The 126406-nt window shown below is 42.0% G+C and overlaps 2 protein-coding genes, 1 non-coding gene and 1 pseudogene across 4 annotated transcripts; 2 read left to right on the top strand and 2 right to left on the bottom strand.

Annotated features, from left to right (window-relative positions):
• The first annotated feature begins 25168 nt into the window (after positions 1-25168).
• On the top strand, positions 25169-89241 carry COG2 (component of oligomeric golgi complex 2). 2 transcript variants are annotated; one of them, XM_056131050.1, is made up of 18 exons: positions 25169-25345; positions 30198-30359; positions 32576-32641; positions 34268-34348; positions 35982-36085; positions 39652-39760; positions 40276-40455; positions 44505-44629; positions 51238-51364; positions 70921-71060; positions 73908-73969; positions 75911-76062; positions 79199-79396; positions 80575-80647; positions 80888-81027; positions 82598-82737; positions 85532-85715; positions 88615-89241. In XM_056131050.1, exons 1-18 carry the CDS (start codon positions 25274-25276, stop codon positions 88714-88716), a joined length of 2217 nt encoding a protein of 738 aa, XP_055987025.1. In that variant the 5' UTR covers positions 25169-25273; the 3' UTR covers positions 88717-89241. The 2 variants fall into 2 exon arrangements, with proteins under 2 accessions (XP_055987025.1, XP_055987019.1); XM_056131044.1 differs by having other exon boundaries at positions 80885-81027.
• On the top strand, positions 36563-37025 carry LOC130039202 (60S ribosomal protein L21-like; annotated as a pseudogene).
• Positions 89242-108491: 19250 nt separating the features above from the next.
• Positions 108492-125394, bottom strand: AGT (angiotensinogen). The gene is made up of 5 exons (XM_056131054.1): positions 125256-125394; positions 118693-119547; positions 114770-115037; positions 110854-110998; positions 108492-110044 (listed from the first exon to the last, which is right to left on the bottom strand). The coding sequence occupies exons 1-5, from the start codon at positions 125302-125304 to the stop codon at positions 109871-109873; spliced, it is 1491 nt and encodes a 496-aa protein (XP_055987029.1). The 5' UTR covers positions 125305-125394; the 3' UTR covers positions 108492-109870.
• Positions 119736-119842, bottom strand: LOC130017096 (U6 spliceosomal RNA). Its single transcript, XR_008791331.1, has one exon. It is a non-coding gene; the product is annotated as a U6 spliceosomal RNA (small nuclear RNA).
• Positions 125395-126406: the final 1012 nt, after the last annotated feature.

The following is a 126406-nucleotide window of genomic DNA, read 5'->3' as shown; positions in this document are numbered from 1 at the left end:
AAATTGATTCAATTTGATCCAGTTTTGCTTCACACTAAGGTAAAAAGGACTTGTGGTCTTATGGGAAGAAATTTTTCCATTTTTAAAGAACAGAGGTAAGCTCAGAAAATTGACAATGAACATAAAAGATAGCTAAACCCTTAAATTAGTTGGTATGATGTAATCAGGATGGAGAATTGATGTATTTTCAGTAACAAAGCAGAAGACTCCTTTTGTATTAACAGATTATATATTGTACCTTATGCATAATATGCTCATATATATATGAATTTCTTTAGGGATACTATGTGATCATCATTATATTATATAATATGCTCATATATGTATATATGAGCATATTATACATAAGGTAGAATATATAATCTGTTAAATTATAATATTATAATGATAACATTATACATAGAATATATAATCTGTTATATTATAATCTGTTATGTTAATATATATATGAGCATATTATACATCTTTGGGGGAAACGGGCCTCCCAAGCAATGTTCAAAGGAACATAGAGGTAATGGAACTCTGGTGGTACTTGGCTAACTAGGCCAATGTGAAGGTCTGAGGATGTGATGTTGTTTTGGGCCTTGTAGTACCAGGGACAAGCAGGGCTAACATGGAAGTTCTCAGGGACCTCCAGTGCCACACCAATGGAGCCTGGACCAGTGCCAGGGATTGAACCTGGGCTAATACTTTGCAAGTATCCCATTCCCCTATTTCTATTTATCTCCTCAATTCCTATCTTAGTATACCTTATTTTACTTAATACTGACAAAAGTTCTGTCAAGTAATCATCAGATTAAGAGATATCCCAGGTAGTAAACATAAGGATCTTGGTAGGCCTAAACACTTCCCAAGGAAAAGAAAAGGAATATTTTCATTAATCTTGGCTAATATTTCTTAAAAATCAAGTTTTTAATAGTTGAGGTATAATTAACTATTAAAATTACATATGCATTTTAAGCAATCCATTTGTTAAATTTTAACAGCTGTCCACATTTTTTTTTTGCTTTTTGGGTCACACCCAGCGATGATGCACAGGAGTTACTCCTGGTTCATGCACTCAGGAATTACTTCTGGCGGGGCTCGGGGGACTATATGGGATGCTGGGAATCGAATCTAGGTCGGCTGCGTGCAAGGCAACCGCCCTACCCGCTCTACTATTGCTCCAGCCCCCAGTTGTCCACATTTTAAAACTACCATCCCAAACAAGGCAGAAAACAACACTTTTATAATCCCAGGAAGTCCCCCTGCCCTGCCCTATCAGTCACTATCATTGTACTCAGGTTTCTTTCTATCACAATTTATTGCCTTTGCTTGTTCTTTAAAGTCATAAACTGAGGGGCCAGAGAGATGCTCAGTGGACCGAAGTCTATAATTTACATTCAGAAGACCCCAGCACCAAAGTGACCCCTGGACATAGGTGCTTGAAGTAGTCCTTGAGCGCCTCAGGGTGTGGCCCCAAAATAAAATGAAACAATGCAACACATAATCTTTTGTCTGTTCTCTTGCATACAGATTAAGCTGTGTCTTCTTCCATAGAGCTTCGGGATGATTGTCACTGTCCCTTTGTTTCTGTAGCTTATTCACTTTCACTGCTGAGTACTAGTCTAATTAAAAGATATACCATCCTATCTATATGTAGATATCTCTTCTTAATGGACATTTGGGTTGTTTGCAATGTGTAGCTATTAGGAACATAAAGAAGACAGGACATATATCTTAATTTGTGGGGAAACCTCCAACATGGTTCTCAGAAGGACCAAAGATCTGATGCTGCTCACATCTGCAGTGCCAGGAACCACCGTGGTGGTAGTGTGGGATTCTCCAGGGCTGTATCTGGAGATACTTAGAAAGTCATGTGGTATAGGGCAATGTTTCTTGGGCTTTTTCTGATTGTTAGTCCCTTCTGATCTTGTTTTCTTGCAGTCCTTCTATTCAGTAGGTCCCCTAGTATGGTACAGTGTTCCTCGTGTGATTTTAATCTGTGACCTCCTTGAAATATTTCAGGGATGTCAAATCACATCTCTTCTGGGATCTCTGGGATCATGGCCATTAAGCAGCTTGATGAGGAGCAAGAGAGGCCATTCATGGGCGACAACTAGGGGTCTCGTTGGGGTGGGGAGGAAAGGGCCAGCTTCACTCCCATCCCGTGAGTCCCTGTGTGTCTCGTCACTGCAGGCCCAAACTTGACTGCCCAGTGGCCTCTGGCGGATGGCGTCCATTGAGCCACCAAGGGGGAGCAGGCGGAGGGACAGCACCCTTACCCCCCTGGGGTGGCCCAATGACAGTAACTTACTGTGAGGTCCGGATGCATTTCTGCCAAAAGCTGTTGCGTTTCAAGGTTTGTTTCTGAGTCTCTGGGATCATGGCCATTAAGCAGCTTGATCAGGAGCCAGTGAGGCCATTGGTGGGCAGCGACTCGGGGTCTCATTGGGACCGGGAGGAAAGGGCCGGGTCCACCCCCATCCCATGAGACCCGGCGTGTCTCGTCACTGTGGGCCCAAACCTTACTGTCCAGTGGCCTCTGGAGGATGGCGGCCACCGAGCTACCAGGGGGAACAGGCCAAGGCACGAAACCTATTCCCACCTGGGGTGGCCCAGCGCCTGCAACCCACTGCAGGGACTGGACACATTTCTGCCAAAAGGCGTTGGGTTTCGAGATTTGTTTCTGAGTCTCTGAGATCATGACCTTTAAGCAGTTCGATCAGGAACCAGAGAGGACATGCCTCCAATTATATAGCTGAGCCAGAGGTGGTTTGTGGGTGTGTCTCCCACATACCTAACTTTTGACAGTTTACTTTCTTGGTAAACTTTGCCCCAAGTTTTTGAGGTCTGGCCAAAGGCACAGCAGCAATTTTGGGGTATCTGGAAGTCTGAAGGCGCCATCAGGCTGCTGATGCACTCGCCTCACAAGTACAGATTGATCTGCTGGAGGCACCATACCCCCGTCCTTGGTCTCTTTATTACTGTAATCTAGGGGTTTGTCCTACTTTGGTACTTTGTGTTCCTTTTCCGTGTTTGTTTCCATGTTTTCAGAGGTTTGTCGACTTTGGTACTTTGTGTTTCTTTTCCATGTTCTCTATATACCACAGATTAGTAAAATAATTCGGTGTTTGCCTTTCTTATGACTTACTTGATATCCTTCACTCATTCCAAGTTGCAGTGATTTTATCAAGCATAATACTCCATTGTCTAATATACCACCTTCATTACACACTCATCTGTCATTAGACACCTAGGTTGATTAAATATTCAAGATAATGCACTAAGTACTGTGGTGAATAATTGTGTTCATATGTCCTTTCCAATGAATGGTTTTGTGTCTCAGGAAGGTACCGAAAATTGAAATTACTGGGTCATATGGAGACTCTATTTTTACTTTTGGAGAAATCTACATACTGTTTTTCATTAGATTTGAACCAGACAATATTCCTTTTATCAGTGAAGAATATAGTAAAGAAGTCATTTTTTTTAAACTATGTACTTGCCAACACATGTTGTTTCCAGTGTTTTTGATATGTGCCATTCTCAGTGGTAAGGAATGGTATCTTGTTATCATCTTGATTTGGAGTTTGCTGATAATCGGTGATGATAAATAGTTTTTCATATATCTACTATCTGTCTTCTTCAGAGTAATATTATTAATTTCATCTCATTTTTTGTTATGGATCTTGGAATTTCGTTGTTATTGTTGATCCTTGTGACTACATAGTATATCTTGGATTGTTGCAGAAATTCCCACCAAAAGCCAGCAAAACAAAACCCCCCCTCAAACAGCACACCTTGAGAAGTTAGAAAATACCTCTATATTGTGCTAGTGGACCCAGTCAACTTTGTGCTCCAGAATAGGTTCAGATCAAAGGCAAGAGTTGGTTTTATAGGGTATCTGACGAGGTTAGGGGCATTTCTAGGCAGCTGGCAGGAGAGTACAGAGCAGATATCCCAAAGCATGTTGTTTTACAAAGCAGGTTCTGGAACACCTCAAGGACATGTGTACACTTGGCGTAAGTCCCTTGTACCAAGACTATATCAAGGACGTCCTGAATGCACTCCATAGTTATATTGCATCACTCAGACTTGGCTTCCCTTGCAGGTCCTGCTTTCTGGTGTTAGCCTACTTAAAGTTAGCCTGTTTGAAATATGGGAATGGACCGGGACACCTCCAATGGAGCAGGTGTGCCCTCTCTGCTGCTCCAGATGAAACCCCCATGGCCACAAGCTTCCAGAAGCAAGACCCAGGTATGCGAGTTCAAGGACTAAGACTCCAGGCCACGTGGCAGCAGCAGAGACAGACTGGCCCTTCCTGTCTCCCTGCCCATTTGGGGTCCTGGCTGTCATGCCCACAATCTGACTCCAGGCATCATCTCAGCACATCAATGCCCTTGATCCAGAGACTCCCAAATGAATCTCAAAATGGATTAGTTCCCTACAGAGGTCTCTGGACCCCAACAATTTACAATTTTAGAATCCAGAAGCATAATAATTATGTTCATAATAAGCAATAGAAAATAAATTATCTAGAATCTACCTCTGGTGGTTAGACTTGAATGGTGGTGAGAAAATTCAATATAATGGTGGTGGGAAGGTGTAATGATGGTGGGATTGGTGTTGAAATATTGAATATAATCAATTAATGTGTACAATGTTACAAAAATAAATTTGAAAAAGAAGAAATATGGGCCCAGGTCTCTTTTTCTCATCAGGATAATAATCTGATGTGTTGAGTGCAAATATTTTCTCCCGATCAGCTAGGTGCCTTTCATTTTAGTCCATGTTTCTTTTGCGGAGCAGAAATGTTTCTGCAGTGCAGAAAAGTTTTAATCTGATGCAGTCCCGTTTATTTATTTTTGTTTCTGTTATCATTGTCAATTCAATCATTGAAAACACCTTGGAGCATTCTGTGTAGATTTTAGGTGACTTATTTCATGAATTCTTACCTGATATTAAAATACTCTTTTGAGGGGGAGTGTTGGAAAACCTGACTGTGCTTAGGATTTACTCCCAGAGATTACTCTTGGCAAAGCTGGGGGACCTTACAGGTGCCAGATCTGGAGATTTGTCTTTGGGTTTTCAATTCTAATCCATTGTTCAGAGGATCTACCCAGAACAATACTGTTTGGATTACGATAACTTTATAGTATAGTTTCAAGTAAGGTAATGAAATACTTCCCTATTTTTAATTTCTCAGTATGGTTTTGAGTTTTAAGGGTGTTATGTAATGTAATATAAGCTTTATTAGTGACCATTCTAAGTCCTTTAATAACGTAGTCAGAATTTTAATGGATATTTCATTGATCTATAAAAAATGATCAAAATAGCCATTTTGACAATACTACTTCTCCCAATCCAGAACATAGAGTATTTCTATTTCCTAATGTCTACCTCTATTTCTTTCATAAATGACTTAAAGTTTTCATGGTAAAGGTCTTTCACATATTATGTTGATTCCTAGGTACTTGATATTTTTGGACTTTTTAAAATCTTTCCTTTTCTAAATCACCATTATCATATAAGAATATGACATCTTTTGTGCATTGTCTTTGTAACCTGTTTCTTTGCTGTGCTGATTTTATTGTTTCCACGAGCTTGTAAGCAGACTCGTTTTCTATGTATATTATGTCATCTGAAAATAGGGAGATTTTGACTTCTTTTCCTATTTGTATTTCCTTGATTTCTTTTCCTTGTATGATTTCTGTTGCTAAGGCTTCTAACACTATATGAAGTAGCAGAGGAAACAGTAGACATCATTTCTCTCTACCTGATCTCAGAGGGAATGCTTTTGCTTTCCATGTGTTAGAGATGGCCATTGCTATCCTGAGAAAGTTTCCTTCTATCCCTATTTTTTGAGGGTTCATATGATAAACGAATGTTGGATTTTGTTGAATGTTATGTCTGCATCCATTTATACTGTCTTATCATTTTTTCTTTTATTGCCATAGCATATTACATTAATTGATTTGTATATGACAAACCATCCTTGACGCCCTGTAATGATTTCTACTTGATCTTGGTGTATGATGCTTTCAATAGGATTTGGTTTTCAAAGGTTTTCTTGAGAGCTTTTTGTTTTGATTTTCATTAAGGAAGTTGGTCGGGGATTTTTTTTTTTAATTTTCAGTAGTATCTGGGGCTAGAGTGATAGCACAGCGGGTAGGGCGTTTGCCTTGCACGCGGCCAACCTGGGTTCGATTCCCAGCATTCCATATGGTCCCCCGGGCACCGCCAGGGGTAATTCCTGAGTGCATGAGCCAGGGGTAACCCCTGTGCATTTCCGGGTGTGACCCAAAAAGCAAAAAAAAAAAAAAAAATTTAGTAGTATCTCTAAATGCTTTGGGTATTAGTGTAATTTTGACCTCAGGGAAGCTGTTAAGAATTGGCTCCTGTTTCTTCAATATTTTAGAAGAGTCTGAGAAGTATAGGCAGTTAGTTTTCCTTGAAGGTTTTGGTAGAACTTACTAGTGAAGCCATCTGGACCACAGCTTTTGTTCTTGAGGGGAGATTTTTCATTACTTTTTCTATTGCCTTGCTTGTTATTTGCTGTTCCTATGTTTTTATTTTCTCCTCGCTCAGTTTTTGGAAGCTGTGTGATTGTAAGAAAATTCTCATTTTTTCATAATTTTCCAGCTTAACAACATAAATGGTTCATAGTAATCTCTCATGATATTTTTAATTTCTGGAAGGGTCTGCTGTACTTTCTCCCCTTTTTTCTATGGTTTTACTTGGTCATTTTCTCTTTTTTTCCCCTCATGAGTCTAGCCAAGAGTTTGTCTTTCTTGCTTACTTTTTTTGAAGAACAAGCTCCTGTTTTCATTGACTCTTTGTATTGCTTTCTTGATTTTTTTATTGAATCAGCATGAAATATAATGTTACAAAGTTACTCAAAATTAAGTTTAAGCATTCAGTATCTCAACACCAATCCCTTCACCAGTTCCCAATTCCTTCGCCAATTTTTCCAGTTTCTCTCTCACCCCCCAGCCTGCCTTCTATAGCAGGCATTTCCCCCTCCTCCATTGCTTTACTGCTCCTTTTCCTGTATGCTCGGGGCATATACCCCTCATCTCCTACCTTGGGGCCAACTTTCTGCTGAAGATCACTTCTCGTGCTCTTCATTTCTATTGCCTTTGGGCTTTTTTTTCAAAAATGATGTTTCTTTATATTTTTATATCGGCATATTTGAGAGACTATTCTATGTCTGTCCCTTTCCCTCTAACTTTACTCAGCATTATGCTCTCCAGATTCATCCAAGTAGCAACGAATTGTATGACTTCATCTTTTTTATATGACCAAGTATTCCATTGTGTATATTACCATAGTTTCTTTAGACACTCATTTGTTCTTGGACTCGAGTTGTTACCAGATTTTTCCAGTTGTTTCCGGATTCACAATGACTTGTGAATAGTGCTGCATTGAACATAGGTGTGCAAATGTCTTTGCTGCACTGTGCTTTTGGGCCCTTGGGGTATAGTCCAAGAAATAAAAATTCTGGTTTTTGCTGCAGTTCAATCCTAGTTTGTTAGAAATCTTCATATTCTTTTTCCACAAAAGCTGGGCCAGTTGACATTCCTGCCAGCAGTGAATGAGGATCCCTTTATCCCCCATCATTTCAACACTGGTTATTTTGTTCTTTTTGATTTTGCCAGTCTCTGTGGTATGACATGATAGATATGTCATTGCTTTAATTTGCTTTTCCCAAAGGGTTGGATGCAGAGCATATTTTCATTTGCCTTTTGGTTACTTGTATTTTTGCTTTGAGGAAGGTTCTGTTCATCTCTTCTCCCCACTATTGATGGGATTGGACTATTTTTTCCTAGTAAAGTTCTATTAGTGCTTTGTATATCTTAGGTATGAACATATTTTCTGATAAGTGGTGGGCAAATTTTTTCTCCCAGTCTGTGAGGTGTCTGTATTCCAGTCATTTTTCCTTTTGAGGTGCAGAGATTCTTTTTTTTTCTTTTTGGGTCACACCTGGCAATGCACAAGGATTACTCCTGGCTTGTGCACTCAGGAATTACCCCTGGCGGTGCCCGGGGGACCATATGGGATGCTGGGAATCAAACCCAGGTTGGCCGCGTGCAAGGCTTTTGCCCTACCCATTGTGCTATCACTCCAGTCCCAGAGGTGCAGAGATTCTTAATTTAGTAGAGTACCACTTACATATCTTTGCTTTCACTTGGTCTGATATCTAGGTCTGTTTGGGGCAGCACTCAGAGATTCTAAGGGTTTACTCCTGGCTCTGGGCTCAGAGATCACTTCTGGCAAACTTGGGAGACCATCTGGGGTGCCGGGTGTTGAATCCGGATTGGTCACATGCAAGGCAAGCACCCTACCTGCTGTACTATTGCTCCCACCCCTGATACTGAGGTCTAATCCATTTTGGTTAGACTTTTGTGCATAGCATTAGAAAAGAATCTGAATTCATATTTCTGAATGTGACCAATCAGTTTTCCCAGAACCAATTGTTGAAGAGGCTTATCTTGACCCATTTCATACTTTTTGCTCTTCTATCAAAGATATAACCTGTATAACCTGTATGACCAAGGACCCGTCACTGGATTCGCAGTTCTATTCCATTGATCTGAATGTATCCTTGTTGCTCTTTTATTTACTAACACTTTGTAGTACAGTCTGAAGTTGGGAAAAGTAACTGACCTGTGATGGATGGAACTAGAGTAAATAATTAAGCTCTGGTCTTCAGGATCTAGCCACATAGCTCCACCACGTGGAGAAACTGTGATGTACCAATCAAGATTTTTTTTTCTGATCTTATTTTACTGGCAGTTTGGGAATATTTCTTTTTATTTATTTATTTATTTATTGAATCACTGTGGGAAAGGTTACAAAGCTTTCAGGTTTATGTCTCAGTCATGCAAATATCAAACACATTTCCCTTTACCAATACTTATTTTTTACCATGAAGAACCCCAATAAAACCCCACCCTCCACCCCTCCCTGTCCCTGTGAGGCAGATGAATTCTAGTTAACACTCTATCTGCTTTGATTCGATTCATTGTTTCAATAAAAGATTCACCACTATTATTTAGAGTTTACCCCCCCCCCAAATCAGACATGCTGAAAAAGCATTGTGAAGTGATTTGCTTTCTACGGCTGGGTTCAAGAATTAAATGTTGGTTTTGGATTTCTGCTCTTTTACCTATTGACCCTGGAAGTATTTCTACTGAAAGTCAGATAGTTAAGAAATTGGTTTCTGTGTTCTGGAGTCCTGGCCGTGCTGGAGAGCCGCTCGCGGGGGGCAACCGGTGGCCTCGGTAGGGCGTGAAGGGCGGAGCGAAACGCCCCCCTTCCCATGAGGTTTTAGTCGCCCCCACACTCCCGGCTCATACCTGCTGTCCACAAGGCTCCCATGTGGCCGCCATCTTTCTTTCCAGAGAGGAGAGGGCGAATGGGGCAACACCCTTTCCCCTCCGGCAGACTTGATGGCCTGGATCAATGCATAGTCCGTTCACTTTTCTGCTCCAAGCTGCTGGGTTCTGCATTAAGTCCTTGTGCTTCTGGGGCCGTGGCCGTGCTGGAGAGCCGCTCGCGGGGGGCAACTGGTGACCTCGGTAGGGCGTGAAGGACGGACCAGAACGCCCCTCTTCCCATGAGGTTTTAGTCGCCCCCACACCCCCGGCTCATACCTGCTGTCCACAAGGCTCCCATGTGGCCGCCATCTTTCTTTCCAGAGGGAGGAGGGCGGAAGGGAGCAACACCCTTTCCCCTCTGGGCAGAAATGATTGCCTGGATTAACGCATAGTCCTTTCACTTTTCTGCTCCAAGCTGCTGGGTTCTGCATTAGGTCATTGTGCTTCTGGGGCTGTGGCCGTGCTGGAGAGCCGCTCGTGGGGGCAACTGGTGGCCTCGGTAGGGTGTGAAGGGCGGACCGAAACGCCCCCCTTCCCATGAGGTTTTAGTCGCCCCCACACTCCCGGCTCATACCTGCTGTCCACAAGGCTCCCATGTGGCCGCCATCTTTCTTTCCAGAGAGGAGAGGGCGAATAGGGCAACACCCTTTCCCCTCCGGCAGACTTGATGGCCTGGATCAATGCATAGTCCGTTCACTTTTCTGCTCCAAGCTGCTGGGTTCTGCATTAAGCCCTTGTGCTTCTGGGGCTGTGGCCGTGCTGGAGAGCCGCTCGTGGGGGGCAACTGGTGACCTCGGTAGGGCGTGAAGGACGGACCGGAACGCCCCCCTTCCCACAGTTTGGGAATATTTCTTCAAGGACCAGTTCTTTTGGACACTCTGAGGCTTCCCCTGTAAATCTTGTAGGGAAGGTGCAGAGTTAGGGCCAATGCTCCAGAAAGAAGGAATAGATCCATAGATTCATTCCACTTACATCCTTGTCTGCAGCCAGAGGAACTGGTTAAGGAAGAGTTTCCTAGGCCCAAAATGATGGTACAGTGGTTTAGGGTATTAGCCTTACACATGGTCAACCTGGGTTCTATCCTCAGCATCCTATGTGTTTCCTTGTGACTCCTGAACTTCTGAGCTGGGTGTGGCACTAAAGTTTTATGCTGGGGAGTGGTGGGTGGGGGTAAGGAAGGATGCTTTCTTTCCACCTTCTTTTATCACTCTCTTCCTCCAGAGGGACCATTTCCTTCCACCAATGTCGTATTGTACTCTTCCCTATATAGGTGCCATGGTTTCTTTAGCTTGGACACTTGAGTTGTTTCCAGATTTTGGCTGGACCAGTATACATTCCGATCAGGAGTGAATGTGGGTTCCTTTATCCCTTCCCACACATCCATACCAACAATAGTTACTGTTGTTCTTTGTAATGTGTACCAGTCTTTCTGGTGTAAGGTTGTTTTGATTTTCATTGTTGTTTTGATTTTCACTCCCAGCTGGAGTGCTTCTTGATCTATTGTTCCTATCTCTAATTATTTTCTTTAGGTTGAATGCTTTTTTTGGTCTTAAATAAGTGTAGCTTATTTAAGGGAGGCGGGTGAGAGCCCTCCTCGCCCCAAGGGACTCAGCCCTGGCAGCCGACCTCTACTACCCAACCCCCACCATACTCTAGGCTGCTTTCCACACACTCGGGCCGAGCTTCACATATGAGTGACATATTCCTGGACCACGCGGCTGCAAAAGCAAAAGCGGCAGCACGACGCATCATAAGACACTTCCTACCCATTCTCCATAACTACTACACCATATTTGATGGAGTTCAGACAGTAGACAACAAATCATAGAGGGGAATATATATATATATATATATAAATGTTGTTACTGTGTTTGGCATATCGAATACGTCATGGGGAGCTTGCCAGGCTCTGCCGTGCGGACTAGATACTCTCGGTAGCTTGCCGGGCTCTAGGAATCGAACTCGGGTCGGCCATGTTGGCTGCATGCAAGGCAAACCCTACCGCTGTGCTATGTAACTATTTTAATTTCTTTATAAAAGTTGCATTATATAGCAGATCATTTTTAACTTTGTTATCAAATAAATCACAGCAATGCTCATGTTTGATTGGTGATTAGGTGTAGCTTTAGTCTGTAAATCATCAGGGCTATACTCTGAATTAGTGTATTACCATACCAGGGATTAAATTCAGGACCTCTGTTTTTGTTTGCTTTTCATTTGGGGCCACACACAGCAATGCTCAGGACTTACTTTTGGCTTTGTACTCAGGAATCACTCGTGGCAGTACTTAGGGATGCTGGGAACTAAACTCGGTGGACCTCATACAAGATTACCCCACTGCACTATTTCTCTGGCCACAAATTCAGAATCTCTTAAATACTAATTCAGGGTATCTTAAATACAAATCCAGACATTTAAACTGTCTTTCTTGTCCAATAATTGTCAAATTCATAAAGAACTACCAATATATATCCAAATTGATGTGCACTTGGTTTAATATTAAGGCTGATCAACTAATCTTTACTGATAATGAAATGAGGGAACTGTGTTTGGTGCTGTTGGGGCAGTTAGTTGGGAAGGACACCATTGTCAAATAAGCAAGTTAAATATAAAATCAAATGGTGTTAAGTGCTGTAGAGAAAAATAAGATTCCAAGAAAAGGGGAGAAGGCATATTAGTCTGGAATCATTAACATAAAAGTTGGACATTTTAAAAAAATAGTGGTTGAGTTCTGCTTTCTTGTGACCCAAAGGTCAACACATTGGAATTTTCAGTAGGAAAATAGTTTGGTGACTTCCGCCAGAAGAGTTTCAATGACTTATAAAATAAATTAGCTGTGAATCGTCTTGCCTAGGCACACAAGTAGGACAGTGAACCTTCAAAGGTCAACTTTAAGCTCAGACATCACACAGTCTGAGTTCAGATTGTGGCTTTTCACTTACTTGGCCTTTGGCTAAGTTATTGCCTGCTCTAAAGTTCAATTTTCTTGTTTGAAAATAAAGATAATATAGAGTACTAACTATAAACCTTCAAAGAAGATAATACTTATAAATTGTTTGACATAATGACTGAAATATTAGAGACTCCATTAGCATTGATTAGCAGCACTTTCTAAAAAAGAAAGACAGTAACCATGAAATTACAAAGTTACTCATGATTGGGTTTTAGGCAATGTTTCAGTACCAATCCCTTCACCAGTGTCCACTTCCCTCCACCAATGCTCGCCTCATCCCCTCACCTCCGGCACATCAGTTTCTTCCATGAGAGTCTCTTTTCTTTATTTTTGATGTTTTTTTCAATTTTATATATTCATTTATTTTGTTTTAGTATTTAAAAAAATTTTATTGGGGGTATGGTGCCACCAGCAGGTCAACCTGTCCTTGCAGGACGAGTGCATAAGTATCCTAATGGTAACAGCTGTGCCTTTAGCCAGACCCCAACAATGTGGGTCCAAGTTTACCAAGAAATTAAATGTCCAAAAAGTAAGTATGTGGGAACCACACCCACAAACCACTTCCAGCTCAGCTTTATAAGCTCATTTATTGACCTTATTTCAGAGACCCATAAATCTCAAAAGAGATCAAAAGACGCAATTAGGGCCAGTGGAGCGGAGCAATGCGTGCGAGAAGGCACACCCTTCAGGGCATATACCAATAGTTTATTTCTCTGGAAAAGTTGGAAACAAGGGCTATGATCCAGAGATACATCAAATAATCTCCGAACCGAGCAGCTTGCTGCAGAGATACCTCCAGACTTTAAGCCAGACTGACTTCAACGGGGTGTCTCAGACAGGGGCAGGCGTCATCCTTCCACCTGCCCCTTAAAAACCCCAGCAGCCGCCAACTTCCAGATCCCAATGAGAAGTGCAGGTACAGGGATTCAGTGACGACAAACTCCAGGCCTCAAGGGATAGGGGATGGGCTGGTCCCTCTCACACCCACCGCCCCTCACCCCCAGTCCCATGGGATTCTGGAAGTCATGCCCACAAACTGTCTCCGGCAGCTACTTTAGCTCCTTAAGGGCCATGATCCAGAAACACACAGAAGAATCTCCGAACCAAGCAGCTCTCTGCAGAGATGCCTCTGGACTTTAAGCCAGGCCAACTTCACCAGGGTACCTGGGATCCTTGAGGTTACGGCCACAAACTGCCTCCAGCTGTTACTTAACCTCTTTAACTTGTCATGATCCAGAGACACAAAAGAATCTTCAAACCAAGCAGCCCGCTGCCAAGATTTCTCCAGACCTTAATTATCTAAAATTTTAGAATTCCAGGAGCATGAGGTCACTCTTGTGGCCACACGACATCTTATGCTATTCATAACAAGCAATACAAAAGAGAGTAAGGGGGAGATTCTCTGCCATAGAGGCAGGGGGAGGGTGGGGTGAGGGACACTGGGGATATTGGTGGTGGAAGATGTGCACTTGTGGAGGGTTGGGTGATAGATCATTGTATGACTGAAACTCAAGCAGGAAAGCTATGAAGCTGTATCTCATGGCGATTCAATAAAAAAAAAATAATAAAGCTAAATGACTTGAGACTTTTCATTAACTCAATTTATTTGAATTGTGTAGGTTCACTTATACATGGATATCCTTGGATTCCTCATTCATGTATTCAACCAATCACGGATGCTGGTTCTTGATATTCATCTCATATGAATAATTCACCTATAAAGATGGGGACTATATGGTATACATAGATTTTTCCACTGTTCAGAAGTCAGTGCCCCTGATTCCCATGTTATTAAGGTGTCAGTTTGAATAAATGTTGTCCTTTGGTGACTGGTTTATTTCACTTAATAGAGTGTTTGCCAGGTTCCTCCTGAAACCAGAATTTTCACCATTTTTATTGAGATATCATGTTTTACATTTTCACTGTCACTGTCCTCCCATTATTCATCAGTTTGCTCGAGCGGGCCCAGTAACATCTTCATTGTGAACTTGTTACTGTGTTTGGCATATCGAAGTGAGCGACATACTCTTGGTAGCTTGCCAGGGCTCCCCGAGAGGGGCAAAGGAATCGAACCAGGGTCAGCTGGGTTGGCCGCGTGCAAGGTAAACACCCTACCCGCTGTGCTATCGCTCCAGCAATATTCTAAGCATACAATGTTATTACACTATACACACTACCATGCTGTCACTATTCCTCCACTGTGTGCCTTGGCTCCTTCTTATCTACCCCACATATAGTTCCTCCCACCTACCCCAGTTTGGCAGTTACTTTTTCTTTGGCTTATTTCCACTGGTCACTGTCAAGTCCATTATGTTTAAATTTTGATTTTTTCAAAAATGTTCACATTGTTTCCCATAGAGAAGAACTATTAGCTGCACTAACAGTGAACAAGAATTCCTTCTTCACCACATCTCTGCTTGTTTCTAAACACTTTGAAGTCTCTGCCAAACTTTTTAACCAAGAGAGGGACTAGACAGCAGATGGGGCTCTTACATTGCAAACAACTAACCTATAGCTATCCCTGGCACTTTATATAGTCCCCAGAATCATTCCAGCAGTGGTCCCTGCGTGCAGATCCAGGACTAAACCCTGAGCACTGCTGGATATGACACAAAAACAAACAAACAAACAAACAAACAATTCTGCAAGGAGAAACTCGTTGTTTCCGTGGTTGGTCAGTATCAGTTTATTGTTTCCTGTTGTGATCAGGGAAGAAGAGTAAAAAGAAGCATGAAAACTAATCACACTTGCCTACATATTTCCCTCAAAGCTGTATTTTTTAGTTCTGAGAGAGTTATCATGGCAATTAATCACTTCTCTTACTCTGTTGAATCTGTGAATAGATCTCCAAATTATGAGGCTACAAAGATCTCGGTAGTCTGAGCATACACATAATGAATGAAACACTATCATTTTTTAGTGCAGAGTGATTATGACATAGTAGATACATTTCACTCTTCATTCATGAAATATATTTTGTAACCTTACTATGTAATAGACAATGTGCTGTATCATGGGCTTCAATAGTGAGTAAAATTAGTTGTAACATATATGAAAAGGATATTGATCCAAAAATTATAAACATAGCTGGAAAAAGAACATCTCATACGGATAGACCAGAGCTGACTAATCTAGACCTAGGAACAAGACTTATTTCATTGAAAATTAACATATATGTTAAGTACTGAAAGCTGAGTAGGAGCTGATTCAGCAGTTTTGGAAGAGAGGGATAGTCTGATTAGCAAAATATGTATGCTGTCTGGTGATAACCCACATCTACTTCTTAGAATTTTAGAACAATTCCAAATCTTCCAGGAACTAAAGATATGTGACCTTTGTGCTTTAGTAGGTGAATGATAAAGTGAGGATAATTTTATTGATAACTATTTTTGAGCTATAGTCTGACTGTCGCTGATTCAATATTTTTCAGAGGAGGATCTCTGGGATGATTTCAGTAATAGGAGTGACCTGGGGACATTGGACAAGACTACAGTCTTTATCAGGAGTGGGATGTATGTGACTGGACAGGAGGCCCCTATTGATATGAATAAAAGGGTCCAGCTCTAGAAAATATGGGAGCCAAAATATACAAACAAGATCTGTGTCTTAATTATTGACTGGCCATTGTACTGAACTTCATTTCTGGAGGGAGCTGAAATCTTCAGTCAAACTAAAAAAAATCAAAGCAGAAGGTATTTTTCTGATGGATTGGGTGGACATGATAGAGATTCAAGTGTCCTGATCTCAGATAATCATGCTTAGAAGTGAAAATCTACTTTACCCCTCATGGTTATAGCTACAAAAGTATTCATAGCTGCTTTAATTGTTTAATTAAGTCTGACTTTGGGTCTGAAAGATTATCTTTGATTTTTCATGATTCAGAAAGCAACTGAAATGAATGGAAGTTTGATTTAAGAGGAGAGGAATGTATTAAAGAGTCTAGTTTTATTTTAGAAAGATGGTCTGAGGAGGTACTAAAATAACATTGGTCAACAGTCCTAAAGACTACTCTCAAGTTAGATAGAAGCATACCTATCTTGGGCTAGAGGTATAGTTGAACTATGGGCTGAATGCATGTAGAAGGCTTGAGTTCCATCCCTGGAACCATATGGTATCCAAAAACTTCCAAAAATTACTCTCTGAGCACTATCTGGGAGCAGTTCTTGAGTACTACTGTTGTAGCACCAAAACAAACAAATTAAAGAATGACCACACTTAGAAAGTTGCTAATATTTCTCTCCAAAATTGCCAGAGAACTTGGAAACTCAGGCCTTAGACAAAGAAAAATTAACTTACAGTCTAATATAGTGAAAGGAAACAGATAAAAGTAAAAAAAGTGAATAGGTATGAGGAAAAGAATTCCAGAAGGAACCAAGCTAGAGCTTTTAGGTAGTCTCTCTTACTAAGTTTTGATAGACAAGAAATGCAACCCGGTGACATAATAAGAAGATATTTTCTGGGGGCCTGCAAGCTGGAGGCAGTTTGGGACACAGAATCTACTATAATGGCTTTTGTACGGCCCTAATGCCTGGCTACTCCCACAGGTGGGCATGATTTTTTTGAGTGGCCACTAGTTAATTTCCCCCATCATAACTTATTTGGGGAAAGAAGAGAACACCACTCACCTTCCCCCAGGTCCCTGCCAGGAAGTTAAGGAGGGATGCTGATAGTGTATTAGAAATAACCGTCTCCAGAGTACCATAGACATCAGGGGGAAAATGGCAGAGAAAACCACCATGAGTAGTGGATGAGACAGGAGTCCTGAAGCCTTAACAATACATAGTCTCTCTGATAAAAAAAAAATTCAGATACGAAATAGTGAGGATGCTTAATGAGCTCAAAGAAGCATTATAATAAACAATAAAAAAAATCCGATAAAATACAGGAGGATGTGAAAGAAACAGTGGAATGAATAGCCAATAAAATACAGGAGGAAATGAGAACAGAAATAAGAAAACTACTAACAGAAATGGGATTATTTAAAAATTCAGCAGATGAAATGGAAAACTGAATGGGTACCCGTAACTGTAGAGTAACAACAGTTGAAGACAGAATCAGTAAGCTTGAGGATGAGATGAGAAAACCTTCAGGGAACAGCTAAGGATGGAGATAGCCCTCAAAATAGCTCAAGGGCAGGACAGAGAACTTGGGATAAATTTAAGAGGAACAACATAAGAATCATTGGAGTCCGAGAGGGACAGGGAGGCAACCCCAATGAGATAGTTACAGTTTAAGGCATCATTGCTAAAAATTGCCAGAGCTGGAGAATGCAGGTATTCAGGTATCCTGATCCAAGAAGCCTGAAGGGTACCAGGTAAAACAGACCCTAATAAAAAGACTTCACGACATATCCTAATCAGAATGACAAACACCACAGAGATACAATACTAAAAGCAGCAAAGATCAAAGAAGGAAATTACATACAAAGGAGCATCCCTTAGATTTACAGCAGACCTATAGAATGAAACCCTCAGGGCCTGAGGACAATGGTGGGATATAGTTAATAAACATAAGAAAATAGAGGCTTCACCAAGAGTACTTTACCCAGCTAGACTCTCATTCAGATTTGAAGAACTAATACACAAATTCATGGATAAACAACAGCTCAAGAACTTCATAGACTGAAAACCAATCTTGAAAGAGTAACTCTAGAGGTTACTGTAAGGCAAGACAAACCCCACAAACAAACACAACAGTCCTCTAAAGAAAGATGGCACAAAAACCCCACGACAATAATTGCTCTTAATGTCAATGATTTAAATGGACCAATTAAAAGACATAGGGTGGCAAAATGGATTTTAATGGACAGTGATTATTTCTCCCAGCAGTGATATGTAACTATAAATGGGGCGTACTAACAATCAGGGAACTTAGTAAAAGTAAAAGCTTAAGGCTTTTACTAGAAATTTACATAGAAATACTTACATGGAGAGATATAGGCCTCAAACATATCACCCTAATACCAAAAGCAAACAGAGACACCACAAAAAAAAAGAAAATTACAGGTCAATATCCCTGATGAACACAGATGTGAAGATCCTCAATAAAATATCAGCATATTAGCAAATAGAATCCAACAATTCATCAAAAAGATCATACACCATGACCAAGTGGGATTCATTCTGGGGATGCAAGGATGATTTAACATTCACAAGTTAATATCGCTTCTCGGCCTTTTGGCTAAGATCAAGTGTAACATTCACATGTTAATCAATATAATTCATCATATCAATAAAAGAAAAGATTTAAAAATGATCATGTAAATAGATGCACAGAAAGCATTTGACAAGATCCAGCACACTTTTTGGATGAAAGCAAAATAGGAATTGAAGGAACTTTCCTTAATATAGTCAAAGCCATCTACCACAAGCCTATGGCAAGCATTTTCTCAATGGGTAAAAACTTAGAGCCTTCCCCTCTAAGATCAGGGACAAGACAAGGATGCCCGCTCTCACCACTTCTATTCAGTATAGTACTGTAAGTACTTGCCATACCAGTTAGGCAAGAAAAAGACATTAAAGGCATCCAAATAGGAAAGAAAGGAATCAAATTCTCACTATTTGAAGATGATATGATACTTTATTTAGAGAACCCTAAATCCTCTACCAAGAAGCTCCTAGAAACAACAGACTTATACAGTAAAGTTACAGGCTGTAAAATCAATATCCAGAAGTTCATGGCTTTCCTATACACAAATAATGAGAGAGAAGAAAGTGATATGAAAAAGGCAACCCCATTCACAATCACCCCTCGAAAAATCAAGTTACCTCGGAATCAGCTTAACTAAGGAGGTAAAGGACCTGTACAAAGAAAACTACAAAACTCTCCTTCAAGAAACAAAAGAGGACACGAGGAAATAGAAACACATCCACTGCTCATGGATTGGGAGAATTAACATTGTCAAAATGGCAATACTCCCCAAACTATTATACAGATTCAATGTGATCCCTATAAGGGTACCCATGACATTCTTCAAAGAAATTGATCAAACACTCCTGAAATTCATATGCAACAACGAGTCCCCACAAATAGCTAAAGCAATTCTTGGAGGGAAAAAAGATGGGAGGCATCAACTTCCCCAACCTCAAACTGTACTACAAAGTGGTAGTAATTAAAACAGCATGGTATTGGAACAAGAGAAGATCCACAGACCAGTAGAACAGGGTTGATCGTCCTTACACACACTCTCAAATATCTGATCATCTAAAATATTAAAGAGACAATACTTAAAATAGAATTTTTCCACTAGTGTGCTATCCTGGGAATGGTACTGTTTCAGGATAGATATGATGATAACTTCTGTAATACATAAAATCAAGAGTTTAAAAACATGTATAATAAATATGTTTTAAGGATTCTTCCTCTTGAAAAACAAATAAAAGGTGTTTCAATGTTTTTATAAAGAGCAGAGCCGCAAAGTGTTCATTGACTCCTTGAATTTAGAGTCATTTTTCTGTCTTGTTATTTTTTGCTTGGATCCACCTTTTTCCATCAGACAGACATCTCCTCGTTTGGAAAAGGGCAAGGGACTTAGAGCTAACTATTTTAAAAAACCGTTAAAGAACTGGCTGTTAGCTTTTGTGCCTTCTGCCTAGTTGTGGCAGAGACATAGAGGAGAATATTGTAGAATGGAGGAGTATTACTACTTTTGTAAATTTCATCAGGACAGCAACCTTATGAGCCTGTGAAACAACTTTTTTCTTTTGAAAGCATTTTTTCATGTCTCTATGTCCCAATTTTCTGGGAACCGAATGGCTACTTCCCTTCAGAGAAGCTATAAATATTCCTGGTCTGTTTAAATAAATAATGCAACAGAATGGAGGTGAGAAAAGACAGGTGTGCCAGGAACTCTGATTTGGCTGCCAGCACAAATAGGGCATGCAAAGAGATGAGGGTGTCCTAGACTAGGTTTCCCAAAGCTAAGGGGCACAGGAAAGAGGACTGCAGTTTTTCTTTATGGGGGAACCTCAAAACAGAGCCCACAGTTCAGGTGTTTGAGTGACCTGAGTGTCTGAGTGAACAGTGTCAAACACAAGAAGGGATGACATTGAAGTAAAAAGGAAGTTTTATTTTCCCCTTTGTGAGCAGCTCCATTTTAGCTGTCTCTATTCTACATTTTAAACTGTAGCACTGTCCTCCCGTTGTTCATCGATTGGCTCGGGCCCAGTAATGTCTCCATTGTGAGACTTGTTGTTACTGTGTTTGGCATATCGAATACGTCACAGGTAGCTTGCAAGGCTTTGCCATGCAGGTGAGATACTCTCAGTAGCTTGCTGGGCTCTGCCGGGTTGGTGGCGCTCAAGGCCTACCGCTGTGCCCTACTCCAGCCCTACTTTTTAAACATTCCTGCAAATTACTGAACTCTTTCTGAAACTTCCCCAGACCTCAGGCTCACCGAATATTAAGAAATAATGGAGTGGGGCTGGAGCGATAGCACAGTGGGTAGGGCGTTTGCCTTGCGCACAGCCAACCTGGGTTCGATTCCCAGCATCCCATATGGTCCCCCAGCACCGCCAGGAGTAATTCTTGAGTGAAGAGCTAGGAGTAACCCCTGAGCATCGCCAGGCATGACCCAAAAAAGAAAAAAAAAAGAATGGAGTAATACCTGGATATATGGTAAAATATATAACCTACAATATAGTAAATAAACAGACAGTCCTCACCAGTCCAAGAGTGAATGAAAGATGTCATTCTTATCTTAGAAACACAAGTAGGGCTTCAAACCCTACCGACGCCACGAGTTGTCCCCCACAAGTGGCTCTCCAGCATGGCCATGGCACCAGAGGCACACAGACCTAATTCAGAGCCTGGCAGCTTGCGGCAGAAATGTGAATGGACTATGTGTTAAACTATGGCGCCATGCCCCTCCCCCGGGAGGGAAAGAGTGTCTGTCTCTTCCACCTTCCCCACCCCCCACGAACAGCACAGTGGCTGCTGCCTCAGAGCTTATTGGACAGCCAGGTATGAACCGGCAGTGACGTGGCAACTGCAGCCTCATGGGATGGGGGGCAGAACCAGCTCGTCCTTCACACCCTACTGAGGCCACGAGTTGCCCCCACTAGTGGATCTCCGGCACGACCACGGCACCAGATGCACAGAAACCAATCTTGTAATAATCCAGCTCTTGGCAGAAATCCCTCCAGACTTAATTAGTAAAATATCAGAAATCCAAATTCACACAGTGGTGATAGTTAATTTGGAAAAAAAAGGTTAATTTGTGATGATTGCTTGCTAAGTGATTTGACCACTATGAATAAGACATTAATTCATTAATGAAAATGTATAAAATTCCTTAGCAAGCTAGGAATAGAGATGCATTTATTAGAGGGCATCCAAATGCACTGTTAGTGTGTTCCATACTCAATGTCACATATTGGGAAGTTTGTCCTGTCCTTTACAGAAGCTCTATTAATGCTTCTTGCAAAAGTGGTTTCAAGGCTAAGTTGTTGCCTGTCCATAAAGCTCTATATTGTTTCTTCAAATCTAAGTTTTGATCAAGTTGGATAAAGTATTCCTGGTGAGGTTTTCATTAATTTTTTTCTACTATATCCCTCCATACTCCTCTGACTTGCAGTTTCAGTTTGATAGATTTGGTGTGCATTTTATAGATTTTCTTTGCATCAAAGTTCCTATCAATGATTTTTCTGCTTTCAATATTGTCTCTATACTTAAATGTTGTCATTTTTAGTACAATGTTTCTTGGAGTTTTCCAACTTGAGTCAATTTTCACCTTCAGACCTCTTGGGTTTCAGTGTCTGCAATCTTCAAATCTGGGTAATTGTTATTAATGATTTCTTTAACTTGTTTCTTCGTCACATTTGCCTTCCTGTTTCTCAAGGACTCTTATAATTCTTATATTCTTATATTGTTCCTCTTAAATTCATCCCATAGTTCTCTTGTATGCTCTTTATTTAGTTATAAGGCTATTTCCCGCCTTCTGATGTTTCCTAGCACTTTCCTTCTTCTCATCTTCGAGCTCCTTAATCTTTTGCTCAGCTTCAATTATTCTGCTATTCAGAGCTTCTATGGGTTTTTATATCACCTACCATGTTCTTGATTTATGTTATTTCTTGTGATAGTTTATTCGTAGTCACACTTTCTTGTGCTTTGCTGACTACCTATCTAGAATGGCAGATCAGCAAGCAAAAGGTCAGTAGCTGTATTGTGGGACCACTTATATGATACAGGTCAAGTGTGGATGCTACTGGGACTTAGCTAGAAAGGAGAAGCTCTGCTTGCTTCTCGTTCCAAAATAAGCCCAGTGATATTAGCTGAAGGAAAGCCTCACCTGGAATGGTAGAGCAGAATAAGCAGAAGTTCGGGGTTTATGTTGTGGGCTCATTCATATAGGACATGTCAGGTGAGAAGGATATTGAGAGCTAGGCACAAGAGAAGGCCTCTGTCTCCTACTTCAGATTGTCAGCTCGTTTTTGTTTTGTTTGGGGCCACACTTAGCAGTACTTCTGGTTTACTCCTAGCTCTGTGCCCAACCCACTGTACTATCACTCCAGCCCCAAGTTCTGCTAAGGCAATTATGGGTTAATATTTTCTCTAAGAAGAAAGTAATTCTAGAAGTATCAGATTAGAACCCCATTTCTAAATTCAATTATTCTGGAATATGAGATTTGTAGGGTGAAGACTGAAGCGAGGTTTGTTATGTGAGTAGTTTCAAGGGATAAAAAGAGGAAAATGAATCATTATTTCATCATGGCAGAGGAAGGATCAACAAACAAAAAGCAAGGTAAGAGAACAATTCAGAATGAAATTGCGATGGTGCTCCATCTAAAAGGTGATGCTGGTGGCATCTCTGGGTGATTTATGTGAAGTAGACAGAAGAAAATCAGCAGCCTAGAGAAGGGAATCTGCTGCTTTCTCTCTATCCACCTCTTCCACCCAGGAATAATGGGGAAATCTAGGACTAATAAGAGTCGGTGGTGTGTCTTCTCCTTGCAAGAAAGGAAAGTCAGTTTTAGACCTTACCTAGGACTTTGGGGTTCTCGCCTTTCTCTCACAGAAAAGAATTTCAAGAGATGACAAGCAGTTTGCAGTAAAAACATGTTTTATTTGTAACTTCTGAAGGGGTAGGGAGAAAGTATCGTGCTCAAGAAAGAAAGGGCTTCTCCAGAGTAATAGTACACATCATAGCGTTAGATATAAAAGTACAAAAGCACACACATCAAGAGGGGTGATGCAGGTGACACATGGGTTCAGGCAGCATATGTTTTTGCTTCTTTTGTTCAAGTTGGCTTTTATAGGGTATATCCCAAGCTGCCTCACATAGGGCTTTCTATCTAAGTAACAGTCCATTACTAGGACAGTTGTTAATTTTTAGAGTTGGGAGTAGTTTATGGTCTTTTTTGATATTCTTTTGATATTTGTTCCTGCTGGAGCGTCTCTTTTAATGGGGATCTGGCCTTCTCTGGGTCTGTATTGGTGCCAGGTAAAGGTCTATCAGGTCATAGTTCCTGTGTCCACGACATGTGTCCTGGCAGAGCTAATTGGTTTTATTACTTCCAAGGAATTCATTGCCATAGCAGGGTGAGGGAGGCTTACTTATCTACCGGCTTTCCCGCTTCAAAGGGAATTGATCAATTAAGAAATTGTACAATGAGTAGGCGGAAAACTTTATTAGCAGTAAACAAATCTATAGACAGACTTATAGCTTGAAGAATCACTTATTGCTCAAAGAATCACTGCATACTCACAATAAATAGTTTCTATAGAAAGTAAAAATATCCTTTTTCAGGATGGCAATACTTTGAAAATTGGTGGCCACTGATATTATCAGTAATACCCACTGTGGACAAAGATTTTCTGAACCTCACTCCATTGTATCTGCATATCTAAAATAAAGTATTATGAATAAGGGTTTAATTTGTTTGTCATCTTCCAGGCAATTGGAAAAAGGAGATGAAGCAGGTTTGAGAAAATTGTTGTGGTGTGGATTACACTGATAGTGACCTCTCTCTCTCTCTCTCTCTCTCTCTCTCTCTCTCTCTCTCAATTTCTGTGTGTGTCTCTCTGTCTCTCATACACACATGCTGATAGTTCTCTATGCAACACACACATACTGGTAGTTCTCTCTCTCTCTCTCTCTCTCTCTCTCTCTCTCTCTTTCACACACACACAAAATTGCTCATCTCTTGTTTATATTTTTAAAAACCTGTAGATTTACATTTGCTGTGTTTTGATTTAAGTAAATAGTGAGGCATGTATTCAAGAATCTTTTAAGATACAAAGCAGTGCTCAGAGACTGCACTCCTTGGAACTGAAGCCAAAGTGAACAGAGTTGTTCCCAGAGCTTCGCAGTGACCACTGTCTTGTTTCAGTTCATTATTATTGAGCCCACAGGAAGAATCCCTAAACTTCGAGACTACTGTTCCACAGAGTCTAGACAGTCGTCTCAGTGCAAAGGAACGCCAGGACTGAGTCAAATCAATGCCAGAACTGAGTCAAATCAGTTTGTACACAACACTGGAAGACTGGTTTGAAAACCAAAGGACTGACAGGAGGCTCTGCAGCACAACAAAAAAGCGTAGTCTCGGGGGAAAAAAGACTCAGAAAATCACTGGAGGCTTATTTCTCCCAGTGGAAAAGTTGGGACGGGAAGGTAGCCCCCCCTTTGCCTGGCCTTCCTGAGCTCAGCTGATTAGTTTCTTACTGGAGAGCTAGCTTCCACCAGAACAGAGCGGGGGCTACAGTTCCGGTGTCTACCAGACGAGGGCAGCACTGCTTGTAAGAGCAGCCGCAGCGGTTCCGCCTTCCCTCTTGGTTTCCTCGCGCAGAGGTGGGGGGGGACCGTGGAGCGCTCGCTCATTGGTCGCAGCGTGGGCGCTGCCATGTTGGCGGAAGCGGTGCTCCCGTCCCTGGGAAACTGGCTGCGACCGAGCTGCAGTTGTGCGCAGCTTCCCGTCTCTTCTCCCTAGAACCTCGACGCTGGGAAGCGGCGGCCGGCGGGATGCAGAAAAGTAGGATGAACCTGCCCAAGGGCCCGGACAGCCTGTGCTTCGACAAGGACGAGTTTATGAAGGTGCGCGGCCGGCCCTCTCGGGGCCGGGCGGAGGGTGGCCTGCCCACTAAGGGCCTCTCCGTGCTCGACTGCTCGTGACAGGGCCTGGGCCACAAACACCCGCATTCCACCAAGCTTGCCCCGAGTCAGGCCCCTCTGCAGGGACTTCGCTGCGCTTGACAGCGAGGCGTTTTTTGTCCTCAGACGTGCATGGGGAAGCCTAGAAAAGCAGTTCGCCAGAATCACGTATCTTGAGTGCAGCCTCGGAAATGGTTTTGAAACGGTGGTTTTGAAACGGCGAAGCGGTGCTGTCAGATTGCGGGTCCCGCTTGCTAGACGTGAGCCTTGTGGTTGACCAATATGCCTTGCTCCTAGAAGCGCTTAAGGATGTATCGAACGCATCTTTGGACCCGTGTATCTCCCCAAGGGTTGAGTCAGGGAAAGTTTTTTACTTCACCTTCAAAGTTTCAGAGGTTGGAATATCGGCGGTGCTCGGGGGTCACTCCTGGGTCTGCACTCAGGAATTACTCCTGGCGGTGCTCGGGGGAGCCAGATGGGATGCTGGGGATCGAACCCGGGTCGTCCGCGTGCAAAGCAAACGCCCTACCCGCTGTTCTATAGCCAGCCCCAGGTTGGGATACTCTTAATCGGTGTTACAAAGCAAACCCTTCTCCTTTTCTGGTCCAAATACCAACCAGCCCCCGACCCTGCTTAGCTTCCGATCTTCGGAGATCAGGCGAGATCAGGTGCGTTCAGGGTAGGATGGCCATAGACTCTCCAGGTTTCCAGAGTTGGCCTGCTTACCTTGATAAGCTGGACCTAAGATTGGTCTGCAGTTGTCAGACATAAAATTACAAAATAGAAATAGAAATGGAAAACATTTTACTGATTATAAAGGTTTATCCGGTGCAGTCACGTAAGTGTCCAAGAGACACTGTCTAACGAGAGTCAGGAGGAACTTTGCCAATCTGTTTTGTGTCTTGTTAAACTGTAAAAAAGAAAATTTAAAAAAGGAGTATGTTTAAGGGCCGGGGATATAGCTCATAGGGCTTTAAGCACATGGTTTATGTTCCGGAACTCTGGGTTCATCCCTGGTATTGCATAGCCCTCCCAAACATTACCAGTAGGAGCTACTGAGCACTGAATCAGGAGTAGTCCTGGCACCCTTAAGGGTCTACACGCGACGTTGTAAAATATTTCCTCATGACATCTTAAGTAGAAGTAACTAGGACTTTTATTCCATCCTTTTTTTCACATTTATATTTTAATTATTAAGGTTGCTTTGGCCCCTCCCTGAACTGTTTTGTGCTGTGTATATCACTGCTTTATATAAGTTATTTTTTAAGGTGAGCTCAGATGCTATGGTTTTGTAAATGTCTGCAATCATGAATAGGAATAAAATGCTTATATGAGAGTTTTCAAAAAGGGGCTGCAATGATGGGACAGTGGGCAGGGCACTTGAGCACTTTAAAAAAACAACTATAAAGCAAAAATATATTTAACTTGTTAGTGTTGGGTTATGATGCCACTTACTTGGTTATGGTGCTGTTATGTTGAAAGTTTGTCCCCTAAAATTGTGAATAGTAAACTTAAATCTTTTACTGTTCTGCCTCTTTTGAGAACCCTAAATTGATAAATATTTTTCTCTTTCACTAGTTTAATTAGCTCATTTCTTTTTGATGTTTACATTTGGATCCCCTCTCTAAAATTCTGTTTTAAAAATATAATATTTATATCTGAATCCTTTCTGGTAAGAAAAAAGATTCATTTCTAGCATATCCAGATCTGGGAATATGTACTTTTGCTCTTGTCTAGTAATGATGTCTTGTGGACAGCCCATGGACTGCTAGGTGTCTTCAGTGTTATGGTCTTTATTGTTGTGTCAGAAAAGGAAAGCATGAGTACATCTTTTCAGGCTGATTCTAATGGAATCATCAATTATAGCAGTAGTAGCCCTAGCAGTCATCCTGGAATACGGTGATCTGTGTGTGTGTGTGTGTGTGTGTGTGTGTGTGTGTGTGTATGTATCCCTGTCCCTTTGCAGTTTCCTTCATCTGATTGGTTATACTATATAAATAAGGGATCGTAGGCTGACCAGTCAGATCATGTTTTTATATGCAAATAAGGGGACCAACTTAAGGTCTTCATTGTCTGCGCCTTCTTCCTCTTAAGTCACTCTCCGCTTAATAATATTTGTGTTAAATCACAAATGATTTTTAGGATGACTGGAAAGTCCAGGGTGAACTAATATTCTTGAACTAATATTCTTTCTTCCATCCCTTAGCTCAGAGCTAGCTTTAAGCAAAGATAGAAGAGATAACTAAGAGTACATGCAGAGAGATGCATTAGGAGAGGTTTGCACAAAGATTTGTGTTTTTGTTTTGACTTCTCTAACTTCAAGAACCTTAGAGTATAGAAAACTTTTCACTTGTCTGTTAACTTCTTCAGACTTCCTTCCCATCACCAACATCCTTTCTGATTCACTAACCTTGCCATTTTTCTCAGTCTGAACTGATAATACCTTTGGTTAAAGCATTTTCAGAAAGTAGAAATTTAAGTTCTACAATAGACATTAAGAGGGGCTGGTGGGGCTGGAGTGATAGCACAGTGGGTAGGGCGTTTGCCTTGCACGCAGCTGACCCAGGTTCGATTCCCAGCATCCCATATGGTCCCCCAAGCACCACCAGGGGTAATTCCTCAGTGCATGAGCCAGGAGTAACCCCTGTGCATCTCTGGTGTGACTCAAAAAGCCAAAAAAAAGGGGGGGGGGGCTGGAGTGATAGCACAGTGGGTAGGGCGTTTGCCTTGCACACTGCTGGCCCAGTTCAATCCTCGGTATCCCATATGGTCCCCTGAGCACCGCCAGGAGTAATTCCTGAGTGCAGAGCCAGGAGTAACCCCTGTGCATTGCCAGGTGTGACCCAAAAAATAAAAACAAAAAAAATTTAGACCTTAAAAATAGGGAGAGACAAACTGGTAAAGTGGCCAGAATGCCAACAATTTCATATTCTTGAGTAGTTCTTAAGCCTCTGAATGTTTTGTACAGTTGGTAGTGCTAGTTGGCAGTGCTAGTGTAACCATTTCATATGTAGAACAGTATATTGAATAAGTGTTCTGTGCAAAGTAATACAATATTTATTTTCTAGGTGGGATCAAGAGATAAGGGTTATTTGCAATTTGTGTTTCCTTTGCAGAAATATCCTGTTATAGTTTCCTGGCACATAGGATGGGTGAAGAGCTTTTTGTGGGAATACATTTTTGTTTCATTCAACACTTTGCAATTTTGACTGTGGGGAGAGTTAGCAAATATTAGATTTTCAGTGAGTTGAGATTATTTGAAATCCAGTTAATTGACATTACCCTGTTAAAAAAAATGATGATCTGGTAGGGTAATGACATTAATTGCTTATTCAATATAATATTCATTAATCTCGGCTGTGTACCAGTCAGAAATCTGGACATAATGGCATAAGGATAGATTTTCCATGATAAGGTGTAATCCCAAGGATACGTCTGTGAAAGTCATCCGTGAATGATTTAATACCTGCATATCATTTCATGTGATACAACATTGATAAAATGATGACTAAAGGAATATATGATTATCTCAGCAGATACAGAAGCAATTGGCAACATTCAGCGTTGATTTATGATAGCTTAGTTGAATAGGTATGGCAAGCCATATGACGAATATGCAAGCTTGCAGTGAAAATCTGATTTCCTTTGAAATAAGGAATAAGATAAATGTGAGCTACCAGAAATGAAAGCAATTTCAGTTACAATTTATCAAAAAATAAATCTATAAATTTAACCTAGGGGTGAAAGACCTGTACACTGAATTATATAAAATGTTAATGATAAAAACTGGAAAAACAAATGGGAAGGAAATCCATGTTCTGAGATTTAGATAATTATCAGTGTCCTCCCGTTGTTCATCAGTTTGCTCAACGGGCCCAGTAACGTCTCCATTATGACACTTGTTACTGTGTTTGGTGTATCGAATACGTCATAGATAGCTTGCCAAGTTTTGTCATGCGGGCGAGATACTCTCAGTAGTTTGCTGGGCTCTCTGAAAGGGGCGGAGGAATCGAACCTGGGTCAGCCGGGTGGCCTCGTGCAAGGCAAATGCCCTACCCACTGTGCTATCGCTCCATCCCTTAGTTAATTGACATTACTAAAATGCCTGTACTATTTAAAGCATTCTAGATTCAATATAATCCCCACCAAAATCCCAATATATGTGTGTGTAATGGGGGTAAAGATAATTTGGGGTAAAGATAATCATAGTCTCTTAAGCAAATAATATTGGGAAAACTGGACAGCCACGCGAAAAGAAAGAAACTGAACCAGTGTCTTCACCAAACACAAAAAAATTAAAAATTTGAGTGTAAGAACTAAAACGATGAAGTTTCTGGAAGAAAACAGAGATAGTAAGAAACTTGATGTTGATCGTGGCAATGGTATTTAGGATTTCACGCCAAAAGCAAAGACAAAAACTAAACAAGTGGAACTATATCAAACTATATATAATTTCTGCCCAACAAAGGAAACCATAAGAAAAATGACAAAGCAACCCATCAAATGACTAAAACGTTCGACTAAAGAGGACAGATAGGTGGCCAAGAGGAGCACAAAGGTATTTAGCATCATTAATCATCAGCAAAACCAACATTATAATGAGATGTAATTTACTATCCATTAGAGTGACTTATCAAAAAAGATAGGAATAAAAATGTGGAGAAAAATGTATCCTGTGCACTGTTTTGTAGGAATCTAAATTGGTTCAGTCACTATAAAAACTAGTATAGTTGCTGGTTCCAAAATTAAAAATAGAGTAAAATAACACAGTAATATTTTTTTTTCTAATTTTCAGGAAGATTTTGATGTCGATCATTTTGTGTCTGACTGTAGAAAGCGTGTACAGCTAGAAGAACTGAGAGAACACCTAGAACTCTACTATAAACTTCTTAAAACAGCTATGGTCGAGCTCATCAATAAGGACTATGCAGATTTTGTCAACCTTTCGACAAACCTGGTAAATCTCAAATCCACAAATCCTTCCATCATAAATTTATACTTAAAGCCTTTCTCACTCATATTTATTCTTAACAATATGTTGGGAAGTTTTTATAAATCCATTGATTTTTCTCCTGCAAACTTGGAGATTACTAACCTTATTAATAGAAAAACTAAATTTTTGTTTTGAATTTTTGCCCATATGAGTCCGTTTTAATAAAATTAGGTATTAAGAATTAGTGAAAAGTAAAAGATAATTATAGTGTTTTTATTAGTTTTCATCCTATGAAGTCTCACCGCTAAGAACAATTTGCAAGGGCAAATAAATGCCCACTATTCTTAAACATTTTAATTTACTTCCAGATAATTTACGCTAACTGGGCTGGAGCGATAGTACAGCGGGTAGGGCGTTTGCCTTGCATGCAGCCGACCCTGGGCCAACCCTGGTTTGATTCCTCCACCCCTCTCGGAGAGCCCGGCAAGCTACTGAGAGTATCGCGTCCGCATGGCAAAGCCTGGCAAGCTCCCTGTGATGTATTCGATATGCCAAAAACAGTAACGACAAGTCTCACAATGGAGATATTACTGGTGCCCAGTCCAGCAAACGGATGAATATTGGGAGGATAGGGCTACAGTGCAGTGCTACTTTTATGCTAACTACAACCAGGTTGTGGGCACATTGGCCAACAATGATCTTCAAGAAAAATAAATTTTAAAATATGAATGATTTGTAATGAGCATGTCAGTTGTTTGTAAAATACTTGAGTTGGTTTGATTTTGATTTTGGGGCCACACCTAGAAGTGCTTAGGGCTTACTTTTGGCTCTGCACTCAGGGATCACTCCTAGCAGGGTTCGGGGCACTACTCAGGATGCTTGGGATTAAACCCAGGTTAGCTGCATGCAAGGCAAAAGCCCTACCTGCCCTACCTGCTGCTCAGCTATCTAAAATGTGTTTAATACACACAAAATTTTTTTTTTATATAATCTGTTTTCCCAGTGAAGTAACTGTCTTCATGACAGCTTCAAGAATCATTAAAATGAATGAACTATTTTTAGTTTTGGGAAATATGCCCGTGAGATCAATGTCCCAGTGGGATTAGAAATCCAAAAAATTTAATTTTTTATTCAATTTTATTTGTATTCCAAGGTAAAGGTAAAGGTAAAGGCCCTCCCGTTGATCGTCGATTTGCTCGAGCGGGCCCAGTAACGTCTCCATTGGAGACTTTGTTGTTACTGTGTCTGGCATATCGAATACGTCACGGGGAGCTTGCCAGGCTCTGCTGTGCGGGCGAGATACTCTCGGTAGCTTGCCGGGCTCTCCGAGAGGGGCGGAGGAATCGAACTCGGGTTCGGCCATTTTGGCCGCTTTGTAAGGCGAACGCCCTACCACTGTGCTATCGCTCCAGCCCAGGTAAAGGTAAAGGCCCTCCCGTTGATAGTCGATTTGCTTGAGCGGGCCCAGTAACGTCTCCATTGGAGACTTTGTTGTTACTGTGTCTGGCATATGGAATACTCTCGGTAGCTTGCCGGGCTCTCCGAGAGGGGTGGAGGAATCGAACTCGGGTCGGCCATGTTGGCCGCTTGTAAGGCGAACGCCCTACCGCTGTGCTGTCGCTCCAGCCCAATGATCATAATAATGTCTAGGAGCAATGTAGTCCATCAGACTTTCACAGGTTTTCATCATCTGGTCAAGTATTGTAAATTATAGACAAATAGCTATTCACTTCCCATTAATGCATGTACAGTTTCATTCTTAGACAACTTTTGTATAAGGAAGTTTTCATTTATCAAGAATTTTCTTAATTTTTTATGTATATAAGTAGATTTTTTTAAAGAGTATCTATGATACAATAGCATTTCTGTTTATTTTTAAATGTTTTATTGAGGTAAATTCACATATATTAGTTTTAGATCTGCAGCATAGTTCACTATTTCTGCACAGTAATTCTAATTATTGTTCCTCATTATACAAAGTTTCAAATTTCTCCGTGAGGATGTCATAAGAACTTTTACAATTTTGTCTTGACAGGTTATAAATATGCAATACAATGTCATTGAGTATAGTCCATATGTATAAATTAACATTCTTGCTAGCTAGTTACCTAGCAATATATTGTTGTTCATTTTTGTTGTACAGAAAGAATTTATTCCTAGCACTGCTTTTTTCACAAAGTATATACTTCACTAGTATTGCGAATTGTTTTGTGTTTGTGCTGACATGGTTTTGCCTTCAGGTTGGCATGGACAAAGCCCTTAATCAGCTTTCTGTGCCCTTGGGACAGTTACGAGAAGAGGTCCTGGTAAGTCCTAAAATAATACTAAATAATACTAAATATATCTACCATAAAGCATGATATATTTGTTCACCGATTCTAAAGTTTCCTTTGATCTGGTAGGTTGCTTGATGTTGTTAATTTTTTGTTGTTGTTGGTAATTTTTAATGGTGGAAACAGAGAGAGTACAGTAGGCAGGGCACTTGCTTGGCACGTGGCCAGTATGGTTTTAGTTCCCAGCAACCCATACATTTCCCAAACCCTTCCAGGAATGATCCCTGAGTACAGAGCCAGGAATAATTATTGAACTCCACTGGATATGGCCCCAAAACAAACCCCAAAATTCTTTTTAATGATTCATGATTATGCACCTTTAAAAAAGTTGATAAATGGTTCTCTATCTTTTGCATGTGACATTAAAACTTAAAAGCATGCTTGGTTTGAAGATGACAAACTTCTCTGAGTAGACCACTTTAAACTGGCTTAAAGTGTGGAGGGAGGGGCAATAAGTCACTTGCCTAATGTGCAACAGAACTAGGTTTAGTCTTCATGCCAAGGGGTCACTCCTTACCTAGAGTCCAGAATGTCCCTGAGCCTGGCAGGGCGTGGCCCCAGCCTCTCTCCCCAACAAATAAATGTTGGGAGAAGAGAAGAGTATCTCAGATTTCAAGTTGTTAAATGCCATCTCATTTACATATAAGTCGTCTCCAGTAGATGAATAACTTTTGTTTTTAAATTTGGTGATTTCATACACCTTTTTCAGGCAATAGTTTATCTCCTGCCAGATATCTTTACATAGTCTCCTTTCATATTCAGCAACAGAACTAGCCTTCCTTTTGATCAAAACTTAAAAGCTGAGCTACTCTGTATCTAAGATATTAATGACAGTTTTTGCTTTGTTCACTAAAATCTTCATTAATATTCAGAGTATATGATACTTAATAGATACTTCATTAATGTTTATTGAATGAATTAAATTAATGGACTTGTTCTTTAGGATTTTATTATTTGTCTGAATTTTTCTTTGTTTTCATTGCTGTTTTTGGTCTTAATATCTCAAACTTGGATTTATTAATCATCTTTGGACATGTGTCTTTACCTGCCACCTCTCCCTTTTGCTGGCTATTCTTTTCCTATTTTGATGTTCAGTGTTCCTCGAACAATACTTCATAATGATCAGTGCCTAAATAATCTTTATTTCTCTAAAGTGTGTAGTCTAGTCTTAAAGACCTCATTTCTAGTTTTCAAAATAAATTCTGTAGCACACCTGGGTGTGTGTCTCATAGCTTTAGATATGATGTATTCAGTTTTATATTTCTGACTTTTAATTTCTATCTCCATGTCTGCAAACACAGATTCATAGTCTAACCCAAGTAGCACTTCTGTTGCTAAATTTTTCTATGCCTTTCTCTACTATGACAGTCATTGTATTTCTCAAAAATTCTTTTCACTGTTAATCTTGTGTGAGCTTCCCTTATATGTCATCTGTCCCCAAGTTATGATAGCTTTTAGTTGTACGTGATGTGTTGTACTTGTATCACTATCTGTATAGTCGTAACCTATAAATAGTATAAAATTCTAGTATAAAAGTATAAATGTTTAAAGTTTAAAATGTTACAAAACAATTTTTACATTTCCTTTGTTATTTCAAAGAGTCTTAGATCGTCTGTTAGCGAAGGAATTCGGGCAGTAGATGAACGAATGTTTAAACAAGAGGACATCAGGAAGAAAAAGGTATATTTATGTGTCATACAGTTAAAGACATGGACTCCCTTTGTCATAATTTTACTTTTGGTGTGTATGCAGAGGGAAGCAGAAGGCAGGTCTGTTGTATCGTTAGAGACAAGTAGCTCCTAATAAAACCAGTGAAGTCTAGAGGTAGAGCTGGAAACCAGATCTTCTCTCTCCTGGTCTGATTATACTCTTATTAATATGAGGGTTGTGGTAAAATTTTAAATGATGAAATAATATTGTTTGTTCTTAGGTCTTAGTTTAGTCATGGTGTCACTGACCTTTTTTAAGCTTTGTCCTCTCATAGTTCTCAGTATTATGAAACTTTTTTACTTACACTTTTGCATGTGTATATGTTTGCTTACTTTAATGTCCTGTTACCTATTTGAAATTATAGGACAAATTTTAGAGGTCTTGAGTGTTCACAGATCTAAAATTCCACATTTTTCCTGAATAACCAATATTAATAAAGATGCTTTGCAGTTTAATAGGCATAGTCTCTCAACACCCCTAAAAGGAAGGCTCTCCTATTGCAGACTTAGGGAGTAGGTGTGACTTTCTATAGCGGATGCTTTCAATATTCTGTGGCAGATTTATTTTTAGAAAAAGTAGTATGTTTCTTCCTAATTCTGTATTTTGCTTTTTGTTCCCCTTTAAAATACCTACATAGTAACACAGTGCTATAATTTTGTTTTATTCATCCATGGTGGTATAATGGCAAAGTTGGAGTTAGAATTCAAGACTTTTAATTTTAGCCTGATACTCTGTCCACTGTTTTGTAAATTTAATTGTATATTTTTCAAACTTTAGAGGAGAGAAGCCAATCTTAGGGAATATTTAATTATCTTTTAGGTCTCAACTTAGCTTTTGCCCCCAAGATTTCATGAATGTGCATCTTTAGGAAGATTTGTAGAACAGGGAGCTTGTACCTGCTTTGTTCACTCAGATCTCTAGAAGAATATCTAGCTCATAACTGTAATTCAGTGATTGCTTAATGAGGGACTTTGTTGTTTTGTCCTTTCAAGGATGACTTCCTATACTGTGATTAAACCTTCTTGATACTGTTTTTAGTACAATATCTTTAATGAATTGACAATTAGGTAGATATGTGTGTTATGCATATGTGAATCGAAAAGATAAATAGTATCAGAAACTAAATATTGGAAAAATGGTTATAAGAAAATAAATGTAGAGCCAGTAGAAAAGTTCACTTAAGATAAGAAAAAAGAATAAATGAAAGGTATAAAACATGAGAAAACAAAAAAGCCTACTTTATTTTTAAAATATGCTGGCTCTGGAAAGCAAAATTAAGATTCTCAGGAATTTGTTGTTAAATAAAATTCAAAATAGAGAATGTTCTAGGTATTCTAAATTCGCCATTTTTAAAACATTTTTCCAGTGTTTAGAATGGAAATGTAAGATAATTAACATTAAACATCTTGGGGAAGGAGGGGAGTGATGGAAGGCAACCTGGGAACACTGGTGCTGGGAAATGTACACTGGTGGAGGGATAGGTGTTGGAATACTATATGACTAATCATGAACAGCTCTGTAAGGGTCTATCTCACAGTGATTCTATTAAAAAAAAAAGCTAAACATCATGACTTTTGTTTTTGCTTAATTTTAATTTTTATAGATGTGTGTATTGAGGCTTATACAAATTATTCGATCAGTTGAGAAAATTGAAAAAATCTTAAATTCTCAGAATTCTAAAGAAACATCTGCATTAGAAGCAAACAGGTAAGTTTTTTGTTTTGTTTTTTACTAAACATCACATAAATTAAAACTTAACATACAAGCTGAAAGGATAATTATTGTAGGATTCGAACTTATTCCTGAAAAAAGGAAATCCAAATTACGCCTTAGTATTCTTTAATGTTATTCAAGGAAAATAGAGTGCAAGTTGATGCTATTTATAATGTGCTGTTTTAAAAATCTAAAACCTTTGTGATTTTATGCCGTAGTTCCAACACATCATCTTTCGGAGGCACTAGATTTGCAGTGGAAGATTTTTATTTTTGGAATTGCTTTAGCAGCTGTTAAGATCCTTACTGATCTTCAGGGTGTGTAGAATAGTATTCATTCTTATTTTAGTTTTTTTTAACACATGATCAGAGTATGACCATTGATATATATTGAGGTTCAGAATGCACTAGCATTCTATCATAAAGAAATAGTATAAGCCTTTTGGGTGGAACTTCCAGGTGAACCTCAGAAATGACCAACACAAAGGAAAAGAGGAGGGGCACCTACTATATGTTCTCTGGACATTTTAGAAAACATGGAATTGTTCCTTTGGCCACATACATGATAGATATTCAAGAAAGGTGATATCGTAGCTATAAAGGGAATGGGCACTGTGCAAAAAGGAATGCCCCACAAATGTTATCTGTCAAAACTAGAAGAGTCTACAGTGTTACCCAGCATGCTGTTGGCATTGTCATTAACAAACAAGGCAAGGGCAAGATTCTTGCCAAGAGAATTAATGTTCATAGTGAGTATATTAAGCACTCTCGTAGTCGAGACAGCTTCCTGAGATGGGTGAAGGAAAATGATTAGAAAAAAGAAGGAAACCAAAGAAAAAGAGACTTGGGCTCCACCCAGAGAAGCAGACTTTGAGAGAACCAGTGGAAAGGAGCCTGTGCTGCTGGAGCCCATTTCCTATGAATTTATGGCATGAGGGGTGTTTGTTTAAAAATAGAGACCCCTTGACTATAAAAAATGGTTCTTTAAAAAAAATAGTGTAGGGTACTTATAGATGAATTTTGGTAACAGGAAAGAAAAAGCTGTAAGAGAAAAATGATGGGGGCCAAGGAGATATGCAGAGCATGCACCTAGCTCTGGTGCAATCCCTGGCACTGCATGGATCTCTAAATATTCCTGGGAATATTCTTGGCGGCTTCCAAGCACTGCTAAATGTGATCCTGGTGTTCCCCAGCATAACAGGACTCAATCAGCTCTACAGTTTTGGATCCTCACATTGAACCACCTGACCCAGTTGGATAAATATCACCAGAATTGGCCTCTTGAGTACACGCTTATGTACACGCTTAAAAAGCCAGTGTAATATCAGGAATATGAAGTTGGACTTCTGGAAGCAAGTCACGGAGAATCTTTGCCAACGGGCAGGTGGTTCAGTGCTCAAGTCCTATGGTGCCAAGAACTTCTGGACAACCCTAGCTGTGCTTGGGGGCCCCCAGGGCCTGAGGGCTATATTCAGCAGTTACTCAGGAGACCAAGGATTAAACCAGGGTTGATTGCATGTCTTGTTCTCTAACCCCTGTATTATTTTTCCTGTCCCTAAACAAGTTTGTATGCTTTAGATACAGGACTGAGTAGATATTGAGGGACTCCATGTGGCATTTCAATTTCCTCATGATGTGAATTGCTTTCTTCACTTAACTGTTTGATCATCAGACTCAGACACAGAATGCCAGAGAAAAGGCCAGAAAATCGCAGTAAAGCCAATTGGATTGGCACCACTGGCCTTCATCAAATAGGGTTGGATCCTGTGACAGATGCTGTGGCTTGTCAAGGTCGTAAGCTAGCTTCAGAAACTTGAACAAAGGATGATATATGCTCCATTTCCCTCCTCCCTCTCAGCAAGTACACCATTCATACTAGCCACGAGTTAATACATAGAACAAAGGATAAAGTGTTAGGGCCACTATGGGCATGGGAGACATGGAGTAGATAAGCATTAAGATTGCTCTGCTCACCACAACACCCAAAAGGAGAGAGAGAACACAGGGGATTGCCCTGCCACAGAGACAGGGGGGATGGGGGGATGGGGGTGGGAGGGATATTATCCATGGTGGTGGAAAATGGGCACTGGTGGAGGGATGGGTATCTGATCATTGTATAATTGAAACCAAAGCACAAAAAATTGTAAATCTACAACTTTAAAAAAAATAAAATAAAATAAAGGGGAAAAAAAATTTAAAAAAAAAAAAAAAGATTGCTCTGCTCTATTATGGGGGAAAGTGTCTGCCACACAGGCAAGGTTGGGAGGCAGGGAATACTGGGGATTTTGGTGGTGGAAAATCTGCACTGGTGAAGGGATGGGTGTTTGATGATTGTATGACAGAAGCTTAAACATGAAAGCTTTGTAACTATCTCACGTTGAATCAAAAAAAAAAAAAAGAAGGGGGAGGGGAATGATAATAAAATTAACATTCTGAATTTTTTAAAAAAAAAGTAATGTGGAATTCATGCCCAATTCAATCAGCTTAATCAATGGCTGAATAAATAGTACTCCTACATTATTTAAAAAAAAGACTGCCCTGCTCTTCTTGACAGGTCTCTTTCAGCCAAGCTGTGTTACAACCCCTGTAAGTCTATCTAAGCCTGTATGCTCCCTAGCACCATATTTTCCACCTAGGCCTATATTTTCCCTGGCAGGAGATCTCCTGCTGAGACCTGTTATTTCCCTAGCACTATGTTTCCCATTTACTCATGTGCTTTTCTTAGCAGGACGTTTCATGGCTGGGCTTGTCCTTTCCCATAGGCTTGCTTACCTCAGGATACTGTTCATATTTTACGGCCTGTATTTACAGGGTGTTATCCCCCAAAGTACTGCAGTGTTTATATCTTTCTTCTTTTGCCTTTCAGCTTTCTTTTGATAGTTTACAATGTGTTTTAGAAGGAAAAAAAAATGTACATTCATTACAATCTTGCAGATTTGGAAAGAATTCCCTCCCACTAGGACCCAGCGCTTAGAGTGTAACTGCTATTTTAATCTCTTTGGCAATTATATGTAAAGTAATATTTTACTATTTAAATTTAAAGTCAGCTATTTTAAGGTATGACCTTAATTGCTTCTGGAGGACTAGTTTTATTTTATTGAGATGAGAATATTGGATATTTCAAGTTATTTGATGTATTTTCGAAGAAAAGAAGAATGAAACGGTTGCAGAAGAGAAACAAGTGTACATAGTAGAACAGGGCAAGAGAACAAGAGAAAGGAGAGAGAGGGTAACAAATGGTAGAAACTAAAAATGGGTGAAAACACAGATTTACCCACACTGATTACTTCCTGGCCTAGTGCCGGGAACTATCAGTGGCCTAGGCTTAGAATATTCTGTGTAAAGATTTCAGAATGAAAAAGATGTTTTAGCTTTCATCTAGTAAGGAGGAGACTATGGGAAAATAGTCTCCAAAGAAGTTAAGTGCAAAAAGCATTGAATTCGTTTGTGCATTTGCATCAACGAATGCAAAATACGTTGCCATTGTTGATTATGTGATGATTCTCTTAGAAATTAAAAAAAAAACTTTAAGAATTAAATTTTTGTTTTTATCTCTCTTAGCCCACTTTTGACTGGACAGATTTTGGAAAGAATTGCCACTGAATTTAACCAATTACAGTTTCATGCTATTCAAAGCAAAGGCATGCCTCTTATGGACAAAGTAAGACCAGTAAGTGTTGTTTTATATTTTTACAGTATATTATTTAGAATTTTACTCAATTTGGTTTAACCTAGCAATATGCCCCCTGATAATTGTCTACTACCAGAATTTGAAGATGATTTTTTAATGTTTTTTAATATTTTCTTTCAGATTTTCTTTTTATTTGGGGGTGCCTCCCTTTGAAGTATTATACATTATATATATTGTGTAAGAGTACAAGCATTTTCTCTGACTTACAAAAGTGAAATTGGTTCTGAATGTCACATATTTATAGTTGGAATTTCTGGTCTGTCAGATTTACTCTGTAACATCAGAGAAAAATAACTTTTCCGCCTCATTATAATTTGTTCTAAATTCCTTTGATAAAGCAAAGATTTACATATAAAAAGATTGCAAGGATTAGGGTCATTGCTGTTCAGGAAAATACAAGGTTCAATTTATGTGTATTATAAGATTGGTCATGTGTGTGTGTGTGTACATATAATTGTTCTAATTTTTTAAATTATTTGTTTATATATTTGCAGCGTATAGCTGGTATTACTGCCATGTTACAACAGTCACTGGAAAGTCTTCTCTTAGAAGGTCTTCAAACGTCCAATGTTGATATAGTACGACACTGTTTAAGGACCTACGCCACAATTGATAAGACACGGGATGCAGAGGCATTAGTTGGTCAGATTCTAGTGAAACCATACATAGATGAGGTTTGTTTATTCAGCAAACATTGATAGAACTTCAACTCTGTCTTTGATACTTATGAGGTGCAAAGAATAGAAGAAAGTAAAATAGATCTTTCTGTAAACTTCCTGATAATTATTGTAATATCATTTGTATTGAAGAATTGGTCCCAGTTGGTTATAATTTGCATGATAGGTGTTGGGAATGCTCTCCAGTATTTTCTAATATTGTTGTAACCCAGGTATTAATTTAGTCATAATGCGGGTTGTGTTAGAAGAGGGTATGTTAGAATGTTTTGGAGTTTACTGTTAAGATAGGTGGATTTTCAGTAAAGTGCTTTTGAATGACTGGGTAGAATAAAACAAGTTAACAGATGACAGTGACACTTCCATGTTGTTCAAGTTCATAGGTGCATCAAAGCTCACTTTCAGTATTGCAAAATTTCTTCTAGTCGCTGTCCTTCAGGATCTGTAAACGTCCTGCTCACATTATTTCAGGATGAAAGTCTTTCCTCTTTTATTTTTCTGGCTTTTTGAGTTACATCCAGCAATGCTCAGGGGCCACTCCTGGCTCTGTACTCAGGAATTACTCCTGGCATTCCTCAAGGGACCATGTGGGAGTCGGGGATCGAATCCAGGTCAGCTGCATGCAACAAGTGCCTTGCCTACTGTACTGTTGCTCCTACCAGAAAGCCTTTCATTTTTTGTTTTTATTTTTTTTTTCTGGTGCTTCTCAACTTTGTTCCTTTTATTTGAAAGTATAAGAACTCTTAATATAAGAAACATAATTATCTCTTTATACAAATTAAATTTTTTACAGTAGTTTATTTTTCTCTTTCACTATTTTAATTTATTTATTGAATCACCATGAGAAAAGTTACAAAGCTTTCAGGTTTAAGTCTCTGTCATACAATGATCAAACACGCATCCATTCACCAGTGCACATTCACCACCACGAACCCCAATATGCCCCCCTTCCCACCCCTCCCGATGTCTTTGAAGCAGATGATTTCTACTTAACTCTTTCTCTACTTTGATTACATTCATTAATTCGACAAAAGATGCACCATTATTATTTGGAATTTCCTCCCAACAATCAGAACTGCTGAAAAGGCATTGTGAAATAATTTGTTTTCTATTGCTGGTTATACAGACCATATGTCGCATGGCCGCATTAGCGGCCACACAATTTTTGATTTCTGATATTTTACTAAGTCTGGAGGTATTTCTGCCAGAAGCTGGGTAATTACAAAATTAGTTTGTGTGCCTCTGGGACTATGGCCTTGCTGGAGAGCTGATCATGGGGAGCAACTCGTGGCCTCTGTAGGGTTTGAAGGACGTGCTGGTTCCGTCCACCCCATCCCATGAGGCTGCAGTTGCCCTGTGACCGCTGGCTCATGCCTGGCTGTCTAATAAGCTCTGAGGCAGCGGCCACCATGCTACAGGTCTGGGGGAGGGGAGGTGGAACAGACAGACACCCATTCCTTCCGGGGGGATGGGGGAGGGGACAGCAACATAGTTTAACGCATAGTTTAACGCATAGTCCATTCACATTTCTGCCACAAGCTGCTGTGTTCTAAATTAGGTCTGTGTGTCTCTGGGGCCATGGCCATGCCGGAGAGCCGCTCGTGGGGCAACTCATGGCCTTGATAGGGCGTGAAGCCAGTCTTTCATTTTTTAAAAGGGAAAGCTTGAATCAGAATGATAGAAATGAAACTTAAAGGTTAACTTCAAAAGTTTTATTTATATTGTTAAGTTTCTTCTGTCCATTGTGTTTCATAACTATCTCTATAGGAGTAAAAAAGACACACGCTATGTATGTATTTTCTGATAAAAATATGAGCGATAGCACAGCGGTAGGGCGTTTGCCTTGCATGCAGCCAACATGGCCGACCCGAGTTTGATTCCTCTGCCCCTCTCGGAGAGCCCAGCAAGCTACCGAGAGTATCTCGCCCGCACGGCAAGCAAGCTCCCTGTGACGTATTCGATATGCCAGACACAGTAACAACAAAGTCTCCAATGGAGACGTTACTGGGCCCGCTCGAGCAAAAATATATAGTCACTTACATTTTTATTTAATTGAATATAAAAAATATATATATATATTTTTTATGTAGGAGTACTACTATTTATTCAGCCACTGATTAGCTGATTGAATTGGGCATGAACTCCACCTTACTTTCTCTTCTTGTTTTTTATAATTTTATTTATTGAATCACCGTGAGAGCAGTTACAAAGCTTTCGGGTTTAAGTCTTGGTCATATAATGAAACACCCATACCTTCCCAGTGCCCATTCTCCACCACCAAAAACCCCAGTGTACCCCCATCCCACATCCTCTCCCTACCTGTGGGACAGATGATTTCCACATTACTCTCTCTCTACTTTGATCACATTCAGTATTTTGACACCAGACATTATTATTTGGGATTTTACCCCAACACTCAGATCTGCTGAAAAGGCAACAGTAGACAATTTGTTTTCTGTTGCTGGTTAAGAATAACATATGATGTCACATGGCTGCAGTAGTGTTTGTACGATTTTGAAATTCCAAAATTTTAACACTTAAATCTGGAGGGATTTCTGCCAAAACCTGCTGGGTTCCAAGATTTGTTTCTGAGTCTCTGGGATCATGGCCATTAAACGGCTTGATCAGGAGCCAGAGAGGCCGTTCATGGGGTCTCGTTGAGGTGGGGAAGAAAGGGCCGGCTCCACCCCCATCCTGTGAGGCCCTGTATGTCTCATCACTGCGGGCCCAAACCTGACTGTCTATTGGCCTCTGGAGGATGGCGACCATCGGGCCGCCAGGGGGAACAGGCCAAGGCACAAAACCTGTTCCCACCTGGGGTGTTCTAGCGCCAGTAACCTACTGCAGGGACCAGATGCATTTCTGCCAAAAGCCGTTGGGTTTCAAGATTTGTTTCTGAGTCTCTGGGATCATGGCCGTTAAGCAGTTCAATCAGGAACCAGAGAGGCCATGCCTCCAATTATATAGCTGAGCCCAAGTTGGTTTGTGTGTGTGTCTCCCACATACCTAACCTTTGGCCATTTACTTTTGGTATACTTTTGCCCCAAGTTTTTGGGATCTGGCCAAATGCACATCAGCAATTTTGGGGTATCTGGAAGTCTGAAGGTGCCATCAGGCTGCTAATGCACTCACCTCACAGGTACAGATTGACCTGCTCGCAGCACCATACCCCCAAATATATTTAAATTAAAGAAATAGTTGAAATTTCAGTAACTTTATATAATCTAGGGTTACTTTTTTTTTCTATGTAAAAACAAATTTTTTTAATTGAATCACCATAAGATACATAATTACAAAGTTGTTTACGATTGGGGTTCAGTAATACAAAGTTCCAACACCAGTGCTTCACCAGTTTACACTTCCTACCACCAAGGCTACTTTTTTTTTTCCTTTTTGGGTCAAACCTGGCAATGCACAGGGGTTACTCCTGGCTTTGCACTCGGGAATTATTCCTGGCGATGCTCAGGGGACCCTATGGGATGCTGGGAATCAAACCCAGGTTGGCCGCGTGCAAGACAAACGCCCTATGTCTGTGCTATCGCTCCAGCCCCCAAGGCTACTTTTTAAAACTTAAATTTGTATGCTTATTGTGTCATTTCACCTCTTGATACAAAACCTATCCACCAAAATATATATATATATACATGTATATATATATATATAAACTAATAATAAAGTAAAATAAAAGATATTTATCTTCTATCCTTCTTGTTTCAAACCTTCCTCTAATCTGAATGTTGATAGCAGGAAGAACAAAATCAAGGTAGTAAAAATAGTTACCATAGGGATTTATCTTTTTTCTCTAATGGAAACAGATGAATGTGTTTGCTTTTTTGGCTTCAGATTAGTCTCTCCCACACAACCTGCCTCCCTTATATGTGCTTAATTCTAGGGACCAGTTTTAGGTACAATTACTATTTACCTTGCTGTTTAAAAACCATGTCAGTTGAGGAGGAAAATAAACATGGAAAACATATTTGCATAGTTTGTTCGTTGTCATTAGTGCATATTTCTCTTCCATGCTTTAAAAAATGATATTCCTTTAATAGGTAATTGGAGAGCAGTTTGTTGAATCTTATCCAAATGGCCTTCAGCTCATGTATGATAAACTTCTGGAGTTTATTCCTCACCATTGCCACCTTCTTCGAGAAGTCACAGGAGGTGCTGTCTCAAGGTATTTAAAGTGATATGCTTAGCACTTACATCAGTTCAGTGATTACACTAGTTAAATGGTAGTGCACTACTGATTATTGACTGACTTGTATGAACTGCTTACATCTGTACTTTACCATTCAGTTGTTGCAAAGTGCTGAGATGGGGATCATTAGCCTCACTTTATAAATAAGGAAAAGCCATGATTAAAGCTCTGAATTCAAAATTTTTACTTCTTTACATTGACTTCAAGAATAACAAATTCTTATTATTCCTTTTGCAAATGATTATTGTCATTGAAGTCAAGATTATTCTAAAGTCATGGTCTATAAATATTAATTCAGCTTGGTTCAGAGTTTTATATTTGTGGTTAAAGTCATCTTCACTTTTCCCTCTTTTGATTTTGAGGACTTTCTAGTTACATGCCATAGGTACCTTGTTACTTTTCATGTTAGACAATCCAGGTCTTTGCCTTCTTTTCTCCAGAATTACAGGACCTCTTCTGCAAGGCTCCTCACCTCTATTTCCCTCTTTAAATTGGCTTTTGGAGAATCACATTTATCCAGAATTCATAGATGCAACTGTCTTTTTCATCACTCTGTAATGGGTTTTCATTGTTTATAGAGAAAATTCTTGCTTTTTTTGGAGCTGTGTCTGCGCACTTTGCTTCAGTATACTTACTTGGTCTTCGGCCACACAGTAGGACTTGCCCTTCCCATGTTCACCTCGTATTTTATGCTTGTGCTTTTTCTCATTGCCCCAGCTCTTTACTTTACCTTTCGTTCTGTTGGCTTATGACTTTACTTGAAACTCCAGCTCAGTTAGATACTGTGTGTTCAAAAAAGTGAGTGGGCCCACTACCTCTGTTTGGTGGTCATGAGCCACTTCCTCACCCTGGCTGGCTGCCGGCCAATGGATACATAAAGGAGAAAAATGAGAGCATAAAGGAGAAAGTAAGGGCCAGGCTGGTTGGTGATCAGTTGAAATTAATTCCAATCTAGTCTCCTTCTGCCTCCTTCCAGTCTCACCCACTCCCGCCTCACAGCCTAGTTATCAAGAACAGTCCCCTGCAGATTGATGTGAGGTAGCACAATTAACAGATGTAAAGCCCTTCCTTGGGACAAGCTCTTCTAAGACAAAGATCTCATCCCACTAGGAGATCCGCTCAAGGGAGAAATACCATCTAGGAGCGTGTTTCTCCTTTCCTTAGTCCACTAACCATATAAACAGTCATCTTAAATTTACTTCTTAATAATTTTTCTAGTCATTTTGTAGGAACACAGTAAGAGACACATTAAGTTTATAGGGTGGCTCTTCTGGGGACATCTCGCTATATATCCCAGACTACAGTCCTCAGGCCAGATTAGGCCTTCCTAAGCTCAGCAGGGTCCTTGTCCAGTCACTTCTCTTTGAGTCATGACAATTGTCCGGGACTGTGCTCTTATTTTAAGTTTTATGGTGCTTGTCCTGTCCCTTTTCAGTGCCAGGGTAGCTCACAGATTGCCCTGGGTCCTTCCAAGTCCCTTCATTGGGACCTTGCTTTGGGGGTGCTAGGAAACAGTGGACAACTGAGGCTTAAATCGAGTAAATATGACAGATGCCCAGGAGTAAATATTATTCAGAGTCTATTAACTCCCAGATTACAAAAGCATAACATTAACTGTCTTCCTGTGTCTATACAAAAAGGACATTACTCTAAAGAAAACTATGCAAAGGGCCTAAGGGAAAGGGAAAAGCAGTCTTTCACTTACATTTACAAAATCCAGGGTTTTTAGAAGTATCTGACCTTACAAGTCACAGGGTCTGATTTGGGGATATAAGTGATTAACAGATAGGAGAAGCAGAGCACAGAGGAGAAGTTAAAGATAAACACAGAGGAGCACTGTGATGGGTGTAATCCAATAAACCTAAGCTCCCTGCAGCAAAGGAGAAAGGATGGAGGAGAAAGGACAAACCGATGTTATCCTACAAGATACCTCTTCCTTTTATTTTGACATTCAGCATTTGCCATGTCCTCTGAATTTCATTTCATGTTGCTTTTATTTGTGTAGAGAACGGTTCCATTTTAGCAGTGGAATGCCTTAGCATCTTGATTCCTTTGCTTAGATCCTGCCTTAAGGTTTCCAAATGCTTCTTGGTTTCCTTGTTCTCTCATAACCTTTTTTCTGCATTGCCATTAATTCCCTTTATAACTGGGAACACCAGCGACTTTCAGAATTTGTCTTCCAGAGGATATGGATTGGCCTTTCTGGTTAATCCTCTGTTTAATTTGCTAATCTTGAAAATTTAATTTTTCTCTGTGGGACCTTAATCGATATTTACTTTTGGGCACATCAGGTCTTATTTATTTAATACCGCTCATATTATGTTTGGGGTCTGAAATTGCTCTCAGGGAGGACAGGGCAAGCAGCTGACCTGCTCTCCTATCTCTCAGGTCGTAGATCCAGTTGAATTGAAAATGTTATAATATCTAAACAGAAATATAGTGGAACAGAGAAGAATTAGTTCCCGGAGCCAGAGCAACGGCACATCGGGGAGGGCACTTGCCTTGAATGCAGCTGACTCTGGTTCAATCCCCACATCCCATAGGGTCCACTGACTTCTCTAGATCTTTGCACGGAGCTTCCTGCTGATTCTCGGGAATTATAGGTGGGAGAAGATGATGTCGCACTGTCTGACGCACCGTCCACAGGGAGGAGAGTGACAAGATGATATGATGCAGTGACAGGAATGCACAGGCTTTCAGGGCTGTCTCCAGAGTTGTTTCAGGAGGTAGCCCTGGCTCTACTGTTTTTGAGGCCACTTTTGTCCTTGTTTATTGGTTTTGTTGTGTTTGGGTTTCGATCATACCCCCTGTTTCTTAAGGAGTACTCCCAACTCAGTGCTCAAGATTCACTCCTGCCAGGTCTCAGACCCTGTGGGGTGCCATGGATCAAAGACTGACTCACTTTGTTTTGTTTGGGAAGGTTGGGGACCACACCCAGTGATTCTTCCTCTGCACTCCAGCATTGCCCCTGGCAGTGCTTGGGGGACCATATGGGACACCAGGATCCCCAATCCTAACTGTTCTTCCTTCAGGTTTATTTTTGTGCCACAGTGGAGGTGTTCAGGGCTTCCTCTTGCTCTCTGCTCTGGATTCACCCCTAACGGGCATCGGAGCCCTCAGACCACATGGCCCTCTATGTGCCCTGTCAACTACAGTAACTCAGGACCCAAGACATGTGTTTCTCCTGTTTTGCCCTTCCTGCTCTGGAGAGCCTCGCCTGCTTAGTCACACAGGCTCATGTTCACTCACCACTGTGTTTGCAGTTCCGAGCATGCACTGGTCCCAGGGAGACAGAGCACAGGATCTCTGGAGCTGGCAGAGGTGTTGGGGGTCAGGTCACTTTTGCCTGCTTTGAGAGGGCATTTGCCTTGCACACGGCCGACCCTAGGTTTGATTCCTCCATCCCTCTCGGAGAGCCCGGCGAGCTACGGAGAGTATTCCGCCCGCACGGCGGAGCCTGGCAAGCCCCCTGTGGCGTCTTAAATATGCCAAAAATTGTAACAAGTCTCACAATTTGTTGTGAGACATTACTGGTGCCCACTCGAGCAAATCGAACAACGGGAGGACAGTGACAGTGACAGTGATGTTATGTTTATCTCTGATTTAAAAATAACTAGTTTCGTTCTCCTAATATCTGTAATAGAGATAGTTGTTAATATGATTAAATTATGTAATGTGTCACATCGGATATATAGCAAGTGGGCATCTTCTTTACCCTCTGGTTCTCTGACACCACTAGTAATTTTTTGTCAATACTTAAGTGTATTAGCGTTATTTTGTGTAAGTTCACAAAATAAATAAGTGAGTGGGGGTGGTGGCGTTGTCTCTCTCTCGCCCACCATGTGCCGTTTAATGGCCCTGAGCCACTTCTCTCACCCCAGCCTGTAGCTGCCGCAAACAGATGCATGAAGGAGGGAACAAGGCCACCAGGCTGGTTGGTTATCAGTTGCCGTTCATTCCCTTCTCCCCACGTGCCTGTTGCAGTCTCACTAAGCTCCCAGTTCCAGTCTCACAATGCCCCCCAATCCCCCCTCTCCTCCTGTCCCTATGCTAGTCTCTCCATGCTCCATCTCCATCTCCAAGCATTGGGAGAGCAACTACATCTAGATAGGTAGCACAATCAACATATGAAAGTCCTTCCTTCTGAGGGAAGCTCTTCTCAGATAAGGCAAAGATCTCCAGCAGCTAGGAGATCTGCTCAAGGGTGAAATACCACTGGGATGTGTTTTTCCTTTACTTAGTCCAACAACAATTTAAACATTCATCTTAATTCTACTTATTAATAATATTTTGTATGGACACAGTAAAAGATACATTAAGCTGTAGGGTGACTCTCGTGGGGACATCTTACTATAGATTTCAGACTACAGTGCTCAGGTGAGATTAGTCTTTTCTACTCTAGTAGGGTCCTAATCCAGTTGTTACTCTTTGGATCATGACAGAATTTGTGCATGTCCGTGTTCTTAACTTACAATTAAGTATTATAACACTTGGCCTGACCCATTTCAATGCCAGGGTAGCTTGCAACTTGCCCTGGCTCCATCCAGTCCCTAACGAAGGGCAACTGAGGCTTGAGAAAAGAGATACCCAGGAGTAAATATTATTTGGAGTCAGTTAACTCCCAAATTGCATTAACTTCCTGTGTCTATACATAAAAGGACATTGCTCTGAAGTAAACTTTGCAAAAGGACATGAGGGGAGGAGAAAAGCAGTTTTTCCAGAGTTCTTAGAAGGGTCAGACTTTACAAGTCAACAGAGTCTGATTTGGGGATAAAGGTGATTGGTTGGGGAAGCAGAACAGAGAGAACAGGTTACAGATAAACACTCTAAAATTACTCCAGCCCCATGAGGAATGGGAGTGCATCAGGAACACCAATGTTAAGCCTAAGGTGTTTAGAGCTATATTCCAATAAACATAGAGGAATGGGAGTATCTCAGGAGCATTGTGATGGATGTAACCCAGTAAACCTAAGCTCCTGCGGCCAGGGAGGAAGGACAAACCAATGTTATCCTACAATTTTACAACTCTTTGTGACAGTAAAGTACAGATTTCTCCTTCCCCTTTTTTGTTTAGTTTGGTTTGGTTTGTGGGTTTATTTTGTATGTGTTGGGGGGGAGCAGGGGTTGGAGCACACCTGCATGTGCTCTTGGTTTACTACTGGCTCTGTGCTCAGGGGTCTCTCCTGGTGATGCAGTACTGGAGATCAAACCATTGTTGGATACATGCAAGCATGGATTTGCTGTAATATATATATATATATATATATATATATGTATGTGTGTGTGTGTTTATATAGAGGATATATTATACTATATATGCATATAGTTGGTGTATCTTTTTTAAACACAGTATACAAATAAACAAAAGTAAGAGTTAACAGGTAAAGTCAAACAGGCACTTATATATTAAGAGAAAACTAGAAGAAACATTGTCTTAAACATCTTAATTTTGTATTACAAAATACAACCTATTGCAGTTTCATTTAACTGAGCTCCTGTTACTGTGAAGAATACATCTTCATGTATGATGAACAATGTGTACCAAATATTTTCCCAACTTGACATCAACAGCTTAGCTACAAAACTCCCAGTTTTGCTGAAAGGAAAAGATGATGTATTGAATTGCTGGTTGTCTTTAATTTTAGTTGCAAAACATTTTATTTATTTTTATTTTTGTTTGGAGGCCATGCCTAGCTGTACTCAGGGCTTATTCCTGTCTCTGCACTCAGGGATCACTTCTGGTTGGCTCGGAGAACTATATGGAATGTCAGGGATTGAACCTGGGTTGGCCACATGCAAGGCAAGCGCCCTACTCACTCTAAAATCACTCCAGCCCCATGAAATAATCATAGGATTGTAAGACTGAAAACAATTTTAGCGGTAGTTTTATAATCACAAAGCTGTTAGCATTTGGTAAATTAAAATAACCTATAAAGGGCTGGAGTAATAGCACAGGAGGTAAGGCGTTTGTTTGCCTTGCACCCAGCCAACCTGGCCGACCCGAGTTCGATTCCTCCACCCCTCTAGGAGAGCCCAGGAGCTACCGAGAATATCTCGCCTACATGGCGAAGCCTGGCAAGCTACCCGTGACGTATTTGATATGCCAAACATAGTAACAACAAAGTCTCACAATGGAGACGTTCGAGCAAATCGTGAACAACAGGAGCACTGTCCTTAACAGTGCTACAGTGCCTTTGAGTTCAATGATACTAAGATTGAATACAAAGATTTCTTTTGTGATTAGACTACTTTTCCAACAGGAATCTGGTATTGCTTAATTTGGGGAGAAAATTATACCAATCTGATTTGATACAGTAACTTTGTCTTGTACGTGATACTAATTTGCTCTGTTATGTGATCGATATAGGAGTCAGGACATAGGATCTGTGTCAGATTAAATGTGAGAAAGAAATTAAAATGTGAACCTTTGGCTCTAGGAGCTCATTAACAAATATGGTTTTACTTGAAAAGGCAGGTAAATTTTAGGACAGGAAACTTTTAGTAAAAATGCTATAGTCAAGTTTTGCTTGTTGTAAATACAAGTTTATGGTATATTTGACTGAAATTTTGCTCTTATCTTGCAGTGAAAAAGGCAATACTGTTCCTGGGTATGATTTTTGGGTGAATTCTGTCTGGCCAGAAATAGTACGAGGATTAGAAGAAAATTTGCCCTCACTTTTTAATCCTGGGAATCCTGATGTATTTCATGAGGTATCTATTCCTCCATTGTCTTCATTCTTGATGATGCTAAATGAAAGTTTTAATAATCTTAAAAAGATAACATATTATCTTACATAAAAAATTTGTATATTTCTAGTATATAATTTTGAAGGAAGATAGAAGGCATTGATTGGATTTTAAGAGTCTAACAATACTGTATAAAAATTTAAAGACTAAGAGGCCCTATATGTACTTTATAAAAATCATGTTATGTAAAAGATTTCAAAGGTGGATATTTCTTAAGTAAATTCATGTTTTTGTTTTTTTTATTGTACCATTTTTATTAAAGGTAATATGTAGAATCATGGTGAGGAACAGACTCTCAGGCCTGATTTCCCTTACAAGTCCTCTTAGTTAAACCTGTTGAGCCTGTTGCTTAGCTTGGATACTTTCTGTTTAAATAAAATACATTTCCAGTGGTGGCTGAGTGATTGTTTTTCTGAAAAGGAAGTGATGGGCCAAATAAGTCTGGAAACCTCTGCTTTGTATGCTCATTGATCTCTCATAATTACAATCTTTCTTATCATTCCCTTTGTTACTCTTGTTCTTAATTGATCATTTTCCTTTGTATAATTCATTTCAGGGAAGACCTTTCTTAGTAAGGGCGTATTGAAAATGAAGTCATTTTTATAATAAACCCTTAATTTGTGTTTGTCTAAAAGCCGCTGTATCCTTTCATGTTCGAAAGTTAGTTTTGCTAGAAGTAGAAGCCTCTGTAGTTTGAACTTTATAAATCACAATATCATTAAACTTAGTTGCTTCTATTGTAATAAATACCATTCTTCTTTTTTTTTTTTAATTTTTTTTAGTGAAACACCATGAGGTACAGTTGTAGACTTACAAATTTTTGTGCTTGGGTTTCGATTATACAATAATCAAATACCCATCCCTCCACCAGTGCCCATTTTCCGTCACCATGGATCCCAGTATCCCTCCCACCCCCATCGCCCCATCCCACCCTGCCTCTGTGACAGGGCATTCCCTTTTGTTCTCTCTCTCTCCTTTTGGGGTTGTGGTCTGTAAAAAAGGCATTGAGTGGCAATCATGTTCGGTCTATAGTCTTACTTTCAACATGCATCTCCCATCCTGGGAGAACCCTTTATTTTGTAATAAATACCGTTCTTCTTTGGCTACTCTTAAGATTTCTGTGACTTTGGCGTTCTGTTTCACTAAGATATCTAGTATGGACTTCTTTACTTCTTTATTTTACTTACTATGTGAGTTTCCTACATCAAAGGATTGTCTTATAAATTCTGTAACATTTTTTATATACAATATCTCTGTGGGGGCAGGGGAGTGGTGGGGGGGGTAGCCAGGGAGGGACAGTCTGACTCCTCTGCCAAAGCTGTGGCCTGGAGACCTAGACCTGGAACCCAAGTACCTCGGCCTTCCTTCTGGAAGATCGTGGTCACCAAGGTGTCGTCTGGAGTGTGCAGGGAGAGCACACCTACTTCATCTGAGGAGTTCACCACTTTATTCCCTAATACACTCTCCCTGTACTGCTTAGCAAATCTAGTTTGTAATTCACAGCTAAGGGTTTGTCATCTTTCAGTGCTCTCCTCTTGTCCTTCTTTTTTTTATTCTATATTCTACAGATGAGTAAGGTCATTTGGTATTTGTCTTTTGCCTTCTGATTTATTTGGCTTAGCATGTTACGTTCCAGTTCAACCCAAGTTGCAGCAAACTCCGAGATTTATTTTCTTATACCTACATAGTAATCTGTTGTGTATATTACTACAATTTCAGTTTTTTATCAATTAACTTATTTGTATGAATTTTTCATATGGACAGTTATTAGGCAGAGAATAATCATGCTTAACATAAAAAGGCACAGGACATTTTTTTTAATTTAAATAGTTAATTGTTGTCTATGGTTAAGATTTTAGAATAGAATTAACATGTTCTTTTGTTTGTTTGTTTTTTGTTTTTGTTGTGGGGCCACACCTGGCAATGCTGAGGTTACTTCTGGCTCTGCAGTCAGGAATTACTCTTGGTGGTGCTCGGGGACCCTAAGGGATGCCAGAGAATGAGCCAAAGTGGTCCACGTGCAAGACATACACCCTATGCGCTGTACTATCGCTCCAGCCCCTACTGTGTTCTTGATGTACCCTTACTGTGTCTCACCCCAGGACCTTCCGCTAATGTCCTCATATTACTTCCAGCCCCCTCCTTATCGTTCACCCCACTACCTGTGTTCCCTGGAGTCTTAGTTTATAATCCTGAGTCCCTGGCCAGGAATTCACCATCCTTCATTACTTTCTATTCCCTTGGGGTTCCCCCCCCCATAAACCAGAGATGACAGATAATCTGGTATTTGTTCATCTCCCTCGGACATATTCCACTTAATATGATAACTACAATTACATTCAAATTACAGCAAACCAGGAGATTTCGTCTTTTCTTACAGCTGCATAGTATTCCATTATGTGTATATATAACATAACTTCTTTACCCATTCAATAACATTCATCTCTGATTGGACCTTTGGGTTTTTCCATATCCTGGCAGTGGTTATAAGCGCTACAGTAAACATAGGTGTACATTTATCTTTTTGAATTAATTTTTTTTTTTAGTTGGGGGCAGATGTCAGGAATGGGATCATTGGGTCATATTGGAGCTCTAGCCTTACATTTTTGAGAAATCTCCACAGTTTTCCATAGAGGAAATTGCATTTCCACCAACAGTGATTCCAAGTATCATTCCACCAGTTGAATGAGGATTCTTTTTTCATTATTCTCTCTAGCACTAGTTGTTTTCAGTCTTCTTGATATATGCCATTCTCACTGATATGAGATACTATCATTGTTCTTTTTTTTTGTTTGTTTTGTTTTGTTTTTTTATTTTTTTTTACAGTTGTAAATTTACAATTTTTTGTGCTTTGGTTTCAATTATACAATGATCAGATACCCATCCCTCCACCAGTGCCCATTTTCCACCACCATGGATAATATCCCTCCCACCCCCACACCCCCATCCCCCCGTCTCTGTGGCAGGGCAATCCCCTGTGTTCTCTCTCTCCTTTTGGATGTTGTGGTCTGCAAAAGAGGCATTGAGTGGCAAACATGTTCAGTCCATAGTCTACTTTCAACATGCATCTCCCCTCCTAGGAGGATCCTCCAAACATCCTTTATTTGGTGCTCCCTTCTCTATCTGAACTGCCCTTTCCTCTAGGATACCTGGCTGGCCTCTAAGTTATGGAGTAATCCTCCTGGTGCTGATCTCAGCTATTCTTGGGTATTAATCTCATACTTTGTTACTTTATATCCCCCAGATGAAAGCAATCTTTCTATGTCTATCCCTCTCTTTCTGACTCATTTCGCTTAGCATGATACTTTCCATATTGTACCACTTGTATATAAATTTCATGACTTCATCTTTTCTAACAGCTACATAGTACTTCATTGTGTAGATGTACCAAAGTTTCTTTAACCAGTCATCTGTTCTAGGGCATTCAGGTTTTTTCCAGTTTCTGGCTATTGTAAAGAGTGCTGCAATGAACAAACAAGTGCAGATGTCACTTCGACTATACATTTTTGCCTCTCTGGGATATATTCCCAGGAGTGGTATTGCTGGGTCAGATGGGAGTTCAATTTCTAATTTTTTGAGAATCGTCCATACTGTTTTCCAGAAGGGCTGAACCAGTGGACATTCCCACCAACAGTGAAGGAGTGTCCCTTTCTGGCCACATCCACGCCAGCATCGGTTGCTTTTGTTCTTTTGAATGTGGGCCAGTCTCTGAGGTGTGAGATGGTATCTCATTGTGGTTTTGATCTGCATCTCCCTGATGATTAATGATGTAGAGCATTTTCTCATGTGCTTTTTTGCCATTCGGATTTCTTCTTTGAGAAAGTTTCTGTTCATTTCATTGCCCCATTTTTGGATGGGGTTGGATGTTTTCTTCTTGTGGAGTTTAACCAGTATTTTGTATATCCTGGTTATCAACCCCTTGTCAGATGTGTATTCGGTGAATATCCTTTCCCATTCTGTAGACTGTCTTTGTATTTTGGTCACTGTTTCTTTGGAGGTGCAGAAGCTTGTTAGTTTAAGATAGTCCCATTTATCTATCTCTGTTTTCACTTGCTCAACCAGTGGCGTGGCATCTTTGAAGATACCATTAGCTTCAATGTCATGGAGGGTTTTGCCAACTTTATCTTCAATGTACCTTATGGTTTCTGGTCTGATGTTGAGGTCTTTAATCCATTTTGATCTTACTTTTGTACATGGTGTTAGGCAGAGTTCTGAGCCTATTTTTTTGCATGTAGCCGTCCAGTGATGCCAACACAATTTATTAAAGAGGCTTTCCTTACTCCACTTCACATTACTTGCACCTTTATCAAAGATTAGATGAGCGTATGATTGAGGGGAGATGTCAGTGTATTCAACCCTGTTCCATTGGTCTGCAGTTCTGCCTTTGTTCCAGTACCATGCTGTTTTAATTATTACTGCTTTGTAGTAGAGTTTGAAGTTCGGGAGGTTGATTCCTCCCATTTTCTTTTTCCCAAGAATTGCTTTAGCTATTCGTGGGGGCTTATTGTTCCATATAAATTTCAGGAGTGTTTGCTCCATTTCTTTGAAGAATGTCATGGGTATCCTTATAGGGATTGCATTGAATTTATACAATGCTTTCGGTAGTATTGCCATTTTGACAAAGTTAAGTCTCCCGACCCATGAGCAGGGGATATCTTTCCATTTCCTCATGTCCTCTTTTATTTCCTGAAGTAGCGTTTTGTAGTTTTCTTTGTACAGGTCCTTTACTTCCTTAGTTAAGCTGATTCCTAGGTACTTGATTTTCTGGGGCACAATTGTGAACGGGATTTTTTTTTCATGTTGCTTTCTTCTCTCTCACTGTTTGCGTATAGGAAAGCCATGGACTTGTGGGTATTGATTTTATAACCTGCAACTTTACTATACGAGTCTATTGTTTCTAGGAGATTTTTGGTGGAAGTTATTGGGTTCTCTAAGTAGAGTATCATATCATCTGCGAATAGTGAGAGCTTGATTTCTTCCTTTCCTACCTGAATGCCCTTAATATCTTTTTCCTGCCTAATCGCTATTGCAAGTACTTCCAGTACTATATTGAACAGCAGTGGAGAGAGTGGGCATCCCTGTCTCGTCCCTGATCTTAGAGGGAAGGCTCTCAGTTTTTCCCCATTGAGGATGATGCTTGCTGTAGGCTTGTGGTAGATGGCTTTAATTATGTTGAGGAAGATCCCCTCTATACCCATTTTGGCTAGGGTTTTCATCATAAAGGGGTGCTGGATCTTATCAAATGCTTTCTCTGCATCTATTGATATGATCATATGCTTTTTATCTTTTCTTTTGTTGATATGGTGGATTATGTTGATTGATTTCCGAATGTTAAACGATCCTTGCATCCCTGGGATGAATCCTACTTGGTCATGGTGTATGATCTTTTTGATGAGTAGTTGGATTATATTTGCTAGTAGTTTGTTGAGGATTTTTGCATCTGTGTTCATCAGGGATATCGGCCTGTAATTCTCTTTCTTTGTGGTATCTCTGTCTGCTTTTGGTATCAGTGTGATATTTGCTTCGTAGAAACTGTTCGGAAGTGTTTTTGATATTTCAATTTCGTGGAAAAGCTTAAAGAGCATTGGGAGTAAGTCCTCTTTAAAGATTTGGAAGAATTCACTAGTGAATCCATCCGGGCCAGGACTTTTGTGCTTGGGGAGACTTTTTATTACCATTTAAATTTCCTTGATGGTGATAGGTCTGTTCAGGTATTCCAGGTCTTCTTGGTTCAGCCTTGGGAGTCTGTAGGAGTCTAGGAATTTATCCATTTCCTCGAGGTTTTGATGTTCCGTGGCATAAAGCTTCTCAAAGTACTCCCTGAGGATCCTCTGAATTTCTGTGGTTTCTGTTGTAATGACCCCCTTTTCATTTCTGATTCGGTTTATTAGGGTTTTCTCTCTCCCTTTCTTTGTGAGTTTTGCTAGAGGCTTATCGATCTTGTTAATTTTCTCAAAGAACCAGCTTTTGGTTTCATTGATCTTTCGGATTGTTTTTTGGGTTTCCATCTCGTTAATCTCTGCTCTGAGCTTTATTATTTCCTTTCTCCTGTTCGGGTTGTGCTCCTTTTTTTGGTCTTTCTCCAAGCTCTTAAGCTGTGAGGTTAGGTTACTTATGTGTGCTCGCTCCTCCTTCCTGAGGAATGCTTGTAGAGCTATAAACTTTCCTCTTAACACAGCCTTTGCTGTGTCCCATAAGTTTTGGTAACTCGTGTTCTCATTTTCATTCGTTTCTAGGAATCTTTTGATTTCCTCTTCGATTTCCTGTCTAATCCACTCGTTCAATAGTACACTGTTTAATTTCCAGGTGTTTGATTTAGTTTTCTGTTTTTGTGTGTGATTTACTTCTAATTTCAGCGCATTATGGTCTGAGAAGATTGTTGATACAATCTCTACCTTCTTAATTTTATGGAGGCATGTTTTGTGGCTCAGCATGTGGTCTATCTTGGAGAATGTTCCATGTACGCTTGAGAAGAATGTGTATTCAGCTTTTTGTGGATGAAGTGTCCTGTATATATCTACTAAGTCCCTTTCTTCCATTGTTTCCCTCAAATGAAGTATGTCCTTGCTAAGCTTGAGTCTGGTTGATCTATCAAGAGGTGACAAAGCAGTGTTGAAATCTCCCACTAGTATTGTGTTGCTATTGATGTCTTTTTCCAAATCTATGAGTAGTTGTTTTAAGTACTTTGCTGGTCTCTCATTAGGTGCATATACATTTATTATTGTAAGTTCTTCCTATTGTACAGATCCTTTGATCAATAAGAAATGGCCTTCACTGTCTCTTATGACCTTCCTCACTCTGAAATCGATGTGGTCTGATATAAGGATGGCTACCCCAGCTTTTTTATGGGAGCTGTTTGCCTGTAGGATTGTTTTCCAGCCTTTGACTCTGAGTCTGTGTTTGCTTTGACTATTGAGATGCGTTTCTTGCAGGCAGCAGAATGTTGGGTTCAATTTTCTAATCCATCCTGCCACTCTATGTCTTTTAATTGGTGTGTTTAGCCCATTGACATTGAGAGAGATTATTGTTATGGAATTTTGTCCCATTGTTCTGTTAAAATTTGGTGTATTTGAGGGGCCTTTCTTGCCTTAAAGTAGCCCATTTAGTTGTTCTTGTAACCATGGTTTTGAGTCTATGAAGTTCCTGAGCTGTTGTTTGTCTGTGAAACTGTGTGTTGTTCCTTCTATTATGAATGAGAGTCTTGCTGGGAAAAGTATTTTTGGGGAGGCATTTATTTCATTGAGTTTTTTTACTATGTCCCACCACTGTTTTCGGGCCATGAGGGTTTCATCAGAAAAATCAGCTGTGAATTTTAAGGATGCTCCTTTGTAAGAGATTTCTTTCTTCGATCTTGCTGCTTTCAGAATTTTGTCTCTGTCTAAGGTTTTGGTCATTTTGATCAGAATGTGTCTTGGGGTATTTTTATTCGGATTTCTTCTAGCTGGTACCCTTTGGGCCTCCTGAATGTGGTCACAAGTTTTCTTCAGCTCTGGAAATGTTGTAGCAATGATGTCTTTGACAGTTTTTTCTTCATCGAGGTTTTCTTCCTGTCCATCTGGGACTCCAATAATTCTTATGTTACCCCTCTTGGCTTCATCACGATCTTCTCTTGCCATCTGTTCCCGAATTGTGAGTCTCTTTTCCATTTTCTGCTCTTTTCTGGAGAGTCTCTGAACTTCATCTTCGAGCTCACTGATTCTGCTCTCAGCCGCTCTTACTCTGCTGCTGAGGCCTTCCACTGAGCTTTTCAATTCGCCTATGAGATTTTTCAGGTCTGACATTTCTGATTGCATTTTCCTCATTTCTGCCTTCAGATCCTCTTGTCTTCTATTGGCATTGCTTTCCATTGTTTCTTTTAATTCCCTAAGCATCCTAAGTAGCTCCCTTCTGAATTCCTTGTCAGAGAGGTTGTCTAACACTACAGTACTGTTGGTGTCATCTGGGCTAGACTCTTCAATATGAAAGTTTGGTGGGCTTTTGCGTTGCTTTACCATTGTGAGACGTGTGGTTTAGTCCTTCACGTTCACTTTTACTATTCTGCTTGATATGCAGTGTGAGTTAAGATAGGCTTATGAGTTATTGGCTACTGTGTTTCTAGTGCCTGAGCTAAACTAGAGAAGTTTCCACCTAAGAAGGTAGCTTATGGTTCCTATGGCATACGTAGTGGGAAAATATTTCGCAGCCGCGTCAGCGGCCGCGGCTCTGGAAAGAGTCCCTGGCACTGGGCGAGGAGTTGGGAAGTCCCCTGTTTGGAATTGGAGCCGTTCAGCTTTGTTGCCCAGAGCTGGGCCTCTGTGCCAGTCCCACGCAGATCAGGGGTTGAAAACCAGCTTTGTAGGGGCTGGTTCTAGCTGCGCATGCCCAGAGAGGGACCCAGGCCCTTGGGGGCGGGCAGTACCTGTTGGAATTGGAGCCATTCAGCTTTGTTGCCCAGAGCTGAGACTCTGTGCCTGTCCCACGCAGATCAGGGGTTGAAAACCGGCTTTCTAGGGGCTGGTTCTAGCTGCGCATGCCCAGAGAGGGACCCAGGCCCTTGGGGGCGGGCTGTACCTGTTGGAATTGGAGCCGTTCACCTTTTTTGCCAGGAGCGGGGCCTCTGTGCCCGTCCCACGCAGATCAGGGGTTGAAAACCGGCTTTCTACGGGCTGGTTCTAGCTGCGCATGCCTAGAGAGGGACCAAGGCCCCTGGGGGCGGGCTGTACCTGTTGGAATTGGAGCTGTTCAGCTTTGTTGCCCAGAGCTGGGCCTCTGTGCCCGTCCCACGCAGATCAGGGGTTGAAAACCGGCTTTCTAGGGGCTGGTTCTAGCTGCGCATGCCCAGAGAGGGACCAAGGCCCTTGGGGGCGGGCTGTACCTGTTGGAATTGGAGCCGTTCACCTTTTTTGCCAGGAGCGGGGCCTCTGTGCCCGTCCCACGCAGATCAGGGGTTGAAAACCGGCTTTCTAGGGGCTGGTTCTAGCTGCGCATGCCTAGAGAGGGACCAAGGCCCCTGGGGGCGGGCTGTACCTGTTGGAATTGGAGCCGTTCACCTTTGTTGCCCAGAGCTGGGCCTCTGTGCCCGTCCCACACATATCAGGGGTTGAAAACCGGCTTCCTAGGGGCTAGTTATAGTTAGGCATGCCCAGAGAGGGACCCAGGCCCTTGGGGGCGGGCTGTACCTGTTGGAATTGGAGCCGTTCACCTTTGTTGCCCAGAGCTGGGCCTCTGTGCCCTTCCAACACAGATCAGTGGTTGAAAACCGGCTTTCTAGGGGCTGGTTCTAGCTGCGCATCCCCAGAGAGGGACCAAGGCCCTTGGGGGCGGGCTGTACCTGTTTGAATTGGAGCCGTTCAGCTTTGTTGCCCAGAGCTGGGCCTCTGTGCCCGTCCCACGCAGATCAGGGGTTGGAAACCGGCTTTCTAGGGGCTGGTTCTAGCTTTGCATGCCCAGAGAGGGACCCAGGCCCTTGGGGGCGGGCTGTACCTGTTGGAATTGGAGCCGTTCAGCTTTGTTCCCCAGAGCTGGGCCTCTGTGCCCGTCCCACGCCGATCAGGGGTTGAAAACCGGCTTCCTCGGGGCTGGTTCTAGCTGCGCGTGCCCAGAGAGGGACCAAGGCCCTTGGGGGCGGCTGTACCTCTTGGCATTGGAGCCGTTCAGCTTTGTTGACCAGAGCTGGGCCTCTGTGCCCGTCCCACGCAGATCAGGGGTTGAAAACCGGCTTCCTAGGGGCTGGTTCTAGTTGCGCATGCCCAGAGAGGGACCTAGGCCCTTGGGGGCGGGCTGTACCTTTTGGAATTGGAGACGTTCAGCTTTGTTGACCAGACCTGGGCCTCTGTGCCCGTCCCACACAGATCAGGGGTTGAAAACCGGCTTTCTAGGGGCTGGTTCTAGCTGCGCATGCCCAGAGAGGGACCAAGGCCCTTGGGGGCGGGCTGTACCTGTTGGAATTGGAGCCGTTCAGCTTTGTTGCCCAGAGCTGGGCCTCTGTGCCCATCCCACGCCGATCAGGGGTTGGAATCCGGCTTTCTAGGGGCTGGTTCTAGCTGTGCATGCCCAGAGAGGGACCCAGGCCCTTGGGGGCGGGCAGTACCTGTTGGAATTGGAGCCGTTCAGCTTTGTTCCCCAGAGCTGCGCCTCTGTGCCTGTCCCACGCAGATCAGGGGTCGAAAACCGGCTTTCTAGGGGCTGGTTATAGCTGCGCATGCCCAGAGAGGGACCCAGGCCCTTGGGGGCGGGCTGTACCTGTTGGAATTGGAGCCATTCAACTTTGTTGCCCAGAGCTGGGCCTCTGTGCCCGTCCCACGCAGATCAGGGGTTGAAAACCGGCTTTCCAGGGGCTGGTTCTAGCTGCGCATGCCCAGAGAGGGACCCACGCCCTTGGGGGCTGGCTGTACCTGTTGGAATTGGAGCTGTTCAGCTTTGTTGCCCAGAGCTGGGCCTCTGTGCCCGTCCCACGCACATCAGGGGTTGAAAACCGGCTTCCTAGGGGCTGGTTCTAGTTGCGCATGCCCAGAGAGGGACCCAGGCCCTTGGGGGCGGGCTGTACCTGTTGGAATTGGAGCCGTTCAGCTTTGTTCCCCAGAGCTGGGCATCTGTGCCCGTCCCACGCAGATCAGGGGTTGAAAACTGGCTTTCTAGGGGCTGGTTCTAGCTCCGCATGCCCAGAGAGGGACCAAGGCCCTTGGGGGCGGGCTGTACCTGTTTGAATTGGAGCCGTTCAGCTTTGTTGACCAGAGCTGGGCCTCTGTGCCAGTCCCACGCAGATCAGGGGTTGAAAACCGGCTTTCTAGGGGCTGGTTCTAGCTGCGCATGCCCAGAGAGGGACCCAGGCCCTTGGGGGCGGGCTGTTCCTGTTGGAATTGCAGCTGTTCAGCTTTGTTGCCCAGAGCTGGACCTCTGTGCCCGTCCCACGCAGATCAGGGGTTGAAAACCGGCTTTCTAGGGGCTGGTTCTAGCTGCGCATGCCTAGATAGGGACCAAGGCCCCTGGGGGCGGGCTGTACCTGTTGGAATTGGAGCCGTTCAGCTTTGTTGACCAGAAATGGGCCTCTGTGCCCGTCCCACGCAGATCAGGGGTTGAAAACCGGCTTTCTAGGGGCTGGTTCTTGCTGCGCATGCCCAGAGAGGGACCCAGGCCCTTGGGGGCAGGCTGTACAGGTTGGAATTGGAGCCGTTAACCTTTTTTGCCAGGAGCGGGGCCTCTGTGCCCGTCCCACGCAGATCAGGGGTTGAAAACCGGTTTCCTAGGGACTGGTTCTAGTTGCGCATGCCCAGAGTGGGACCCAGGCCCTTGGGGGCGGGATGTACCTGTTGGAATTGGAGCTGTTCAGCTTTGTTGCCCAGAGCTGGGCCTCTGTGCCCGTCCCACGCAGATCAGGGGTTGAAAACCGGCTTTCTATGGGCTGGTTCTAGCTGTGCATGCCCAGAGAGGGACCAAGGCCCTTGGGGGCGGGCTGTACCTGTTGCAATTGGAGCCGTTCAGCTTTGTTGACCAGAGCTGGGCCTCTATGCCCGTCCCACGCAGATCAGGGGTTGAAAACCGGCTTTCTAGGGGCTGGTTCTAGCTGCGCATGCCCAGAGAGGGACCAGGGCTCTTGGGGGCAGGCTGTACCTGTTGGAATTGGAGCCGTTCAGCTTTGTTGCCCAGAGCTGGGCCTCTGTTCCCGTCCCACGCAGATCAGGGGTTGGAAACCGGCTTTCTAGGGGCTGGTTCTAGCTGTGCATGCCCAGAGAGGGACCCAGGCCCTTGGGGGCGGGCTGTACCTGTTGGAATTGGAGCCGTTCAGCTTTGTTGCCCAGAGCTGGGCCTCTGTGCCCGTCCCACGCCGATCAGGGGTTGAAAACCGGCTTCCTCGGGGTTGGTTCTAGCTGCGCGTGCCCAGAGAGGGACCAAGGCCCTTGGGGGCTGCTGTACCTGTTGGAATTGGAGCCGTTCAGCTTTGTTGCCCAGAGCTGGGCCTCTTTGCCCGTCCCACACAGATCAGGGGTTGAAAACCGGCTTTCTAGGGGCTGGTTCTAGCTGCGCATGCCCAGAGAGGGACCAAGGCCCTTGGGGGCGGGCTGTACCTGTTTGAATTGGAGCCGTTCAGCTTTGTTGACCTGAGCTGGGCCTCTGTGCCCGTCCCACGCAGATCAGGGGTTGAAAACCGGCTTTCTAGGGGCTGGTTCTAGCTACGCATGCCCAGAGAAGGACCCAGGCCCTTGGGGGCGGGCTGTACCTGTTGGCATTGGAGCCGTTCAGCTTTGTTCCCCAGAGCTGGGCATCTGTGCCCGTCCCACGCATATCAGGGGTTGAAAACCGGCTTTCTAGGGGCTGGTTCTAGCTGTGCATGCCCAGAGAGGGACCCAGGCCCTTGGGGGCGGGCTGTACCTCTTGGAATTGGAGCCGTTCAGCTTTTTTGCCCAGAGCTGGGCCTCTGTGCTCGTGCCACACAGATCAGGGGTTGAAAACCGGCTTTCTAGGGGCTGGTTCTAGCTGCGCATGCCCAGAGAAGAACCCAGGCCCTTGGGGGCGGGCTGTACCTGTTGGAATTGGAGCCGTTCAGCTTTGTTGCCCAGAGCTGGGCCTCTGTGCCCGTCCCACGCAGATCAGGGGTTGAAAAACGGCTTTCTAGGGGCTGGTTCTAGCTGCGTATGCCCAGAGAGGGACCAAGGCCCTTGGGAGCGGGCTGTACCTGTTGGAATAGGAGCCGTTCAGCTTTGTACCCCAGAGCTAGGCCTCTGTGCCCATCCCACGCCGATCAGGGGTTGAGAACCGGCTTTCTAGGGGCTGGTTCTAGCTGCGCATGCCCAGAGAGGGACCCAGGCCCTTGGGGGCGGGCTGTACCTGTTGGAATAGGAGCCGTTCAACTTTGTTGCCCAGAGCTGGGCTTCTGTGCCCGTCCCACGCAGATCAGGGGTTGAAAACCGGCTTTCCAGGGGCTGGTTCTAGCTGCGCATGCCCAGAGAGGGACCCACGCCCTTGGGGGCTGGCTGTACCTGTTGGAATTGGAGCTGTTCAGCTTTGTTGCCCAGAGCTGGGCCTCTGTGCCCGTCCCACGCACATCAGGGGTTGAAAACCGGCTTCCTAGGGGCTGGTTCTAGTTGCGCATGCCCAGAGAGGGACCCAGGCCCTTGGGGGCGGGCTGTACCTGTTGGAATTGGAACCGTTCAGCTTTGTTGCCCAGAGCTGGGCCTCTGTGCCCGTCCCACACAGATCAGGGGTTGAAAACCGGCTTTCTAGGGGCTGCTTCTAGCTGCGCATGCCCAGAGAGGGACCAAGGCCCTTGGGGGCGGGCTGTACCTGTTTGAATTGGAGCCGTTCAGCTTTGTTGATCAGAGCTGGGCCTCTGTGCCAGTCCCACGCAGATCAGGGGTTGAAAACCGGCTTTCTAGGGGCTGGTTCTAGCTGCGCATGCCCAGAGAGGGACCCAGGCCCTTGGGGGCGGGCTGTACCTGTTGGAATTGCAGCTGTTCAGCTTTGTTGCCCAGAGCTGGACCTCTGTGCCCGTCCCACGCAGATCAAGGGTTGAAAACCGGCTTCCTAGGGGCTGGTTCTAGCTGTGCATGCCCAGAGAGGGACCAAGGCCCTTGGGGGCAGGGTGTACCTGTTGGAATTGGAGCCTTTCAGCTTTGTTGACCAGAGCTGGGCCTCTGTGCCCGTCCCACGCCGATCAGGGGTTCAGAACCGGCTTTCTAGGGGCTGGTTCTAGCTGTGCATGCCAAGAGTGGGACCAAGACCCTTGGGGGCGGGCTGTACCTGTTGGAATTGGAGCTGTTCTGCTTTGTTGACCAGAGCTGGGCCTCTGTGCCCGTCCCACGCAGATCAGGGGTTGAAAACCGGCTTTCTAGGGGCTGGTTCTAGCTGCGCATGCCCAGAGAGGGACCCAGGCCCTTGGGGTCGGGCAGTACCTGTTGGAATTGGAGCCGTTCAGCTTTGTTGCCCAGAGCTGGGCCTCTGTGCCCGTCCCACGCCGATCAGGGGTTGGAATCCGGCTTTCTAGGGGCTGGTTCTAGCTGTGCATGCCCAGAGAGGGACCCAGGCCCTTGGGGGCGGGCAGTACCTGTTGGAATTGGAGCCGTTCACCTTTTTTGCCAGGAGCGGGGCCTTTGTGCCCGTCCCACGCAGATCAGGGGTTGAAAACTGGCTTTCTAGGGGCTGGTTCTAGCTGCGCATGCCTAGAGAGGGACCAAGGCCCCTGGGGGCGGGCTGTACCTGTTGGAATTGGACCCGTTCAGCTTTGTTGCCCAGAGCTGGGCCTCTGTGCCCGTCCCACGCAATCAGGGGTTGAAAACCGGCTTTCTAGGGGCTGGTTCTAGCTGCGCATGCCCAGAGAGGGACCCAGGCCCTTGGGGGCGGGCAGTACCTGTTGGAATTGGAGCCGTTCACCTTTTTTGCCAGGAGCGGGGCCTCTGTGCCCGTCCCACGCAAATCAGGGGTTGAAAACCGGCTTTCTAGGGGCTGGTTCTAGCTGCGTATGCCCAGAGAGGGACCCCGGCCCTTGGGGGCTGGCTGTACCTGTTGGAATTGGAGCTGTTCAGCTTTGTTGCCCAGAGCTGGGCCTCTGTGCCCGTCCCACGCACATCAGGGGTTGAAAACCGGCTACGTAGGGGCTGGGTCTAGTTGCGCATGCCCAGAGAGGGACCCAGGCCCTTGGGGGCGGGCTGTACCTGTTGGAATTGGAACCGTTCAGCTTTGTTGCCCAGAGCTGGGCCTCTGTGCCCGTCCCACACAGATCAGGGGTTGATAACCGGCTTTCTAGGGGCTGGTTCTAGCTGCGCATGCCCAGAGAGGGACCAAGGCCCTTGGGGGCGGGCTGTACCTGTTTGAATTGGAGCCGTTCAGCTTTGTTGACCAGAGCTGGGCCTCTGTGCCCGTCCCACGCAGATCAGGGGTTGAAAACCGGCTTTCTAGGGGCTGGTTCTAGCTGCGCATGCCTAGAGAGGGACCAAGGCCCCTGGGGGCGGGCTGTACCTGTTCGAATTGGAGCCGTTCAGCTTTGTTGCCCAGAGCTGGGCCTCTGTGCCCGTCCCACGCAGATCAGGGGTCGAAAACCCGCTTTCTAGGGGCTGGTTCTAGCTGCGCATGCCCAGAGAGGGACCCAGGCCCTTGGGGGCGGGCTGTACCTCTTGGAATTGGAGCTGTTCAGCTTTGTTGCCCTGAGCTTGGCCTCTGTGCCCGTACCATGCAGAACAGGGGTTGAAAACTGGCTTTCTAGGGGCTGGTTCTAGCTGCGCATGCCCAGAGAGGGACCCAGGCCCTTTGGGCGGGCTGTACCTGTTGGAATTGGAGCTGTTCAGGTTTGTTGCCCAGAGCTGGGCCTCTGTGCCCGTCCCACGCCACTATCATTGTCCTTACCATTATATTTCTCTAACAGTACGTTGTAATGAATACTTTCTCTTTGCCTACTGGCCATAGGTATATCCTCTTCAGGGAGTGTCTGCTCCTGTCATCTCCCCACATTTTGATGGGATTTTGCAATTATTAGTATTTTTTTTTCTTGAACTTTGTGATCTCGAGAATTAATCCCACTTGTTCATGGTGTGTGATCATTTTGCTACATTATCGGATTTGGGTCACTAAGATTTTATAGAGGATCTTAGTGTCATCATTTATTAGGTATATCAGTCTCTAATTTCTGTAATCATTACTTTTTTTTGTAATTTTTTGTTTTAGTCATGTCTCTGCTTCTAGTATTGGCTCTACAGAAGCTACTCAGAAACATTCTTATTTATTTCACTTTGGAAGAGCTCGAAGAGTATAGGTTGATTAAAAATTTGGTGGGACTCAGTAGTGAACCCATCTGGACCTGGACTTTTGCTTTATGAGTGACTTTTACGGTGCATTTTCTTTATTTATGATTGACCTGGTCAGGTTTTTCACATTCTCCTGTCTCAAATCTTGTGAGGTCGTCTGATTCTAAGAATTCATCTACTTCTGGGTTCTCCATCTCAGTGGTATTGTTGTTAATAGTAACTTCTTATGATTTTTTCTGAGTCTGTATCTGTGAGGTCTTTGTTGTAATTTCTCTTCTGTTTTCTCTGGGATGATTGATGGCTTTTCTATTATTATTATTATTATTATTATTTTCATTTGAGTCTAGCTATAGGTTTGTTAATCTTGTTTATTCTTTTGAAAAACTAGTTTCATTGACTCTTTGTGTTGTTTTCTTGATTGTTTTTTTTTAATTTTGGGGGAGGAGGGTCACACCTGGCGATGCTCAGGGGTTACTCCTGGCTCTGCACTCAGGAATTAATCCTAGTGGTGCTCAGGGCACCTTATGGGTTGCCAAGGATTGAACCTTGGTCAGCCGTGTGCAAGGTAAATGCCCTACCCATTTACTATTGCTCGTTTCCTTGATTTCTATACAGTTGATTTCTGCTATGATTTTTAATTTTTTTTGGGGGGGTGGGGGGGTCACACCCAGTGATGCACAGGGGTTACTCCTGGCTCATGCACTCAGGAATTACTCCTGGCAGTGCTCCGGGGACCATATGGGATGCTGGGAATCAATCCCGGGTCAGCCGTGTGCAAGGCAAATGCCCTACCCGCTGTGCTATTGCTCCAGCCCCTGCTATGATTTTTATTACTTCCTTTCATCTGCTTACATTTGGATTCATTTGTTGGTTCATTTTCTAGTTTCTCCAGCTCTAAGGCTAGTTTATTTATTTGAGCTTCTTTTTTCCTGATTAGAACCTGTATTGCTTGGTACTACTTTTGTTGAAAAATGTGGATAGTTTATGTCTTCATTCTCATTTGTTTTAAAGAATCTTTTCATTTCTTCTTTTACTGCCTCTTTGCTCCAATAGTTATTTAACAGTATATTGTTAGTGTTCTTTCCAATTTTTTTTATGATTAATTTCTTCCTTCATGACATTGCTATTTGGGAAGATAATTGATAGGGTTACCATTTTCATGACCTTATGTACACTCATATTGTGTCCTAGCATGAGATCTATCCTGAAGAATATTACTGTGCACTGGAGAAGGTATATTTGAATTGGGGAGGATGCAGGGTTCTGTACATACCTGGTTTTCCTAGTTCCTCCAATATGTGATTTAGTGTTCTTGTTTCCTTACTGAAATTCAGTCTAGCCAAACACTTGTGGTGTTAAAGTTTCCCACTACTTTTGTGCTTCCATTGGTGTATTTCGTCTGGTCTGTTAACAGTTGCTTTATAAACTTTGCTGCCCCTTTAATTTGGTATGCAGATGTTGATAAGATTTATATCCTCTTGATCTACTGATTGCTAAAAGAATATGTATTCCATATCTTTCATTACTTTCTTCAGTATCAGTGTTGTTTTGTCTGATGCAGCATTGCCATCACTGCTTTTTTAAGTCTACTGTTAGCCTGTTTGTTTTCCAGTCTTTCCCTCTGAGCCTGTGTTCTTCATAAGAATGCAAGTATATCTTTTATATGCAGCAAAAAGTTAAAATTGTTTGCTGATGAATCCAGCCATTCTATGAATATTCTGCAGAGACGCCAGTCTCCAAGTAATTTAAGGTACTGGTGCCTGGGCTGAGAACCCTGGTATTTTTTTTAGAGTCAGTGTGGGTAACTTCTCCCCACCCCTCCATGCTCTCAGAAGCCCCAGCAGTTCCACCTGCCACCCATTTCAGCTGCCTTGTTAAACTCTTTGGCCTAGACCATAGATCTGTAAATGTCTGTACTGCCCAGCTGTACCACACCTCCTAAAACAACAACTACAAAAAAGCTTAATGTTCACATAAATTTATTTTCCAGATCTATTGCTATTAATATTACAACTTTGTTATCTAATCAGTTTTAAGCTTGCCACTTTTTCTTTTTTTTTTTAATTTTTATTAGTGAAACACCATGAGGTACAGTTGTAGACTTATAAATTTTTGTGCTTGGGTTTCAATTATACAATGATCAAATACCCATCGCTCCACCAGTGCCCATTTTCCACCACCATGGATCCCAGTATCCCTCCCACCCCCCCCTCCCCCCCAATCCCACCCTGCCTCTGAGGCAGGGCATTCTCTTTTGTTCTCTCTCTCCTTTTGGGTGCTGTGGTTTGATTGCCACTTTTTCTACATTAAAAAATTAAATTTAAAGGGGCTGGAGAGATAGCACAGCGGGTAGGACGTTTGCCTTGCACGCGGCTGACCCGAGTTCGATTCCCAGCATCCCATATGGTCCCCTGAGCACCACCAGGAGTAATTTCTGAGTGCAAGAGCCAGGTGTAACCCCTGTGTATTGCCAATTGTGACCCGAAAAGCAAAAAAAAAAAAAATTTAAATTAAAAAAATCCTGGGGCTGGAGCAATAGCACAGCGGGTAGGGCGTTTGCCTTGCATGCGGCCAACCTGAGTTCGATTCCCAGCATCCCATATGGTCCCCTGAGCACCGCCAGGAGTAATTCCTGAGTGCAAAACCAGGAGTAACTCCTGAGCATTGCCAGGTGTGACCCAAAAAGCAAAAAAAAAAAAAAAAAATCCTTTCAATAAGCTCTACTACAGGGGTTATTCCTGACTCTGCACTCAGGAATTACTCCTGGTGGTGCTCAGAGGACCATATGGGATGCTGGGAATTGAACCTGGGTCAGCCACGTGCAAGGCAAACACCCTACCTGCTGTACTGCTGCTCACTCCAGCCCTGTTTCCTACTTTTTTTTGCTTTTTGGGTCTCACCCAGCGACGCACAGGGGTTACTCCTGGCTCTGAACTCAGGAGTCACCCCTGGCAGTGCTCCGGGGACCATATGGGATGTTGGGAATCGAACCCTGGTCAGGCGCGTGCAAGGCAAACGCCCTACCCGCTGTGCTATTGCTCCAGTCCCTGTTTCCTACATTTTTAAGCTTTGTACTTTTGGACAAATTTGGACAGATTTCTTCTGTACCTGAATAAAAGAGAAAGCGTGATCTGTGAAATAGAAGATAAATAATGGTAGTAGTTGCCTGCTTGAGTCAGTTAATTTTGTACATTGAATTAGAATATTTTTGAGCATAGATGATAAATGTCAAATAAGAAACATCAGTTTGCTATTCTTTTTCTGTGAAAATTATAATTGGTCACATTTGACTTCCTTGTAAAATTTTTAACTTCTTCTGGAAAGGCGGTGAAAACTTTTCTAATCTGTCATCTCTTCCACTTTCATATGATGGGTAAAGAGTACACTATGGAAGTTGTTTTTTAAAGAGCACTAGACTTTGAATGTTTGGGTTTTTATGTAAGCTTGCCATATGAGATCTTGAACATGTCGTGAAATCGTTTTGGCTGCTATCTGATCTTTCTGTGGAAACCTTGAAGAACCCTGAAGTTCTTATCACTAGAAACTATATTACATGATGACCTTTGGTTTTCTTATATACAGTTTTATTATGTTACAAATTTGGTTAGATTGCGTACAGTTAAAATGATATTTGTTTTGGGGCTGGAGAGATAGTGATGTAGGTTTGATCACTCCCAGGAGTGATCCCTCAGTTCAGAGCCAGGAGTAAACCCTGAGCACCACCAGGTGTAACCCCCCCACACACACACCCACTCCCCTACAAAAAAAAGAGAAATTACACTTGTTTGTTCTTTTTTCTTTTTTTAGAAATATACCATAAGTATGAATTTTGTAAGAGTATTTGAACAGCAATGTGGATCGCAGGCCAGTGTAAAAAGATTAAGAGTACATCCTGCCTATCAAAGCTTCAATAATAAATGGAACTTGCCTGTTTATTTTCAAATAAGGTTAGTAATTGTTCACCCTAGCTTCTACTCTTCTGAAGATTAAATGCTAATGAAAGAAGTCCTCACTTTACCTGTTCTTGATATAAAAACATGGAAAATCATGATTGCTAACATTCTATCTTTCATACCAAAATTGTAGTGTTATTTGTTTGTTTTTTAATTTAGAGAGCTCAAAACTTTAGACTTTCAATAAGCTCTACTACAAACCCAACTTCATTCACACTTTCTGTGTTGTCATTCTTCATGAAGAGATTGCAGTTCTTTCTTTCCATTTTTCATGTCTCATCACCTACCAGCTACACTGAACCAACCACTATGTATTGTTTTAGCTCATCTGTAACTTTTTTCTCTCATGGTTAGAGATAAGTATTTAAGCATTTATGTATTCTTTGCAGCTGATTCCATTGATCATTATAAAAATTCTAATAATTATTTAATGAATTCTCATAATTCACTTTGGCTTTCTTTTATGTGATATTGTTCTTTTGTCTGAAAATTGGTGGTGCTTTTCTCCCAGATAGCATGATGATATTACCTGTCAATAAATGTCTTTCTAAACCACTTGGTGGAATTTAGGATAAATCCTTAATAACATATTCCATTAGATTAATAGATGTCAGGGCCAGAGCTATAACATAGCGAGTAGGGTGCTTGCCTTGCACATTGTTAACCCAGTTTTGATTCCCCAGTATTCTGTGTGGTCCCCCAAGCACCGCCAGGATTAATTTTTGAGCTCAGAACTAGGAGTACCCCGAGTATTGCTGGGTGTTGCCTTCCCCACTCACCCCCCCCAAAAAAAGAGAGAAAAATAGATGTTAATAAACATTTTTGTAGCTACTCTTTCTTTTAATTTTTTTTATTTTATAAAGTAGTTCACAATATTTTATTACATTTAATACTCCAAACACCAATCCCACCATCATTATACCTTCACACCACCATATTTCGATGTTTCCATCCTGAACCCCAATCTCTGCCCCAAAGCAGAACCAAAATAATGTATTTTGTATTATTTGTTATGAAAAATTACTGAAAATACTACAAAAAAGGATTCTTAGAGGAAAGAGTGTGAAAATTGTTGTATTTCACCCAGGGGCCATTAAACCCTTTTATAAGAGCATGTTGTTAGAGGTTGAGCCTTGTCTGCAAAAAAAAAAAAAAAAAAAAAAAAAAAGAATATTTACCTCTAAGTTTGATTGCCTCCTACTTTGAACCCCATCAAATGTGGTGCAGTGCTCTTGGAGTATGGGTAGGGTAGGGTTTGTGGTATGAAATATTGCACAGCCATGCGGTCATGCAATCCAGGAATAGGTACACTACTGGGTGAGGCTGGGTCAAGCATGTGGAGATCAGTCATGACCATGGTGGCAGCTGAGTTCCGGAGATTTTCAGCTGCCGGGGCTCAGTCCCTTGGTGTGGGGAGGGATCTCACCCAACCCCCTCTGGGGCGCCCCAAGTGAAACAGTCTGGTGGTCTGATGAGGTCCAGTGGCATGGTTAGGTTGAGTATCATGTTGCTCCCTTCCAGGAGCAATGTAATCTGGATGGTGGCCGATGACAAAATTATCTGTCACCAACCAGAGGTGGCTTATGGGCATGACTGCTGAGTTGCCAGAGACAGCGGAATACGGGCAGAGGATATCCATTTCCTGGACCCGTTGAACCCAGAGTTCTCAGTCACAAAGTTCCACATACCTATTTTTTCCAGGGATTCACTCATGGGTAAGGCTCAGAGTAGCTACTCTTAAATGAAGTTATTCTTAAGTTTCCTCCACAGAATGACTTTAACTGTCTGAGGAAAAATGACAGAGAAGGAAATATACATAGAATAAGCTATATTGATTATAATTGCTTGCTCTATTTGATAATGCATGTAAACATTTTTTATAATGGACGTACAGTTATCAGAATGTTGATAAGGCTCCCTTTCACATACATGGTTGTTCTATACATAGTATTTCAAGAAGGAAAAAAAAAAGGGGAGCAGCTGTTCCTACAGAGCCAGCAGCATGACATCATAAAAGGAGTAGCAGATAACTGAAAGCCCCCAGCAGCAAGTTATTTACTTATTTTTTGTTGTTTTTTGGGTCACACCCAGCGATGCTCAGGGGTACTGGCTCATGCACTCAGGAATTACTCCTGGCACTGCTCGGGGGGACCATATGGGATGCTGGGAATCGAACCCAGGTCAACTGCGTACAAGGCAAATGCCCTACCCGTTGTGCTATCACTCCAGCCCAGCAAGTTGCTTACTTCTAATTGAATACCTTCAGTGATTTTTTTTAAGCTGCAAAGATACAGAGTACAATTTAGCTTACATTTCTTTGTTTAGAAACTTTTACCTGTGACCTTGTAGATTTGGGTTGCAGAAACTAGTCTTATGGCTTTGAGTAATTATATCACTATAGCCAGGAGAAACTTGCAAAAAACCTTTATAATGATAATAACTGATTCCCCGTCCCATTTCACCCATCCACCCCCCTCCACCCTCCCACACACACACACATACACACCCTTTCTCCACTGGTAACCACCAATATTACCAATATTCTCTGTATTCGAGTTTGGAATGTTGACTATGGGGTTTAGATGGGCACTTTGTTTCATTTGAAAACAAGATTGGTTGTAATTCAAATCAGCTGCACATAACAAATGTTTCTTAATCAGCAGTTGCTTAAAAAATATAAGATTATTTCTTGCTCTGTTAAAAAGAATAAGGGAGAGTGAAAATTGATTGGACTTAACAAAAATAAGTAGAGGAGTTTTCTCTCAGGAAGAAGGGAGAATGACTAAAGAAATATATTTGGCAGTCGTAAATACTAATTAGCACCTTTTTTTTCCCCCTCAGATTTAGAGAAATAGCAGGATCCTTAGAAGCAGCATTTACAGATGTATTAGAAGATGCTCCAGGTAAAGTTCTTGATTCATAGCTGACCAAGAAGTCCCTACATGAATTAAACTCACCAAGTCAAATCATCAATACCTTAATATTTTTAAAATACTTGTTACGGGGGCTGGAGCAATAGCACAGTGGGTAGGTGTTTGCCTTGCACGCAGCCGACCTGGGTTCAATTCCCAGCATCCTGTATGGTCCCCTGAGCACTGCCAGGAATAATTCCTGAATGCATAAGCCAGGAGCAACCCCTGTGCATCGCTGGGTATGACCCAAAAAGAACAAAAAAATACTTGTTATGGGGTGGAACAGTAGCACAGTGGGTAGGGCGTTTGCCTTGCACGGGGCCGATCTGGGTCGATTCCCAGCATCCCATATAGTCCACTGAGCACAGCCAGGAGTAATTCCTGAGTGCAGAGCCAGGAGTACTGTGCATTGCCAGGTGTGATCCAAAAAGGAAAAAAAAATAAAGTATATATTACCTTTTAGTGTTACATAATTAAATTAGAACTTAAAGTGGAATTTAGCTCTTCGGTTTATGGTACTTCTTATTCTATAGACTTGAGAAAAAGGATGCTTAAGAATATAGGGAATTGGGCCCAAGAGATAATTCAGTAGGTTCGAACCCATGTGTGGGTTTGATTCATGGCACTGCACATGGTCTTGGGAGTATTGTTAAGTGTGACCTCTGAGTGGTGAGTCGGAGTAGACCCCAAATCAAGAATACAGAAAGCTGACTTTATTTTCATTCCTAAATATTTCCACCAAGGGGTATGTTATAGGTTCCCAGGATGTGAGGGACCTTTTAATACTAAACTGGCTATGATCTCCTTTCCTCTGACTGAGTTTCAGGATTAGGCTGCCCCTTCTTTTGTAGAGAGATGGCATATAGCTGGGAGTCACGCCTTCAGAGCCTTATACTCAGCGGGTAATATGGTCAGTTTTAATACTGTCTAGTCCACCTCTGTGATGTATAGCTATGATAGCCATGTCTGAACCTCTAGGTTGATCCATCTTGATTTTTTTCTTTATAGCTAAGTCAACCTGAACTACACTAATTTAATCTCAAAATTAATCTGTCATCCATCTTTGTCAAAAATTGGCAAATTTAATTTGACTTCCTCAATATGAATAGTTATTCAGGTAAGGGAAGAATAAACAGGCAGCCATACAAAACAGAACAAACTTAATATAGGGTTTAAATCCCTTGAGACTGGTTCCCCCTCCAGTTCATGTTTATTGACTTAATACAAAGTACATACTAACAATTTGTTTTGTTTGGGGGCCACACTCAGCTGTGTTAAGGGCTTACTCCTGTCTGTGTGCTCTGGGTTCATTCCTGGTGGTGCCCCGGGGACAAAATCAACCAGGGTTAGCAGCACTCAAGGCAATTACCTAAGCTTCTATAATTTTTCTCGGTCTCAACAAATTATTTCTGAATCCTTCACTGTCTCTGTCACTGTCCTCCCATTGTTCATCGATTTGCTCGAGTGGGCCCAGTAACGTCTCCATTGGAGACTTTGTTGTTACTGTGTTTGGCATATCGAATACGTCACGGGGAGCTTGCCAGGCTCTGCCATGCGGGCGAGATACTCTCGGTAGCTTGCCGGGCTCTCCGAGAGGGGCGGAGGAATCGAACTCGGGTCGGCCATGTTGGCTGCATGCAAGGCAAATGCCCTACCGCTGTGCTATCGCTCCAGCCCTTCTGAATCCTTACATATTTAAATTTTATGAGCTATTTGGAGATGGAATCCTATAAAATTAGAAAATGCATTGCTTTGAGATGCCACAAGTTGCTGGATTATGGCCACTTGGCATAGTCTCTGCTAGCTGACTGTAGAGATTTCTTCAGAATGTTGCTGCACTTTTGACTGGAAAATGTTAGACCTTAGCCCTTACTTGAAATTCCTTTAATATATACATACATATATATTTTAATTATTTTATTTTGTTTTTAGCTGGAAGTTCCTATTGCCTTTTGGCTTCTCATAGAACATGGAACAGCCTTCAGAGGTGTTGGTCAGATGAACTATTCTTACCATTGCTTGCACATCGTCTCTGGAGACTCACACTACAAATTTTGGCTCGGTACTCTGTGTTTGTCCAGGAGGTGAGAGCTAGCTATCTAGTCATTCCATAGTTAAGAATGATAAGAAATTAATATACTTTATTCAAAATGTATTGAGATTCCTTGGTTAACAATGCTATTAAGAGGCCAGAGGAATAGTGCAGTAGGTAGTGCATTTGCCTTGCCTATTGCCAACCCAGGTTCAATCGCTGGCATTCCATATTGTCCTCTGAGCACTACCAAGAGTCATTCCTGAGTGCAGAGCCAGGAATAACCCCTGTGCCTCCCTGGGTGTGACACAAAGAGCAAAAAAAAAAAAAAGATGCTATTAATAATGTTTCCCATTATGTTGTCTTTGGGCTGGAGCGATAGCACAGCGGGTAGGGCATCTGCCTTGCACGCAGCCAATATGGCTGACCCGAGTTCGATTCCTCCGCCCCTCTCAGAGAGCCCGGCAAGCTACCGAGAGTATTCGATATGCCAGACACAGTAACAACAAAGTCTCCAATGGAGACGTTACTGGGCCTGCTCGAGCAAATCGATGATCAACGGGAGGGCCTCGAGCAAATGTTGTCTTTGGACCTTTGTTATTACTTAACTGTGTATTCTTAAGTCCCACATATGAGAATGCTCATTCTGTATCTATGGGTTTCCTACTGGCTGACTTTACTCAGCATGATATCCTCTAGTTCCATCACTGCATGATTTTGCTCTTTCTTAGCTACATACTAGTCTATTTTGTCACAGCTTCTTGATCTGTTTGTCTGTACTTGGGCATTTGGGTTGTTTCCATGTCTTTGCTATCGTACTAAGTGCAGCAGTGAACATGGTTCTGCATATATCCTTCCAAATGAATGATTTTGTGTTTTGGGATAGATGCCAAGAAGTGGTATTGCTGGATTGTATAGGAGTTCTGTTCCTATTTTTGGATACATTTCCATATTGTTTTTCATAAAGTTTGAACCAGACAACACTCCCACCAACAATGGATGAGAATTCCTTTCTTATCTTGATCTTAATAGATCTTAACACTCACAAAACTCAAAACAACCAAAAATTCAATTACCCATTGCATTAATAGGACATAGAAACGAGCATATACTTCCCCCAAAGAATTTTTGCACTGACAGTGGAGGGTGGGAGGAGGGAAATGGGGAACACTGATGATGGGAAGGGATGAGTGTTGAAACTGGTGAAGGGATGAGTGTTGAAACATTGTATGATCAAAATCCAATCATGTACAGCTTTGTAACTATCTCATGGTAATTTAATAAATTAAAAAAAAATTTAAGAGAGTTCTTGCACTGAGGCTTTCAGAGGCCATGTTATAAGAGGTTAACTTGAAAGACAGTACTTCTCAGTTCTGTAACTGCTACTGTGAGGTTTTTTTCCTTCTGCAGTTGTTAACTGAAGGGCCTTTGTTATTACATACTCATTGTTCTGTCTTATTAAAAAGCACTACATTGACATATTTACTTTCTCATCTCAAAATCAGAATTTATGATGTATTTCCAAATTAAGCAAAGAAACTTTGAAATTATTATAACTAAGTAAATGGATAATTTAGCAGTATTTAGGATTTTTTTTTAAATCATGATATTTGAGATTAAGCAGGTAGCAAAATTTGTTATCTTTTTCTTCATTTAAGAATACTTAAGGGGCTGGCTGGAGCAATAGCACAGTGGGTAGGGCGTTTGTCTTGTACGCGGCCGACCTGAGTTCAATTCCCAGCATCCCATATGGTCCCCTGAGCACCGCCAGGAGTAATTCCTGAGTGCAGAGCCAGGAATAACCCCTGTGCATTGCCGGGTGTGACCCAAAAAGAAAAGAAAAAAAAAGAATACTTAAAAGAAAAATACACTACTTTTTAGGAGCCAGATTGATAGAACAGCAGGTTCGGCTCTTGCCTTGCATATGAAGGAACCAGGTTCTACCTTATCACCTCATGTGATCCCCTAAACACTGCCTGATTTTTTTGGAAAGTTATAAACAAAGCCCATAGAAGCTTTGGGATAGTTGGGTACTCAGCAGATCTGAAGATGCCCTTTATTCATGGTAAACACTCTCAAGTGACAGAAAGATTGGTTATTACAGGGTCATGAATGGAAACTTGTTTATATTCTAAGGAAAGACAACATGAAAAAATATTCATTGGAAAACATTTTGAAATTTATTAACTAGGAGGGAACCAGTTTTTCTTCTCAAAGGATTTTTTTTTTTTTTGGCTTTTTGGGTTACTCTTGGCTCTGCACTCATAAATTACCCCTGGCGGTGCTCAGGGGACCATATGGGATGCTGGGAATCAAACCCGGGTTGGCTGCGTGCAAGGCAAACGCCCTACTCGCTGTGCTATTGCTTCAACCCTTCTCACAGGATCTTAATGGAAAGAGCACCTCAAAATTATAAGCTTAATTCTCTCACTTTTTAAAACATTGTCGCCTATGGAAATTAGCTCTGTGAGTCTCAGATTCATGGTTAAGAGGAAGATACATTTCTTGACTGACAAACTGTTAACTGAAATGTCTGACAGATAAAGGGAACTCAAAGGAAGTTAGTTTTTTTCCTTTCCTTTTGCTTTCCTGCTGCTCAGAAATGACTTAGCAGACCACCATGTCCCATCAAGCTATTTGTGAAGACGGCTATGTGATTTCTGGGGAAAAAAGGGTGGTAGCATTCTTTAGTTACATTTACATCTATTCACTCACTTCTTTCTAGCAGATCATTTTTATCCTAAGTTATTTTGCCTTGAATATGCATTATTTCATCCTTGATGCCACTGTATTACTCTTTAACACTTGTTTGTTTATTCAAAGATTATATTTTCTTTCATTACCACTACTAAATCATGATAATTAAGTTAGTAAATTGTTTATCTGATAAAGTTAATTTTAATACCTGTGATATTTGAGAAATTAATTTTTTCTTTGATTTGTAAATAGCCTATTATTTTCTTTTTTTTTTAGCACCAATAATTAGACATAAGTTCAGGGAGTATATGTATATGTGGGGTTTTACTTTGTCCTTGTTTTCCTCAGTTCTTTACAGCTTTTTGGAGAGAAATGTTATGGTGGTCTTTCATTTTGGTAAACTTGTGTTGAGTGTTATAAGTTTTCCCGCATATATAAAAGCTCAAAATTGTTCATTAGAGAAAAAGTATTTAATTGAAATCCCTTTTCAGCTTCTACTCAGGCCTGTCTCTAATGGAAATGCCAAGGATGTTAAAAAGTTTTTGGTAACTGGTAACAAAGACCCTTTCATTACCCAAGGAAATAATGAAGACCAGGGGAATGGCTCTTCTGAAACAAAGCCTATGGTTTCCATTTCTAGCACTCAACTTGTATATGTAGTTGCGGACGTGGACAGACTTCAGGAACAGGTAAGCATGTGTCCTAAAAGAATTCAAAGTGTAGTGTTTTCATTAAAAAGTTATTTGTGCAAAGACAAGATGCCATCTTGTTCCATAGGGCTTAGAATTGTGGGCCCCAAGAGCACCTTGAGAGGCCAGAGATAGCTTAATGGGTTGAATGCATGCTTTGCCTGCAGGAAACATGAATTTGTTTCCTAGTAAAAGATGGTCTAACAGTACTGCCAGAAGTAATCCTGAGCACAGCAGGGTATGCTCCAAAACAAACTAAGATGAAAAAGTGTACCTTGAGAGAGAACATCTTATTATTCCCCATTAAAGTATTTTTCCAACTTCTTGTTACACATGTAGTCTCATCCTTAGCTAGCATAGTATTGTATAAACCTGGAGCCTCTTTGTTGCGATGTGAGCAAGACTTGCCTTACTTTTTTCCTTAGTGTTCAACATGTGCTGTGCTGTGCAGGCATGAACTTTAGTGGGTTGGATTTTTTAATGATTTGTAATTTATTCTTTCTCTCTCTCTTTCTCGCACTCTCTCCTCTCTCCTCCTCTCTCTCTCTCTCTTTTCCCTCCCCTCCAACACACTCATGGGTATTCTGGGCATACTTCTGGTTTGCACTCAGGGATCACTCTGATGGGGCTTAGGGTACCTACCATATTGTGGTACCAGGGATTGAACCTAGGTTGGCTATGTGAAAACCAAGTGCCTTAATTACTCTGGACCCCATATTTTTGCTTTTACTAAGAGAATTTTGTGAATAGACATGTTTAAGGTTGCTGATAGAGTATTGTTTTTTAGTTTAAATATTTTGAAGTAATTGAACAAACAGTGTTGTATGTTTTGAGCAGAAACATCCTTATTTTGAGGGTTGGGTTTTATTGGTTTCATACACACACATACACACACACACACACACACACACACACACACACACACACGGGAAAGCCACAGAATAATAAATGATTTTGCTTAGTCTCTGAGCCTATTAATAGCCATGAAATTGCTGTTTCCCAGATTATTGTATTCTTATATTTTGAAAGTGTAATTAAGAATTTTTTTAATGATGAGAATTGCTGAAAGTTCTGAGTTTAAGTGCTTAGCAGTATTCTCAAATTGGTAGGTATAATAGAATTGCCTCTTCCTTTGCTTTATAAAAAATAACTGAATATTTAGTGCATATTTGTTTCAGCTACCACAACTCTTGGAAACAATCAAGCCAAAACTTGAAATGATTGGCTTGAAGAATCTTTCTTCTGTCTCAGGTAAAAATAAATCTTTGGACTCAGTAAATCCTTGAATAGAAAATAATTTAAAATATAATTTTAGACTACCATTTTCTTCTCTGGTTCTAAATCCTCTTGGTCCTGTCTATGATTATAACTTCTCTAAATGACATATTTTACTTCTAATGATTTGATTTGATTTGTTGCATTATTTAAAATAAAATGCATGTGTGAACCTAAATGGAGTGATTAAACACAGTTTTTATGTTTGAACAGCAGCCCTGGAGGACTCCAAGATGTCTTTGTCAGCCTGTATCTCTCCCCTGAGTAAAAGGATCATTCAAGGTTTAAGTGATTCTTGCTTCAGTTATCTAAAATGTGCTCTGGAGGTTCCCCGGCTTTACCGAAGAACCAATAAGGTTAGCACTGTTCCTTGAAAATAATTTTGAAGTGAGGAACTATGTGTTAGGGAAGTCCGAGAGTGGTTGCACCTTTGTCAGAAATGTTCCCAGAGGAGTAGCCTGAGGCCAGCTTAATTGTACCATTTTAAGAAATGGTATTTCTGAGAAGAGCACTCCACAAGAATATACTCAGAGACTCTGGGGAGTTGTTTATTGTTTAGTGTTTAGTGGGGGGTTCTTTTTTTTTTTTTTTTTTTGGAGGGGGCCAACTTAAGGGGACTTGAACTTCACTTGGTTGTATTCAGGGCTTAATTCCTGGGTTGTGCTAAGGTATCACTCCTGGCTGTGCTCACAAGACCATGTGTGATGCCCAGAATTGAACTGAGTTGGCTGCTTGCAGAGTAAGTACCTTACCCGCTGTACTATCTCTCTGGCTCACTTTTGGGCAAACAGAACTTAAGATAGTTGCACTCAATATTGTGGAGTTTTTATAAGATGAAAATACACTTGACTTCATACTGGTATTGAGTAAAATTATTCAGTATTTTATTTTTGTAGAATGGTGGTTTGGAGTACTTTTTTTTAACTACTGTTTTTGTTTTCCCTGTTGAATTTCACATTTTATTCTTGCTACATCTTAATTTTATAATTTTTTTTCCTAGTTGTCAAGTTGGATTTTAGGCAGTTTTCATAGTCTCTGAACTATGAAAAATTGTCTCCTAAGATACGGTGCTACTGTCAGAATATCCCTGGGGTTTCTACAAACATAGCTGTTTGCTAGCCAGCCTTTTCATTGTTTGCTAAAGTAAAGGCTTTGTCCACTCTGTTTTGCTCTATCCATCTAACAGATGTTCTCGATGCAGTGGGCAGCTTTTCACCATCAAACTGAGACTGAGCTAACTTTGTGACTTCTCTTTTTTTTTTTTTTCAAAATTTAGGACATGCAATAAAATTACCATTTCTCGAAATAATACTTCTTATCTTAGTCTGACTTTTAAGAGGGAGAATACCTATTTTATATTGTCATATACATTCTTCTTCTTTAGTAACTTACCAGCTTTAAGAGAATGTAATAATTTTTTGAAAGAGAGAAAATAATATTTTACCATTTACTTTGTGGTTCAGACACTGTAATAAATACCTTATATACTCTCTCATCAACCTACTACACTGTGTCCCTATTTGTAGGTGAAGAAACCTAAACTGAAAATGTTAAATGGCTCACTCTGTAGCCTAGCTGCTTAAATAGTGATTCAATTAGCATCACCTAGTGAAAGTCAATTTGTAAAGCAGTCTAAAAACTTACCATTTGAATACATTAAACAGACCCAGAAGGATCTTACGATGTGATTGGTATGAAACGTGAAATTATAGAAAAGAGAAACCTGACTCCAGTTGGGTTCTTACCAATTTGCCTTGATTCTCTTCTGTTTCCAAGTCTCTGTTGATAGATATCATTGATTTCTGTCTAATAGGATTGGAGGGATGGAAGCTATATATTTCTCAAAACTGGTACATTAGTAAATCATTTCAGTAACTTCCTCTCTTTTTTCCTGTGCATCTTTAACCCCTATCAATATTTTTCCAGGAGGTGCCAACCACAGCTTCCTCTTATGTGGACAGTGCTCTAAAGCCATTTTATCAGCTTCAGACAGAGTTCAAGAATAAGCTCAGACAGGAAATAATCCAGCAGTGGTTGGAAAGTGCTCTCTCCGAGAGTACACATAAGTAAGTATCTTTACTTAAAAATAGAATCTTTGGGACTTTCTTAAAAAGCCAAGTCAGGGATCACAGAGCATCACAGTATCATTAATTACTTATAGATAAGGTAGTAAAGGTATAAACAACTTTGTATCCTTTCTTCTCTCTTGGTTGAGCTATTTCCAGACACTGCCCCCTCCTGAGACTGTAGACTGCCTGCCTCTACCTGGACTGCAGGCACACACCATCACACATCTTTTGGGAACGTTTCAGTGGTTCCTGGATATATCTTAGTGCCAGAATGCGGTTTTTCAAAGATTGCAAGTAGTAAAACTGGAGCAAATGAAGGAATATTCTGTAACAATGTGGTAAATGTGATTTTGAGTGTTGGTTCAACTATTTCCCACCACAAGTGCACAAGTGGACATGAGGAACATACACTGTACTTGGAGCTGTTCTCTCTGAGTGTCCCGCCCGCATGGCAAGCTCCCCATGGCGTATTCGATATGCCAAAAACAGTAACAATAATGGGTCTCATTCCCCTGACCCTGAAAGCGCCTCCAATAAAGGGAGTGTTGGGAAAGATGAGTAAGGAGAGGCTGCTAAAACCTCAGGGCTGGGATGAATGGAGACGTTACTGGCGCCCACTCAAGTAAAGCAATGAACAATGGGATGACAGTGATGCAGTAATACCTTAGTGCCACTTCACTCAGATGTCATTCTACAAGTTCAGGCATAGCCTTTCTCTTAAAATCCTTTCTCTCCCCAGCTATTATAATCTGTTTAAAATGGCTCTAACCATGCCAAATATTAAAACACACACACACACACACACACACACACACACACACACACACTGCGGAGACCATTGTAATCAAGGAATAGAGAACATGCATTTTGAAGTGTAACTGCATGTGATAAAAGATCCATGTCTAAAACCCATAAAACACCAAAAAGTCTTCACAACCATTTGCTGATTGTGTCTTCACTTCTAGTTCAATACTTCTCCCCAAACTCCAAAATTAAAAAGTTACAACAAAAAGTGTATTATTCAAGGGACTGAAGGTATAATACAATGGGTGGGGTGCTTACCTTGCACATGACCAACCCGAGGTCTGTCCATGGTACCCCAATGGTCCCTTGAGCACTGCCAGGAGTAATTACTGAGTCTAGAGCTTCAGCATTGCTAGGTGTGGCCTAAAGCACCCCCCAAAAAGGGAGGGGTATTATTCATTTTTATTAAATTTGTTTAATTCTGTAATAGCCTGGCAAGCTCCCCATGACATATTCAATATTCAATATGCCAAAAACAGTAACAAGAAGTCTCACAATTTGTTGTGAGACATTACTGGTGCCCACTCAAGCAAATCGATGAACAACGGGAGAACAGTGCTACAGTCTTCTTTTAAAAAGTTACAAGTAAAGTAGTACTAATCTTTTAATTTAGAATATGACAATGAGTTATATTTTGTGAATATTACAGATGTCAATCAGCATGTAAAGTTTTTTTTTTCCCCTTTATTTTATTTTATTTTTTTTTTTACAGTTGTAAATTTACAATTTTTTGTGCTTTGGTTTCAATTATACAATGATCGGATACCCATCCCTCCACCAGTGCCCATTTTCCACCACCATGGATAATATCCCTCCCACCCCCATCCCCCCATCCCCCCTGTGTCTGTGGCAGGGCAATCCCCTGTGTTCTCTCTCTCCTTTTGGGTGTTGTGGTCTGCAAAAGAGGCATTGAGTGGCAAACATGTTCAGTCCATAGTCTACTTTCGACATGCATCTCCCCTCCTGGGAGGATCCTCCAAACATCCTTTATTTGGTGCTCCCTTCTCTATCTGAACTGCCCTTTCCTCTAGGATACCCGGCTGGCCTCTAAGTTATGGGGTAATCCTCCTGGTGCTGATCTCAGCTATTCTTGGGTATTAATCTCATACTTTGTTACTTTATATCCCCCAGATGAATGCAATCTTTCTAAAGCATGTAAAGTTTTAAAATATTTATAATTGAGGGCTGGAGAGATAGCACAGCGAGTAGGGTGTTTGCCTTGCACGCGGCCGACCTGGGTTTGATTCCCAGCATCCCATATGGTCCCCTGAGCACTGCCAGGAGTAACTCCTAAGTGCAGAGCCAGGAGTAACCCCTGTGAATCGCCAGGTGTGACCCCAAAAAGAAAAAATAAAATATTTATAATTAACTAATTATAAATTTAATATATAATACTTTGGGACTTATATTGGAAATGTTTTGAAAACAGGTTTTTTGTTTGTTTTGTTTTTGGCTCACAACTGGCTCTGTTCCTAGCCTTACTCCTAGCCTTTCACTCAGATCACTCCTGGCAGGGCTCTGGGGAGCTGGAGAATGAACCTGGGTTTGTCACAAACAAGGCAAGCTCCTTACCTGCTGTATTATCTCCCTAAAGACAAAATTTTATTTAAAATTTTGAAATGTGTTTCTCCTTTAAATGAGCTAATTACAAATTAAATTAATTGCATTTGCGTCTTGAAATACAAAAGAATGTTCACCCTTTTTACAGTAAAAACTTGTGTGTATACTTTTCTCAAAGTGTTTAGTGTTTCGGACTAAAATTTAAATCAAATCTGTGAATAGTATAAGGGCCTGACTCTGAGGAAGTGAAAAGCCTATTTTTCTTGTAATCTTAAGAAATATTAACTGTTTGCCATGAGTAACTTTTCGATTGGAAATAACTATCTTTAAAAAAACCTCTTGTTTTGGTGATTAGACAATTTAGCAGTTAGTCTGCTTGGTGTTATACAAAGATGTCTGTCTCACTAGTATATGTTTTACCCTCAAGGTACTATGAAACTATATCAGACGTTCTGAACTCTGTGAAGAAAATGGAGGAGAGCCTGAAAAGACTAAAGCAAGCCAGAAAGAACACTTCTGCCAACCCTACTGGTTCGGGTAGTAGTGGCATGAGTGATGATGACAAAATCAGGCTGCAGTTTGCCCTGGATGTTGAGTACTTAGGAGAGCAGGTATTCTTTGATCTACCCTAAGTCCCAGTGAATTAGAATCCTGATTCTATGGGCCTACTAGTCTGGGATTCACATTGATCCAAAAATGCAGTAGGGGCTAATAAGCCCATTCCTCAAGTATTTGAACAAAAAGGATCAGCTCCCAAAATATTTGCAAGGAAAGATTTTGTACCTAGGAATTTTGAGAAAATGAATCATATTTATTTTCTCATGATTAATTTATATAAGAATAAAAATTAACTTTCTGAAGTCCAAAAAGTATAGTTCAGTTGACTTCTGCTTGAACCTCTGCCTGTGTTCTTGAAGCTTGCTGGAATGTAGCACATAGTTGGAGCTAATCATTTTCTGGTTCACTGTTTAGAACGTGCCTGATAATTGGTACCAAAGGACATTTAGAATAATTGTTACTCAACTTAGAATAACCAGGAAAACATTAGTCTACCATAATTTGTCAGTGTGACATCTAAAGTCATCTGAATACAGCTCTGCTGCTTACCTGCCTTAGTTTTGCAGGTTTTCAGATTTTTATAGACAACATTTATGGATATAGTCAACAGTTCTAGATGAATACGCACACACTGCTCACATGCACGCACACATGTGCTGTAACTTAGAGGCAGATAAGGACATAAGGGCCTTTCAAATCATGAGGATATGTGCGACATTTTAATTTTTAGACACTGACTCTCCAAGCTTTGACTTTTCTGGAGTGAAGAAAACTCTCAAGGAACAACTTTTTACTAGAGAAAAAGAAGTGAATTTATAGTTTTCATTAGAAGGTGCCCGGTTTTCTACATCACTGAGGACTTGATGATCATCAAATCTGTTTTCTCTCTGAAGTGAATTTAGAGATATACCAGAAGTTTATTCACAGGAGAAACTTATTCTTTTCTTTGATGGCTGAGGAGTTGAGGCCACATCCAGCAGTGCTCAGGAGACCATTCCGTGTTGGGATTAAAATAGGGTTGACTGAGTGTAAGGCAGGAACCTTTTTGTCAGTGGTCGGTTGGTTGGTTGGTTGTTTAGTTTTTCTTATTGAATCACCATGAGATACAGTTACAAAGTTTTCATGTTTGAGTTTCAGTCATACAATGATCAAACACTCATCCCGCCACCAGTGCACATTTTCCACCACCAGTGTCCCCAGTATCACTCCCTCCATCCCAACCTTTCCCCCATACTCTTTCTCAACTTTGGGGCATTATGGTTTGCAATACAGATAATGAGAGGCTGTCACATTTGGTCCTTTATCTACTTTCAGCACACATCTCCCATCCTGAACAATCCCTCCACCATTATTGACTTAGTGATCCCTTCTCTATTCCAGCTACCTTTCCCCCAGCTCATGAGGCAGGCTTCCAACTATGGAGTAGTCTTCCTGGCCTTTGTGTCTACTGTCCTTGGGTGTCAGTCTCACATCATGTTATTTTATATTCCACAAATGAGTGCAGTCCTTCTATGTCTGTCCCTCTCTTTCTGACTCATTTCACTTAGCATGATACTTTCCATGACCATCCACTTAGAAGCAAATTTCATCATGACTTCATCTTTCCGAACAGCTGCATAGTATTCCATTGTGTAGATATACCAAAGTTTCTTTAACCATCTGTTCTCGGGCACTCGGGTTGTTTCCAGATTGTGGCTATTGGGAACAGTGCTGCAACAGTGCAGCTGTCATTTCTACTGTGCTTTTTTTTGTACCCTCGGGATATATTCCCAGAAGTAGTATTCCATGTGGAAGCTCAATTTCTAGTTTTTGAAGGAATGTCCGTATTGTTTTCCAAAAAGACCGGACCAGTCAGCATCCACAGCAACAATGAAAGAGAGTCCCTTTCTCCCCACATCTGTGCCAGCACTGATTGTTCTTATTCTTTTTGATGTATGCCAGTCTCTGTGTTGTGAGATGATATCTCATTGTTGTTTTGATTTGCATCTCCCTGATGATTAGCAATGTAGAGCATTTTTTCTTGTGCCTTTTGGCCATTTGTGTTTCTTTTTTGAGGAAACTTCTGTTCATTTTTTCTCCCCATTTTTTTGATGGGGTTTTTTTCCTTGTACAATTCTACTAGTGTCTTGTATATCCTGGATATTAACCCCTTATCAGATTGGTATCAGTAAATATTTTTTCCCATTCTGTGGGTTCTTTCTGTATTTTGGTCATTGTTTTTCTTTTGAGATGCAGAAGCTTCTTCCCATTTATTTATGTTTGTTTTCACTTGCTTCATCAGTGGTTTTTCATCCTTAAAGATGCTTTTAGCTTCAACATCATGGAGGGTTCAAGGCAGGAGCCTTAAGCCAAATATTCTAAGGAACTCTTATGTTCTTGGTATAGATCTTTTAGATCGTCCCTCTTTTTATGTAAGTGTTATAGTGTTTTCATTAATATTTCTCTTGTTAAACAGCAGTGATGTGCCATGTCTTGTTACCCAAATCATTCAAAGTAATTACATTGCCGAAGTTTTTGTTCATCAGAATCTAAGAGAAGGTTGTTGACAGGTAAAAAAAAAATTAAGAGGTCAGGTCAGTTCTTTTAAAAAAAAAATTCTATACTAAAATGGCTTGACTTATTATTTCTTGTACTATGAATTTTCTTTTCTTGTCCACAAAAGAGGCTCTAATCTAAAAGAGAATTAACTAATTCTCTTTTAGATTAGAGCCTCTTTTGATCACGGTTGACATGATGGACTGAGATAAATTAATATACTGATTTCTTAGAATGTTAGAATTTTTTTACTCCAAAAGTAAAAGTTTACAATAAGTTAATCCTCTGTGATAATGGATTTATGGAGCTGTCTTTTCAGTAGATGGTGAGGGTAGATTTATTTTTTTTAATTTTACGAAGGTTCCTTTTTCACATTCAGCTGAGACCAATAAAAACTTATTCTCCTGGCCTTTGCAGATACAAAAGATGGGGCTGCAAACAAAAGACATCAGAAGTTTTCCAGCCCTTGCAGAGCTTGTTATTGCTGCCAAGGACCATGCAACAGCAGAGCATTCATAGGCATCTTGGAAGAGCCCAAACAAAGAGGAAAGTTGATCGTGTCTTCTTCCCAAGCTTCTGTGGCAAAGAAGTGCTTCCATCCTGTCTCTAGCAACATGCCAGCGCAGCACCTCTCAGTGTATTTGGGACTTCTTTCACCCAGATAAAAACACAAGGCCTTTTTCCATTGTATGGAAGATTGTTTTTAAGACATTTGAAACTTTCTACTATAATTTACAAAACAAATTATTTTATTTTTATTGTAAATCTTAGTGAGAAAGAGCTGATTTCTAAAATATGATTAAAGTAAATATAAAATATTTACAGCATATAAAAATATATGGGACTATAAAGACTTTCTCCCTAATCTTACAGTTGGAAGCGAATAACTGTGGTGTGTATTATATGGAAACTTCCTTCCCTAAGATGAAAATTCTGTTATATTCCAAGGAGCTATAAATGGTGCTTCTCTATTCTCTCAGTGGGTATATAAGAACTGTATTTCTGATTGGTGTTCATCACCCAACCCTCTTGTCAGGAGCTAAAACCAGTATGGAAAGATTTATTTTCTAAATTTAAAAGAAAGCATCTGCCAAAAGCATATGTTCCTTTTGTTTGTGACAGTGGAACAAGTTAAATACTTCTTCTCATAACCTTTGATGAGATGGCACGTGTCCCTGTAGGTAGTGCTTCTCTGTTCTAACTCTTGGCAAGGTATTGTCCATTCACTGCACTTTCCTGTAGTGGGTGGGAGAGAGTAGGGGTCGGGGGGGGGGGAGGTAGAGGGAAAGTGTGTGTGTGTGGGGTGGGGGGGGAGCTTTGTTCCATAGCCTTCTTGTGGAATCAGAAGGTTCCTTTCTGCCTACCAGTCTAATCCCAGATGGAAGAAATGAAGACACGTGAGCTACAGAGATGGTTTGGCCCTGCACCCTGAGGATGAGCACGTTGTATGGCTCCACCTCAATATCACACACATTGAGAGAGATAGTACAGCAGTTACGAATCTTGCCTTCCACACCACTAACCCAGGTTTGATCTCCAAGCACCAACAGAAGGAACCCCTGAACAGAGAGTCAGGAGTGATACTGATTGCACACACCTGATACTGCCAAGTGTGGCCCCAAAATAAACACACACACTCACACTGGCTCACACTCCAGCCTCCCCAGGTTTACCCTATACTTATGACCAAGCTACTCCTGCTGGTCTATCCTCCCTCAATAGACTGAAAGTGGTGTTCCATCTCCCTGGCTGCTCAGGTGGGACTTAAAACGAGTCCTGTCATGGTAGGGCTGGAGCAATAGCACAGTGGTTAGGGCATTTGCCTTGCATGCGGCCGACCTGGGTTTGAGTCCCAGCATCCCATATGGTCCCCTGAGCACTGCCAGGAATAATTCCTGAGTGCAGAACCAGGAGTAACCCCTGAGTATCGCTGGGTGTGACCCAAAAAGCAAAACAAACAAAAACAGGTCATGGTAATTCCAACTCCCAGATTATTAAATGTTAGGCAATTATTACTAAAATAAGTTTGGGGTAGAGAGGTCTTGTATTGGAATCCAAGTTGTGGATTTCTTCAATACCTTTCAAACCGCAGGCTCAACCTGGATTTAATAATGCAACATTTCCAAACTTGTTTCCACGGTTGGTAACATCCTTGGTGTCTTATATTGATTTCTAGGTTTAGAAATAACCTTTAGGTTAAAAACAAAAACAGAAAAAGTTTCAGAACATTTATCCTTTGTTTCCACAGAATATCTCCTTTAATCATATCTGTTTTGTTAGCCTTGCTTTGGAGAATCATCATAGAATGGAATTGAAAGAAAAGGTCTTTTTTTTTTTATTGGGTCGCTGTGAGATAGACCATTACAAAGCTGTTTATGATTGGGTTTCAGTCATACAATGTTCCAACACCTATTCCTCACCAATTCGTACATTTCCTACCACCAATGTCCCCCCCCCCCCATCACCCTCCACCTACCCCACAACCCACCTCAACTTGCCTCTATGGCAAGCACTTTCCTTCTTTATCTCTCTCTCCTTTTGTGCATTATGGTAGTAAGCGGCCATCATGTTTGTTCGGGAGCTCAGTGTTTTTTATTGGGAAGGTACAGCTCAAGTAGCCTTTTTAACTGGGTAGCAGCTTTGGGGTGTGGATGTGACTGCCGGCCCTTCCAGAAATACAGGGAGATGGGGGGAAGTAGCCCATCCCAACTCTGAGAAAGCCTGGAGATTTCAGTCACAAAAATCCACACTTTTCAGATTAGTAACTCAGTGAAGTCCCTCCCAAGGAGGTCGAGTCCTGGCCAGGGCATAGCAACAATTTTGGATTGTGAGAGCAAGCAGCTGCCAGGGGCTCTGTTTGGGCAGGCACTGTGCTAACCAGCCTCCCCCTCCAGTGTGCCCCAGCTTATTCAGTTATGCACGGTCCAAGATTTACTGCAGCTTTTGATCTTTTTCTAAATCTAGATTTATGGGTCTCTGGAGCAAGGCTAGTAGAGGAGCTTACATGGTGGCACTGGAGCTGGTTCATGTGGGTGACTGCCAGGGCTTCCAGATATATAGGGAAGTGGAGGGAGGTAGGCCATCTGAACTCAGAAGAAGCCTGGAGATTTCAGTCACAAAATCTGCATACCCAAATTTTCAGCAGTTTAATTTCTTAGGTTGTTAGGTCCTCGTTAGGTCCTTCTCGAGACTATGGGGTTAACTAGTGACATGGCAGAAATTTTGAATTGTGGGAGCAACTGGCTGCCTGGGGCTCTGTTTAGGTGGACACTGCACTAACCCGCCCCCCTCAAATGTACCCTAGATTATTCAGCTATGTCTGGGGTCTAAGTATATTTACTATGTCTCTTTGCTCTCTTTCAAGGTTTATTTATGAATCTCTGGAACAAAGCCAATTAAAGAGCTTGTACAACAGAGCCAGAGGTGGCTTGTGGCTTTGGCTCCCACATAACCTAAATTTGGGTGGTTTAATTTCCTGGGGGCCTGGAGCAATAGCACAGCGGGTAGGGCGTTTGCCTTGCACGTGGCTGGTCAGCCAACCTGAGTTCGATTCCTCCACCCCTCGGAGAGCCCAGCAAGCTACCGAGAGTATCTCGCCCACACAGCAAAAGCCTGGCAAGCTCAGGTAGCTTATTCGATATGCCAAAAACATGAGATGTTACTGGTGCCCGCTTGAGCAAATTGATGAACAATGGGAGGACAGTGCTACAGTGCTAATTTCCTGGGAAACTTGGTCCCAAGTTGTTGGAATCCAGCCAGAGGCATAGCAAGGAGTTTGAAGACCGAAGGCACAATCAGGCTGCTTATGCTCTCGCCCCACAGGTCTAGAATGGCTCACTGGCAGCACTGCACTCTCTGGGCCCGAGTGGTGATGGCAGCAGCTGCACTGGACTAGATCAGGAACAGAACCAGGGCAGCTACTGTGTACAGCTTGAGAGCTCCTGGTGGTCCAACACGACCATCCCAAAGATCCTCACCAGGGGGCACTCACCCACATCTTCAGGCAGTTGGTGTTCAGGGAGATTTTCCTCCATAGCTTGCTGCAGGTTGCACCAGCAGCAAGGGCTGATCCAGGCGAGCTGGGGTGGCTGGGAGGCCCTGCCTGTGGCAGTGAGTCACCGCCGCCATCCACGTCACCGCATCTGCCCAAGTCGGTCCCTTCGGATGCCCCTTCAGTTTCTGGAAACTCTGCTCCTTGTGGTGCAGGTTGAACCCAGTGAACTCGGTACATGCACGCAAAAATTCTGCCACTGCGGCAGCCCACTGCCCATGGCACTGAGAGCTTTGGTGCCCATGGCCACATTGTTGCCATCTTCACAAGTCCCCAGCCTGCTCTCCATGGACTCCAAGTTGGTCTCACATTTACATTCTCTCTTTTTGAAATAGAATATTTAAAGGGCACTTACATTCATTCACATAGAAATTTTATGACCCCATGGGTCAGTTTTTCAGAGCTCTGAGAGCTGCCATCAATCAGCCCACACTGGTGCCTGCCGCTGCACCGCCACCATCTTGGGAATTCTGGTTAGTACTTTTTTTAAAAAGTTAGAATGCTCTTGTGGCTAGAGCAATACCACAGCGGGTAGTGCATTTGCCTTGCACGCAGCAGACCCAGGTTCGATTCCCAGCATCCCATATGGTCCCCCGAGCACCGCCAGGAGAGATTCCTGAGTGCATGAACCAGGAGTAAGTCCTGTGCATCGCTGGGTGTGACCCAAAAAAGAAAAAAAAATAAAGTTAGAATGCTCTCTGTCTTTATAAAATAGGGTCCAAAACACAGTAGAGACAAGGGCTAGGAAAATTGCTTCATAGTTGGAAGCCTGCCTCATGAACTGTGGGAGAAGGCATCTGGGATAGAGCAGGGATCCCTAAGTCAATGATGATTGGAGAGATTGCTCGGGATGGGAGATGTGTGCTGAAAGTAGATAAAGTACCAAATATGATGGCCTCTCAATATCTGTACTGCAAACGCAATGCCCAAAAGTAGAGTAAGAAGGAAATTGCTGGGGCTGGGTAGGGTGTTTGCCTTGCATGCAGCCAACCCAGGTTCGAATCCCAGCATCCCATATGGTCCCCTGAGCACCGCCAGGGGTAATTCCTGAGTGCAGAGCCAGGAGTAACCCCTGAGCATCAACAGGTGTGACCCAAAAAGCAAAAAAAAAAAAAAAAAAAAGGAAATTGCATAGAGGCAGGGGGAGGGGTGGGATAAGGGGGAGGGGATACGGGGGACATTGGTGGTAGAAAATGTACAGTGGTAGAGGGAATGGGTATTTGATTATAATATGAGATTGAAACTCAAACATGAAAGTTTTATAACTGTATCTCATGGTGATTCAATTTAAAAAAGTGTGTGTGTGTGGGGGGGGGGGGGACGGGGAGGGTCTGAAACAAAGGTGTCAACTTTTTTTCTGCTAATGTAATGTAATGGTGCCAGGAACGCAAGTGAACTATCTGTGGAGGGACAGGCCCTCTGGGCAGCAGGGGAATGGACCAGCTGTAAGTCTTCCATTTTCATCCACGCCAACTGTAAATTTGCCAACTCTAGACTGTGATTTCCTGCCTCACAGGACTGACCTCTGTGTTCATTTCCTAGGGCTATTGTAACAAGTTTCCACAGATGGAATGACTTAATTTTGCTTCTCACAGATTTGAAAGCCAAAGTCCAAAATGAGAGTGTTAGTAGGAAGGACCATGCTTCCCCGAATGGCTCTGAGAACCTTCCCTTGCCTATGCAGCTTCTTGTAGCTGAAGATATCCCTTGGCTTATGTTGTTATAATACTTTTTTTTTCTGTCTTCGTTTTCACATGATTCTCTTATTTGTGTCTTTGCTCTATCTTATTTGATAAAAAAAAAATCATTGGATTTAGGTCCTATCTAATTTTTCTGAGAGTATCTCATCTTGAGATCCCTAACTTAATTATATCTACAAAGATTCTTTTGCCAAGTAAGGTCATATACAGGTACTAGGGAGTAGGATGTGAACAAAGCCTTTTCGGGATCTTCATTCTATCTACTATCCTCCAATATAGCCAACCAGAAAAGTTGCGCGAGGCAGGCTGGGGGGAAGCATGGAGACCCACCTTCCGTGCTGTGGCCTTGGGGTGGGGAGCATACCATGCTTTAGTTTCACCCCCAGGGCTCAGCCACTTGATAAACTATCTTCAGGATGGAAAACATGATGATTTTTGAGCCTTAAATTGTCCATTCGTGTCTTTCTCAATAATTTCTGAACTCCCAGTATGTGGGTGTGACCCGGGTGCTGCTGAATGCAAAGAACTACCTCTGTGTCTTGATCCAGCTTGTGATGGCTGGGTAAATGCTGCAGACTGTCTCGGTCGAAGACCACCAGGCTGAGGGGAGACCAGGCGAAGGTGCACAGGAAAGCAGGAGATTCGGCGCATTGGACAGACAGACACCAACACAAGAGAGGCTGAGTGCTGCTGCGGTTTATTGCATCCAGAGTTCTTCTTTTTATACAGTTACAGAAACAACATGGCAAAGCACACATTACATCAGACCATGGGTCATGTTCCCAAGACATCAAGGGGCACGTACACGTTCTGTTTTAAGATTAGGGCAGAAGATCCGCTTGTTCCAATAAAATATCTGAGTGAAATATTATGTTCCTTATAATTCCTTTATTGTCTACTTTTACTGACATTTAAGTTTTTATTTCCCTAAAAACGCCTACCCATAAACTAAAAAAATATCAGGACTTTACAAAAGCTAATATTAACTCTACTTTACTAGCAAGTATATAAAAATCAGGACTTTACAAAAACTAATATTAACTCTACTAGCAAGCATCTTTCCAAGGCCAAAAGTTAAATCAAGGTATCTAACAAGCAGGCTCCTATTCCCACAGAATGGCAAGTGAAGACTGCATGTCAGAGGCGCCTAGAAAACAGAGAAAGGGGGCTGCCAGAGGCATAGACCCGTGGGCCGCGAACCTCCCAGTCCCAGGGACCCAGGCCCTTGCCTGAGCCCCCTTGCAGCATGTTGCTACGTGGGCGACGCCGTTGCCGGCGTGGCAGGTAAACACGGGAGACGTGGGTCCCTAACAAAAGGGAAGTGTGGGTTTTTCTCTGGATGCTGAGTGGACGCTGCTCCACTTTAAAGACAGCAGCAATTGGGGCCAGAGTGGGTAGGGTTTTTGCCTTGCATTCGGCCGACCCAGGTTTGATCTCTGGCATCCCATATGGTCCCCCAAGCACCACCAGAAGTGATTGCTGAGTGCAGAGTCAGGAATAACCACTAAGCATCGCTGAATGTGCACACCACCCCCTCCCCCACCCCACAAATAATAAAAGCACAGTTCTGGGGAGTAACTGGCACCACCATGACTGTCACTGAGAATGCAGATGCCTTCATGTCTGTGTTTATGTTTCAAAACTCAAGCTAATAAACTTCAGGTGTTGGGGCTGGAGCGATAGCACTGTGGGTAGGGTGTTCGCCTTGCACGCGGCTGACCCGGGTTTGATTCCCAGCATCACATATGGGCCCCCTGAGCACTGCCAAGAGTAAGTCCTGAGTGCAGAGCCAGGAGTAACCCCTGTGCATCGCCGGGTGTGACCCAAAGAGCAAAAAAAAAAAAAAAAAAAAACCAAAAAACAAACAAAAAAAAAACCCTTCAGGTGTTGAACTAACATTAGATTCTTTTATTTGGGGAGGGGGGCGTGGTTTTTGGACCATTCCTGGCTCTGTTCTCAGAAATTACTCCTGGCAGAGTTTACAGATGCCAGGGATCGGCTACATGCAAGGCAAATGCCCTATTTGCTTTACTATCGCTCCGGTCCCTTAATATTAGATTCTTAAGATCTGTTATTTACATTTACATTGTGTTCCTGTCATCTTAATTATATGAGATTGCTGCTATTATCAGTCAACAGGCATTCCAAAGTTTTTACTTTTTCTGAAAAAGTTGACCTTTCCTAATTAGCAGTTATAATGGAAACATTCTGACTTGAAATATAAGTTCGCAATGTTTATGTATCTCAGCGATTGAAAAGACCCTTGTTCTGTTAATACTGAGTGGAAACTTCCTCATACTCTTTACTCTGAATTAGCTTTCGTTTTGAGACTGAATTTTAGAAAAATCAGCATTTTCATGTTTTCTTAATCTTTCCTAAATGATAACTAAAATGCATTATTAATCTTCAAATTGGCATTTTGATAAAATTGTTTGAATAACTAACTTGATGGAGTACAGAGGACCTCATTACTCTTCTCCGCTAGCTAAAATATCAAGACAAATATATGAAACAATACTGTTCAGACATTGGCCACACTAGCACATGATCCTAGAGCTAAAATAGAGATAAAAGTGAGGACTCTCCAGGGCCGGGCCAACTTCCTGTATTAGGTTAGTTTGGAGCTTGCAGGTTGTGCTAGGATTGGGAAAATGAAGAAAAGAGGGAGTTGCAGAGATGACTTAGTTCTGATAATTGAGTTCATATAATTTGCCATGATACTAGGAAAGGAATTTCAAAAAAGCAAGAACAATCTTCAGAACTAAAGAGCAGAAAAATAGTGTTGGCCTGTCAGCCAGCCAGAATGAAAATATTGTGACATGGGCCACATAAAAAGTCTTTGGAAGGATATGACTTCAGTAATGGATCCAAGTTTGCCTAGTATAAAGAATGGTCTGAACCCAACTAACAAAACATAAAAGTATTCTTCAGAGGGTGAGATAATGTATAATCAGAGGATGAGATAACTTGGGAGGAGCAACATAGGCTATGAGACTCCATTCTCTTGAAATGAGGGAATAATTGGCCTTCAATAAACATAGTGCTTGCGAACATCTCGCAATCACACAGAAATTCTCTGTTTATTTTTTTTCAGCCTTAAACATCACATGAGGGGGGGGGGGTCAAGAAGATGCTCAAAGGGCTAGAGTGCATTGCTTAAATATTCCAGGCTTTGAGTTTGATATCTAGCATGATATAGTCTGTTGGCTCCCAGCACAGCTTAGCTGAACTCTGAACTCTTAGGTTCATTCAGCCAGAAGTGCCCCCGTGAGTCCCTAATCCCCAACAAGGTGCCTCAAAAGATCACCAGGGGAAATGTGTTCATAGAGAAACTGCACATGTTGTTTGTAGTTGCCTTAGTCATAATTCCCAAAATATTACGATGTCTCAGTAAAAGAATGGATAAATAAGCTGAAGAGATGTGTCAGATAATGGAGTATTACCCAATATTAGAAAGAAAAGATCAAGTCATGAAAAGACAGAGACAATGCATATTACTGAGTGAAAGAATCCACCCTAAAAAGGCTATGTATTGGGGGCTGGAGCGATAGCACAGCTGGTAGAGTGTTTGCCTTGCACACGGCCAACCCGGGTTCAATTCCCAGCATCCCATAGGTCCCCTGAGCACCGCCAGGAGTGATTCCTGAGTGTATGAGCCAGGAATAACCCATGTGCATCACCGAGTGTGACCCAAAAAGCAAAAAAAAATTTAAAAAAAAAAAGGGGCTATGTGTTGTCTGATTACACATATATGACAATCTGGAAAGAGCAAAACTATGAAGATAGAAAAAAAAAGACTAGGGATGCCAAAGAGGGGAGAATTAATAGGTAGAACACAGGATTTTTAGGGCAGTGAAAATATTATTATAAATATTATTATAATGATAGGTTTATGTCTGAGTCACAATTCCGCAGTGACTGGGGTCTCTTGGTGCGTTGGGGATTGATGACCATCCCCCCAACTGATGGACAACGGAACATGTCCACAGGCTGGTAACCAGAGGCAAGTTAATTCAAGTCAGTCACGGTTATTACAGGGAAATGGTGAAGGTTGGAGGACCGTGATCACACATAGGTATAGTTGAACATTAATATAAACATGAACAAATGTAAAGCAATTTCTTAAAGAGAAATTCTTCAAGGGGCTGGAGTGATAGCACAATGGGTAGGGTGTTTGCCTTGCACGTGGCCAACCCGGGTTCGACTCCCAGCATCCCATATGGTCCCCTGAGTACTGCCAGGAGTAATTCCTGAGTGCACGAGCCAGGAGTAACCCCTATGCACCGCTGGGTGTGACCCAAAAAGCAACAACAACAAAAAATGAAAATTCTTCTAGGAGATCCACCCAAGGATGTTATTCCATCTAAGGGTTCCAGCACTCTAGAATCTTTCTAGTGGATTCACCCAGTGACAGAATTCCATCTAGGGGCATATTGCTTTCTCTTTTCCTTTACTGGTAAACCATCTAAACACTCATATTAAATTTACTTCTTAATAACATTTCTAGTTATTTTGTATAAACATAATATACAAAATACACAAAATAAACATACACAAGCAGGGGATGTGTTTCCATTTCCTCCTGTCCTCTTTTATTTCTTGAAGTAGTGTTTTGTAGTTTTCTTTATATAGGCAGGTCTTTCACCTATCTAGTTTAAGGTGATTCTGATTTTCTAACGCACAATTGTGAACAGAATTGTTTAATATCTCCTTTTTTTCTTTAGTTGAAAGAAAGTAAGAGAAAGACTCTTATTTATACCCTAGATCCTAGATTAAACTAAAATTCTCACTGGAGCCAGAGTGATAGGACAGAGGTTACAGAGTTTGCCTTGCAATGTGGCTGAGCAATGCAGCTGATCCGGGTTTGCCCATATGGCACCCCATATGGCCCCTGAGTCCAGGCATGAGTGATGTCTGATACTGGTATGAGGGGTTGAGATCTGAGGTCGGGTAAACCATACACATGGAATTTGATCATGGCTGATTGCAAAGTTGGGCACTATGAATAACTTTGTAAATTACAGTACCTCAATACAAAATATATTTTTAAAAAACAGTCTCTCTGACCTCATAGTAAAGGGTGGCTTTTCCTGAGGACATTGCACTATATTTCTCTAGACTACAGTCCTCAGGCCAGGTTAGTTTTTCCTATCCTCAATAGGATCCTTGCTCAGAGTTTGTTCCATTACCATGCTCTTAACTTCTATGGCCCTTCGGCTGTCCCAGGTGAAAGCCAGAGTATCTTATAGCTTGCCCTGGGTCCATCCAAGCTCCTCGGTGAACCCACTTTTTGAGGTGTAAGGACAGCACAGCGGTAGGGCATTTGCCTTGTGTGCGGCCAGCCGGCCGGCCAAGCCAAGTTCAATTCCTCCGCGATTCCTCCACCCCTCTTGGAGAGCCGGCAAGCTACCGAGAGTATCTCATCCGAGGCAAAGCCTGGCAAGCTACCCGTGAAATATTCGATATGCCAAAACACAGTAACAACAAGTCTCACAATGGAGACATTACTGGGCCCGCTCGAGCAAATTGATAACAATGGGAGGACAGGACAGGACAGGAAGGAATTAAGGTCAATCTAAGGGCAATTAAGGCTTAAATCAAGTAAATATGATGAATTCTCAGGAGTAAATTTTTTTCAGAGTCAATTAACTTCAATATTACAAAAGCATAGCATTTACTGACTTCCTGTATCTAAAAAAAAAGACATTGCCCTAAAATAATAAGCAAGGAGCATAAAGGAAAGAAAAAATTTCACTTACATATTACAAAACCCAGAACCATCAGAAGGTTTGACTTTACAAGTTACTATGTCTGATTTGGAGATAATTCTAACAGATAGAGAAAATATAACACAAAGAAGAGATAAACATGGAGGATAAACAGGTGGAACTGGGTGTGCTTCAAGAGCACTGTAATTTAGGGTGTAATTCAAGCCAAGCTCTCTGCCGGAGGAGAAAGGACAACCCAATGTTAAAAGTCTAAAATGCTTGGAACTATAATCCAACAGATTTATAACATACATTTATTCAAACCTGTAGTAAAAACAGCACCTATCTGGAGTCCTAATCCAAATTGTGTACTCCAGAAAACAATGGTGTCAACCTAGATTTACCAACTGTATCAAAAGTTCCATCTAGTGGGGGCAGCTATTGGTGATGGGGAGGCAGTGCATGTGGGACAGGGAATATGTGGGAAATCTCTGCTTTCTGCTCAGTTTTACTAAAAGAATTTTATCTATACCCTATACTAAGCTTAAAATGGTTTTATGGAATTAAGTATATTCAAGAAAATAGGTACGTTAAGAAAAATTAATTGGGATGATATTCAAATCCATAATCTACTGTCTAAAATTTTATTGGAAAGATATGTGATACTGGGGGCCGAAGTGATAGCCCAGCGGGTAAGGCTTGCCTTGCACGCAGCTGACCCAGGTTTGATCCCTGGCATCCATATGGTCCCCCAAGCTTCGCCAGGAGTGACTCCTGAGTGCAGAGCCTGGAGTAACCCGAGAACATCGCTGGGGCTCACCCAGAATGAAAAAAAAAAAAGATATGTTATATCCATCCTGTGTAACATTAGATAGATATCCGCAGGGGCTGTAGAAGAGTGTCATGTAATAAAATACACCTTTTTGCAGCAAATCTTGAACCACATACAATAATGTGAATCTCCTATTGGGTAAAAAATTTCTCCCATTCCATGGTCTTTCTTTTTATGTTGGTCATCATTTCCTTTGAGGTGCAGAAACTTCTCAATTTAATGTAGTCCCATTTGTTTCTTTGCTTTCACTTGCTTGGCCAGTGGTGTTTTATCCTTGAAGATGCCTTTAGCTTTAATGTCATAGAAATTTCTGTCTACATTTTTCTATATATATCTTATGGATGCAGATCTGATATCAAAGTCTTTAATCAACAGTTTGATTTGACTTTTGTGCTTGGCATTAGAAAGAGGTCTGAGTTTATTATTGTATTTTTGCATGTAGCTGACCAATTTTCCTACCACCACTTCTTGAGTGGTTTTGCTCCTTTATGAAAGATTGCCTGATCATGTACCTGATCATGAGGGTCTGTTTCAGGATATTCAATTCTATTTCATTGGTCTGAGGATCTATCTTTATTCCAGTACCATGCTGTTTTAATTACTACCACTTTCTAGTACAATTTGAAAGTAGGGAAAGTGATACTTCCCATCTTCCTTTTCTGAAGCATTGTTTCAGCTATTTGGGATGAGAGAGAGAGGGAGTATTATTCCATATGAATTTCAGGAGTGTTTGATCTATTTCTTTGAAAAATGACATGGTATCCTTTTAGGGGTTACATAGATTCTGCACAATGCTTTGGGGTTTTGCCATTTTAATTATATTAATCCACAAATCCATGAGCAGGGGAGGAATTTCCATTTCCTCCTGTCCTCTTTTATTTCTTGAAGTAGCGTTTTGTAGTTTTCTTTGTATAAGCAGGTCTTTCACCCCTTTAGTTAAGGTAATTCTGAGATACTTGATTTTCTTTTTCTTGTCTTTTTTTTTTTTTTTTGCTTTTTGGGTCACACCCAGCAATGCACAGGGGTTACTCCTGGCTCACGCACTCAGCAATTACTCCTGGAGGTGCTTGGGTAATCATATGGGATGCTGGGAATCGAACTCAGGTTGGCCACATGCAAGGCAAATGCCCTACCCACTGTGCTATTGCTCCAGCCCCAAGGTACTTGATTTTCTAATGCACAGTTGTGAACAGAATTGCTTAATATCTCCTTCTTTCATTATTTGTGTACATCAAAGTCATAGACTTTTACTTCTACTCAACACTCATCTGAAAAAAGGGCTAATATCAAGGATATATAAGACATTGGTAGAACTTTATAAGAAAAAAATGTTTAACCCTATCAAAAAATGCAGAGAAGAAATGAACAGAAATTTCCTCAAAGAAGATATATAAATGGACAAAAGGCACATGAAAAAGTGCTCTGCATCACTAATCAACAGAGGAATGCAAATCAAAACAACAATAAGATACCATCCCACACCACAGAGACTGACACATTTTCAAAAGAACAAGAACAAACAGTGCTAGTGCAGATGTCAGGAGAAAGGGGTTCTCATTCAATGCTGGTGGGAATACCAGCCTTTTTTTGGGCTGGACCAATATGGACATTCCTCCAAAAACTAGAAACTGAGCTTCCATATGACCAGCAATACTGCTCCTGGGAATACACCCTAGGAGCTAAAAACACAATTCAGAAAAGCTATCTTCACCCTCTATGTTCATTGCAACACTATTCACAATAGCCATAATCTGGAACAAGTACCCAAGAATAGATCAGTGAGTAAAAAAACTATGGTACACAATGGAATACTATGCAGCCACTAGGAAAAATGAAGTCATGAAATTTCCCTATGCGTGAATGGACATGGAGTAAAATGATCCATGTCATAGAGTAATCACACATAGAACAATCACATTCATTTACAGGATATAAAAAAGCATAGTATGAGAATAATACCCAAAAGACAATAGAAATGAGAGTCAGGTGGACTGGTCCACGGCAGAAAGTTTGACACAAACAAGTGCAGTTAAATCAGAGAAGGTACCACTATGACAACGATAGATAGAAATAACCACTCTTGACAAGAACTGGGTACTAAAAGGAGGTAAAATGATATGTATCAATTTCAGTCAACAGTATTGCAAATCACAGTGCCTACAAGGGGGAAAATGGGGGGAATAGAGATGGGGGGGCTGGAGCGATGGCACAGCGGGTTGGGCATCTGCCTTGCATGCGGTCAACCCAGGTTTGATTCCCAGAATCCCATATGGTCCCCTGAGCACCACCAGGTATAATCCTGAGTGCAGAGCCAGGAGTAATCCCTGTGCATCACCGAGTGTGACCCCCCCAATAAAAAAGTCAGAAGCAGAGAGAGAGAGAGAGAGAGAGAGAAGAAAAGAGGGATGTACCTCTAGGGAAACTGGGGACATTGGTGGCGGTGAACAACTTTTTAACTGTGTATGTGATGATATTTCATAAATTTTTAAAATTTAAATAATAATAATACGAACCTCTTAAGCAGCCTCATGTCTGTTCTGGTTGAATTTCACTGACAAGTAATGAAAAAGTAAACGATTTTAGTTTTCTAAATTCAATAAAAGATCTGAAATCTGATTCAACTCATTGGGCTATGAAAATCAAGTTATCAGCTAAAATCTCAGAAGGAGATTATAGATGTTAAATAGTTAGCTCATCTGAATAAGAAGAATGCCATGAAGATTTAAAATGTACTTAAGGGAAATATAGTCTTAGTATTAATACTTTAAGTGCTCTGTAAAATGGTATTTGGTATTTTGTATGCTTGGGATGTTCTGACCCAATTCCCATTTATAAAAGCTCCAAGTAGAGTGGGGTTGGCAACATTTCACTCCTAGCAACTGCTGGGCCCAAGGAGTCTATGTAGAAGAAATCTTGCCAGTTGTTTTGAAACTAATGTTATGCACCCAAATTCCCCATCATTGTTGGTGATTCCAGCTCCTTGCTGAGTCCCCATTACCAACACAAAGCCAGATTATTTGTTGGCATCCCACAAATTTTTGTCAAATGAAGGAAGGCTTAGACTGGGAGAAACTGAGAAGTGCTAATTTAAATTCATAGCCAACCCAGATTTTCACTCATTAGAAATAGTTTTGGAAAATATAAAAGAATTTTCCATAGTCCTTGGTAATGTTTTTTCATAATTTCTAAAACTACTGACAATGAGTCTACTGTGCCTGTCAAGGTGGCAGGTGGGGACAGGGGCAGAGAGTATGGGAACATGGTGGAGGGAAGTTGACGCTTGTAGTGGGATTGGTGTCAAAATACTGTTTGCCTAAGATCCAACTATCAATAACTTTGTAAATAGTGGTTCTTTAAATTAAAATAATTAATTGCCATCATTCTTTTGATTTGATGTGTCACCTACCAAGAGCATAAATCCAAACATTGGAGCCTAGCAGTCTGAAGCTTGCACTTGGGGTGGAGAGTCTACAAACCATTCATTGCATGTTTCCTAAACTCTAATATTCAACATTATAAGAACACAAGGAAAGAATGTCCTGACCCTGCACCAGGCTGTCTTCACCGGGGCACCTCGGAGGGGAATGGATTGAGTTTCCCTCCCCACCCCAAGCAGAATCCCAGCAGCCAAAAACCTTCAGAACCCAACAACCACCATGCTCAAGTCCACTCTCCACACACTCGGACAAGCCTCACCCAAGAGGGGATGAACCTCACCCAAGAAGAAACTAGCAGAAAAAAAAAAACAGGTATGCGGGAACCTGTGACTGAGATCTCCAACCCTGCTTGGATCGGGAATGGGCCTCCTCTCCGCAGCTCCCCAGTTTTCCAGTAGCTTGGCAGTCACACCCACAAATTGCCCCCGGCGCCATGTAATCTCATCAATGGCCAAGACCCAGAGACTATAAACTAAAGCTCCCAGAAGAGAACGACTCAGAATGTCCTGGAATGCAGGGCTGCTTTCGCAGCCACACAACCTCTTACACTCTATCTCACTTACTTATCAAAAGTAGTACACATGTGTTTGGTTTTAACATACTTGGTTGTATTCTCTTCTCTATGGGCTTAAATGGCTCCAGAATGAAATACAACAACCTTCACACACTTCCCTTTTATTGTGGAGGGAAGGTGCTCAGTGGTGGGATTGGTGTTTGAATATTATCTGTAATAAACTATTGTGAACTACTTTTATGAAAATAAAATATATATAATTTTAAAAAGAAAAAGAACACAAGGAACATTTTATAGGAAGTAATGCAAACAGCACCAGGCCCACACAAGGTCAGACCCGAACACCTGAAGAATCTGCCATCGGTACTCATCAATACACTGGCTCAGCTCTTCACACGCTACCTATCTGAATGCAAGGTTCCTTCCCAATGGAAAACCAGCCTTCTTGTACTACTGTACAAGAAGGGAGACATCCATGACATTGGCAACTATCGCCCAATCTGCCTGTTGTCTCATCTACAAACTGTTCACTCAAGTCATCTGAATAGGATTGGCAGAACACTAGAAGATGGACAACCATGCGAGCAAGCTGGATTCTGCAAAAGATTCAGCACTATCGACCATATCCACACGATAACCAAGCTCACTGAGGTTTCTCGGGAGTTCAAGATGCTGCTCTGTCTAACATTCATTGATTTAAAGAAGGCCTTTGATTCTGTTGAGACGGAAGCAGTCGTCGAATCCCTAGCCAAACAGGACTTCAAACTCAATACATCAGGATCCTCAGTGAGCTGTATTACAAATCCATTACCGGGATCTCACCATTCTACAGGGAAGTGATCATTGACGCCAAGAGAGGGGTTCAGCAGGGCGATACTATTTCACCGAAACTCTTAAGTGCCGAAACTCTCAAGAACATCATGCGATGGGAAGGAATGGAAGTGAAGATAGATGGTCAGCAACTACACCACCTCTGCTTTGCTGATGACATCTTTCTAATAACACCAAACATTAGCCAAGCAGCACAAATGCTGGCTGACTTAGACCGTGAGTGTGGTAAGGTCAGACTACAGCTGAATCTCATGAAGACAATGTTTATGAGAAACAGTTTTGTTCCTGACATTCCATTTGCTCTCAATGGAAAGAACATCTCCGAATGCAACAGTTATGTGTACCTAGTTCGAGAATTCAACATGACTAATGACCTGGCACCTGAGTTGCGCAGGAGGAAGAGAGCGGCTTGGAATGCTTTCAAGAGCGTCGAAGAAATAGCTAAGAGGATGAAGAACCTCCGGCTCCAGACACATCTCTTCAATTCCACTGTTCTTTCTGCATTAACATACGCCTCAGAGACCTGGTCCCTACGAAAACAGGATGAGAACACTATTTGGGTCTCCCAAAGAGGAATCAAAAGAGCTATGCTTGGAGTATCACACTTCACTCAAATGAGAGAAAGAATCCCGAGTTCCGACCTCGGTGATGGTCAAGAATCAGGGATGCTGTCTTGTTTGCCAAGGCATTGAAAATCAGATAGGCTGGACACGTAATGAGATTTGGAGACAACTGCTGTACTAGAGCCATTATTGACTGGATTCCACAGGACGCCAAAAGATCACGTGGCTGCCCACCTACGAGATGGTCAGACTTCTTCGTCAAGACCCTGAATGATCGGTTTGAGGTTCTTCATGTTCCTAGAATGAGAAGACACCATTGGGCTACACTAGCACGTGACAGGGACAAATGAAGACGTTACTGGTGCCTGCTTGAGCAAATCGATGAGTAACAGGATGTCAAGTGATCAAGTGAATGTTTATATAAAAAAAAAAAGGCAATTCTGGGTCCAGAGTGATAGCACAGAGGGTAGGGCATTTGCCTTGCATGCGGCCAACCCAGGTTCGATCCCTGGCGTCCCATATGGTCCCCCAGCACCACCAGGAGTAATTCCTGAATGAAGAGCCAGGAGTAACCCCTGAGCATCGCTGGGTTTAACCCAAAAAGAAAAAAAGACGGTAATTCTGACCTAACAGGTTTAGGTGGACCTCAGCTGCTATTCCTTCAGATAAGCTTCAAATAACTTGCTTCCTCGACTTCTGTTTCTCCTGAGTGATTTGTCATCCAGGCAGAAAAGACCCAACTTGGAGAGACATGTGTCAGGACCTTCCCCCACTGTGGCCTTTTGTTTTGTCTTGGGACCACACCTGGCAGTGTTCAGGGTTTACTCATGGTTCTGCACCCAGGGATCACTGAGTGGTGGGACTCCAGGGACCATATGGGGTGCTGGGAATCAACCCTGGGCTGGCTGTATGCTAAACAAGCACCTTACCAGCTGTCCTATATATCCAGCCTCTCACATTGGCCCTTTAACAGTAAAAGCTCCAGGAAACACTGAGACTGGTGATAGACAGACATATGTAAATCTCTAACACCATGAGGAAGAGACTGCCCAAGAGAACAAAGTCCCCAAGAACCTCAGATGGCAGAACTGATCAGCATCTATAGCTGCTGGTGAGGGAGTCTGTTCAGACTATTCAGAGCTATTGAAGTCTATTCAATATCGAATATTGCCATCTAATATAATAATATATAATATTGAAATCTATCTAATATATAATAGAACTATTGCAGTCTATTCAGAGTAACAAAGCAAAGCCCATTGGGAGCAAGTGTAACTTTCGCAAACATCATGTGAGATCTGCAGAGGCCATGAACGTGCAGCACTTGCTCAAGTTCATTTGCTCTCTGGAAGGAGGTAACAGATCCTGTGAAATGCTACCATGAAGCATCATCACTATCTATATGACATGTCTCCGGGGGCTCTTTATGTCACCCAGAAACTGAAGGTTGTTCTGGGGAATGGAATGGGAGTAGAAGTATTGCTAGGAACTGAAAGACTATCCAGAAGAAATTTTCACCCCCTACTCAAAAACAGGTTGGGTGCTGCCTGTATTTCAAGTTTCTCTAGCAAACTGAGGTCCTCTAGCTTCTCTGGAATACTTGACCTCCCATATTTTCCAAATGCCAGTTTGCCTCTTCTACAGTCAGCAGTTCTCTTTAACAAATAAGTGAGAAGCATTTAGTTTTATTCTGAAAGTAATACTAAGGAGAAGAGCCTGTAACATTGGGCGAGTAGCTTTGGAAGAACCCCCCAAAATGCCACCCACCAAGAGAACTGACAGGGTTTCCGTATGTTACCTTTTTCTGCTAATAGCAAGTTAACAAAAACTAAGCAGATTTAAGATCACAAGGAAAATTTGAATTTCATTGGGCCAAAATCACAATGTTGGCAAGCAATGTTCCCCTCTGAAACCCTTAAATAATATCCTTTTCCAGTTTCTTCAAACTTCTTCATTCCTTGATCCTTGGCCCCACATCATATCACCTATTACCCACTAATATTTTTCCCTTTGATCTTCAAATCTCTTCATAACCACACATGTGATTTAATTCAGGGTCATGGATCCAGGATCATCTTCTCAAAACACAGAGCCAGAGACATCGTATAGGAGTTAAGACTTTTTTTTCCTTTTTGGGTCACACCCGGCGATACACAGGGGTTACTCCTGGCTCTGCACACAGAAATTACTCCTGGTAATTTCCTCCTGCTTGGGGGAACCATACAGGATGCTGGGAATCAAACCCAGGACGGCCGCATGCAAGACAAATGCCCTACCCGCTGTGCTATCTCTCCAGCCACCAGGAATTAAGATTCTTACCTTGAAAGCAGCCAGCCCCAATTCAGTCCCTAGCAACACCAGGAGTGATTCCTGAGCACAGAGTCAGGAGTAGGCCCTGAGTAATGCCAGGTGTGACTCCTAAAGAACTAAAAAGCAGCTTTAATCACATCTACAAAGTTCCCTATGTCATATAAGTTCACACTCATGACTCCATGAATTAGGACCTGGTTACCTCAGGGGCCATTATTAAGCATCAGTACTGTGCACCTTTCATGAAGTAGAACTCTAAGAAAGCATGGAGGTTATTACTTCTTTATGGACTGAATGGCATTCAGATTGTAGTGGTTATTATTCATGTATTTACTCAAACTTTTACAATTTTAATTTTTAAAATAATTTTTATTATAGTTTAGGTTACATGGTAGTAATAGTGTTAATGTTTATGATATGAACTTATGAACTTGGTCACCACCAAAAGTGCCCAAGACCATCCACCAATGTCCTTATAACATTTACCCATCTTATGAATAAGGATAGAGAGGTCCAGAAAAGTAAAATAGTTTTGGATTACTCAGCATTGGCAGTTGTCTTCCAGTCTAGCATGTCAGTCTCTAGAATCCATACTCTTGTAAACAAGTATACACGTGCCATATTACCTATCGTGTGCCTAGCACAACAGAGCAAAAACCTCACCAGAAGAGTCACACCCACAGAGCCAGGAAGGACTTGCTATTACCCTTGACATAAAAGCTAAAATTCCAAAATTTTAGTGAATGTGAGAAGCTGAGATTTGTTGGCAGTTGTTACTGATATTATATGTCAGAGGAATAGGGGTGCCCCCATCCATCCACACAGCAAGATTTGGTTGACACCAGACCCCCTATGCGTGGGCAGGATGGCCAGTTGGAGGAAAGGACATGGCCTGAGCAGGGCAATTTCCAGGCAAACAGAACAGACAGTTGTGCTTAGAGTCATCCCACATACAGGAAAAAAAAAATTAACCAATACCCAAACAGCTCTTCACTCCCACCCTCATGCTTCTGTTCCCATCTCTCTTGTCTATGTTCCTTCACTTGTATGCTTGTCAGCTAAATTTCAGATACAGATCATGGAAAATAAGTAGTATAGTTCCATATCATTTTGATATAAGATAAAAAAAAATTCCAGCCAACTTGCTTTTACTGTTTCCAAGGATTTATGGTCAGTGAGGATTAACTTTTTGTTTGCTGTTAAGGAAAAATTATAATGTTCTTTCTGCCTTTTGTTAAAAGATATTGATTAATAACACAATGGGAAATCAGCCAGAATATAGCACATTCTAGCATAAATCCAGGAGCTTGTGTTTACAGGAAGAAAAAATTGAGAAACCAAGAAAAACTAAAACTTTGTGGAGACTGTATGCAGGTTCAATAGCTAAATATAAATCCAGGGCAAGGGAAAGCGTGCATTTAACTTTGAAAAGCATATTTCTGTTCTCAATTTAAAAGGAAACAATTCTAGTTCTCACAAATAGCTGCATCCATTTGAACTGTTTCTGAATAGTAGTTTTATGTGAAATCCTGGTTGTGTCTCTCCCCATCCCCACCCCCAACAGGGCCTTTTGAGACCTCAGAATTTGCTGCACATTATATTAATCTCCACATTCACGGACAAGACACAGCTTCTTTCCAGATTCACATGACTCATTGGGAGAAAAGGTGAAAAATCTGCCTGGCTCTACAACTTGGCATTGCCTTCTAATCAATCCAGTAGGGACTTCACACCATGTTCAGCGGGTTGATCACATGGCCCACAAAGTGCAGGGCAGTAGACTCTCGCTCATAAAGGGCAAACAAAAACGGGGTGTTCAGGGTAACCTTCAGGCTTTGGCCATTCTCTGAGGGTTGTTCACTCTTGCCTTCTTTTAGTTCAAAAAGAAGGTTATTCTGCACCTGCAAGACAATAAGTATTGTGTCACAAGGAGAGTGCAACATGGCATGCTGGGCTTCCTGGTAAGAGGAAATTCCTTCCACCTGTACAGGCTAATTCACACACACACAAACACACACACACACTCACACACACACGCATGCACGCACGCACACACACACACACACACACACACACATGCACATCCACATGTACACACGCACATACCCACTGCCCACAGATACCCATGTTTTTCAACCACCCTCTCACTTGGCCAAACATGCCCAGTGGCAATTCCCTAACATGTCTCTAAGATCCACCTGGCTGTTTTGGGCAGACTTCCTGAGCTCTCTGATGTTGTCTACCAAGTGCTTTGTTCATCTTGGTTATTTAGCAGAGAGTCCCCAACCCCAAGTAATCCCAGGGGCAGGAACAATGCCACGTCTCTTTTTGTTCCGACCACTCAACACAGTACCCAGTGAATTTGGGAGGACAGTATAGTGTCAAAAACAGCCTGACTGAGGCCACTGAACCTAGAGCCATTAACTGTCCAGGTCCTCCTCCCAATTCTGCTCAGGATCTGGGGAGAACTGACAGGTTAGACCAGGCTGGGCAGAATCACCTAACACATGATGAGAGAACTTTGCTCTCTCCACTTGTTTCCAGAGAGACAAAAAACTTTGACCTTTTTTTCCAACCCTGGGCACTCACCCAGCTCCCCCTTTTACCCTCCCCCCTACTCCCTGACGCTTTCTCTGAGTCCCTCCCAATGAGCACACAGACCAAGCCAGGCAGACATAGCCCCAGACCCTGCCCTGTCGTAACAGTGTACCTTGCCGACTCTGAGACCAGTGTCACTGATTTTGCCTAGGTTTGCTTCGGCTCCCAGCAGGGTACCCAGCTTGGCCTGGGAGAGCAGATTCTGCAAGTCATAGGATCCTCTCAGCACCACTTTTGGCAAGGTCAGGTGGATTATCCTGTAGAGATAATACACAGTTAAGATGTTTGTTTTGGGGTAAGGAGTAATCTCACTGTTTGTTCAGGATACCTCAGAGAAGGGAGAACCAAAGATAGTATTATTTCCTTGAAGCCAGATAGTATTATTTCCTTGAAGAAAAGATATCTGCCCCTTACCCAATTTGTCTTGGGGAAATTTTCAGCAGCAAATCCAATTGAAACAAATCTCTATGGACTGGAGCATATACATTGCAAGAAGGACCCCACCTGGGTTTAATCTCCAGCAATCCATGGTTTCCTGAGCACAGGTTGGAGTGACATAAGGCCACCCAAACCACTCTGGTGTGGCTCCAGAACCAAAAATAAACCGATAAACCAAAAATACTTTCTTCCTTTAAAAATAGAGTGAGGATGTACAGCCCTTAATAGTAGTGCTCTCTGGGAAACATAAAGTGAAGGCCTACTCTCTCCTCCTACAATACTTAGCCATGCTTAGCATCAGCAGAGCCATTTTGGAAAAGCACAATTTTTCCCAGTAACTGTCAGTTGAACCAGGTAATAACCATTTATGAGAATCAGCCAAAGCTACTCCTACCCATTTATGGGGCAGAATTACCCCACATGAAGTCAGTAGATATAACCACTGAACCAATCAAGAAAAAGGTCACCAGGGAATGGCGCAAGATAGTCAGGGAAGCCCCATGCATTTTTTAAAGTATAAAAGAACCCTGGAAACAAGGGGAGGGGTCACTCTCCTACTAGAGGAGTGTAATGTATTTTATATGTTTAACACAATTTTTAAAATGACTTAAAAATATTTAACTCCATTAGTTCACCTTTACCTCTTAGTGACATCCTCAGAAAAAATTCTGGACCTCATGCTCTAGGTCTAATACATAGGTCAAATCTAGTGCCTCACCGCCAGAGCAATTCCTGAGTGTAGAGCCAATGAGTAACCTCTAAGTATCACCAGGTCTGACCCAAAATAAGCCAAAAATTTTAAAAAATTTAAAAATCTAGTACCTCAGTGTCAGCTAAGTGATTTATTCCCACTGTAGTAGAAAAGTGACTGGGGCAATAGCTCAATGGTTAGGGTGTTTGCCTTGCCTGACCCGGGTTCAATTCCTCCGTCCCTCTCAGAGAGCCTGGCAAGCTACTAAGAGTATCTCGCCCACGAAAGGAACATTCCTTCACTGTTGGTGGGAATGTCGACTGGTTCAGCCCTTCTGGAAAACAGTATGGACGATTCTCAAAAAATTAGAAATTGAACTCCCATTTGACCCAGCAATACCACTCCTGGGAATATATCCCAGAGAGGCAAAAATGTATAGTCGAAGTGACATCTGCACTTGTTTGTTCATTGCAGCACTCTTTACAATAGCCAGAAACTGGAAGAAACCTGAATGCCCAAGAACAGATGACTGGTTAAAGAAACTTTGGTACATCTACACAATGGAGTACTATGTAGCTCTTAGAAAAGATGAAGTCATGAAATTTACATACAAGTGGTACAATATGAAAAGTATCATGCTAAGCGAAATGAGTCAGAAAGAGAGGGATAGACATAGAAAGATTGCATTCATCTGGGGGATATAAAGTAACAAAATATGAGATTAATACCCAAGAATAGCTGAGATCAGCACCAGGAGGATTAGTCCATAGCTTAGAGGCCAACCGGGCATTCTAGGGGAAAGGGCAGCTCAGATAGAGAAGGGAGCACCAAATAAAGGGTGTTTGGAGGATCCTCCCAGGAGGGGAGATGCATGTCGAAAGTAGACTATGGACTGAACATGTTTGCCACTCAATGCCTCTTTTGCAGACCACAACACCCAAAAGGAGAGAGAGAACACAAGGGATTGCCCTGCCACAGAGGCAGGGGGGGAAGGAGGGATGGGGGTGGGGGGGATATTATCCATGGTGGTGGAAAATGGGCACTGGTGGAGGGATGGGTATCTGATCATTGTATAATCGAAACCCAAGCACAAAAAATTGTAAATCTACAACTGTACCTCATGGTGTTTCACTAATAAAAAAAAAATACAAAATTAAAAAAAAAAGTCTCACAGTGGAGACATTACTGGTGCCTGCTTGAGCAAATTGATGAACAATGGGAGGATAGTGCTGCAGTGCTACCAATGAGAATGGCCCAAAATAGTGGGGGAAACATGTGTTGATGGGGATGTGGTGAAAAAGGAACTCTTATCTCATGCTGGTGGAAATGTCTGGTTCAACTCCTGTGGAAAACAGCATGGAGGTTTCTTCGTAAACAGAATTGAGCTGCCATATGATCCAGCAACTCCACTTTTGGACATCTATGCCCAAGACCAAAAAAAAATTCATTTCAAAAGATATTTGCACACCATTATTCATTGTAGAACTTTAGTACAATAACTAAGATATGAAATCAATCTAGGTTTCCAAATTGACAGATGAATGGACTGTCAATTTGGATACCTAGATGAATATGTGGTATATACACAAATTGAAATACTACGCTGTTGCTCGGAATGATGAAACTGTGCAATTTGCTGCCACCTAGTTGGAACTGGAAGAGAACATATTGAGTGAAGTAAGCCAGAAGGACAAAAACAGGATGATCTCACTTATCTGTGGTATATAGAATAACCGGAAGAGGAGATGTGATGTAGTAAAGGGGGTATGCATTAGATCACCCTTTGATCTCAAAGTATAACAACGAGAAGGATGAAGAAGGAAAGAAATTAAGGCGGGGGAGCAAAAAGATGAAAAAGGAAAGTAATGAAGGAACAGAATCAGAAGCCTTGGGTATACTAGTAATGTGGGAGAGTGGTATAGTTATATATCCAAAGCACAGACTCAGAAACACTGAAAACTGTCACTGTCACTGTCACTGTCACTGTCCTCCCGTTGTTCATCGATTTGCTCGAGAGGGCCCAGTAACGTCTCCATCGTGAGACTTGTTGTTACTGTGCTTGGCATATCGAATACATCACGGATAGCTTGCCAGGCTTTGTTGTGCGGGTACTGTCAGTAGCTGGCCAGGCTCTCCCAGAGGGGCAGAGGAATTGAACCCGACTCGGCTGGGCCGGCTATGTGCAAGGCAAATGCCCTACCACTGTGCTATCTAAATTACAACCACCAAACTTTGAAATGTATCTGTCAAAATGGCAGGTGGAGGGTCTGGTGGCTAAAGTTGAGGGAACAGAAGGGAGTATGGGAACTCTGGTAGAGGAAAGTTGATACTGGTTGTGGGATGAATGTTGAAATATTTTATAACATTGTAAAGCATGGTTCTTAAATTGAATTTCAATTTTTTTAAAGAAAGAAAGAGATGTGCCTTTGATCTTCAAACTGCTGGAAAACATAAGCACAAAGAAAAGTTTGCTTCTGGGGCTGGAGCGATAGCACAGCAGGTAGGGCATTTGCCTTGCATGCTGACTCGGGTTTGATTCCCAGCATCCCAAATGGTCCCTCGAGCACCTCCAGGAGTGATTCCTGAGTGCAAAGCCAGGATCACCGCATCAATGAAAATCAAGAATCGCCAGGTGTGGGCCAAAAAGAAAGAAAGAAAGAAAGAAAGAAAGAAAGAAAGAAAAAGTATGCATCCCCCCCTCCTTGACCTCTCCTGATTACAGAGACCCTAGATCAAAGTGATCAAGAGACGAGTGGAAAGATGATGAGTGGGTGCCCAGGCTTCTTGTCCGGAACAGAAGTAATGTAGTACCCTAACTAATGGGTACCACCATGTACCACCTGCTCACACATTGCAGGGGGAGCATCCTAAGGTGTCCAAGTGGTTCTGGGAGGCATACCGAGGAGCCAAATTCTTCATTCCTGTCAGGAAGTCGTGCTGGAAGATGAGGGTCTCCACTCTTCGCAGGTCAGAGGGACAGTAGGGTTGGATCAGGAGCAGGCAGGCATTCTCACTGAGAGGCACAAGCGTCGTGGACATGTTGTTCTGAGTGTCATCCAAGTGCTGAAAATTACCTGTGCCTGAGAGCATGGGGACTGACACTGAGGTAGTATTGTCTACCCAGAAGCCCTGGAGCCCATCCAACAAGGAGAACCCCTTCATCTTTCCTGGGGGAGAAAAAAAAACGAGGAAAGAAGAGTCAGAAAAGGAGGCTTGGGAATGTATGGGCTCAGGACAGGGAGACTGCAGAGCAAAGGGCAAAAACTGGGCTGAGAGTGACAGGATAGACCAGTATACATCTTCCCCAACCCCAGACAACTGGTACCTTCCCAACACTTCTCTTCCCAGAACACTACCCAATTTTCAGGTCCCAACACTTTACCATTCCCAGAACCCTGAGTCCCTCTCAAGTCTCCTTCTGCACCATTCAACCATTTTAGCTTTTCAAGTAATTGTCCTCAAGCCAGAAAGCTTAAGGAACCCACTGCACTAGTAACTGACCAGTCACTCAAACCAGATCTGCCATAGAGGGTAGCCTGCAACCATCCAGGATTATATATTTTATATATTTTGTTTCTGTACCATTTTTAAACAAAATTAAGAGGAAGATACAGATATGTTCCATTTATGTTCTACTCCCTCCCACATCCTCACTCTGTCACTATCAGCAGCCCTACCAGAATGGTGAACCTGTGACATCAAGGCCCCTACACTAATCAGGAGTCATCACCTCATCACTAATAGTTCATCATCCATGGTAGTTTTTATTCTTGCCACTGTGCCGTCTGCATTGGACACAAATCTACCATGCTAATAGCATGCAGAGCTTTTTCACTGCCCTAAGTTTTCTCTAGTGTACCTTCACTTTTAATCTGCATACCATGCAACTGCAAGAGATAACTGACTTGTCCTGTTTTTATTCTACTTCTCTTGTGCCTGGAGAAAACTTAGTGTGAGTGTGTTGTACACACCTTATGGAATGACTATATTCTCATTCACCGTGCTCCTCTTGCTGCTAGGGACAGACACATGATCTAGTTGTGATTGATGCATTTGAGAAAAAAATGAAATGAACCTTTGGCCTGGCCTGGAGGACAAGTAAAGCCTGTTTCTTGTAGGGAGGGCAACAGGGGTGTCCTGAGAAATTTGAGCAAACTCTGTCAAAGACACTCATTTGGGGTCTCTCTTGATGACTGTCCCTTCAGAACATTCCCCTCCCTCTTTATACCTCTCATCTTCAAAGGCCCTTTTGGTGACTATTCTGGGAGAGTAAGATGAATAATGACATGTCATTGGGGAGGGGTACCTAAAACTGGAGAGTCTGAGTAAAATTGGGCTAGAAAAAGTCAGAATACAGGGACTGAAGAGAACAGGGGGCTAGAGTGCCTGCCATGTATGTGTCTGTCCCTGGTTCTATCACCTCCACCTCTAAGAATCACTGACTATGGCCTAACCCTCCCACAAAAGAAGAATCAGTGTTCCTGTTTTACTGATCCAGAAGCCTCCGAAGAGTAGGGAGTACAGGACTCCTGGTGGGTATGAACTGGAATGATTGTGCTCTATCGGTGCCCTGCAGGAAGTGGCACACGGTATACTAATGGCTTCTTTGTCATTACAGCTACATGTTTAGTGGTAGACAGCCATGCTTCTCAGAGGGTGTCTGAGGAGGAAGCTTCAAACTTCTCCCTCAGAGGGTGTCTGAGGAGGAAGCTTCAAACTTCTCCACGAGGACTTTCAGGCAGGTCCATGGGCCTGGCAGGACGCTATTAAGATTGTGCAGCTGGGCATAGAAAGGCAGGGAAGCCTTTCTATCCACCAACAAATAAAAATAGGATGCTGCCCCCAGAAAGACACCAGGATCTGAACAGAGGTGGCTGTTCTCCCCTCCCTGCTCATTTGATTACACATCTTGTCCTTACCCAGAGGTTAGGTAAACCATCAGGGTAAACTGGTGTCCCAGAAACTGCCAGAGCCATTGCAGTAAAGATAACCTAAAGATCATTGGCTCCTCAATACTCATCTTTGCTACATAGAAACATTCACCTTTGCTCATGGGTCATGATTGCAAATAAAGCTGAGAGAGACCACTAATCTCAAATATGGACACGTTGAGGTGGGCATGTATTTGGTATGCATCTTGGATAGAAACTGAGGTTTGGAAGCAAGATAAGTGGGCTAACGGTGGTGACTTATTTATTCTTAGCGTAGTTTGTTTCCCCATGTCTTTTTCCTCCTTCTTGTTCATATTTAACAAATGAATCATGTGGGCTGGCACCATCTCTGAAATGAGTCCTGATTTCTGACACCCGTGACTCTCTCCCTTTATATTTTTGGGAACACAAATTTTTCAATGAGTTCCTCTGAGATCCCAAATATCCTCTCTTTATATAATATTTATCAAAGAGGTCATCTGATCCCGCTATTTGAGTAACCCCTACCCTGGTCTCCACTCATGTACACCATCCATTTTGGGACCTGATAAATCACAGTTTCATCATCTTCTCTTGAACCCCAAGAATATGAATCAGGCACCTGTGTGCTGTCTCTCCAGCTCTTTGTGACTACTTGCTTTTTTGTCTCTGTCCCACACAGCTTGCACATTGGATGTTAACTGTGCCCCTCACATGCTTTCCTCCTCAGTCAATAGCCAATTTCAGAGCCAGTACTTTAGCCTTTGTTTCCGTTTGCTTATCCAGTTGCATAATCTTCTAAAGCTCTTCCCTGCCTCCAATCCATACAGAAAAATCTTCTTGAATGACCTCTGGGCAGAAGGCTTATCTACTCAAACACCTACCCACCAATAAACTCCAATCTTCCTAAGTATCACATTCAGTCTTCAAAGCAGGTCGTGTCATGCCTTTCTATCTCTTTCTGCTTTGGTCTCATTCTCTCATTCTAAGCTCTGGCCAAACTGTTTTTGCTCCTCACCTTGAGTGTGGCAATCTTTGCTTATACCTTTGCTCTTCCTATTCACCACAGCCCTGCTCTCCTAGCTAACCTTAGTCCTTTCATCTGCCTTTCAATTTCCCTCCCTTCTCTGAGGCCTGAGTCCCAGAGTACCTTCTGAGAACTGTACCTGTAGTTTTGTGGCCATGGTTGTTCACAGGCTCTATTTCTGCCATTGAACAAGTAAGCTGGGGTAGAATGGCATATTTATCTTTCCTATTCAGGTCTTCTGAGACATTCAACTCAAAATCTTACAAGTAACAAATTCTCAATGACTACTGAAAAAAAAAATCTGTATAGTAGGGATTTGAGGGATAATTACCTCTCCTAATATGAAAGTAATTTAAGCAAACAAATTCAATATCTTGCAAGGTATGGTGATCTTATAAGAGACAGGAAACTTTGATATATCAAAGGGATAGAAACTTGCCACTATTGAACATAGTCTCGGGACAGGAAGTATGAACTCAATCCCTGGATTCTGGAACACTTTCTTCACAAGACCCTCTGTAGCACTCTTGGATAAGTGGGTTTTATTTTGCTGAGTCTTTATTTTCTTCACCAGAAAAACTTCTTTCTGCATTTAACCTCATGAGAATACTAAATGAACAAAGTAAAAGGAAGCACTATAGCTGGCACACAGTAAGACAGCAGGTGTATAAGTTGATGCTCGAGCAATGCTGATACAAAGAGCCCCACAGAAAAGTCATTTCCATCCTTTGGAGGATGGTTCCTGGGAAATTCCACATCACCTATTCCATAGACCTCTTCTTGCTTAACTCAGCTAAGCCATTGGCCACTGAACCCATAAAGACAAAGAACTTTCACCCTCTGGCACAGTCTAGGAAACAGAGCTCACCTTATGGTTTGCCTTACCTTGAAAGTGGACATAGGTGTTGAAAACCAGGTTGCTGCCTGAGCCAATTCCTGTCACGGCGTTCATTTTCCATCCTGTCACAGCCTGTATGAACCTGTTGATCTTCTCAGCAGCGAGATCTGGATCTGTGGACAAGTCTAGAGAGCGTGGGAGAGTGACTGGGGCAAAGAGTGCCAAGCCCTGCATAAATGGCTGCTTCAGGTGCAGGCCAGGAGCTACAAACAGACCCACCACTGTGGATAGGAGTAGCTTGTTCTGGCTGCTAGTGTCACCCTGGGCAACCAGAAGGCCTTGAATGGTCTGCAGAGTAGAGAGGACCTTATGACCATCTAGCCGAGACATGCAGTCCTGACCCTCCCTAGGGACACCCAGAAATGCCTGAAGTCTGTTGGCTGTAGGGTCCAAAGCTCCTAGGTAGAGAGACGCCAGTGTGCCAAAGAATGTCACAGGGGAAAGGATGGCCCCATTGCTGGAGCTCCATTTCTCACTCAACATTCTATGCATGCGGGAGCCCAAGAAGTTAAGCAGCATTCCCACTTCTGCAGCTCTCTTTTTGTCTTCTGCATCTAGTTTCTTAGTGGCCAACACCAGCTTTTCTTGAAGGGCTTCCTCATCCACAGGGGATGTCTTGGCTTGAATTGGGACAGGTGTGAAGGTCGGTTCTTTGAGCATATCTGCGTTGGATTTCTCCAGCTGATCACAGATGCTCTTGCTGTAGACAAGGAGGTGGAAGGGGTGTACATACACCCGATCACCAACGGCAAGGTCAGTCAAGGCCAAGAGGCAAAGCACAGTGGCCTTTAGACTCATGTCAGCAGAAGTCATTCTAAAGGGAGCACTTGATTCTGTGTAACCTAAAATATCATTTGGTAAAAGGTAAAAACATTATTATTAAGGTTGCTATAGCCAAACTTTTAGTTAATGCAATATTTCCTGTGATCACTTAACCCAGGGAAAATCCATCAAATGCTCCGTAGATAGTATCTATACAATCCAGATATAAAACTTACTGTTTATACTTCTGTACGGTTCAATTTGGGGAATCAGTTTTGTTTTCTTTTTTTTTTTTCTTGTCATTCTTTCATGGGGGCCATGCTAATCTTCTTTGTATTGTTCCAATTTTAGTATATGTGCTGCTGAAGTGAGCACGTGTTTTCTCTTTTAATGATATTTTTAATCATGAAAATGTCTTACTGTTAAGACATTTGCATATTTAAAACTATCTAACTGCTCATTAAATCAAGTAAAACTATAAGTAAATCTTTTCACAAAATATTTTAAACACATTTCTTCAAGAATACAGATAACTAATGATATTATCTATGCTAATCACTTACATGATTTATTCAATAATTACATGTTTAATAGAGACTAATACAAAAACAATTTGACTTACTTATTTCAAGCAAAATAGTTTTATTTATAAAATATGAGAGAAAAGGAGAGAAAAATTACACACCCTGACCTGGGATGCAGTCAATTCCAAAATGCAGTGTGCCTTGACTTATGTTCAAAAAAATGGAGCAGGGGTTGGAGCAATAGCACAGTGGGTAGGGCATTTGCCTTGCACACGGCCAACCTGGGTTCGATTCCCAGCATCCCATACGGTCCCCTGAGCACCATCAGGGGTGATTTCTGAGTGCAGAGCCAGGAGTAACCCCTGTGCATCACCCGGTGTGACCCAAAAAGTCAAAAAAAAATGGAGCAGTGATATTGGTATTAATGCAAAAGTGCCTATGTTGAAGTCCTAACTCCCAGGAACCTTAAAATGTGGCTGCATTTAGAGATAGTCCTTTTTTGTGGGTGAGGATAGTACTCCCCAACCTTAAAATGTTTCTCCCAGTATTCAGGAGGCATGGGGATATTTTGTCAACTGGGCTGGTGATTTTGAATTTAGCCATATGCTGCTATATGCCTCTACCCCTGTATTATTTGTTTGGACCTTGAAATATTATTAGCATCAACATTTTGGTTTGGGGCCACACCTGGCTATACTCAGGGATTATTCCTGGCTTTTTACTCAGGGATCACTCCTGATGGTACTAAGGGGACTATATATGGTGTGCCAGGGACCAAACTGGTGTTGGTTACAATCAAGAACAGCGACTTACCCCCTGTATCATTTTCCCACCAGGAGCTAAAGCCTTTAAAGAAATCATTTAAGTTAAATAAGGTTGGTATAACTGGCTTATAGCCAATATTTTATTCAAGGGGAAATTATAGGAGAGACAAGGACACAAAATGCAAAGGGACAACCATGTGAAGATACTGAAAGAAAATAGTCATTTGCAAGTCAAGGACAGACCCCCTAAAAATTCAGCCCACCCATACTTTAATCTTGGGTTTTCTCCCTCCAAAACTGTGAAAAAATATATTTTCATGGATTAAGTCACCCAATCGAGGACACTTGTTAAGGCTTCCTAGTGAACAAATGCCCGCATTCCTATCCTCAAGAGAACCATTTGTGGTTCCAACAACAGATTTACATGGTGGCCCATGGTGGGTGGTAAATCAGTTTGGAATGAAAAACCAACATACAGAGAGTTATAAATCTGTGTAATAATAGCTTACAATAATGTCATGGCAAAAGTGATCTTGCTGTGTAATTTCAACCAGAAAATGTTCATTTTACTTTCCAGCTATGCTGCATAATTAGAAAATAGAGATCTCAGCTTTGTATATGACTATTCACAAGTGTCCTTTTTCAGCCATTATCCTATCTGATTATTATGCTAAAAATTAAAAAAGAAACTGTTACTCATCTCTGCAGAGGTCATAAATCAAATTATATGAGAGATGGAATTTGTGCCTGCTTTTTCACTCTCAGGTTATTTTGAATCTCTAAGTTCAGAAGACTCACCAAGAAACTTCAAAAACAATGAAGGCCTGGGTCTCACCACCAGAGATACTGGTTAAGTGGCTTTGGAGTATATCCTGGGAATGGGGTTTTTAGTTTCCTAATTGCCAAAGTCTAGGTATTTTTCACTGGTCAACCCCAAACCAACTTACAATATCACTGTAGAGTAAAAGCCCTATATAGCTCTGATGATCCCTTCCCAACCTCACTCACCAACAGTTTGATTTCATCGGTCTGTACTCAGAATAAGTATAGATTTTCTAAAAATTTTCAGGTGACTCTGATGTGCAACTATTATTTGGAAGTTCTGCCTTAGACATAGTTTGAGGAATGGGGTAAACTCCAGCATCCTGTCTCCCTAGAGCATACTTGGCCTAACTTTCAGGAAAAAATAAAACTGTTACTTAGTAATTTGGAAACTTACCTTATTTAAGGAACAAGCAAAAGGTGCCTATAAATGGCCCCACTTTCATGGATTATTCCTGCACTACTGGGGTTGGAGACTGTAACATCCACTTTGGGAAACACTGTATGATTCTCTTCTAGCTCACCATGCTATCAACAAGTATATGGGAAATGCCTGAGATGTGGAGATCCTGAAAGATCAGAACTAGAGCTGGCTCTAACTGATTGCATCTCCTAATTCTTCTTAGTTGAGAGGATGAATGACTGCACTCAGTTCTAGGAATTTATACTACATCTCACTTGGTTTCTTGTAAAGAGTTGTACTGTAGTATCAGGTTTTCCTTAAGTTTCTTGAACCCTTTACACTTATCCTCCTTCCTTCCCAAAATTAGAATGTCTCTTTTTGGAGCTGCAGGATGTTACCACTGATTCAAGGTCACATTAACACGTTGATTTTTCTTGTTCCTCTTTGCTGAGTCAGCTTACTTTAGATTAATGCTTTGTTTCTTATTCCTTGTCTGGAAACCTATTATGCCCAGAAACAAAGGATATTCTTCTTAAATAAATTGTGTGTGTCAGTATGTGTGTGTGTGAGTCAGAGAGAGAGAGAGAGACAGACAGACAGACAGACAGACAGACAGACATAGACACAGACACAGACACAGAGAGAGAAAGAGAGCCTCAGTCCCTATGCTTGGCCCTTAGCAAGTAAAGTCACCAGAATAAACTGGGAAACCCTGCGTACTGGAAAAAATACTGCAGGCACCAATATGTCCTTAGTTGGAGCCATGCTGGGAAGTGCAGCCTTCCGTGCTTTGCAGCTCTGCATAGCTACAGGTAAGAAATTTAGGGATTATTCTTCAGGCCAAGGCTGCTCTTTGCTTTCAGCTGTCATCTGATGCTGTAGCCCCAGTTCTTTGCCAACAGGCAGTAGTCCTAGGGATTAAGCAGTGCCCTAGGCAGGTGAGCCTATTATGCTCGTCCTGCTCTTGTCTCCATTTAAAAAAAAAAAAAAATCAGTCTCATTCTTACTTTTACAGCCCTGTGGCTTCATAATAATGTTGAGGGTGACACTCACACAGTACTTATCACTGTTTTTTGTTTGTTTGTTTGTTTTTATTTAAAGTAAGCAGATTTTATTTGGAGGGTTTTAAGATGTGGAGGGGCAAAGAGTGAGTGAGTGAGTGAGAGAGAGAGAGAGAGAGAGAGAGAGAGAGAGAGAGAGTAACCCACTCAAGAGAGAACACAGGCTTCTCCAAGAGCGGAGACAGACCCTACACACATCCTAGCATTAGACAAGAAAGCATGAAAGTACACATCTCAAGAAGGGAGATGACGTGGGCAGGCGCCACATTTGCTCTGCCACGTGGGCACAAGAAGCACACGGGCTCAGGCAGCCTATGCGTGCCCTTATCACTGTTTAATACTTTTACTTTTTTGGCTTTTTAGGGTCACACCCAGTGATGCTCAGCGTTTACTTCTGGCTTTGCACTCAGGAATCAGTCCTGGCAGTGCTGGGGGACCATATGGGATGCCGGGGATCGAACCCAGGTCGGCCACATGGAAGGCAAACGCCCTACCCGCTATACTATCACTCCAGCCCTGTTTAATACTTGAATGCTTTTTTTGCACTGTTTAATCCTTTCTATATATTATCTCATCTAGGCCTCACAATCTCGTCTAATCTCTCTCCCTTCCTGCTGACGCTCAGTAACAAAATATTTCTCCGTCCAATTGTCCCTATCACACTTGGTTCTATAAGGCACTTATCCTGCTCTATTTTACTTTTGCCATTCATTCATGACCTTGTAATGCTGTACCTGGTATCTCTATCTAGTCATTACTCTTCTATTGATTTTTTTCTCACTTTCATGTGAATGCAAATGCCATGAGAACAGGATTCTGGGTCTGTTTTGTTAACTCCTTTGTACTACATACTCCCAAATGGACCTTGAACATAGTAGGTTCACGATTAAGTAACTACTTTTAAGCAGTAGAAATTAGTTGTTAAGGAACCAGAGCAGGGGCTGGAGAGATAGCACAGTGGGTAGTGTGTTTGCCTTGCACGCGGCCAACCTGGGTTCAATTCCCAACATCCCATAAGTTCCCCCAAGCACCGCCAGGAGTGATTCCTGAGTGCAATTCCAGGAGTAACCCCTGAGCATCACCGGGTATGACCCAAAAAGCAAAAGGAAAAAAAATTAATTAAATAATAAAGAACCAGAGCAATTATAAAGCAGGTAGAACACTTACCTTGCACGTGACTGACCCATATTTGATTCCCAACATATATGGTCCCTTGAGTTTGCCAGGAATGATCCCTGAGCTCAGAGTCAGGAACAAGCCCTGAGCATTGCTGCGTGTGCCCTGCCCTCTCCCACCCCACGCCCCTGCCAAGAAAAAAACTAGTTAAAATCAATTGATCAACATTGTTTTGCAGAATTAGGGAGTTCAGAGATTCATCTAAAGTCTTACAGTTAGAAACAAAACTAGAAATGAACCAGGAAACCTGATTCCAACATCCACATATTTAAGCACCAATTCATAGTACCTCTTAAAATAGCAAATAATAAGAACAGGACCGTGTGGTTTATCTTGAAGTTCAGAGAAAAACTTTGATGCCATGTTAGTTCTTTTTTTATTTTATACTGTGGTCTATGGGCATGGGAAACCAAAGATTGTTATTAATCATGGGTTAGCAACTGACGCTGATGAGCTTGATTGCTGCACAGATACAGACCTTGAGATCCAAACCAGAGACAGGCACATGGTTCCCAGGAGAGAAGTAGGAAAACCTAGATTACTTCCCCGAGCCTTTAGGGAATCCAGAGCTGGAGTAGCTGAGTCTTCCAACTATCCCACCTCCACCCCCACCCTTTCTCTGCTCTCTGCAAAACAAGCTGAGCTTCTTTCCCTGGCCAGGAAAAAGACCATTGGACTCTTGGCCACCCAGACTCTACTATTAAGCCAATCTCCAAGGGACCCAACCTTAGTGAGGGGAGCAGAAAAATCTGACTTTCCTGCCCCACGTCTGAGAAAGCACAACCTCCTTGGCAATATCCACAGAGGGAATGAAGGGAAGGATAGCCCCGGTTTGGCATCACAGGAGGGAAGAACGCTCTGAGTTTTCAGCATTTATGTCATCCATGACCTTTGGCTACTGACTCCTGGTGCCATTTAGCCCTCATCTTGCAATGAGGGTCTTACTATCTCTCAAAGAAACCTCCCAACCTTCTAAGAAAGACAATGAGGAAGAATTTAGGAAGGATGGGATGAAGAGAGGGGTTCTGCTTCACTTACCTTCTCCTTTAGTTTCTAAGACTAGAATGGCTTCTTCTCTTGGCCTCATCAGAGGCCCTATTTATGTCTGAGGGGTGGGGATGGAACGGTTCCCAGAGCATTCTGTGACCAAGGGGGGGGGGGGGGGGTGGAGATTTGCATCATTTGACCTGGCTATGGAGAGTGGGCCAGCAGGCAGTGTTGGCCTCCAGTCACTCTCAGGCTGGGACTTCTTCCAGGAAGTGAAGAAAATCAATGCTCTCTTCCCTGATAAACAAAATGAGCTGGTACACAGACAAGTTACACATTTACTGAAATTTACCAGAGTTGAGGTCCTGGTTACTATATAACTTGTTCCACTCAGTTGTGTGGTCTGTCTGTGTCCCTAGAATAGTGGAAGCCTGGAGCCAGATTCCCAAACCTTCTTTCTCAGCCACCCCCTCTGGGTTGTGCTTGTATTTGTTGGCTCAGCAGGCAGTGGGAAAAGCAATATTCAGACAGCCTGGGGTTGAGATATGCCCCGGTGGCCTTGAGGGGTTGTCCAAATAGCCATTAGGCTCTTCTTCCCTGCAAGGCCCCCTGACAAGCACTGAAAGAAACACAAAATAGAACACAAGTGCCTCCTCAAACATTTGGGGTGGAGCTGGGGAGACCATTAGCAACAGCAGTACAGCCAGATGGAAAGGCACCAACCAAATGCTTTCAGACCGTGGGAAGGAACAATCTGTTATAGCTGGGGAAGGTTTCAGAAAGAAGTATCATTTGAATCAAAGCTTGAATAATTAATCCATTGGACTTAGAAGATGCAGAAAACTTTTTTTTAGTATAGGCCTATACAATGACAGCACAGAGAGCGGTAAGTGTTTGGAACACACTAGCCAATCAGGTACTAACATATAAAGCAATAAAAACACCACTTTGTGGTTGCTCCCTATGACTGCCCTTGGACAGTAAGAGGGCTCAATCTTTCCTGCTAGGCCAACTGTACAAAGAACTCTTCAGAAAACTGGAGTTAGGAAAGATTCTGAAACTCCATCTTCTAAGTCAGAGGTCCCAAACTTATTTGGCTTACTACCCACTTTTCAAAAGAAAATTGGTTGAAAAAAATTATTCAGCAACTTACTGGAAATGTGCCTTAAGTTAGCAAATAGAAAGTGCTTCCCAGCTGTATC

The sequence above is a fragment of the Sorex fumeus genome, unplaced genomic scaffold (genome assembly GCF_029834395.1).
Source record: "Sorex fumeus unplaced genomic scaffold, SorFum_2.1 ptg000007l, whole genome shotgun sequence".
Taxonomy (NCBI): domain Eukaryota; kingdom Metazoa; phylum Chordata; class Mammalia; order Eulipotyphla; family Soricidae; genus Sorex; species Sorex fumeus.
Note: the sequence above shows the minus strand (reverse complement) of the source record. Positions and strands in the feature narration are given on the sequence as shown.

Bases quoted from the DNA above. Each gene is read 5' to 3' on its own strand.
- COG2 (XM_056131044.1), top strand. From the start codon at position 25,274: ATGCAGAAAAGTAGGATGAACCTGCCCAAGGGCCCGGACAGCCTGTGC. The intron at 76,063-79,198 runs GTGAGAGCTAGC...ATCCCTTTTCAG, and splicing joins ACTCTGTGTTTGTCCAGGAG to CTTCTACTCAGGCCTGTCTC. The intron at 85,716-88,614 runs GTATTCTTTGAT...TGGCCTTTGCAG, and splicing joins TTGAGTACTTAGGAGAGCAG to ATACAAAAGATGGGGCTGCA.
- AGT (XM_056131054.1), bottom strand. From the start codon at position 125,304: ATGAGGCCAAGAGAAGAAGCCATTCTAGTCTTAGAAACTAAAGGAGAA. The intron at 119,548-125,255 runs GTAAGTGAAGCA...ATGATATTTTAG, and splicing joins CTTAGAAACTAAAGGAGAAG to GTTACACAGAATCAAGTGCT. The intron at 115,038-118,692 runs GTAAGGCAAACC...TTTCTCCCCCAG, and splicing joins CACCTATGTCCACTTTCAAG to GAAAGATGAAGGGGTTCTCC.